At 48.6% G+C, this 143,525-nt stretch overlaps 2 protein-coding genes across 4 annotated transcripts; one reads left to right on the forward strand and one right to left on the reverse strand.

Annotated features, from left to right (window-relative positions):
- The first annotated feature begins 10,794 nt into the window (after nt 1-10,794).
- Nucleotides 10,795-22,585, forward strand: METTL21C (methyltransferase 21C, AARS1 lysine). The gene is made up of 5 exons (XM_056109216.1): nt 10,795-10,855; nt 12,038-12,080; nt 15,527-15,680; nt 19,949-20,066; nt 22,191-22,585. Exons 1-5 carry the CDS (start codon nt 10,795-10,797, stop codon nt 22,583-22,585), a joined length of 771 nt encoding a protein of 256 aa, XP_055965191.1.
- An 8,368-nt stretch (nt 22,586-30,953) lies between these two features.
- On the reverse strand, nt 30,954-86,308 carry TPP2 (tripeptidyl peptidase 2). Of its 3 annotated transcripts, XM_056109188.1 has the most exons (30): nt 86,051-86,308; nt 80,122-80,250; nt 76,857-76,952; nt 73,697-73,801; nt 71,894-72,018; nt 66,443-66,606; nt 65,611-65,765; nt 65,021-65,097; nt 64,045-64,172; nt 61,201-61,300; nt 57,913-58,061; nt 55,572-55,687; nt 55,197-55,365; nt 54,309-54,466; nt 54,047-54,123; nt 52,429-52,535; nt 51,000-51,154; nt 50,056-50,172; nt 49,615-49,715; nt 49,077-49,173; nt 48,149-48,286; nt 47,172-47,416; nt 46,135-46,213; nt 44,407-44,445; nt 40,499-40,650; nt 38,771-38,867; nt 37,427-37,557; nt 35,831-36,035; nt 33,859-33,978; nt 30,954-31,907 (listed from the first exon to the last, which is right to left on the reverse strand). In XM_056109188.1, the coding sequence occupies exons 1-30, from the start codon at nt 86,213-86,215 to the stop codon at nt 31,818-31,820; spliced, it is 3,786 nt and encodes a 1,261-aa protein (XP_055965163.1). In that variant the 5' UTR covers nt 86,216-86,308; the 3' UTR covers nt 30,954-31,817. The 3 variants fall into 3 exon arrangements, with proteins under 3 accessions (XP_055965163.1, XP_055965151.1, XP_055965158.1); XM_056109176.1 differs by lacking the exon at nt 44,407-44,445; XM_056109183.1 differs by lacking the exons at nt 30,954-31,907; nt 33,859-33,978; nt 44,407-44,445 and having other exon boundaries at nt 35,864-36,035; nt 37,416-37,557.
- Between the last annotated feature and the right edge of the window lie 57,217 nt (nt 86,309-143,525).

Here is a 143,525-nt window from a genome sequence, read left to right on the forward strand (position 1 = left end):
TGAAGTGGGTCAGATAGAGAGGAACAAACAGAATGACTGCACTCATTTGTGGGATATAAAGTAACATAATATGAGACTAACACCCAAGGTTTTATAGACTATAAAAACCAGTTCCTAGAACCACGCGGCCGCATTCGCGGCCGCGCAACATCTTATTATGACATCTTATTACCTCATTCCTACTTTGGACAAACTGGCAGGCTACCAAATGTAGCCTGCCCACATGGCAGAGTCTGGCAAACTCCCCGTGGCATACCCAATATGCCAAATACGAGTAACAATGATGGGTCTCATTCTCCTAAACAGCCTTGAATATAATCTCAGGGCTCGGATGAAAGAGACATTACTGGGGCCTGCTCGAGGCAATCGAAGAATAACAGGATGATCTGTGATCTGTGAACACCCAAGGACAGTAGACACAAGGGCCAGGAATATTGCTCCATGGTTGGAAGCTCGTGTCATGAGCTGGGGGAGAAGGCAGCTGGAATAGAGAAGGAATCACTAAGTCAATGATGGTTGGAGGAATCGTTCAGGATAGAGATGTGTGTTGAAAGTAGATAAAAGACCAAACATGATGGCCTCTCAGTATCTATATTGCAAACCATAATGCCCAAAAGTAGTGAGAGAGTATGGGAGAAACTGTCTGCCATGGAGGCAGGGAGAGGGTGGAAAGGGGCGGGGTATATACTGGGGACAGTGGTGGAGAATGTGCACTGGTGGAGGGATGGGTGTTAAACCGTTGTATGACTGAAACTCAAACATGAAAGCCTTGTAACTGTATTTCACGGTGATAAAAAAAACTATTAAAAAAAAAAAACTTGTGGTACAGAGGCTTGAGCAACAGTACAGCTGGGAGGGTGTTTGCCTGTCACACGACTGACCCAGGTTTGATCCCTGGTACCACATATGGTACCCAGAGCCAACCAGGAGTGATCCCTGAGTATCCCTGAGTATGGCCCCAAAACCCCCAATTTTTTTTAAGTTGTGTAATATTCATAGCATGAAATACTGTGATGCTCGAAGAAAGGACAAAATCATGTAATTTTCTAGGCTATGGAGGGATGCAGAGGCTGTCATGCCGAGTGAAATCAGAAGGAAAGGGACAAACATGGGTGATCTCTCTCAGGTGGGACCAAGGGAGCAACAAGGCCAAAGGTCAGCATGGCGGGACAGCTGACCCATGCAAACTGAGCTGTGAGGGATCGGGAGGGGGCACTAGGGGCCTGGTGATGAGGAAAATAGGGCCCTGCTTCCCCCCCATCACACACACACTCGGAGGATGAGGGAACTGGACCCTTATTTCTGCTGCCCCATCAGAACAGCCAACAGCCAGAGAGATGAAAGGCCGGGCCAAGACAGGGATGCTACCACGGCTGTGTGTGACCTGGTGACCGCAGGAAGCGCTCTGACCCTGCTGCACCCTGCATGCTGAGGCCTTTCTGCTACCATTCTCCCGCTCCTTGCTGCTTACAGTGCCCCACTCCCAACAGATATTCTATCAAATGGGGCTCTGGCCTTTGTTGGGGGCCGAGAGCTGAAAGAATACGGGCTTGGTGTGGGTCCTCCCTGGTGTGGCTGAATCTTGCTTCTAAGGCTTTGTGAGCAAACTTTGGCTTTTCCCAGTAGGGCCTTGACCAAATCCCACCACACCATGGACAGGAGTGAGGGAGGGGTCCACTGGTGATGGGTGTGTTGTTGCAATTATGCCAAGGGACACTGTCCTCAACAGCACTGGAAACCACGGCAGCTCCAGCAATGAAGCGTGTTTCAAACAAACAGACCCTGAAGGTTCGGATTTCTTCCCAATTTTTGTTTAGGCATCATGGTTTACAATACCGTTAATAATAACGCTTCGGAGGTCCAGAGTAATAGCACAGTGGGGAAGGCGTTTGCCTCACACATGGCCAACCTGGGTTTGATCCCTGGCACTGCCAGGAATAATCTCCGAGTGAAGACCCAGGAGTAACCCCTGAGCATCACTGGGTGTGACCCCCAAAGTATAAAAATAAAATTTTAATTATAATAATAATGATGACAATAATAATAATCCTATACTACTAGTAATAATAACGCTTTGGGGACATAAGGTTCCAACTCCACACTCACCACTGGTGTTGTGCTCCTCCTTCAATCACATAGTGTACCCTCTCATCCCCTCCACCCCCCTCCTGGGGCCCCAGCACTGCCTGGTCTGGTAGCACCACTCAGCATTAAACAGAAGCAAAGTCAAAACCCAAGTAAACCAAAACCCTAAGGTCTGTGACTCCTGATTCTGCACAAACGGAAGTCAGTACACCCCACAACCCACCCAATTTCTTCCTTCCGTTTAAGCTTTAAAACTCTGAACAAAATGTCAAATATCAAGACTTTAAAGGTGAAAACTAAGGCAAATTACTTTAGGACTTTAGGACCATAAAATAGGCTGTGGAGATGAATTCCCTTTTCTTTTCCTACCTGCTTTCCCTGGTGTGGATGAATCCAGAAGCCAGAAAAAAAAAAAAACACAACACACCCACCCTTAATCCCCTGCCCTCCAAAATAAAAAAAAAAAAACTATAATTGAAGGAGCAGGAAAGCAGGAGGTGAGTGAGACATAGCCCATCCCACAAAACTTGCTCGACTCCTACAGAAGGCAGAGGGTTTGACTGATGCCCACTCCTAGTCCAGCTGATGTCACCAGAAGAGAATGGAACCAGGGTTAAAGGCAGGGCAAGTGAGAAGCAGAGAAACGTGCTCACTCCCTTAGAATGCTTAATCCCAAAGGCAATGTTGGAAAGTGGGTAAGTTAGAGAGCAGAGCTGAGTGTCTCAGGAAACCTTGCCAACTGACAGCACATGATTAGACGATGCAAAACTCAATATGCTATTAAAGAAGCACTCTGACCTTTAAAATATTCTGAAAACTCTGTGTCTGATGCCAGCCCTGGAAGATAACAATAGGCCTCTGTGAGAGGGAGGCTGAGTTAGAAATGCCATCAGGAATCTCAACCGGTGCAAGTTTGGGGCTGGAGCGGTAGTACAGTGGGTAGGGCTTTTGCCTTGCATGTGGCCGACCAGGTTCAGTCCCCGGCATCCCATATGTTCCCCCAAGCACCACCAGAAGTAACCCCTGAGCATCGCTGGGTGTAACCCCCCCAAATAAAGAAGCGCAAGTTCCTACTTTTATGCTTGGATTTTGAGTTGTATCTAAAAGGCAGACAAGGGTTGAAGGTCTTGGTCAGTTTGGTAAGCATCAATTTTTTGTTTGTCTCCCCAAAGAGTCAAGCTGGACAGGTGTTCTCTTGAGCCAGATATCACACATTTTTAAAAACATTTTTTATTTTAGAAAGCAGTTCACAATATTTGATTACACTTAATATTTAAACACCAATCCCACCACCATACATCTTCCCCCCACCGTATTTTGGGTGTTTCTATTCTGTGCCCCAACCCCTGCACCAAAGCAGAACTGAAATAATATAATATTTCCCTCTACGATTGGTTGCCTCTTACTTTGAATCCCATCAAAAGTGGTTCAGTACTCTTGGAGTATGGATAGGGTGTGTCCTATGAAGTGTTTTGTAGCTGCATTTGAGGCTCGGGAAAAGGTTCACTCGTGGGTGAGGCCTGGCCCAAGTGTGTGGAGAGTGGCCTCAGTTGAGTTCTGGAGGTCTACAGCTGCCGGGATTGGGTCCCTTGGGGCCAGGAGGGGGTCTCATCCATCCCCCAGATATCATACAATTTTTAAAAGTACTTTTAATTTCACAAAAAGATTCGAAGACATGTATTGAGGTTTACCCTCTCCACCCTGCCATCTTTCTGCATAACTTAGAAACAAGTTCTGTGGCATTTCCAGCCATTCGGCCATCCCCCCAAATACCCAGAAGAAGCAGAAGGTCTAAGTCAACTCCTGAGGAGAATTAGAACATGCCCATCGTAACAGGATTACAGCAATCCCCAAGAAGTCAGATGGCCTCTCCTGGGGACAAAAATAGGCAGGCAGTCTGGCAGGGGTGCCTGAGTGTCCTCCAGGACAGGGAGCTGGACTCGTGGCTTTCTCAGACACCCCCAGGGCCACCTCTTCCAGGCATCAGGATTGTAACTCACCTCCCATCTGCATTTCCAAGGGGTTAGCCATTTGCCTCCAGGCATCCTACACAGTCACTCAACCCTGATAGGCAGAGCCAATCCCCAGGGTCACACCTGGGGGTGTCTGCTCTGCGTGTTGGGGGAGGGTAGTGCGCAGCCCTCATCCTGCTCTGCTCTGACCAGGCTGGGTCGGGAGGAGCTGTAGAGAGCAGCTCTGGTGTCTTCTTGGCCCCTCTGGGAAAGCTCCTGCCCCAAATCTTGTTCTAGCCCTCAACAAAAATTTTCAAAAACTGCTCCATCAGTCAGCTGCAGCACTTGGAGAAGAGGGACAGCAAGGGACAAGTATATGCTACCTGGTCTGGGAAATGGCCAAAATCATGTCCAAGGCCCCAAGGTCCCTCCCAGTTTTGGAGTGGCCTCCACACCTCCTGGAATAAAGTAGTTGGTGACCATTGGTGGTGGGTGCTGCTGTGATTTCTGGGTTTTAGTGATGGGATGATGGAGTGAGGCTCTGGATGTAGCAGTCTGCCCACTGCTCTCACTCCGGTCGCCAGGGCTGAGTCATGGAGTTGGAGTGGCCCCGAGCCTGTGTGTGTGTGGGAGGGGGGGCAGGAGGTGGGGGCATCTGATAAGTGTCTGCTCACTTCAGTAGGGCCATTGTCCCCCTTCCCTCAACCTATGGCACTTGTACTGCATATAACTGTCCCAGGGACGGCAGATGGCACAGGGCTCAGGCACTTGCCTTGCACACAGTCCCCAGCCCCGTGTATGGTCCCTTGAGCCCCAGCAGGAGTGACCCCTGAGAAGGCAGGTGTGGGCCCAAAACAGAAAGAAGGGGAGAGAGAGATGGAGAGGGAGACGGAGGGAGAGAGATGAAGAAAGAGGGAGAGAAAGAGGGTAGGAGAGAAGGGGAAGACTGACAGGGAGAGGGAGAGAAAGAGGAAGAGGAGGAAGAGAGACGAGGAGAGAGGGAGGGGGAGACAGACAGAGAGGGAGAGAGGGAGAAAGGGAAGGAGGGAGAGAGGAGGAGATAGGGAAGGAGAGGGAGAGAGAGAAGAGAGAGGGAGAGGAAGAGGAAGAGAGGATCAAGGAGAGGGAGGAAGGGAAGGAGAGAGGCAGCGAGAGGGAGAGAGAGAGGGAGGGAAGAAGGGAAGGAGGAAGAGAGAGGGAAGGAGAGGGAGAGAGCTTGTACATACATAGAGGTAAGAGTAGACCCTGAACTCTGCCAGATGTTACCTGTTACTACCCTCCCCTAAAAGAAAAGAAAAGAAAAGAAGAAGTGATGGATAGATCTGTTTTGCTTTTTGGGGAGGTCATGCCCAGTGGTGGTCAGGGGCTATGGCCAGCTGGGTGTATGGGGTGAGATGTGCCTCTCTCCCAGACAAGAGGCACTTTCAGATGCCTCTCCGTTCTAGATTTTTATACAAAAATCTTAATTCACACAAACAATTTAATACACAAAATAAGAACAATATAGAAAGGAAACATAAATGCCAACTAGTCCATTTCTTCTTTTTTTTTTTTATTTATTGAATCACTGTGGGAAGAGTTACAAAGCTTTCAAGATTAAGTCTCAGTCATACAATGATCAAACAACTTTCCCTTCACCAGTACTCATTTTTCACCACCAAGAACCCCAATATATCCCCCCTCCCACCCCTCCCAATGCCTGTGAGGCAGATGATTTCTACTTAACTCTCTCTCTCTACTTTGATTCCATTAATTATTTCGACAAAAGATACACCATTATTGTTTAGAATTTCCCCCCAACAATCAGAATTGATGAAAAGGCATTGTGAAATAATTTTTTTTCTATAGCTGGTTATGAGAACCATATGATGTTCGCGACTGCATGATTTTGGATTTTCTGATATTTTACTAGGTAAGTCTGGAGGGACTTCCAGATAATTACGAGATTGATTTCTGTGAGTCTGGTGTTATGGCCATGCTGGAAAGCCGCTCGTGGGGGGCAACTCGTGACCTCGGTAGGGTGTGAAGGACGAGCCAGTACCGTCCCCCTCCCATGAGACTGCAGTTGCCCCGTCACCGCTGGCTCATACCTGGCTTTCCAATAAGCTCTGAGGCGGCAGCCACCTTGCTGCGGGGGGGGGGGGGGGGGGGGGGGGAGAAGGGCGGGGAAGGCAGAAGGGATCGACACGCCTTCCCTCCCAGGGAGGCATGGCACCATAGTTTAACGCATAGTCCATTCACTTTTCTGCCGCAAGCTGCTGGGCTCTGGATTAAGTCCTTTTGCCTCTGAAGCCGCTCGTGGGGGGCAGCCATGAGACTGCATCAGTTAGTCCATTTCGAAGGTCTTTGACATGACCATCTTCAAACACAAGAATTCTGGGAGCTGATTTAGCATCATAAAAATTAAAAGCCTTGGGGCCAGAGTAATAGCATGTGGCAGGTTGGACTCTGGCCCGGCACCTCGTACGGCATCTCATATGGTCCTCATATGGTCCTCTGAGCCTGCCAAGAGTGACACCTGAGTGCAAAGCCAGGATGTGCCCCCGCCCTTTGCCACAAAAGCCAGCAACGCAACATAAAAATCCTCAATAATATGATAATAGTAGTAGCAAAATAAAAGACAGCATGCAAAAATATTTGAAAATACGCCCCAAGGGACCCAGCTCCAGCAGCCGAAAACCTCCACAGCCCAACCACCACCGCCACATTCAAGGCCAATCCCCAATGCTCAGGCCCAGCCTAATGCATGAGTGAAGTCCCACAGTACTCAGGTAATGGGGAACTCTGTGACTTTGGACTCTGGGCTCATTGGGACCAGGAGCAGAGATCCTCTGCCCACTTTCCCCAGTCTCTGGTGACCTAGGGGTCACACCCACAAGCCACCTCCTGCTGGCTCCAGATAAGCTTGTCAGTGGCCACCATCCAGATCACACAGTTGCTTCTCTCTGAAGGGAGCATAAAATGAGGCCCCCATAGCCATGCCACTGGACTCTGTATCAGGCTGTTTTCACTCGGGGCATCCCAGAGTGAGGCAGGCGAGAGCCCTCCCTGCCCCAAGGCACCCAGCTCGGGCAGCTGAAAACCTCCACAAACCAACCACTGCCATGCTCAAGGCCACTCCCCACAAGCTCAGGCCGCGCCTCACATATGAGAGAACATATTTCTGGACACATTATAAGACACTTCCTACCCATTCTCCATAATTACCACACCACATTTGATGGGGTCCAGATAGTAGGCAACAAATCATAGAGGGAAATATATATATATATATATGCACATGTATACATATTTTCATATATATACATACCAAAGCTCATATCACCCAAACTTTAACAACAGGTTAGTGATATCCTATAGAATATCTTAATGGCTTCTACCAAAATAGAACAATATTCACACTGTTTTCTATATGAATACTTTTTTGTAAGTATGTTCAGCAATTCTTCATAACAGACAACACAAAATACATTAGTTTGGTTGTGTTTTGAGACAGGGATTGGGGCTTGGGATGGAAATATTCTAAATTTGGTGGTGGGAAAGTGTAATGGTGGTGGGATTGGTGTTTGAATATTAAATGTAATCAAAACTGTAAACTAACTTAAAAATAAAATAAAAATTTAAAAAATTTGAAATTATTTATACAAGGTGAAATGCTTTTTATTTGTTTATTTATTTTTGTGTAACACCCAGCATTGCTCAGGGGTTACTCCTGGCTCTGCATTCAGGAATTACTCCTGGTGGTGCTTGGGGGACCATATGGGATTACAGTGATTGAACCCGGGTCAGCAGTGTGCAAGGCAAACACCCTACGCACTGTACTATTGCTCCGGCCCCAAGGTGAAATGCAAAGTGGTACTTTTACTTTGAGGACAGTCTGGGGGTGTTCTTACAAAACTATCACACTCTCACAGTGACAGAAAGCAGTCCAACTCCTCAATACTTATCCCTATTCCCAACCACATTCATTATTGCCAGAAGTCAGCAGTAAGCAGGATACCCTTCAATACTTCAGAAAGTGGAATACCAGTCACCATTAAAAAGCAGCTGAGTTATAGACCCTTACACAACATGAACAAATCATAAATGCAAATTACAAAGTGGAAGAAGCCAGTGCTCACCAAGTGACTTTCTGGAAAAGGCAAAACTATGGCTACAGTAAAAAGATCAGTGATTGTCAGGGTGCAGAAGAAAGGGAGGGATTGATGGGTACAACAGGGATATTTGGGGGGAAACAAAAATTCTGAATGATACTATAGCAGTAGCTATATGGCCTTATGTGTTGGTCAACACCCACAGAATATATCTCGCCAAGAAGGAACCTCTTGTAAACTATGGACTTTGGGGGACAATGAAGTATCAGGGGAGACTCATGGACTCCTTGAATGGAGAATGCTGGTGGCCAAGGACATAGCATTTCAGTGTAGACACTTTAATTTTGACAGTTGGGTGCCTTCTATTTTAATTTTCTAGAAGAAAAGGTAACAAGTCTAGCCTTCACTAATCTCTCCCCACAATGTTAACCGAAACCCTTGAGTGGAAATCAAAATTCAGTCATCAAGTCCGTGCAAGAGGACACCTGGATTGGCAAAGGGGCTTAAGTGCTTTACACATGTGTCAAGGATCAGCTGATTTGGTTACAGGCTTGGTTCTCTGCCCAGCTCAGCAACAATGGTGACATTATCAAGGGCACCGACATGGGACCATCTCTTCATACTAGACAGATGAATCACTCTGGGGTTCGAAATAACAAAACAGTGGCCTCGCCCCAAGAAAGGTTGCATCATGCCTCAATATGCAGACAATACAGTCGGAAATACTCGATTACACTGGAGTGGAGAACAGAAGTTGTTCATCTTGCAGTGTCTTTGAGGAGTTGGAGAGAAACAGGAGAAAGTGTCATATTCGTTTCACTCAGAAGATAGATGAACATGATGAAATGCACATTTCATGAGAGATAACACTCATAAGGTGTTGATTCCATGTAAAGCCTTTAGCACCACCAAAAGGAAAAATAATGATCCAAATATAGCTGCTCTCTTACTCTCCTCCCCACCCCCCTTCAGTTTAAACAAAAAGTAAAGGATCACAGATCATTTATAAGTGTTTCAACTCTATCAAACCAAATCATCATCTTAATTAGGATATAGCTCATTCTCTCTTAGCACGCACTTTATTTCCTTCTATCAGTTTAGCTATTTTATAGATTAAATTTTGTGCTAGTCTTTCTTCTTTAAAAAAAAAAAGAGACAATTATGGTTCTTTCAGGAACATTCTTCTGTTGTCAAAATTCTCACCAAAAGCCAGTGGAAAAACAAGCAGCAGCCATTGAGAGGTGGGAAAATCAGTTTATTCCATGGGCAGACCTAACCAAGTTCATGCTCCAGAAGAACTGGGCTCAGAACAAAGGTGAGAGTTCTTGCATCTGGCAGTGCTCGGGTGCGTGTGGGCAGCTGGCAGGAAAGTACAGAGCAGAAACTCCGAAGCACTGTCACTTTGCAGAGCAAGGTCTGGGCTTCGAACGCCATGAACACATTTGGGATAAGAACCCAGTCACCAAGGTCCCAGAGCAAGACTCTGACAGTCTGGAAGACATCCCGGAAGCACTCCGTGGTTACATCACATCGCCCAGACTCCATTGGCCCTTGGCATGTCCTGCTCAAAATATAGTCTGGGGGCTCTTCCCCATCACTTCCTTCCTCCTTTTTTTTAATTGAATCACTATGAGATACATTTATAAAGCTTTCCTGTTTGAACACCCATCCCTCCACCAGTGCATTCTCCACTACCAATGTCCTCAGTATCCCTCCTATCCCATCCCTCCCCCTGCCTCAATAGCAGACAATTTGCCCCATATTCTCTCTCTAATTTGGGGCATTATGGTTTGCAATACAGATACTGAGAGGCCATCATGTTTGGTCCTTTATCTACTTTCAGCACACATCTCCCATCCCGAACAATCCCTCCAACCATCATTGACTTAGTGATCCATTCTCTATCCCAGCTGCCTTCTCCCCCCACTCATGAGGCAGGCTGCCAACCATGGGGCAATATTCCAAGTCCTTGTCTCTATTGTCCTTGGATACCAGTCTCATATTATATTATTTTATATTCCACAAACGAGTCCTGTTTCTTTTTATTCCCTGGCAGGAGACCCAAGCCCAAGGGTCCCACAGCCGCTGTTCTACGAGGTGGGCGGGCAGCGCTGACCACTGGGTCTCCTGTGGACTCCCTGGGCTATCACTGTCACCTCCGCGGCCCTGGGAGTTGAGCCCATCTGACTGGCATTTTGCTGATGAAGAAATGGCAGGAGGAGATGAACAGAGCTGCCAAGTGCAGTGTAGCGGGAGCCAAAGGCAGCGCCTGGCCCTTGGCCCCAAGCACTTTCTGTGGTCTGGCACTAAAGCTCAGATGAGAAGGGGAGAAGCCCGAGGCGGCTCCGGGTCCAGGCTTCACACGGGGGATGTCACGGAGCCTCTGCAGGGGCTCCCTTAGGAGGCCCATTTCCAGCGCTCCGAGCACGTCCACAGCCCAAAGCTGCACCAGCTTTGCTCGGGGCAGAGAACGGACTCTGCTGCCTGAGTCTGGTTGCTCCTTGACTTTTCTCCTTTGCTCCGCGCCCCCGAGACGGCCTCTGGCCACCGGCACGAAGCTGACACGCAGGTGTCCTTTGCAGCTCAGCCGATGGGAAGGTGCTAAGTCCCCCTTCAGAGCTCGCTGAGGCTCCTGGTTCTCTTCTCCCCAGCAGGCTCCGGGAATGGACGCGTGTCTGAGCTTGGATGGGGAGCGCCCAGGGGGTGGCCCGAGCCCCCCAGGCAGCTGGGGAGAAGTGACCGAGGAGAGTCCACTGCCAGAGGACAGCGCCCGGGGACTCCCAGGTAACTCCTTCCTGCAACACCGTCTGCAGCGTTTCCTGGGAAATAGACGCTTCTCCAATCCCAGTGACAAAACTTTTCATTTACTTTAAGCCCTAAATTAGAAAAAGTGTGTGCTGTGATTGACATGCAGCCTTCGTTTTAGATGTGCACCATCGTGATTTTTCTATTTATGTAAGACTGAAAATTGATCACCCCAGTGTTTCTACCTAACATTCAGCTAGATCTTTCTCCTAGTGAAGCTTTAAGAAAAAATAAAGGTATTTTATTTTTAAAAAATGGTATTTATGCAAACATAAGTAGCAATGTAAAAGTAATTCCTATTTGTTCACTGTGGGCTTATCAAACTTTATGGGGTTTTTTGTCTAGTATATAAATCTGAGATTATCACAGTTTTGTAATTAAAATTTTTCGTTGGTTTTTGGGTCATCCCTGGAGTACTGAGGGCTTCCTCCTGACTGTGTTCAGGGGTCACTCCTGGTGGGCTTGAGGGACCCACATTGGCCACAGGCAAAGCAAATGCCCTTCTTGCTGTTTCTCCAATCTCTGAAATAAGACATTTTAAAAGGAGACAAAATTCAGAACTTTTAAGAAGAAAGAAAATCTAAAGTGTTTTCTTCCTTTCCCCAAGAACATGTCTTATTCAGGGCAGAATCTCATAAAGCACAGAGTACTCGTCCTTTGGGACCTCTCTGGGGAGGAACTCGGGCGAGAAAATTAATAGAAAAACTTCTGTCCTAAAAGAAGAATTTAAAATTCTTCACAATCACTTCAAATGGTAAAATTATGTTCCAGCTCTACTGAGTCAGGATGTTGTTGTTATCATTATCACTCTTAGTATATTTTATCAAACTCTTAACTTAAAAATGCAACTCTACGCATCTGTAAAATTTCTGAGCTATCAAGATCGTAAAGATAATGAAAATGAAAATGTTTAATGTGCAAAGGGATACATGTCTCTGTGGAGCACTTCAAAGGGCCTTGTGGAGGAGCTTTATTTATTCTTCTCTTGACAGTGTTTGCTGGAGAAATCTCTGAGGGCTTTTAATTTGTCAGTTTATTTACTCATGAAACCATGATCCCTTCAAAATGAGTCTGTTGGCATGACCTGGTCTGGCGAGAAAGATGAGTCTTCCCACGGTAGCATGGGAGGGGACAGGAGGAAGGGATGGCGTGAGTGACAGTGACAGGAGGGGAGCTCAGAGGCTGGCATCCGTGCCTGCTGGCAGCTCCCACTCATCAGCTCCGGTGATAGAACTCTAAAGATGATGAGAGCAGAAACCCTTTACCCACAGCTTGTGCCCACTGAATTATGTCTCAGTTTCAGGAAATTCGCAAGCTAGTCTAAGCATGGCCATTATATATTTGCTTTTTGGGTCACATCAGTGTTGCTCCTGGCTCTGCACTCAGGAATTACTCCTGGCGGTGCTCGGGGGACCCTATGGGATGCTGGGATTGAACCTGGGTCGGCTACCTGCAAGGCAAACACCCTTCCCACTGTGCTATCGCTCCAGCACTAATATTTAAGTTCTATACATTTACAGTAAAATACATTTCTAGAAAATGCACCAGGGCATGGGTGTGGGGAGGAGGAAGGAAATAAGCTATCCTCAGAACTCCTCAGGAATTCTGTTATTCTGCGTTCCTTATCTGTGTTCTCCAAGGCATCGCTGTTGTCTTACTGGTGAAGCAGAGGTAGTGCGCAGTTCCCGCTGGGGGAGGGTCTACACAGCAGGCATGGGTGAACCCTGTCATCCAGCTCACCCACCATGCACCATGGCCTGTTTCTTTGCCCACCTACTCTTCAGGAAAGAATCCAAAGGCAGCACTCCTACCTGGAGAGCGATCATATGTCTCTGGTTACTCTCAGACATTGCTTCCTGAGACCAGAGGTCAGAGGCTTCCCACAAAAGGCAGAGTTGAGCCCCACATGGCCAATTCTGGCCTTCCTGCTGTCCTACAACCATGCCATGTGCTGTGGAGAGCCCGGTCTTAGACAGTTTAGACAGACCCTGCCACTGTGGATCAACTTCTTTGATTGATTGATTGATTGATTACCCTGTAAGCTCTCTCTTCTTGTTAGGTTCCTGGAAGATCAGTCAGCTCTTGGGTCTCTAGAGAAATGAACTTTTATGGTCAGAACAGAGAATCCTCCTTCTGGGGACAGAACACCCTAAGTCAGGACCCATGGCAGCCCAACACACCCGTTGTGCTCATTACCAGAATGTTGCTTTGCCCACATGGTGGCTAACCACCTTTGGGCTTTTGGTAAAAATGGAACAAACATGAATTTCTTGCAAGCATGCACAAAATACAAACCTGTCATTTATTTGGATTGCCATGATAGGATCAAGTCGCCATGAAGGTGGCCCAGGAGTGGATTCTACTTCCCATGACCCCATTATAAATGAGGTGCAGCCTAGATGCACAGAAGTAGCCCTGTGGATGTGGAATTGAGTGACTCCTGATGCCCTCAGTCTAGGTGTCTCCAAGCTCCCCATCCTTCACCATGTGTCTGTGCCCTCCTCTCCCCACCTCTGCCTCTTGCATAGATGTCTCTGACTGGGGGGCTACAGATGTGACATAAACACTCCTTTTAGCTGATTTCCAAAGCCTGCATTCCTTTCCTGAGAAGAAGTGTCCCAGGAAGGACCTCTCCGCCAGATGCACCTTCAGGGAGACTCACTGAGTGAAATAAAGTGGGAGGAGAAAGACAAATGTGTCTGATTTCACTTAGATGTGAAATCTAAAACAAACAAGGCAGAACCAGCACCACCACCTCCCACCTCTGATGTACAGACAATGGATCAGTGGCTGCTAAAGGGATGGGGTGGAGGGAGCAAGACCTGAACTGGGGGGGGGGGGGGCTGGGTATTGTATGATCATGCTTGTAGCATGTAGAGACTCAAAGTATAAAGCCGTGTTCTGGGACATAGATGCTCTAAACCAATGCCACTTCGTCAATATAAGATTTATTTATTTATTTATTTTTTTATTAGTGAAACACCATGAGGTACAGTTATAGACTTACAAATTTTTGTGCTTGGGTTTCAGTTAAAGGCCCTCCCGTTGATCATCGATTTGCTCGAGCGGGCCCAGTAACGTCTCCATTGGAGACTTTGTTGTTACTGTGTCTGGCATATCGAATACTCTTGGTAGCTTGCCGGGCTCTCCGAGAGGGGCGGAGGAATCGAACTCGGGTCGGCCATGTTGGCTGCGTGCAAGGCAGATGCCCTACCCGCTGTGTTATACAATGATCAAGTACCCATCCCTCCAACAGTGCCCATCCTCCACCACCACAGGTCCCAGCATCCCTCCTACTCCCCGTCCCCCCATCCCACCCTGCCTCTGTGGCAGGGCATTCCCTTTTGTTCTCTCTCTTTCCTTTTGGGTCCTGTGGTTTGCAAGAGAGGCATTGAGTGGCAATCATGTTTGGTCTATAATCTACTTTCAGCATGCTTCTCCCATCCTGGGAGGATCCTCCCAACACCCTTTATTTGGTGTTCCCTTCTCTATCTGAGCTTCCTTTTCCCCGAGCACATGTGGCTGGCCTCCAAGTCATGGAGCAAAATTCCTGGTCCTAATCTCGGCCACTCCTGGGTGTTAGTCTCCGATTTTGTTACTTTATGTTCCACAGATGAATGCAATCTTTCTGTGTCTATCCCGTTCTTTCTGACTCATTTCACTTAACATGAAACTTTCCATGTAGTACCACTTGTATTTTTAAATCTCTTACGTCTCTCAAGTAACAAAGCAGTGACTTTGGGCTCCTGGTTCCTTCTCACCACTGGTGCCTACAGCTTGTCCTCTGCCGCTGTGGGATCCCTAGTGCAAGCCTAGCCAGACCCTGAATTCTTCTTGCTGGAATCACTCTTCTTTCATTCTTTTTGGGGGGAATGGGGTTTTGGGTCACACCCAGGAGTGCTCAGGGTTTACTCCTGGCTCTGTGCTTAGGGATCCCTTCTGGTATGCTTTGGGTACCCAAAGCAGTGCTGGGCATGTAACGGGGTCGCTGTGCTCTTTGGTCCCGCGACCATCTGACCCCCACGAAGGCCACCCGATCAGATGCTCTTTGCTCTCATATGATATCTGAGAGCTGCAAGAGGGTCAGCGTGTAAAGTTGTATTTAAAGCCAGAGTAACTTAATAGCCCCGGCTCAGCTCACCACCTCCCCCATGCCTTTGGGGCCGGGCCATCTTTGGGTGACCTCACCTTTTGAGGGGAAGTTATAGGAAGGATCAGAGTCCACAGGCCAGCCAGCATGTGAGACTGTGCCTTGGCTCCATAACCTAAAAATAGGCTGTGTTTGCTGTGCTCGGCCTATCCTGGTAGCTCCCCTGTGCTCTCCTGCTGGGCGCTGGCTCCTCGTCCACTCAGGAGCTGGGCCCAGCCCCGTGCTTCCCTGGTGCTTGCTAGGGCAGTCTCGAGTGTTACTTCAGAGCCTGAAAGAGTCACATCTGTATCGATGTCAGGTCGTGGTTTTCCTAACACTTGGTTATCATCACTGAATCCAGTGTAGTCTCTGTGTGAGGATTATTCTCCTCTCGCCAGTCATCTCTGCCGTAGAATTAATTATAGTCACTCAACAATTTCTGAGATTCACTTTCTGCCCACAGATTCGAGCGTCACAGAACCATCTCTTCAAAGCCTCCAGAAATTTGTTCCCACAAATTATGCCAGCTACACTGAGGAGAGCTATGTGTTCGCTGGCAGAAAGCTCATCCTTCAGGAATCTATCGAGAGCTATGGAGCGCTGGTGTGGCCGGCGGTGAGAGAAGGAGCTCGGGGTGGCAGGGCAGTGGGGTGGGGTGGGCAGCTCCATCCCTGCATGGCCCTGTGCCTTAGTATTCAGTCAGGGGGGTCAATGCTGTCCCCATGGGGCACGGGTGGTCTTTTGGGGTTCTGAAAAAGGATAGCCTCTTACCCAGAAACAGTCATTTTCCTCTGGGCGATGCTTTTGAAAACACTGTTAACATTAAAAAAAAAGACTTGAATATATCAGAAATGGGATGAAAAATTCTTATGAATTGCTGCAAAAGAAACACCAGGTATTTTGTTTTTCAAGCATTTGTGGTCAGGGGTTCTGTGAATAAACCCTAAGTAATTGGTAGGGGTTCTGCGCATGCACACTGAGGATTGATTGGGGTGTCATGGATGCATGCTGAGTAGCTGATTAGGGTTGATTAGCATTGGGCCAGGGGTTCTGCAGATGCCTGCTGAGTACTGGTCAAGTTTCCATGGAAACACCTTGAGTAACTGTGTCCTGGATTCCGTAGAAACACCTCGAGTAGCTATGGCTGGATTCTGTATGAGCGCCTCATGTAGTTGTGACCCAGGTTCTGTGGAAACACCTTGAGTAGCTGTGGCTGGGTTCCATGGAAGCATCTCAAGTAGCTATGACCAGGTTCCATGGAAGAACCTTGAGTAGTTGTGGTCCAGGTTCTGTGGAAAGGGCTCAAGTAACTGTGGCTGGGGTTCTGTGGAAGCACCTTGAGTAGCTGTGACCAGGTTCCGTGGAAGCACCTTGAATAGCTGTGACCAGGTTCCGTGGAAGCACCTTGAATAGCTGTGATTAGATTCTGTGGAAACACCTTCAGTGGCCGTGCCCAAGTTCTGTGGAAGCCTGCTGAGTGGTGGTGATCAGGGTTCCATTGAAAGCATGTTGAGTAGTTGGTTAGGGGTCCCGTGGAGCTTTCTTGGGCAACCTGGGGTATGGTGGCAAATAAGGGCAAAGAGGGTAGAGTATAGGGGCACCTGTGGGGTCTCTGCCCTTTGCGTTCAAGGGCAGAGACTTCTCACCTGAGCTCTGCTTCCATACCTGCATGTCACTTCAAGCAAGTTTTTCTCTGGAGATGCCCCCTCTGGCCCCTCTGTGGCACACAGCAGCCCCAACGGGAATAAGAGACCGTGAAGAAATAGAATACTTGTTCTCCAGGATGGGTCTTCTCAATCAGACCACAGCCTTCCATGCACCAAACTCAGTGCTCATGGTACCTGGTGGCCTGGAACGTGCAGAGGAGACGTTTGTGCCAGCAGGAGCCCCGTCTTCTTGGGGGCCGTGGAAGGGCCTCTTCTCTGGCTTTGCTGGGACGCTCGGCAGAGGGGCGGTGTCTACCACGTCAGAAGCACGCCCATTACTGGTTGCCCCCAGGGGCAGCCACTGCTCATCGTAACATCATCTCTGATGGCGCTGCAGCCTCTCACTACTGCTGCCTGGCACCCCCCACCCCACCCCGTTCTGGGGGAAGTCAAATAGCTTACTTAGGAAAGAGCGGAGAGAAGGGAGAGACAGGAGAAGGCTGCCCCATGGAAAACAAAAGGGATGATACATTTAAAGTTGGAATGCAGGGGGCTGAGAATGAGAATGCGGGATCCAGCTGTCACAATGCTGTATGGTGGGCTCACATATTTTTTTTCTTTTTGGGTCACACTCAGAAATGCTCAGGGGTTACTCCTGGTTCTGAGTTCAGGAATTACTCCTGGCTGTGCTCGGGGGACCATACGGGATGCTGAGAATCAAACCCACGTTGGCTGTGTGCAAGGCAAATGCTCTACCTGCTGTGCTATCGCTCCAGGCCCTCTCACACAACTTTTATTCCTCTCCCCCAAGGAAAGCTTAGGATGTCCGGGTGTTCCAGCAAGGATTCTTGGTTAGTAGGACCATGGTTGACAGCAAGGGTCCCGAGGATGGGGTGTTTCTTGGGTTCTGCAGTGTGGAGATATATGGGTCACCCCAGTGGTGCTAGGGGACTCCAGGGCTGTGTCCAGTGATGCCCAGGGGCCATTCCTGTGGTGCTGGGGATTGAACCTGGGTCAGGCACATGCCAGGCCTGCATCCTAGCCCTCTACTATCTTCCAGACCCAGGGTCACATAACTTTAAGAAGCTTGTTTTGGGAATAAACATATTGATGGTTCATATCAGTAAAAAATATTTTTTACCAATGTTCTATGCCCGTATGCCTAGGGTAGTGTGGAAATTTCTCATCTGAAGAGAAAGAGGCTTTAAAGAGAAGCATTCTCCAAGCCCTGCTGTGGGACTCTCCCTTTTCTCTCTCTTTCTCTCTCTCTCTCTTTCTTTTTCTTTCTTCCTTCCTTTTTTTCCCTCCCTCCCTTCCTTCCTTCCTTCCTTCCTTCCTTCCTTCCTTCCTTCCTTTCTTTCACTTTTTTGGGGTCACAGCCAGCCATACTCAGGGGTAACTCCTGGCTCTGCACTAAAGACTTACTCCTTGTAACTTGGGTGCTTGGGGGACAATATGGGATGCTGGGAATTGAACCTGGGTCAGCCACATGCAAGGCAAACGACTTTCCCACTGTGCTATCACTCTGGCAAGGGCTGCCTTTTCTCAATGCACAACCCCCGTCCCCTACACACACACACATACCCCAAATAGGAACCACTGTCCTTAGTCCTCTAAAACCAAAGAATTTCTCCCATCTGGAACTCCCCTTCGACAGGATGGAGAGATAGGACAGCAGGTTGGGCACTTGCCTTGCACACAGCTAACCTGAGTTAAATTCCCCAGTACCCCAGGGGGTCATCCCTGAGCACCGCCAGGAATGATCCCTTAGCACAAAGCCAGGAGTAAGCCCTGAGCACAGTCATGTGTGTCCCAAAAGCCAAAATAAATCTACAAACCCCCCTTTTCCCAGGAAGACTCCTCCTGGGGCACTGGAAGGGTTGCTGGGCCCCCCGTGAATCTGACCTACACCCGCTTGTTGGAGAGTCACCCCTATTTTCACGGCTGCTCATCCCACAGTGCCCAGCAGCCTCACCTGACCATCCCCTCTGCCTATTCCCCCCACCCGTCCTTCCCAGTCCCACGAGCAGAAATGACAGAGAAAGGACCCACTCGCCTGTGCACGCGCTTCTCTGGTCAGCAGGAGCAGAGAAGAGCTAAGGGGCCGGCTTCATCCGCTGCTCTGGGGGCCGATGTGCGTTTTAGACCAGAGGTTGGGTCACAGCCGGCGATGCTCAGGGGTTCCTCTTGGCTCTGCGCTCAGGAATCACTCCTGGTGGTGCTCGGGGACCATATGGGATGGCAGAGTTGAACCCGGGTTGCCTATGTGCAGGACAAATGCCCTCACAGAAGCCTTAGCACTCTGGCCCGTGGGTTCAACCTTTTTCTACCTGGGCACTGACCATAGAACTTAAAAAAGGCGCGGGCTGGCCATGCGCTACCGGTTCCCTCCATAAGGTTTGCAGACGGTAACCGCCGGCGCCCCCATTCCCCCCACACCCATACTGGGAACCCAGAAGGCAGCACCTCCCAGCATCCCTTGGGACCTACAGTGCTGCAAGGGGCGAGGCCTCCGCGGCAGTGGGCGTGGCCTCCGGGAGGGTTGCTTCAGTTGTTTAGGTCACACCTCCTTACTACCACAACAACACGTGATTGTAACCCAAAGTGAAAGCTTGTAACTATCTCACTGTTGATTCAATAAAATTTTTTAAAAAAGAAAAAAAATAGCAAAAATCCCCACCACGAAGAAGAATCCAGAAGCCTCAACCGTTGTTTCCTCACAAATATGATCTTTCCGATAAGGAATTCAGAGATGAAATGTTGAAGATGTTCGATGAACTCAAAGAACTTAGGCCACCCCAACCCACCTCCACCACACGGCCCAGTCGGTGGCTCTAGCAGTGTCCTACCCCATGTCCACCCTGATCAAAGCAAGCAGGGAGCTGGGGCTGACCTCCGACCTCAACGTTGGGAAAGCGTGGAGGGGTGGGGGGGTGAGGGGAAGCCAGCAAGGCTGCCTCAGAGCAAGAGGCCAGGCCACCTGCCGGGGGTGTCAGCACTCAACTGCATTTTATCTCCTGGACACCAGGCAGCCCCAGCTGCTGTGGGTTCATCTGTGCAAGCACGCATGCGCGTCTCCCTCTCCAGTCACCCCAACCTGGCGCCTGTGTGCACATTTCCATCCCAGGTCCCACTTGGAAGCTCCTCGTCCCGAGTCTCACTGTGAAATCCTTGGGATGGAGTGTGGGTGCCCCCACCGGGCACTGACCGTCAAAGATTTATTTCTTTTTTTTCCAGGCTACAGCTTTATGTCAGTATTTGGAGGAACACACAGAGGAGCTGAATCTCCAGCAGGCGAAGGTCATTGAACTTGGTGCTGGACCAGGCCTGGTGTCCATTGTGGCCAGCATTTTAGGTTGGTATCTCTCTGATCACGTGTACAAGGCTGCTAGGGCAGTGCCAGGAGGCACGGTGGCTTCGGGGCTGGAGCATGATGCCATGCTCCAGATCCCTGCGAAATTGCAGGGGCCAGCTATCACCACGTTATCCCAGAGCGAAGACTGGAGCCCTGAGTTAAAGAGGTCCCTGGAGATAAGGGCCAGGAGGATTGTTCCATGGCTTGGAAACTGGTATCACCTGCTAGGAGAGAAGGCAGCTGGGATGGAGAAGGAACCACTAAGTCAATGATGCTTGGAGGACACCCTCGGGATGAGAGGTGTGTGCTGAAAGTAGACTATGGATTGAACATGATGGCTACTTAGTACCTGTATTAAAAACCGTAACACCCAAAGGGAGAGAGAGAGTAAGAGGGAATGCGCCTGCCACAGAGGCGGTGGGTGGCGGGGAGAGGAAGATGAGGGATGGTGGGAGGGATATATACAAGTCTGGGGGAACTTGTGACTGTTGTGGTGTTAAGCTTCCACAAGCCTGAGCTCAGCCATCAACCGAGGCACACAGAGACAGGACAGAGTTTTCATGATTTTAGTCACACACCTATACACACTCATCCAAGGGACTCAGCGCTGAGGGTTCACAACCATGAGAGACTTGGAACCTCGGGTATCTGTGTTGCAGCCATTACCATACTGGGAACATTGGTGGTGGAGAATGGGTAAGGGTGGAGGGATGGGTGCTCGAACATTGTGTGACGGAAACATAATCATGCAGATTTGGAAGTCTGTAACTGTATCTCATGGTGATTCATTAAAATTTTTAAAAAATTATATATAAAAAAGAGGCACCTGGGGGGATGTGGCGGCTCTGTGAGGTGTGACCCGAGAATCCCCCTGTGAACAGCATCCCAGGCTGTCCCTGCTGGCTGTTGCCTACCATGTAAGCAGTACTGTGAAGAGAGTGAGTGAGTGAGTCCCAGCGGGAGAAGATTCATACTCCAGATACAGGAAATGAGTTCCGGGGTTCCAAGCAGGAGTGATGTGCATTCTGGGCAGCTCCATGGCAGTTCTCTGTATGCAGTCTGGAAAAAAGGGCTGGTCTCGGGTCTGAGATTCTGTTCTTATGTTAAGAAGCATTTCAAGGTGATGGATTAGGTAGGAGAAGAAGTCACACAGCATGGACCCATCATCTGTAGAAAGGAAATGAGGGAAGAGCCCAAATCCTCAGAGCAATCTAATTTGAGAAGGAAACTACGACGAATCATTAGGCTAAGCAATGAGGATGACTTCAGCGTATTCCGCTAACGGTCTTGAGGTTTGAAATGAGAAAGGAATTTGCACTCTTCTTATTTTCTGTTTTAAACAAAACAGAAAAACTAAGCCCTGTTATGCATTAACGATTTCAAAGAACATCAATTATACAAGAAAAAGACTAGGAACAAGAGTGTTTACAGATACCAGACGTAGTGGTGAGTGGTCAGTAGACCCTCTCAGTGCTCAGGGGTTGCTCACTGTGGTTCCTGGGGTCTGTGCAGTGCTGGGGACAGAAGCAAGCATCCTATGTGTCTAGCCTGCTCTCAGCCCACTGAGTCTCAGCACCACTCCTGAATTGAAGTTTTGACAGGCAGAAATGTCATCTTTGTCCAGTATGTCTCAGTCCGAGGTTGCCACTGTTTGGAGGACATTTAGACATACAAGTCTGGGGGAACTTGTGACTGTTGTGGTGTTAAGCTTCCACAAGCCTGAGCTCAGCCGTCAACTGAGGCACACAGAGACAGGACAGAGTTTTCATGATTTTAGTCACACACCCATACACACTCATCCAAGGGACTCAGCGCTGAGGGTTCACAACCCTGAGAGACTTGGAACCTTGGGTATCTGTGTTGCAGGCATTACCAACTCTCTTTTAGGTTGCAAAGTAGAATACATCTTGTCCACTTACATGGCAGTTACGTTCCCATCTTACTGAGGGCAAAGCAGAGATGCAGCTAAGAAAAATCAAGCGGTGATCAAGAGTGTGATCCATCTGGAATTATGTTCACCCCGATGCCCTATAAACCAGGCTAATCCAGCTGTCCCCTGTTTCTCCCCAGAGGAGGACTTTCTGTGGCTGCCCATGGCTCGCAGTGTCTCTCTTCCTCTCCTAGGAGCTGAGGTCACAGCAACAGACATGCCCGATGTCCTAGGAAACCTCCAGTACAACCTTCTGAAGAACACACTGGGACATGCAGCCCATCTGCCCGACGTGAAGGAACTGGTGTGGGGAGAAGGCCTGGAGAGAAACTTCCCCAAGTCCACCTTCTATTATGATTACGTGGTGGCCACCGATGTGGTGTACCATCACTACTGCTTGGACCAGCTGCTCAGCACCATGGCACACCTCTGCCAGCCGGGCACTGTGCTGCTCTGGGCAAACAAGTTCAGACTCAGTACTGATTATGAGTTTTTGGGTAAATTCAAGCAACTTTTTGAAACCACCCTTTTGGCTGAATTTCCAGAGTCGTCAGTCAAACTCTTTAAAGGAATACTGAAATGGGACTGAAGTAAGAAAACAGAAAAAGCCTTTCAATGCATTGGTGTGTTTTTGGAGCAGTTAAGAATTTAATGGTTAAGAAGAAGACGACTTCTTTTTGTAGGATGGAGAAGGAAGTGCATTAAAATAACATGCAGACCCAGAATAAACATCATTTTATGTTGCTGTCACTTTCTAGAATAACCTGAGATAATCCATAAATGAGAAAAAAAAACCTGTCAAATCGGACCATTTCTGAAATAAAAACCTTTGCTCTTCAAAAATCACCATTCAAGAAACACACTGGCAGGAACTGTTTGCAAAACACTCTAAAACGAAGAGGTGCAGAAAGGGTCCATGTCAATGCAAAGACAAAACAAAACACCCCTTTCAAAAACGGGCAAAGTCTTTGGGTAGAAATGACTAAGGATGATACATAAATGTCTAAAAGTTAAATTTTGATTCAGCCGAAGAGAAGGACAACATGGAGGGTGGGATCCACAGATCCCGAAGGAAAAAAAAAAACAGGTTCCAAAAAGAGCCGAGATCATCGGGAAGCCCCAGATGGGGTAGGTACCTCATCCCGCCTCCCCCAGATGGAACCCCGGTGACCAGAAGCCTTTACAACCACAGCTCGAGTATGCGGGAACTAGGACTTTTCCTCAAAACCGCACAGCCGCGTAAGCCATCATATAGACATCTCTCTATATACAAAGTGAACCATGGGAAGTAAACCACCCAACGTTTCTCTCTGAAAATCATAGTTAAGTTTGGAGCACAGCCACAGCCCCAGAAACACAAGGACCTAATGCAGAACCCAGCAGCTTGGAGCAGAAAAGTGAACGGGCTATGCGTTAATCCAGGCCATCATGACTGTCCGGAGGGGAAAGGGTGTTGCCCCATTCGCCCTCTCCTCTCTGGAAAGAAAGATGGCGGCCACATGGGAGCCTTGTGGACAGCAGGCATGAGCCGGGGGAGTGGGGGCGACTAAAACCTCATGGGAAGGGGGGCGTTCCGGTCCGTCCTTCACACCCTACCGAGGTCACCAGTTGCCCCCCACGAGCGGCTCTCCAGCACGGCCACAGCCCCAGAAGCACAAGGACTTAATGCAGAACCCAGCAGCTTGGAGCAGAAAAGTGAAAGGACTATGCGTTAATCCAGGCCATCAAGTCTGCCAGAGGGGAAAGGGTGTTGCCCCATTCGCCCTCTCTTCTCTGGAAAGAAGGATGGCGGCCGCATGGGAGCCTTGTGGACAGCAGGTATGAGCCAGGGGTGTGGGGGCGACTAAAACCTCATGGGAATGGGGGCGTTCCAGTCCGTCCTTCACGCCCTACTGAGGTCACCAGTTGCCCCCCGCGAGCGGCTCTCCAGCACGGCCACAGCCCCAGAAACACAAGGACTTAATGCAGAACCCAGCAGCTTGGAGCAGAAAAGTGAAAGGACTATGCGTTAATCCAGGCCATCATGTCTGCCCGGAGGGGAAAGGGTGTTGGTCCCTTCCACCCTCCTCCCTCTGGAAAGAAAGATGGCGGCCACATGGGAGCCTTGTGGACAGCAGGTATGAGCCGGGGGTGTGGGGGCGACTAAAACCCCATGGGAAGGGGGGCGTTCCGGTCCGTCCTTCACACCCTACCGAGGTCACCAGTTGCCCCCCACGAGCGGCTCTCCAGCACGGCCACAGCCCCAGAAGCACAAGGACTTAATGCAGAACCCAGCAGCTTGGAGCAGAAAAGTGAAAGGACTATGCGTTAATCCAGGCCATCAAGTCTGCCAGAGGGGAAAGGGTGTTGCCCCATTCGCCCTCTCTTCTCTGGAAAGAAGGATGGCGGCCGCATGGGAGCCTTGTGGACAGCAGGTATGAGCCAGGGGTGTGGGGGCGACTAAAACCTCATGGGAATGGGGGCGTTCCAGTCCGTCCTTCACGCCCTACCGAGGTCACCAGTTGCCCCCCACGAGCGGCTCTCCAGCACGGCCACAGCCCCAGAAACACAAGGACTTAATGCAGAACCCAGCAGCTTGGAGCAGAAAAGTGAAAGGACTATGCGTTAATCCAGGCCATCATGTCTGCCCGGAGGGGAAAGGGTGTTGGTCCCTTCCACCCTCCTCCCTCTGGAAAGAAAGATGGCGGCCACATGGGAGTCTTGTGGACAGCAGGTATGAGCCGGGGGTGTGGGGGCGACTAAAACCTCATGGGAAGGGGGGCGTTCCAGTCCGTCCTTCACGCCCTACCGAGGTCACCAGTTGCCCCCCACGAGCGGCTCTCCAGCATAGCCACAGCCCCAGAAGCACAAGGACTTAATGCAGAACCCAACAGCTTGGAGCAGAAAAGTGAAAGGACTATGCGTTAATCCAGGCCATCATGTCTGCCCGGAGGGGAAAGGGTGTTGGTCCCTTCCGCCCTCCTCCCTCTGGAAAGAAAGATGGCGGCCACATGGGAGCCTTGTGGACAGCAGGTATGAGCCGGGAGTGTGGGGGCGACTAAAACCTCATGGGAAGGGGGGCGTTCTGGTCCGTCCTTCACGCCCTACCGAGGTCACCAGTTGCCCCCCGCGAGCGGCTCTCCAGCACGGCCACGGCCCCAGAAGCACAAGGACTTAATGCAGAACCCGGCAGCTTGGAGCAGAAAAGTGAAAGGACTATGTGTTAATCCAGGCCATCAAGTATGCCCGGAGGGGAAAGGGTGTTGGTCCCTTCCGCCCTCCTCCCTCTGGAAAGAAAGATGGCGGCCGCATGGGAGTCTTGTGGACAGCAGGTATGAGCCGGAGGACTGGGGGCGACTAAAACCTCATGGGAAGGGGGGGGCGTTTCGGTCCGCCCTTCACGCCCTACCGAGGCCACCAGTTGCCCCCCACTAGCGGCTCTCCAGCACGGCCACGACTCCAGAGCACAGAAACCAATTTCTTAACTATCTGACTTTCAGTAGAAATACTTCCAAGGTCAATAAGTAAAATAGCAGAAATCCAAAACCAACATATAATTCTTGAACCCAGCTGTAGAAAGCAAATCACTTCACAATGCTTTTTCAGCATGTCTGATTTGGGGGGGGGGTAAACTCTAAATAATAGTGGTGAATCTTTTATTGAAACAATGAATCTAATCAAAGCAGATAGATTGTTAACTAGAATTCATCTGCCCCACAGGGACTGGGAGGGGTAGGGGGTGGGGTTTTATTGGGGTTCTTCATGGTAAAAAATAAGTTTTGGTAAAGGGAAATGTGTTTGATATTTGCATGACTGAGACCTAAACCTGAAAGCTTTGTAACCTTTCCCACGGTGATTCAATAAATAAATAAAATAAATAAAAGTTAAATTTTTTATTAGAACTTTTGTGCAAATTAAAACCACCAGCACAACAAAATATCTGCACCATTAACATGGCCAAGAGTTAATAACAAGAACAAAAGTGGATGAGGATGTGCAAAATCAACACCTGCTACAAAGAATGTAAAACAACAGTCACCCCGGGAGCCAGATATGAGTTTCTTAAAATGTTAGAAAGAGGGGCTGGAGCAATATAACAGTGGGTAGGGTGTTTGCCTTGCATGAGGCCAACCTGGGTTCGATTCCCAGCATCCCACATGGTCCCCCGAGCACCGCCATGAGTAATTCCTGAGTGCAGAGCACCCCTGTGCATCACGGGGTGTGACGCCAAAAGTAAAGAAAGTTAGAAACTCAGAAAATTCACTCCTAGGGGTTTTCCCAGGAGCAAATAAAACTGCTCACACAGACTAACGGGTGAATATTTCTAACAGATGAGAGGTGAACTGCGTGAAAAATATGTGTGAAACTTAAGAATGTTATGCTGAGGGAAAGAAAACATAAAAGATGACTTCTTGTCTGGTTCTGTTTATACTAAACCTTCAGAAAAGCCAAACTTGAAGCACATATTGTGGGTTAATTGTGACTAAGACAGAGAGTGGTAGTGTAGTATCCTAGAAGTAGATGGTGGAATGGGTGTACCACAGGTACTGAAGTGTAGGCTTAGAATGGCTATTGCTAAAATGTTTTGCCTCAATAAAAACAAAAATAAAGCAGTTTTGAAAAACCCCATGTTTTTCCAGAAATGTTATGTGAATGCTTCAATTCCCCGCTTAGAAGTACGTGGTGCAGAGAACCCTTGGAAGGCAGTTGCAACCACGGGGTCTCCTCCTGAGGGTCTTCCGGGACTGCAAATGATGTCCTACATAGTCCTTGGGAAAGGAAAGTGATGCATCTATGATCATGTTCTTGTTTTCTAAAAAGATATATCTTTCAGAAAAGATAGGTTGATCACAGTGATAATCTTTGTCTTCCAACTTTTATTATATAAAAAACGTATACAAGGGGACGGGAGTACAGCAGGTGGGGCGCTTGCCTTGTACGTGGCCGACCTGGGTTTGATTCCCGGCATTCCATATGGTCTCCCCTGTACTGCCGGGAGAAATTCCTGAGTGAGTGCAGAGCCAGGAGTAACCATAGAGCACTGCATGGTGTGGCCCTCAAATCCTCCACCTCCCTCCACCCCCAATTTATACAAGAGGACAAGCAGGACACTTGAAACGTGCCCTCCTTTTGTGTAGCAACTATAGCTCAACAGTATGGCCTAAATAAGAAGATAGCGAAGCAATTCCTCCAGCACCAAAGTCATTCTCAGCTCAAGGCAAATCTTGTTCCTTCAGACCTTCCTCCACTTCTTTGCTCCCAGGTTAATTTGAAGCAATTAGAATACACTTTGTTCTGTATACTCTGATCCTCTTCATTCTGTATGTCACTATCACATTTAAAAGTAATCATTTTATAAAATAATAAAACTGTGAATTAATTCAAGTATTTAAATGTTTATAAATCCAGCAAATGTTCCAATTTCCAAGTCTCATAAATGCCAAGACATTTCTTTTTAGGATCTTCTTGAATCAAAATCTAAGTAAAGATCATGTGTTTGCACATTTAATTAATTGATTTCCCTCCCTTCGGCATCAAAACGTAATCTCAGGGCTTCATCATGCAACACTTTATCTTGGTCACAATGCTTAATCATTGGCATGCCTTTCTAAATTTTTTTAATTGAGATACTGTGGTTAATAATATTGTTTATAATTTCTTGGGCATATAATTCCAACACCATATCCACCAACACTGTAACCCTAACCCTTTCCCCAACACAAAGCATGTCATGAAAAAAATTATTAAGGCACCATGATTTAAAAAGTTGTTCATAATAGTTTCATGTTTATAATGTTCCAATCCCAACCAACGCCACAGTCAACTTCCTTCCACCAATGTTTCTAGGATCCCTCCGGCTTCGATATGCCAGACACAGTAACAACAAAGTCTCCAATGGAGACGTTACTGGGCCCGCTCGAGCAAATCGACGATCAACGGGAGGGAGGGCCCTTGGCTCTGTGCTTTGGATATATATACATATACCACCCCTCAACACCACAGATGTGCCGGAGTCCCCTGCCCCCTGCCCATTACCTCCCGCCCACTCACTTCTCCACTCAATTTTTTTTCTTCCCTTTTTTTCAAATCCCATCACCTGGGATCAAGGATAATCTAGCTATCTCCTCTTTTATACCTTGGGTTCCTTCATTCTGTTATTCTACATGCCACAGATAAGTGAGATCATCCAGTATTTGTCCTTCTGACTCTACTTAACCTGACGGCCTCCAGTTCTGACCGACATGCAGTTCACTGCATAACTGCATCATTTGTGGCAGCTGCACATTCCACTGTGTCTGGGTAGTGCACCTTCCTCATCAGCTTATTGTGTCATCAGACACCTAGCTTCATTCCATTCCCTAGCTACTGAGGAAGTGTTCTGACAGCCCCGGTTATCTGGAGACTGAACTTTCTGGTCTGGTCACTGAGCCTGACTGGGAGTGCGCACTGGACCCTTCTCCCGCCCTCCCTCCCCGTATTGCCTGGGAGCACACTAGCCCCCAAAACAGAAGGTGAAATGAAGACATTGCCAGATTCAGATGGAGACAATCTGCTGTGGGCAAATCTGCCCTAGAGGAAGTTCTCCAGGCTGCGAGGAAAGGACCATAGTTGGAACATGAAGAAATGAAAAGCGACAGGAAAGATGAACTAGTTACGAAAATCTTATAGCAAAAATATCTTTTCCCAGCTTTTGTGTTGGTGGGGCCTCCGGCTCAGTGCTCTGGAGACTGAAGCCAGGCTCCTGCCGTCATCCATCTTCCCTAGCCCGCTGCCATTGTTTCTTGTGCCACACTCAACCGTGCTCAGGCCCAGTCCCAGCTCTGTGCGTCACTGAGTCACTCCGAGGTGGGCTCCGAGCCCTGCTGGCAAAGCCTGTGGCCTGGATGCCCTTTCCTTGGTGCACGCTGCAGCTTCTCTGGAACATCCCCTCCCTCCCTTTTCCAGCTCGTGTTTGGTTTTGTGAACACATCTCGCTCGCTCGTCTCGATGCTCCTTTGCTCACCTCTTTCCACTCTAGAGAAGCCCGTGTTCTCTCTAGGACGTGTACTTCTCACTCGCTCCCCTCACATCTCTCTGTTTCAATAAAAAGTACCTAGGTTCAACACCCCACCCCCACGCCCCCCAAAGGATTTCCTTTTCTGATTTAAAAGACAATTGCCCGGGACAGTAACTATAAATATAAGTGTGTCAGTGGCACAGAGGGTGTGACTGTATGGCAGTTATGGGGCTGGGGGAGGGGGGAGTAGGGAGAAAGGAAAGTTGGAACAAAACTTGCCTAGAACATTGAAACTGAACTGATATTAAACAAAGCTAGAATGCTACAGGCTATAAATTATAGAGGCTTACAGAAAAACGAATGAACCCACAAGAGAATGAAAAACAATCTGAAGGAAATGACAAGAAAATGGAAATGGTACTGGAGCGATAGCACAACGGTAGGGCATTTGCCTTACAAGTGGCCAACATGGCTGACCTGAGTTCGATTCCTCCGCCCCTCTCGGAGAGCCCGGCAAGCTGCCGAGAGTATCTCGCCCGCACAGCAGAGCCTGGCAAACTACCCATGACTATTCGATACGCCAAAACACAGTAACAACAAGTCTCATGAAGGAGACGTTACTGGGTCCGCTCGAGCAAATCGATGAACAACGGGAGGACCGTGACCGTGACCGAATACAAAATATGGCAGTAATCAATGGCTAGAACAAAGGGCATAGACACCTGAGAAAAGCAAATCAGATAGAAAGTCTCCTTTGCCAGCACTGACAGAAAGCACAAGAGAACCAAAGACTTCAGTGAAAAGGCAGAGGGCTAAAGGGATTTCACAGTGAGGAGGGCACCTGTCTTGCGCGCAGCCTGGGCTCCATTCCTGGCCTTGCATCTGGTCTCTTGAATCCCAGCAGAAGTGATCCCTGAGCACAGAGCCAGGAGTAAGCCCAGAGTTCTGTGAGGGTGGCACCAAAACAAAACAAGGCAGAGAGCGGCAGAATGGATTGGAAAAACCTATTCCAACTATAAGCTCTCTGTAAGGGGCACACTCTAGGTTCAAAGATGCATAGGAGCTGAGAGGAAAAGGAAAGGCAGATAAATACCGGGATAAAAGTCAGTGAAAAAAGGTTGGAGTGGTAATTTCTCAGTTTCTTTAGCGGACTGAATCTGTATCTCAGGGACATTTCTCTTTTCCAATTAAAAGACTCCAGTTAAAAAAGAGTTAAAAGAGGTGTATTTATCAAAGAAATTGCTCTAAACAGCTAGACAGGGAAATTGCTAGGACTTACACAGCAGTAAATTCTGTGGAGCAAGATTCAACCCCCCCCCCCCCCCCAGGCATACTTGTCATGAGCAGAGGTTAATTTTTTTAAATTATTTTTTTGCTTTTTGGGTCACACCCGGCGATGCTCAGGGGACCATGTGGGACGCTGGGAATCTAACCCGGGTCAGCCGTATGCAAGGTAAACACCCCACCCGCTGTGCTATTGCTTCAGCCCTGAGCAGAGATTTTTTTAATATTGTGTGTGTGTCCGTTTATTTTATGGAGAAATGATAAGAGAAGCAAGTATAGCAGCCGGAAAGATATGGTAAATGTGTACGAAGTCTCGTCACGCAATAAGGACTAGAAATATCAGTAACTAGAAAATCAGTAACTGTAGGCCTACAAGAATGTTATAAATCCATGTGTCCAATTTGCCTCTGGATTTAATTATCATTATTCTACCCCAACTGAGCTATTTCCCCATGACAGCACTGCGAGTAGGGCGTTTGCCTTGCACATGACTGACCCAGTCGACCAGAGTGCGATTCCTCTGCCCCTCTCGGAGAGCCCGGCAAGCTACCAAGAGTATCTCACCCACACGGCAATGCCTGGCAAGCTACCCGTGACGTATTTGATATGCCAAACACAGTAACAAGTCTCACAATGTTACGGGGCCCGCTTGAGCAAATTCTACCCCAAACTTTGTTCACAAAAAACTAAGACCAACTTTAAGAAGCTTCAATATTCACTTTTATTTATAAAAAAATTTAAGGTATCAGAGTGCATATGGTATACTGTGATCTTTGTTTTGCACATTTATTCACGTGTTTACATTATTTCATCTTTAATAAACATACCATATGTGTATCTTTACAATACCTGATAAAGGCTTAGCAATCTGGCACTTATACATGTATTATTAGTTCATTCCAATGCTTTGCACATCACGAGAATGCTAAGAATTATTGGCTTGAAATAACTCTGAGCTGGGAAGGTAGAGAATACAGTTATATTTCAGCAACTGCCACATGGTTATCTGTGCTGGTTGTATTTATTTTTCCCCTTAATTGAATGTAAACGTTTTATTAACAAAAAAACGTTTTTTGCCAAAATAAAAAGAAAACAAGGAAAAAAAAGGGAAGAAAAATATATGGAAAGGAAAAGCTCTGTTGCTTTTGAGTCCAATAAATAATTTTAGCTACACTTAATGTAGCTTTTTAAGGCCTTCATACAATTGAAAAAATTAAAAGTCCAGCATGGTAAAACCCTGTTCATTTTATAAAATAAAAAATAGAGTTTTACAGGTTTGCAGTTCAAAGTTCCTGTTTCAAAACCTCTCATGCACGTACTCGGTGCAACCCAGCTGTGAGTCCCGGCGGCTGCGGGGCCGAGGAGCCGCCGGTGTAGCTCTAGGTTTACATGTACGAAGCCACACGCCAGTGAGTTCTCTGATAAATACACATCATTTTAATAATCAGGATTGGATAGTGGATGAAAACATGCATTAGACTAAAAATTCCACAAATCTGTTTTTTTTATCCGTTCACTATAAAACTTCCTTTTCTTAAAATCCAAAGTCTTGGTTCCAATTTCAGAAAACGCAATAATCAGGTGGGTACATGATGGGGAGCCAGTTTTCAGTGAAGGACGCACAGTGGGTCCATCCCAGTAACTTCATCAGCTGTAAGGAAACACAGCAACAGTTACAGAAGGACAGGCCCTGAGGTCACCACCAAGCAACAGTTACAGAAGAAGAGGCCCTGGGGGTCACCACACAGCAGCAGTTACAGAAGGACAAGCCCTGAGGTTACAATACAGCAACAGTTACAGAAGGACAGGCCCCCAGGTCACCACACAGCAACAGTTACAGAAGGAGAGGCCCTGGGGGTTACCACCAAGAAACAGTTACAGAAGGACAGGTCCTGAGGTCACCACCAAGCAATAGTTACAGAAGATGAGGCCCTGGGGTCACCACACAGCAACAGTTACAGAAGGACAAGCCCTGAGGTTACAACACAGCAACAGTTACAGAAGGACAGGCCCCCAGGTCACCACTCAGCAACAGTTACAGAAGGACAGGTCCTAGGGTCACTACACAGCAACAGTTACAGAAGGACAGGCCCCCAGGTCACCACTCAGCAACAGTTACAGAAGGACAGGTCCTAGGGTCACTACACAGCAACAGTTACAGAAGGACAGCCCCCCCAGGTCACCACACAGCAACAGTTACAGATGGACAGGCCCTGGGGGTTACCACCAAGAAACAGTTACAGAAGGACAGGTCCTGAGGTCACCACCAAGCAACAGTTACAGAAGAAGAGGCCCTGGGGGTCAGCACACAGCAACAGTTACAGATGGACAGGCCCTGGGGGTCCCCACCAGGACAGGTGTCTATGCAAGGACTCTGTGTTCGGGAAGAAGTTGGCAGTGGCTGTGGGCCTGTCTTGGAGCAGACTCACCTTGCAGCCCGGGAGCACCCTTCCCGCCCACCTACCTTTCTCACTACACTCAGGCGCTCTCCCAGTGAAAGCCTCCCCTGCCCCCTCCCTCCTTCCTTCCAGAGGCCGCTCCCTCCCTCCATCAGCCTGGCTGTCTGGTCCACTGTCCATTCTTGCCCTGTGTGAGCACATTCTCAAGTCAAACACTGTCTCACCTATCAAGGAAACAGGATTGAACAGTGGTAGGGGCATGGTCTTGCATGCAGCTGACTGGCCCCCCCCCCCCCCCCCCCGCCAGGAGTGATTTCTGAGTGCACAGCCAGGTGTGACCCCTGTGAACCGGTATGAGCCCCAAACCCAGAACACACAACAACAGGCCTGATCAAACTCCCTCTCCAGGCCACTGTGATTGTAACTGTTGCTGTGTGCTGACCCTGAGGGACTTGCCCTATTGAGTAAAACCATTAAAAAAAGCAAACTGAAGAAAAGATGAAAAATAAGCCAACAATTAATGAATATATTGATAAAAATGTTCCAGGGCGGTGCTCAGGGGCCCACACAGGGTGCTGGGGATGGACCCTGGGTGAGGGCGTGCAAGGGTCAGTTTCCTTCCAGAGAAGAGCAGACACAGAGTCCCTCCATGGCAGAGCCCAGTCAGCCTCCCACAGCCTCAGGGCCACCTGCAGGGAGGCTGTGGGACACCACCCCCCCTTCCCCCAAGCTTCCATACTATGACAAGGAATCTGTGCAGAAAGCTCAGCCCCAGCATTCCCCTGCATGAACGACACGGCTGAACAGCTGCCATTCTGAAAAGAGTAAAACCAAGCAACACTAGGCCAGCCAGCTTGGAGAGAGCCAATATGGACTCATAACAAAGAAATCATCTGCTTCCCGGGACAGGCGCGGGCCCTGCAGGCAAGCAGCGCACCCGCCGTGCTCCCTGCCAGCACGTCTTCACACCACACAGAATTCAGGACTGCATTTCACTTGCACTGAAAATACTTAAAGTGAAACACAGTTTTTCCGGGTAGGAGTAGAAAACTTCTCAAAACTGCGACAGCGCCCTGAGCATCTGCCGTGCAGTCCCTTTGCCAGCACACACTGCATTAATCACAGTGACACTTCATCACGCTCCAGCCAGTGCCGCAGGCCTGGGGACAGTGAGCATTCACAGAGTAGGGTGGACACACTTACTTGAATACAATTTTTCCAGTTTTCTTTTGTTGGTTTTTCTTCCACAAGTTTCGTTGCAAACTTAAGGCCTCTTCCGTACATCTTATTCACTAGTGCGTGCTTGTAGGCGAACGTTAAGACCTGCGATTCAGAAGCAGAGAGCGCGCGTCACATCATGGGGAGATGTGACCCCGGGGAGCGCGGGGAGCTGAGCAGAGCCAGGCCCAGGCCTCTGCAGAAGCAGAGCACCTACAGCCAGGCCCACTGAGTCCTAGACACGTGCGAACCCCCTGCTTCTCTGCCTGGGGCTCACGAGGCGGGTGTTCACAGGAGCGGCGGGCGGGAGAGTGAGACTACAAACACTTCGCAGATGAAGAAGAAACTCCTAAAAGTCCTGGGCAGGAATGGACCAGTTTCTTTTTTTTTTCTTAATGGGGAAGGAAATTATGAGAAACCAGTTGCTTGCTATCGGAATCCTTATCAAAAGCTCTTTGATGCCAAGAAAAGCAAAATCAGCAGAACTGATGACAAACATTCGGGTCAGCAGCAGCTAACTCTTAACAGGCTTCATACATCCCCACCACTGCTCCAGATGAAAGCTGTGGGTTCTGCACCCGGCGACACCCTCCAATGCCCTCCCGTCCCTCTGCGTCATCTGCGTGGACTGTCCAGGGAGGGGCCAATACAGTCTCCTTCTGGGGCCAGCGAAGGTTCCATGGAGGCTGCAGTGGGCAGGACAGGCCGGTGGGCGCACCCTACCCTGAGGAGGCTGGTGGCCAGGCCTCGCCCCACGGAGCTGCTGCAGGCGTCTTGCTGGGAGGGGGCCCCAGGTCCGGGATATGGGGAGCCTGATTCCTGCCCCAGGATCTCGGCTGGGGACATAGATCCCGCCTGTTTCCTGCATGCTCGTGCCGGGTAGCCTGGCTCCCCAGGAGTTCTGTGTCCCACCCCGTGAGTGAGCGGCCATCTGCCCCAACATGACAGCTCACGCATGTGCTCCCCTGTCTGTAGCTGCCTGGGGGCCCCTAGGGCTCTCCGAGATTCTGTGCTCAGGCATTGCTCCCGGCAGTGTTTGGGGGATCATGTGCAGTGCTGGGGATGGAACCCGGTCAGCTACACTCCAGGCAAGAGCCTCAACCCTCCAACTCTCCCTCAGGGCCCCCAACTCTATTTATCTCCAGAAGAGAAGTTTGGGGGAAAAAAACTGTAGTCACATCATCTCCAAGGTATATTTCTCACAGAGTTGAGAAATTTTAAATAGTTTCGTAATTTCATTCCCCCAAAGTTCATCAACTCTTTTTCCCCTAAACTGGGTTTTAAAACTTAGCAGCTAACCTCTCAGTATCTGTATGGCAAACCATAATGCCCAAAAGTAGAGAGAGAGTATGGGGGAAATTGTCTGCCATGGAGGCAGGGGGAGGGTGGGAAAGTGGGGGTATACTGGGGACACTGGTGGTGGGGAATGTGCACTGGTCGAGGGATGGGTGTTTGATCGTTGTGTGACTGTAACTCAAACATGAAAGCTTGTAACTATATCTCACGGTGACTCAATAAAAAAACAAACAAAACAAAACAAAAACAACAAAACCTAACAGCTAGAAATCATGATGATAATGACTTACTTACAAGTTGGAAACTTTTGAGAAAAAGAACATGCCAACTAACCAGGAGTCCCCACATCCTGCCCTCCACCTCTCACCTGACACCTGCTTACAGACAGGCAAGGGAGGGTATGAAGAAAAGTTCCAGAAGTTGTTCTGAGATTTAACTGTGTAAGTGACTGCTTAACCAAATGACCAGCACACCCATTCTCAAAACTGGTTTGGAAATGGGTGTCGCTAAGGAGCCAACTTATGGTCACGTAGAGTAAGAGCAAAACGGTTACCGGCAGGCCAAACGCACTCTCACCAACCCACCGCCCTGTTCCGAGCCCAGCACAGCCTCCTTTGCGCTGGCGGGTCACGGGGGGCAGGATCCAGCGGGCCCCGCATACCTTGCTGTCGGACAGATCCGTCCACTTGGTGGTCTCCCAGTACGTGTCGGTCAGGGAGTCCAGCAGGTTCTCTCCGTCATCCTCTCTGGCCCCCAGGTCGCAGATGGCGCCGTCCTGCTCCTGTGCCTGCAGAAGGTGGTCGGCCAGAGCGCAGCCCTTCCGGCACAGGGCGTCTATCAGGGTTGACTTCTGCTTGTCCATGTCACTGCAGAGCAACCAGAATGTGTCACAGGCCTGGTACACTCCCCTGGAGCACAGAGCCTGACGGAAATGACTTCCATGCGTCCTTCGTTCGGCTCGACCCCTGGGGTTTTAGAGAGACTGCATGCACATGCACATGCACGCGCGCGCGCGCACACACACACACACACACAAACACACACACACGCTCACAAGTGTTGCAGGTAAGGTTCCTTGTTCTGGAGAACAGTCCATGTCCAGATGAACACAGGTGAGTAAGTCTAACAGCTGAACTGAGAGACAGACGCTCTCAGGTCTTTGGGCAGCCCAGACATACAGGGGACAAGTGCCCGGTTCCGTTCTCGGGCAATGCCATGAATGATCCCTGAGCAAACCGAGAGCATGGCCAGGTGTGGCTCCCAAACAGTATCTTGTGGCAATACAGTTTTCAATCATAACGGTCTTTTAAATGGTCACGTTTCTTATATTTGCTTAGGTTATTACGGAGGCATGCAGCGGTTCTTCCAGCCATGAACTTGCCGGTACAAAAGGAGCAAGCAAACAGGTTTTACTCTCAACATGCGAAGAAACATTCGTGCCTTTAGCCTAACCCCTCATTTCTATTCTGTGCCTGAGAATTCCGTGTGCGAGGCATTCTTTATCACCCCCCTTTTTCAAAGTAGGAAACTGAGGGCCAGAGACTAATGAACTGCCCAAGGCTGTATGCTTCCGAGTGCAGGTTCAATTGTCTTGGGTTTTGAGACAGAAGTGACCGCGTCAGCACCCTGGCAACATCCCCAAGGATGTGGAGGTGGAGGGCAGGTGTGTGGAGACTGGTGCCGTCCTAGCCACCCCACCGTGCAGTGCCCCACGTGCTCTGGCTCAGGATGCCAAGCGCCACCTACAGGAATGCATCCTCTCCTGCTCAGACTGAGGGCCACGAGCCTAACTGGCCCACCTCAGACAGCAGAGCTGGAAGCTCGTGTTTTTAAAGGCCAGCTCCCTGCAAGACGTGGGCCTCGTCCTGGGTGCACCTTCACACAGTGTGGCGCTCTCCATGCTGCTGTTAAGGGCCAGTTTCTAGGTCATGGAGGTCGAGAAGCAGCTGCTTCCTCCTGCGTCCAGTGACCTCGAATCCAAAGTGCCTCTGCGGACCTCAGCCACGCAGCTTTCTCCAGTGTGGCAGCATGGACAATGGAGAAAAACGGAAAAGCCTTTAAAAAACAAATTCCTCTCTTGCTCACTCTTTAGGGCTGGAGCGGGTTTCTGAAGCCCCTGGAGGAGGGACCCGCATGCCGGCGAGTTGGGCTAGGAGGTGGGGGCGGACGGCAGGAAGGAGGAGCCTCTCACCCCGATCCCTCCTGTGCTAGGAACTAAGAAATGAGATGCAGGAAAGAGTATTTACTGGCCAGGTACTTTTTTATGGCAGCGGCATCGGGCCGGGGGTCGGCCTTCATGGCGATGTACACCGCCAGCGCGGTCTGGTCGATGTGGGCGATGACGGCGTCCGCGGCCTCCACGATCTCTGTCAGCCGTTTCATTCGCTCCTGAGGGGAAAGAGGGACAGACACGGTCGGGGAATTGGAGGCAGCTCAGACCAGGGCAGGGCGGGGGTGGGGTGGGTCTGGAACATGCTTGGGTCAGCATCTCCGGAAACCTTAGCGCAAACGGCAAAAACCCAGTCATGGCCCCCGCCAGAGCTGAATGGCGGGGAGGAGGAGATGGAGAAGCTCAGACCAAGGTGCTCCCCGCCGCATGCCACAGGACCTGGGCAGCGGGATCAGCTGTGTTCTTCCAATTCTACCCAAGAGCAGCTGAGGAAATACCCCCCAAGACCCCAAAGGCTGAAGAAACAGATTCTTTCTAATTCCTCAATCAAAAGCCAAGAGAGGGGTGAGCAAGAATTCAAGGGTGCCCCATTGACCAGCAATAAGCTTCTCTCTCATGGCTTTGCGGTTCCTTTGCAAACCCTTCCTGTTCATCGAGCCTGGGATAATTCATCCTGGGGGGAGGGGGCAGGGGCAATGTGTCCCCTCATGGTGCTCAGAAGTCCTGGACACCCCTCGGGACTCTTGACCAACCAGGCGGGCGGGCCACTGCGAGGGAGGCGGTGCTCTGGCCTCTGGGGCCACATCTTGGGGGACCAGGCAGTATCCGGGGTGGAGCCGGCATGAGCCTATCCCCCTCTCCCCCTCCTCCACCTCCCACCCCTCGACCCAGGGAATCTGTGCCCCTGCACCTGCGCGATGCAGATGGGGCCTATCTCCAGGCCAGGTCTGGAGTCATCTCCACACCCAACCATGTGGACATGGACAAAGTCGCTGGCTCCTAGGGCAGAGGTCAGGGAGGAAGCCCTGGGGGTAGCCTGTCCACTCCACCCACTGACCACACACATGCAGGACCCCTAACTCCAGCTCACTGCATCGGCCAGGCCCTGCCAGTAGGCGGATGGAGACAGCTTACCGATAGCACATTCAGCTGGAGGAAGGAGAGACAGGAGAAGCACCTCTCTTTGTTTGCTTGTTTTCTCGGGGGACCCACACCTGGCGGTGCAAAGGGCTGACGCCTGGCTCAGGGATCACTCCCGGTGGGCTCGAGGGACCATAGGGGATGTTGGGCATCGGACCCGGGTTGGTTGTGTGCGAGGCAAGCACCCTACTGCTGTACTATCTCTCCGACTCCCGTGTATCTTTGTACTAAATACAAACAGTGTCCAATGGTACCAAAACCTAAGATTCTTATATTAAAAATAAGTCCAACCTTTTCAGCATCCAACTGATGAAGCCGTGCAACGTATAGAGGCAGGTAATTAGGGTACGTTTCTTTCAACTCATTGTAAATGTCGCTAGAATCCAGCCTGTGATAGAAGACAGAAGTGTGACTTCTTTAGTTTTAGAATGGAAATTGTCTTTCTTATGTCTGAGTTGGCTCTAAAGCAGGACAAGAACAGGTATCAACCTGAGTATCCAGCACAGCTACCAACCCGGATGATGGTATTAACAACAACTACCTGAAAAAAACCACAACCACCTACGTGGAGTTCTTCCAAGGGAAGTTCCCTGGAAGCCCACAGTCTGGAACACACCAGTACTCCGGCCCCCCTGGCGTGCGGCTGGGAAAGGGCTGCGCCCCTTCCAGCGCCGGGGGCACTGCCCACTGCCTCCCCTGGGCCTCCCCTGCAGCACAGGCCCTGTGGGGTGTGTGTACTGTTTACTGCTCTTATAGTACTCTGTTCTGATTCTTCCCGACATGGGGCTGCTGAGGACCTTAGGCCTGTGGGGAGCAAACTGGCAGCCCCCAATTTCTCCCAGCCCAATTTCTTTACTGCTGATTCTTACATAGCCAAAGACAGGCCCTTGTGGGAGGGTTACTCTGAGTGCTCCTGACAGTTTTTTGTTTGCTTTCTGCCTTTAGGAACATTTCCATAGAGCTCGTAAAAGGCAGTTGGAAAAAAATCCTTTTGGTGGGTTCTGGGGCGGTGTGAGGTTGGATGAGGTATCTCAAGACCATCCCCCCGGAAGCCCACCCCAAGGCTTCCCCTTGGAGGGGTCACCCTGTATTCTCGGAGCCCTGCCCTGATGGGACGGCAGGTCTGAGTCCACTAGGATACCAGCACAGTCCCTGGGAACACGATTTCCAACACGGTGACATCCATCTCCATCAGACCGGAACATAGGAACAGGCAGAACCAACCAAGGCCTACCTAGAACACTTGTCACCAAGAAAGCTTGCACCGAGATGAAAAAAAGCAAGGCACTGGCTCTTCAGAAACCCCAGAACCCCCGAAGGCAATGGAAAGAGCAAGAAGCTAAAAGCCAATCAAACAACAGCAATAATGAGTGGATGCAAGTCTGTGACAAGCAGAGCTAAGGGAGCCATGCTACTGTGTCAAACACTACCAGGAAACCTGATGTCCTCATGGGAAAATGTGGGCGAGAACATTCAGCCCACAGAGACAGAGCATCAGAGGGCAGGGCTAAGAAAGACAAAGCGAAGAGCGAGCCAGAGCCTGACCTGGCCAAGTGGCTGGTTTTATCGGTGTTCTCGGGCCACACCAGCTGTATGCAGGGACCAAGGCAGCCCCAGACACAGCAGTAGAAGGAACTGTAAACCCTCCTGCTGGTGCTGCAGAACAATGGAGTAAGACCTACCCGGGTGATTTTTAAAAACCAGTCATTTCTAAGACTTACCCTCCCATGATCTAGAATTAAATAATACAAAACAAACGTGTATAAAAACATCGGCGTGAGCTGTATGTAGTTCTCTCAATTAATTAGGTGGTATTTCCCACAAGGCCACATACCAACATCATCATTCAGAGTATTTCTGATCAGAAAAGGTGACAAAAAAAGAATGCTACAAACTTTAATCCTATCCTGTTCAAGTCCTAGGCGAATACTTGGTACTCGCCCTACCCAAAATCCTGTAACTGGGAAGAGAAACCGAGGCCCCAGGGAAGTCTGCGGGAAACTCATGCGGGAAACTCACTTTGTCATCCACTGAATTTTCAGATCGCGTAGCGCTTCAGTGAACTCCTCTTTTAAGTCTTTCTCTTTTTCGACGTCCTTGTCTTTATCTTTGGAGCCGTTCTTAGACTTCGTGGGTGCAGGGATCAGGTAGTAATGCACAGGGATCACATCCTGAAAAACACGGAGAGGAATTCTGAGATCAGAGCTCCAATTCAACGTCACTGTGAGCCACGGCGCTCATTAGCCCTGATGGCGTCCTGAGCCAGCGGTGCCATTCCCCAACCTTAGAGGACCGAGGCTTCCTTACCTGCCCCCTTAGAGTAAAGGAGACGAGCATTCAGCCTCTTTGATATGCTGATACATTTTCTTCCCTTTTTTTTTTTAAAAAAAAAAAAACAAGACAACTGAGCAAAGTACATTAAGTTTTTACATTTGTTTTCTGACCACAGCTGGCAATGCTCAGGGCTCACTCCTGGTGGGCTCGGGGGAATGTACACGGTGCTGGGGACGGGTCAGCAGCATGCCAGGCAAGTGCCCTGCCCACTGCACTATCTCTCTGGCCACGAATTCTCGCCATTCCTAGCTGGGATGGGGAGATGACAAAGACCTCTCTGTCCTGAGTAAACATACGCAGAAATTCCTTCCCCCATGTCTGGAGGCTGCACGACGGTGAGGGGTTCAGAGGGGGCAGGCCTTTCTTGCCCGCAGGAGACCTTCAGTGCAAGGCAAGCCGAGAGGCTCCCAGGGCCGACACAAAGTGGTTGTAGAAAGACACAGCAGGTCCAAAGGCGCCTGCAGTGCTGCTGGCAGCTCAGGACAGCCTGTGTCACTCTGCAAGCCCCAGTAAGCAGTGCGCTTCGGGCTGAACGCTCTGCACGCCAGGTATACAAGAACGTTCCCTTCGCCTTTTGTGACTTGCTGGGATTTGAAGAAAGAATGATAGAGGGGAAAAGTGAAAAACAACAGAGGGGGGAAAGTGAAAACCTAGTCGGGAAGTGAAGCTGGGAGCCCAGGGCAGCCGACAGGGGGCGCTGAGGGGCCAGGGATGGAAGGAGAGCAGGGTGTGGGCGGGGCAAAGCATCTCACTGTCCAGGTGCCCTGCGTGCAGGACAGGTGCCTGAGGCGCAGGGCCCAGCGGCTGAGGAGGTGGGAGGGGGATAGGAAGCAAGTCTCTGGTGTGGGCACAGCCCTGTACCCCGCACACTCACAAGGGCCATTCTTGGCATGGCAGGTGAATAAAAGGCTTCTCCAATTCCATTTTCAGGTTCCCATGAAAAAAATGTTGCCCAATCAAGACCATATTTGCTTCAGTTTGCCAAGTGTCTAAACAGGAAGAAATGACTTTTCCAAAGACTTACTGCTGCCTTAAGTCACAGTAGCAAAAACAAAGTGTAGTCTAGAGTCAAAAATTAGTTTGGTAAGCCCCTAACTTCCCCGAAGTGGTATTTCTATTTTTAAGCTGCACACACTTAAAAAAAAAGGACCCCAGGAACCAGGCCTATGATTGGGCTTTCTTTACTGGGGGATGTGGTTCCAACAGCTTGACATTCATGCCAGGGAAGGCCCCCTGGGGCACAGCCCACCCCCACCCCCACACTCGCAGGCCTTTTCTCTCGGTGCCCGTCTGGGGCTCCCGGCCCACCCACCACACGCCCATTGGAGCCCCCTCTGCCTGTCAGCTCTCTCCACGCACAGACCAAGTTATTCTCTTTAGAGCTTTGCATGCCAAGACCCTAGGAGGGAAAAAGTGTGATCTGATTTTGGCTCTTATGCAGGACAGAATAAATCCTAAAGACACTCTTAAACAGGGTGCTTGGATTTTTTTTTTAAACCATTATTAACATGCTGGATGTGAAATGTATTCCCTGCTGTTCCAGCTTCTGAGTTCTGAAGGGGTGGAGCCCAGAGAGCAATCTAAGAAACCCAGGGGCTGCTGAGCCCACCCCAAAGACGCAACCAGCAGCAGCCTTTCCCTGGGTGCCTGGGGACCCTCCCGGTGCTATGCTGGGTGTGCCGTGTGCCGGTGTCAGGTTCTAACTCGGACTTGGGGCAGCCGTGGCTCTGAACCACACGCAGGTTTTAAAGCCCTCACTGGTGACGTGCGCTGCTGCCCTGCCACCTGCCATACAACTCAGCTGCCGGTGAGCCGTTCCCAGGCAAGTGCCCGCTGTCAGTAGCCCGGCCCTTCGCCCCAGCTGTGACTGGAAGCTGGAGGGAATCCGGCTCACTGGGTGTGCGACTGGGGACCTCCACCTCACAATGTCACTCAAGTAACTGCTGAGACACTTGAGTCGTTCTAGAAGGGAAAAAAGCATTGCTGAGGCAAGACGTTCCATTGGGAAGCATCCCGGCAGGGGCCTCCTGGAAGTCTGCGGTGCTGCCCTGCGCCCGAGGCCGCTGCGGCCCCTAACGCAGCTTGGTCAGAGGAGGGTTTCGGGCGCCCGTGAAGGGGGAAGCTGCGAGGCAGTGACAGCCCAGCTTGCTGCTCTTCTGCGAGACACTCAGGGGGCTCTGGTGGGCCTTGTTTGGGTTGGGTGGGCGAGATGGGAGACAATCACATAAGGAGGCTATAAGGACTTGCTGGCCAGCAACTGAACAGAAAGACCCTGGAGACTCCGTCTCCCACCCCCGCCCCGACTCTGCTACAGTATAGGGGAACCTCAGGGAGGGCGGATCACCACTGATTGGGACAGGGTGAGTCACACACAACATGAGACCCCCCCCCCACAAGCCGTTTCAGTTGGCATGAAGGCATAGACAGTCCTCATGTGTGTGGGATCGCCTGTGAGCTTGGGGGAGTCTGAACCTGGGTTTCATGGCACTGTGTTACTGCTCAGAGAGCAGCCATGGGCTTGGCAGGTGGGCTTGACTCTCCATCAGAGTGCTCGGGGCACACACTGCCAAAATACTCCTGGACCGCTGGGCCAACTCCCACTCTCGCTGTCCAGCATCTGCTGAGAGAACGTCACGGAACACTCTGCTCCGGAGATTGGTTGTGGTTCCTAAATTATGATCTTACTTCTCAAGGTTTAAGGGTATAAAATAATTTCTCTGACACATCCTGTGTCCTTGAGGGGAGAGCTAAAAATGTACTTATTGACAAGAAGAATGAATGATCCTAGTAAGATAAATGGAAAACTCCAGTTTTTCTCCTGCTCGGTCATTTGAAACTTGGGCATGTTCGTGATTTTTAGTGATTACAAACTCTTGTCCTGGATGACCTGGACGCTGCTAATTACAAATCTGATATATTTAACATGTGATTAGAAACCCTTGCATTTAACCTAGTGCTTTGCCACAAAGATTTCTCTTTTGTGCTTTTAATGATATTTTATGGATGTTCTATGATTGCTTTCTTTGTCATCAATCAAAATGACACCGAGGAGCAAAGAACATTATGCTTTTAAAGTCGATGTTTATAAAGGGATGCATTGAACTCCAAAGGGGAGTTGTGGGCTTGACAGATCTGATTTCAAAATTAACTGTCCTAACCCCGTGGAAACGCCTTGGCGTGTAGACTCTGGGGCACAGCCATTAAGGTCAGTGGTTTTCTGGATGAGACCATCAGAGTGCATCCCGCAGTGACCGCATGCTTGAGGGGGTGGTAGGCTCCGAGGGGACAGAGGTCAGCACACTCGGGCACTCTGGACAAGAGAGAAGCCGGTTGCAAAGGGGGCAGGATGGCAAGACCCAGCGCACCAAGGGGGGACTCGAGCAGTCCGTTCCCCGAGAACCTGGGGGTCCGCTAGCGACAGGCAGCGCCCACCCGGGAGAGTGCCCTCACAAGCTGTGAGGCTGCGAGAAAACTGAAAGGAAAATTTTAAAAATAGAAAAAAGATTTATATATAGTGACATGGAAAAAAGCTAAATATGCAAACAAGGCTTTTAAAGACTTTTTTTGTTTTTTAAAGAACTGACAATCAGTACCTTTTTAAATTTTCCTTGTCGCTTTGCTGCAGACTGGCCCTGGGAGTTAGAACAACATTCGGTAAGAAAACATGCAAGATCTCCACCGCACGGAGACTCCGCCGTGGCCAGGGCTCCTGGTCCATGTGCGGCGGGGGACGCTCTCCCCACGGCACGCCCTGCCCTGCCCTGCCAGCTCGCTGGGCCAAGCTGACGGCCACAGTCTGATTCTTGAGGACCCGCAGGTATGGCGGTGACTGTGAAAGGCTGGAAGACCCCAACGCACAGTCCCCTTTCCGGCCACAGCCACTGAAACCAATGCCAGCACCAGCTCCTGGCAGCACACTGCGGCTGGCAACCCGCCGAGTGCGCCCCTCTCGGGTTGGGTTCGCTGTGGGCGCTCCCTCTAGGAAACCGACCCTGCCACGTCTCAGGCAGATCCACGGGTCTGTGACTGACCTTTGTGACCGTGTGCCCAGGAAAGAATGCAGCAGGGGAGGAGCGCCGGGTGCTCGGCTGTCCCACAGGACTCCCGGGTCACCCTCAGGAGGTCTGTGAGACCCCCTGGCCCAGCCCGGGGCTCTGGGAGAGTTGGCACCGGTGACCCGAGGATGCCAGGATGCCTGCTAGCAACCGGCTTCCCAGGACCCGCACTGACATGCGTGCTCCCCACATGTACTGATGGACACACATACACACACAGACATCTGTCTCAAGCGTGTCTCGTGTGTCTACCTAGGTATCTCCTACAGAAGGGAGAGCGGGGGGCAGAGAGGAGCTTCCAGGACAGCAGATACAAAAAGATAGTGGGACTTGACACAACCCAGCGGCCGCCTTCCTTAGCCTTCTAAGGATTGACGCTAAAGGAAGGTAAAAAAAAAAGACAACAAGATTTCTCACTGGCACTGAGTGGTAGGGATGTGTCCAGAATCATAGATTTCTATAAATATTATTCTCAAATACTGCAGTGAGATCAAGGCAGAAAAATTAAAACAGGCTCCTAACAAAAGTGTAACATTTGTCTCTAATGACCATAAACATTTTTTTTAAAAAAAGCATTTGGGGAGCTGGAGCGATAGCACAGCAGGTAGAGCGTTTTCCTCGAATGCAGCCGACACGGGTTCGATTCCCAGCATCCCATATGGCCCCCTGAGAACTGCCAGGAGTGGTTCCTGAGTGCATGAACCAGGAGTAACCCCTGTACATCGCCAGGTGTGATCCAAAGAAAAGCAAAAAAAAAAAAAAAAGAATTTGATAACTATGAGAGGTATGAGAGGTGTGTGTGTGTGCGTGTAAAAATACCAGCCTTTTGTATGCATGTTAGCCCAGAGATCTGACTTATTATTACATTTCTAAAATTATACTGGTTAAAATTCTGTAAAGTGCTCTAATTTTAAATAACCCCTAATTTTAAAATCCAAGTCCAATGAGGGCCAACATTTTCTGTAAGTATAAGTCTATTTAATCACTTAAGGCAGGGCAGGATGAAAGCTCCCTGAGGCTAGGGAAAAATAAAGCTGGAAATACTTAAGCTAGGAAAAAAGAAAGCTGAATATAAATTTTTTTGTCTATTTTGGGGTCCCTTGGTGCTAGGGGCTGCTTCAGTAAATATTCTAGAGTAGAAACTAGGACAAAGCTCTCAATGCCTCGGTCCCAAGGCCTGTGTCTTCCTCACTGTGAAATGTGGATTCCCATGTGGATTCCCACTGAGAAGGGGCAATGGATCCCAGGCCAGCGCGCGACACTCACCGCTTTCTTCCCAAGCTCCGTCTTGGACAAAGTCAAGGATCCTGCAAGGTAGCACCCGGGTCCTGCCCCTTTCGGTATTCTGAGAAGAAAATACAAAAGACAAGAGCGAGAGAGAGGAGAGGAGAGGAGAGGGGAGGGGAGGGGAGGGGAGGGGAGGGGAGGGGAGAGGAGAGGAGAGGAGAGGAGAGGAGAGGAGAGGAGAGGAGAGGAGAGGAGAGGAGGAGGAGAGGAGGAGGAGGAGAGAGAGAGAGAGATCAAGAGGGGGGCAGAGGAGAGAGGGGCAGAGAGAAGAGAGGAGAGGAGAGGAGAGGAGAGGAGAGGAGAGGAGAGGAGAGGAGAGGAGAGGAGAGGAGAGGAGAGGAGAGAGGAGAGGAGAGAGGAAAGGAGAGGAGGAGGAGAGGAGGAGGAGAGAGAGAGAGATCAAGAGGGGGGCAGAGGAGAGCGGGGCAGAGAGAGGAGAGGAGAAGAGAGGAGAGGAGAGGAGAGGAGAGGAGAGGAGAGGAGAGGAGAGGAGAGGAGAGGAGAGGAGAGGAGAGGAGGAGGGAAAGCATGAGAGGGAGGCAGAGGAGAGAGAGGAAGAGAGAATGGGACAGGGGAGAGGGAAAGAGGGAGAGGGAGAGAGGAGAGAGAGAAAGTACATGTGAGAGTAAGGGAGAGAGAGAGCAAAAGAGCGAGGGAGAGAGTAAGAGAAAGTACATGTGAGAGCGATTGAGCAAGAGAGAGAAAGAGGGAGGGGATAGAGGGGAGACAGATGGAGGAAGAGAGAGAGGGAGCAGGAGAGGGAGAGAGAGAGAGAAAAGAGTGAGGGAGGGAGAGAGAGAGAGAAAAGAGTGAGGGAGGGAGAGAGAGAGAGAGAAAAGAGTGAGGGAGGGAAAGAGGGAAAGAGAGAGAGAGAGAGAGAGAGAGAGAGAGAGAGAGAGAGAGACCCACAGAGACTGTTAGGGGAGAACACTGACACAAGCTCCTAAGCGAAGCCCCGGATATGTCCCCGCCTACGGGAGCCCAGGGGCCACCGTGCACGCACTCTCGGCACTTACTTGTCGTCAGGCAGGGAAGTGACGAAGAACGGTTGGTTGTATCTGGGCGGTAAGGTCAAACTGCTTGATTTCTTTTTTCCTAGAAGTGCCAGACTATGATTTTCATGAATATCTAAGCTCAAGGTATTAGATAATCTATGGGAAACAATAAATGGAAGATCTTTAAGACGTTCCAAATCACTGATTTGCTCATGACGAATCTGTAGTCGAATTGTATAATCTCCTTTCTCCAATTTCAAAGAATACTAAAAAACAAAAAACAAAAAAACACAAGAAAACATACACATTTGGGAAAAGTGAAACTGCAGCCAAGCGTGCTGGAGTCACAGCGAGAAGATGCACATCTGGTTTAGGCAGACACAACCAAGGCATGGACTGGGGCCGGGGGTGCGACCCCCCCCAGCCCCTCCTCAGGGAAGGATGGAGGCAGGGGTGCCCCCACGCCTCATTCCCACCCTCACCTGCTCCTCCCACACGCCAAATGACTCTCAGCGACCCCCAGCTCTGCAGAGACTGATAAAAGCAATGGCTTTCTGGCCTGCGGGTACCAGAGCCATGTCTGACACGTGAGAAACGCAACTGAGCAGCCTGCTCCGTGCACTCAAACACACACGCGCCAATATGAATGACCAGAAGCTTTGCTAGAACCCAAATGCCACATCCCTCTGCTGCAGACAGGAAGGCAAGACGGGGGCATTCACGGTGCTCGGATTCCCGGGGTGACTCGCTGGTACCCGGGGCGAAAGCCCAAAAGTCAGAGGCTCTGGAGGCCAGCCAGGGTCTGCAGGTGGCCCTGGTCCTCGCCCCCAGAGCTGGCCCAGCGGAAGCACAGGTGAGCAGCATTGCTCTGCGTGACAGGGACAAGGAACGCCTAGCGGCAGGACCAAGCACTCGGTGGAAATCTGGCATTTAAGTGCAAGTCACTAAGAAATCAGGGCTGTCCTGGCTAACTCTGAAAGCCTCTGCGCGCTGCTTACCTGATGTGGGTACGCATCGCCCGAACCCATCTGCCGTTTGTTCTGGTCGAAGATGATCCACAGCTGGCTGTCAAATTCCGACTCATACAGTAACTCACACAGGAGCGGGCAGCTTGGAGTCACTTCCCCACTCTTGGGCTGGACAAACATAATAATAAAGATCAACTTGGCGGTTCACGTGATTTCTTACAGTAAAACTGTAGACTGCTGTTACTGATGAGACTTTTTACACTATTTCCTTGTGGAAAATTTATAAATGCAGAGAATGCAACACTTCGTATTAACCAAAAGGTGCTTCTTTTCTGGATGGAAAAGTCTCGCTAACTGTATTCGTTAATAAAGCAATATACAGTCTTTCAGGGCTCTATTTCATGAAACTGCAATCACTTCCCGTATCACAGCCAAGTTCGCATGATGCTACGATAAGGGGCCTGGCTGAGAGCTTCTAGGAACTCTCTGATCCATCATCACTCCTCCGGCCTGGGGGTTCTCCTGGTGTCTCCCTGCCCCAAGGCCTGCTTCCCAGAAAACAACCACAGACATGGGGGCTCAAAGGCCAGGTCCCCTCGAAACCAGAGTCCAGGGGTGCAGACCCACCGGAACTGATGTCATCACAGACCACGATTCCCCAAAGCGTGATCCCAAACCCCCCAAGAGAACCCCCTGACGGTGTCTGCACATATAGATGTACCCACACATCTACGAGCACGTGCAAACGACTTGATTTCACAAATACCTGAACCACAAGTTTCCCATTTTCAATTTTATGGTTCTTATTCAGGACCCAAGCTCATTTAAAGGGCATCCTTCTAATGAGCTCTTGGTCCATTTCGCTTTGATGTTTGCGCACACAACCCAACCATTAATAGTGTGTACGTAACGGAGCTTACATGGGGGGAAGAGGCCGCATCACTGCTGACACGCTCACCTGATGGAAGTTATATGTCAGGATCATCTCGTAGAGCTGACGGTTATTTGGCAAAACATCTCTGGATCCTAACGGTTTGGTTTTCGCACTCAGGGGGCTGAAATGAGATCGTTACAAAACTGAACTGACTTCCAAGTTCATAGACAGAGGCAAGAATCACAGAGGAGCCCTGTGACCTCTCCAATGGGAGGGATGCTGCGAAGTGCCCACAAGGTACTCCCGCCCACCCCAGTCCCCACTGTGCAGGGTTCCAGAGGGGACTTGGTCATGACCACGACATTTTAGAGCTCAACGAGTGGCCTCCAGCACAGCCCGCCCGAGACTAGGGTGAGCACCACTTCCAGTGCTGAAGGCCACACGCCAGCTCGGACCCTCCAGCCCGTGCCGTGTGGTAGGACCCGCACATGGCACTTAAGGCTGAGGCTCTGCTGGTAGTGCGGATGGGAGAGTCGGGCTGGACTTTCTCCCCAGCACCCAAGCCACGGGGGACAGCCACTCCCCCACACTCAGCATCTCAGCCCCAACCATGCAGTGGTACCGGAGAGTTTGGACCCAGCTCTTCAGTGTTATGCAGGGTGCCAGATCTTCATACTTCAGAGACGACTGAACGTCAAAACGGTTGATGCCTTCCGACGCATGCTACAGAGAGGGCGAGTGAACCCATGAGCCTCCCACACTTCATTTAAAACAAATCATGTTAAAAAAAAAATCACTGGCACCAAAGATAAAGGTGCTGAAGAGTTTAGAAGCACCCACTAACAGATTATCTTCAGAACCACAGGGAGTTTTCCCCATCAAGGTTAAAATCCACCAGCAAGATGGTTTTTTTTTTTTTTTCCCAGCACAACAAATGACTGACATTAAAAATGAGGGCTGGGGAATGGCTTGAAAGCCGAGCACGGGCTTCACGTACACGAGTTTACAGATTCAGTCTTGAACCCAAGAAAGTCGAGCAAGGCGAAGAAGGCGTAAAACTCACAATGTTCAGCTGAGGAGCCGTGCACACGATCCCGTGGAAAGAAATGGTGTAATCGATGTTGACATCGCTGAGACTGGCCCACCAGCGAGCAATGCAGAACTCAATCGCTCTCCCACCCTGCACGGGAGAGAGTGATGTTAGGAACATGCACATCTCCTTGGCGAAGAGAATACCAACAGTGGGCATTTCAAAGTGAGACTATGTTTTCGACAGTAAGAAAACTCACAAAAGAATTTGTCAGCTATGTTTAGAATCATATAAGTAACAATTTCACAGAGACCAGGCATTATTGAATAGTTATGTACTTCTAACTCTACACTGCTTATCCCAGAAGATCGGAGGCATTATCTGACAATAATGCTGAAAAGAAACTAATGGGGGGAGGGAGGGCAGAGGACAGAGGGCAGAGGGTGGGGCTTGTCTTGCACGCAGCACTGTGGGGTGTCCCCTGAGGCCACTGGGGTGATCTCTAAGTACAGAGTCAGCTGAGGCCCCCCAAGCACAACCCAACCCAACCCAAAACCAAAACCTGCAGTAAGACTTCAGGCTCAGAGAGAAATAAGGAAGAGACGTTACTGGTGCCCATTCGAACAAATCGATGAACAACGGGAGGACAGTGCTACAGTGCTACTGATGACTGTAACAAGAAAAGCGGTAGCAGAATTCTGGGAAACATATTCCTGCCCACAGTTAACAAGTGCTTGGGAACCAAATCTAGGGTCCCTTCTATCATTCTCCCTATTTTAAAAATGAAAATATGTTCTTGTCACTGAGCTTTAAATCTTCCAGTACTCAGTACACTGCAAAGTTCAGATTAACAAAATGTGCCATTGCAAAGCGCCGTGAATACAAACAATAAAATCCAAACACTTAAGACCAAAATTGAGAAATCCCAAATCCAAATAAAAATAGCTTTAGGATTGCGATCGCTTATCAGAACTCACCAGGACAGGGAAAGCTTCCGTGAGCGTGCCTTTCTCAGGGAGGGAACAGAACTTGTAGAACTCATGACTCCGGTAGGCTCTCTGCTTCACCAGCTGCACGGCATGGAGAACAAATTTGGCCGACACCTCCGAAGAGCAGGAGCACACGGTCACTTCTGCAGACACAGGAGGTGAGATGGACACACGCGCGTGGTCGTAACGCTTACCAGGTGAAGACGGGCAGGCAGACAGAACTACACACACACACACACACACACAGACACACACAGTCCCTTAGAAACAATCAGCAGAGTCCTGCTAATGCTAGGACAACAGAAGGCCTTGCTAGGAAAATCCGAACCCAATCACGGAGCTGCAAACCCTGGCAAGGGCTCAGTGGAGCCCCAAACCATGTCACCAGGCCCATCTTAAGTTCTTCTCTCCTCTGCACCCCACAGAACCCTTCCTCTCTAAAAGCTAAAAAACTGGATCAATTTTCTGATGAAAAGAATCTCAACTGTAGAAACCTCGACTTGTCACCTTGCCTGAAGGCCCAGAGCATCCACTTACTCAACTTCGCTGATAACTTTGCCCTAGTGTCTTCCTGCTTAGGTCCTGGAGAGAATGTTCTAGAAAGTCTGGCCATCGAGACTTAGCTGTCCCCCAGCTGTGCAGAGCAACTGTCAGCTGCCCTCACTGTGAAGCACAGGCGGGAGCTCGGTCAGACCTGCCGAGTCCGAGGAGGAGGAGAGCCAGGCATAGGTTCCCCTTGGGTCACGGGTGCTGAGAGCCCCCCAATCGCCCCTGGCTGAAGCCAAAGTCAGGCTGTATTTGCTCCCCCGCCCCGACCTGAGAGGTTAACCCTGCACCCAGCCTAGGAATGGGGGATGGGCACGCCAGAAAAGCACCGCCAAGACCTCCAAGGGTCTTGCCGCTCTCTGCTGGGGGGAACTTTCCCCACCTCTCAGCAAGTCCCAAGTACACAGAAGGACAACCTCCCCAGAGCTTCCTTTTCTTAGAGCAAAGCTGGGGCCCTGGAACCAATAATTCCCCCCCTCCCGGTATTTCTCTAAGCTAAGACTGTTAAGCTGTTAAGCGATCCTCCCGTCCATTCATATTAAAATACAGAGTGGTCAGGTCCAAAATGAAGTAGTACACCTTCCTGTCCCTTACTGATGCGCATGGTATCAAAACAGTTCAGGGCTGTTCAACAGTGCAGGTTTGCCGCCTACCATTAGCATAACATTAACTAAATCAAGATACATTTTGAATATCCAAGCATCTCAAGACAGCAACAATGCCAAAACCTTCCAGATCTTAAAAAGGCTGTCAAAGTACCAGGCCCTCTATAGCGCAGGGAGCGTGTTGAGGCCAGACACCCACGGTCAGGAAAGAGACAGAACGTTCAGGAGGCCATGCGGCGGCTCAGGACAGACTCAGCGTTACTCACCGGCCCACGTGGCACCTTCAGGAACCTCAATAAAGTGCCTTCGAATCTGACCAGGTTTAAAATGTACATCTGTAAAGGCTAGATCATAATGTGATGATTCATTTACTCTGAAAATTAATACAAATAATTACATTACACTCTCATTTCAAAAAGCTTGAAGCTCAACATTTTTATAGGCTACCTGAGATAAAATCTGCTGATCAAAGAGTGTGCACAGGGTCTTTTCATTTTAGTAGGCTAGTAGCAGAGAGAAACCATGCATAGTCCCCTACAGGGGATTTTAGACTTTTCCCTTCTCTGTGATTTGTCTACCGAGACAAATCCCCCAGCCCCACTATGTCCTCCCTGGGGAACACTCTGCACTGCTCAACCATCAGATTCTGGACCATAATGAGGTCGTAAAGCAAAGAAATCAGAGGTGATGCTCTGGGTCATGATACTATCTCCCGGCTCGGAGCCGGGCAGTCTGTGACCAACCCACCCATCTGTGACTGCACCATGCCCCCCACCCCCACCCCACGAGCCCAGGGAGAGCTCACAGGGACTACACACAGTGCACGACCCCAGGACTGAGCCCTGCATGCACCCAGAGGCTCCGGAGTACTGCAGAGATTGCACAGGCTGCCGTGCTCCCATACCCAGTGGCAGAGCAAGGAAGAAACCCTGTTAGGGAATTCTGGTCAGAAACCAACTGAGCGGAAGTCAAATGTCTACGGACCCACCCGGGAGACCTCAAGTCCAGGCCAAGAGATTCTAGTCCATGCCAAAGGCTCAGAGAGAGTGTCAGGTGGGCAGGGCTAGGTGCCGGCACAGCCGTGCATGGTGCCTTCCCCTCGGCCCACTAGGCAGGAAGGAAAAGCCCGCAGAGTCGCTGAGCACGTCAGGAAGGGGACTAGGCCCCAAGGGGAGCAGGAACTGCACCCGGCTTAGCCATGCCCTGGGCCGTGTGGGAACATGAGGCCCGAATCCTCACTGTCCCCTGATTGTTGCAGGCTCCCGCCTCCAGGGCCGCTTGGGGCGAGTCCTGGCTCTGCATGGCGGCAGGAAAGGCCTTGACCCCTGGACTCTCTCTGGCCACAGGAGACACTTGAAGCTTCTCCATCCCATTCTGTTTCTCAGGGGCTGAGCCACTTCTCTTCTACATATTCAGTCTTGACACGTGTAATGGTGCCCCCTGCAAAATGCTGGCTTCCGTGTTTGCACTGCGGGCTGCGTGCTTTATTGGCTGAGCGGTTCTGTCCCACTGGCTCCCCTGAGTGTGTAAACTCCAGCCCGTGTCCCAGCCGCAGGAAGGGCTCCCCAGGGTCAGCACACAGCAGTGAGGACGGCAGGGCCAGGGGACACGCCGGCTGTGATGAGCACTTGCCGGGTGTCCTCCTGAGAGCCTGAGCCAGCCCACTTGGCCACACTGTGTCAAGGGCAGCTATGGCTCGGGCACACCCGGCAGGAGCTGCCCAGTGACACTGCCACCCAGTGGAGCGGTAAGGGCAGGGGCAGGGGGAGACCCAGGGCCTCGGGTCACATATTTTCCCAAGAGCGTGCAGCACCACTGCTGGCGGTCAGCTGGGGCTCCCCCCCATTCCCCCACAAGCCGTTCTGCCAGGGCACAGTTACTTACTTGGCTGTGATCACGGCCGTGATGGGGACCCTGAACAGAGGGCCGGCGTTGGGAGATGCGATGTCATAGCCACACACCTGGGGGAGAGAGAGGCTCCGTGTCGAGGGACCGAACATCCGCAGAGGGGCCGCACGCCAGAGCCGGGGGAAGTTTGGCCAAGCTTTATCTGCTGCAGATGCCCGGGACATGAGTGACCGTGGAACAGGGTGCCCGGAGCTTCGAGATGCTGCGTAGAGTTGGGGAGCCTGGGAGGGGCGGGTACCTCTGTGTAGTGCAGGCCTTCCCGCAGCCCACGGGGGTCCACGCGAATGTTGATGTGCCGGCACTGGTTCATGAGCTCCAGGTGGCCGGGACACTGCACCCATGAGGAATTCGAGGTCAGCGCCAAGTGAAGCTGCAGGGATATCTTATCAGCATTTTCTGGCAAAGAAAAGAGCCAAGAGGAAAGATCAGTCGCTCTTGCCTTTTCTTCCAGTTAAAGTCAGCGACAGCGCCAGGCTCCATCCCCCTGAGCAAGGAGTCCCCGTACCCTGGGGCCACTGGTGCTGCTCATGTCTCGTGAGGACAACTCAGGGTGGCCACTACTTCTTGGTGTCCAGGGGAACATGTGTAACGGCCCGAGAAGGGGCAAGCCCAACGTGCCTGAGCCAGGTCTGCCTGCCAGCACAGGGGCCCAAGAACTGTGGGTGGGCTCCTCTCCTGAGCGCCCAGGGGGATCCACTCCACCTCCGCCCAGAGGGGCTGGACTCTAAAGGCTCAGGTCCCTCCCCCCCCCCCCTTTTTTCATTTTGGGTCACACCCGGTGATGTACAGGGGTTACTTCTGGCTCTGAACTCAGGAATTACTCCTGGCGGTATTCATGGGATACTGGGAATCGAACCCGAGTTGGCCGCGTGCAAGGCAAACACCCTACCCGATGTGCTAGCGCTTCAGCGCCACCCACCCCCCTTTCTCAGTGACCCCAAATGACCCTGTGCTGGGAATCCCTGATCACCCATCAACCGCCTACACCCACAAGCCCAGCAGTGACATTGCCATTCATGGTTTCTCTTCTGCACGGGAGACCGAACGGCTTCTCTGCGCTGTCTCTCTCCCAACTGTTTGCCCAGGCCGCCCAGGGGGACAGTCCCAGCCCCCGCCAGGCTCTCACCGGTGTTTTCTGGAAACACAGGCTCGATGCCAACGCCGTGGTCTGAAGGTGCGGTCACCTGCACGGGCTCCCGGAGGTAGATGCCACGGTTCGTGCCCACGGTGACCGTGAACCCCAGCTTATTTGCGAAGGAGGTGTTCTGGACGAGGTAGTCATAGGCTTTGTCGACCTAAGGAGAAGCACACGGGGGGACAGGGCCACTGGGCAAAGCAGCCTTGGCTGAGGGTTCCCGAGCCATCTCTGCGACGAGGTGCCCATGTCTACCTCCTGAGTGGGTGGCGCCACTCTCTCGGACCAAGTCCTGGTCCATCACTGGCCTGCTATGTCCCTCTCTGCCCTCCGGGCCGCCTGCTGGCCCCAGGGGACCATCTGTACCTGAATGATGCCGTGTCCCTGGGCGAAGACTTCGATGTTGTCGGCCTTCACGGCAGTGTTCTCCAGAGCGCGCCTGACTGAATGCACCGTGTAGCTCACCTTGTTCGCCTTTAGGCCTGAGAGCACACAAGGCCGGGGGAGCAGCATGAGAGGAGGCCGACTGCACGGAGCAGACCCAACACAGGAATACGGAGAGTCTGGCTCAAGCTGCGGGCACCCGCGCCCACCCCCTCCAGGGAAACCCACAGCGTCCCCAGGACACAGAGCCCCAGAGGGTGGGAAACATGCGAGGCCAATGCCAAAGGCCACAGAGAGTGAGTTGGGTGGGGATCGGCACCGGGAGGGGCACTGACCACTGGAAACCCAAGACAAGCGCAGCAGAAAGAAAACCAGAGTGCACTGATGAAAAGTTCGCTGCAGGCATGTATGTGTGGGGGTGGGGGGGTGAGGTGTGGAAAGAATGTGGAGGCCCCCACCCATAGCTGACACTGAGGGCCGAGCACTCATGAGAAGGCAGCATCAGCACACAGCTGCAGGGAAAGAACAAGGCAGGTGGCGCGCCTGTCGGGGTGACCCCAAAGGGTGGAGACAGATACCCCAGGCCTCCTGCAGATCCCAGAAGCAGGGAGGGTTTCTGGGCTCCCAGCCGCGAATCAGGGTGGTCGGGCGGTGGGCGGAGCTCGCGGGGGTTGGGGGGGTGGGGGAGGGAGAGGATCTTCCCAGCAGCCAGCCCCTGGCTCTCTGAAGCCCCCATGTCCTGGCCAGAGTCCTGCCTCCCGGTCCCGTTTGCTGCGGCCCCCCTGCTCCCCTTCCCCCTGCCCCCATCTCCTCTCCACCCGTCTCCACTGCTGCGATATGGACTCCACTGGGCTTGGAGTTGGCCTCAGAGCTGACGTAGCATGCATGCTGATGAACAGCAGGTGGCCAGCAAATGCACTCGCTGGGGGAATAAACAAACTCGAATCACTACTGCCACATAAGGCATTCACCACCTCCACGTGGACTCAAGCTGGACCACATTTTCTCACCGAGAGCATAATAAAAATCAGTTGCAGCCCAGGGAGAGAAACATTACTATTCATTCAGAAAAAAACGATTTAGAAATAACATTAGGCTATTATGCACAGGGGCTGTAGCCACAGGGCAGTGGGTAGGGCGTTTGCCTTGCATGCGGCCGACCCGGGTTCGATTCCTCCACAAGTCTCACAATTTGTTGTGAGACGTTACTGGTGCCCACTCAAGCAAATCGATGCACAATGGGAGGACAGTGCTAGGGTACTACATTATTCACAGCATTTGAGGTTTTTTTTGGCACTGGGGTGCAGGGAGCTACTATATGACTTTATACCGTGTTCTTCAACCACTGTGAAAATGACAGGCTGATAGCCTTGGTAGTAACTAAACTACAGGTCGATGGCCTTGGTCCTAACTAGACTAAAGTCAATGTCCTTGGTCTTAACTAAACTATAGGTTGACCGCCTTGGTCCTAACTAGACTAAAGTCAATGTCCTTGGTCCTAACTAATCTATAGGTCAATGGCTTCAATCCTAACTAAACTCTGGGTAGACAGGTCAATGGCCTTGGTTTTCTAGACTACAGGTCAATGGCCTGGTCCTAACTAAACTACAGGTCGACAGGTTGATGACTTTGTTCCTAGCTACAGGTTGTCAGGTTGATGGCTTGGTTCTAACTAATCTATAGGTCGATGGTCTTGGTCCTAACTAATCTATAGGTTGATGGCTTCAATCCTAACTAAACTCTGGGTAGACAAGTCAATGGCCTTGGTTTTAACTAGACTTCAGGTCGACGGCCTTGGTACTAACTAATCTACAGGTCAACGGCCTTGGTCCTAACTAGACTACAGGTCAACAGACTTGGTCCTAACTAGAGTACAGGTTGATGGCCTTGGTCCTAACTAGACTACAGGTCGACGGCTTTGGTCCTAACTAGGCTACAGGTTGACAGCATTGGTCCTAACTAGACTACAGGTTGACAGCCTTGGTCCTAACTAGACTACAGGTTGACGGCCTTGGTCCTAACTAAATTACGGGTCAATGGCCTTGGTCCTAACTAAACTCCGGTAGACAGGTCAGTGGCCTTGGTTCTAACTGCAAGTTCAGACCAGAGCTTTCTATCAGGACCCTCTAGACAGGTGACACTTTCTTAAATGACTTTATACACAATGGATTTTGGAACTAAGACTAAGGGGAACTAAAAGACAACAGACAAATGACCCACTTTATGGCGCCATCTCTAGGTCTCTAGGTCCTCAGTGCACGACTGAACTAGCACCGTGCCCCATTGCAGTGGCCCTGAGAGGAGAGCAGGGCAGGGCCATCACCTGACAGGACCAGGGCGATGCCTCCACACGCGTTGGGAGAAGACATGGACGTTCCGTTCATGAGCTGCGTCCCTCTCAGAGTCCAGTTGGGGACGGAGGCGATGGCTCCTCCTGGGGCGCTGATGCTCACTCCGAGGGCCCCGTCCGCACTGCAGGCCAAGCCACGAGAGGTCACTCAGGAGAGAAGCAGGAGTGCAGGACACCACTGGGACCCATGCAGGGCCACCACCTTCCTGGGGCCAATGCTCAGCACAGGCACCGCCACCCCCACGTCCCTCTGACCATGCGTGTGCATGTCTGTGTGCACACATGTGAGTATCCAGGCCCATGTGTGACTGGCCGGGTTTGTTTATAGAAGGAAAATGAGTGTCACTGCTCTGACTCCTTAATGAACGTAATTTCGTGGACCCAGGAGAGCACTGCTCAGTGGGAACAGTGGGGCCCACATCTTCCCCTTCCAACTTCCTAAGCGCTGCACTTTACAATGTGCTCACAGGAACTAGTGAAACTTGTTATAATAACGGAGTTTATTCAACCCACCAGACCCCAGACATGACTTCAACATGTCTGCAACAGTACAGAAAGGTTGGGCAGGAATGTAATTCCCCCAATATGCCTTGCAAACCCTGCTGCAGTCCAGCCCTAGGCAGCCCCAAGCTGAACCGCGGGGCCCGTGACATACACCATCTCCTCCACCAAGCACTGGTAGGGGAAGGGTCGCAGCCTGGCACACGGGCGCTCGGGCCCCAGCCAGACCCTCCCTTTTCCCATTCTTCCTCCAAGCAGACCCAGTTTTCTTCCTGGCAAGGGACCCTAGTGCAGTTTGGAACCACATTTTTAGTGAGCAGAAAATGAGGGAAAACAATGTCTCCTTCCTCCTGAAATGGGCTCCTGGCACTCCCCTGCGTACCTTAAAACAGACGCTGAGGAGCGAGCACCAGTCAGGGGGCAAGGAGACTGCCTGTGTACTACAAAATGCCATGTTGGTTCCTGAAGCATGACTGGCTCTCTCCACGGACACAGGAGCGAGTGGTCTAGAGTATCACCAATGTGGCTCTGGGTCACTCCACAAAGATCCCAAGATTTAGGGCAATTCTCACCTCCCTCTCTGCAAGCTCCACATTCTCCACCAATGAGCATCTGCTTCCCTGCATGGAGACTCTGACTGGGAAAACGGTGCGTGCGGATAACCTCTCACCCTGGTAACTGCCCCTGTCTGTTAACACGGCTAACCAGAAAGGATTTCTAGGTGTTCAGATCCTGACGTGAAATAAAGCATTTCTTAGATAAAATTTATATATTTTTGGGGGGCCAGAGAGATAGTATAGTAGGTAGGGGGGTCTTGCTTTGCACAGGGCACACCTGGGTTTGATCCCCAGCATCCCATAGGGTCCTCCAAGCTCTGCCAGGAGTGATCCCTGAGCCCAGAGCCAGGAGTAATCCCTGAGCATCACTGGTGTGGCCCCCAAATGAAAAAACAACAACTAAAAATCTTCATGTACTTCTTATAAAAGGTCTTATATGCAGAAATTCTTAAAGTTAGTGATATTTTCTCTCTAAAACACAGGATGCAAAAAAAAAAAAAAGGTCTAAGTGTGTCTGTGGGAGTGTGATTTGGTACCCAGAAATGACTCCTATTTGAGGCAGCTCAGCACAGAGAGTGAGGCTCATGGATCCGAGAGCCTGGCATGGGGCACCTCAGAGCCAAGAGAAAGCCACTGCGCTTAAAACACCAGGAGACTAAGCAAGCCCTCTGTATTTCAATCAATCCTGGGAAAACGGATTTTTCAAACGGCACTAAGGAAACTACTACATTCACTGTTATTCAACTTGGTCGGTCCATCTTATACCATAATAACTAAATCTAACAAATTACCTTGAGGAGACTAGAAAGACACTTGGACTCAGGAGATTCAATTCAGCATTCTCACATTTCGGCTGATTCCACTAGTTTTTCTACTTTTAGCTCCCAAGACTCCCTTTGAAGTACTTGAAAGCTGAGACAAACCCAGTGCCTGGGCACTTCTCAGAAACTATAAACCAAAACGTGACCTAGAGCTCACTTTGTGTGTCCATGCTGCTCAGCCACGAGGTGGCCACAGCGGGGATCCCTTGAGGGACAGGCCTGCTGCGAGCATTCCGTCACCTGCTGCCTGCCACGTCTGCCCTCCCGCGGTGCCAAGACCCTTCGGACCACGACTCCAAGTCTCCTTCTCCTTACTAGGAACCCAAAGAGGTAAGCAATGGAATGGTATGTTTGACTGTCCCCACAGGTGTCCCCGGGCATTATATGAACTAGGACTTAATATGCCTCTCAAGAGTGGAAGGTCCCGGGAACCTGCAAGGCCATTTACCCCCAGAACGGGGTAAACAGGGGATTGGTTTCAAAGAACCAGAGCAGGCAAACTCCCGCCATCAAAGGTACCTCCTGGGGACTGAAGTCAATGAGGACTTCAGAAACATGAATGCAGAAGGCCGCACTTTCACTTCTAGAGCACAATCCTAGAGAAGTTCCCCTGACTGTGTGAGCACATGAGCCACGGGGAGAAGCAGAGCGCCCCCTCCCGAGTGGGGAGCCGGTCACAGGTGCTACTTCTACAACTGCATTTTGCCCTAATGTCGGTTCTTCCCGTCCCTTGGAAGAGGGAGAGGAGGGGAGCAGGCCGAGGGCTTTTGTAAAAGGAAAAGGGAAAAAAACCCTTGAACACAGTAAGCCGGCCTGTAACTACAATACTTTACTGAAACTGTGATCTCGCCTCATCTAAACAGAAACACCCAAACTATTTCAAAGTCACTTCTTTTCCCACTGAAATCACAAATTGAAGGATTGTGTGTGGACAAAAACATCATTTGTAGAGGGGCATTTCACTTATGTTTCCTGAGATGAAGTTCTTACGATGAAAATAGTGGGCAAGTAAAGGAAGGCGTAGGACCCTTCAAGCTCTGGAAAATGTTGGATAACATCGGGGTGTCCTTGCTCCCCCCACAGGGAGCTGAGGTTTGTTGAGTTACTCCCACAACAGTGCCCCCCGAGGCACACCCAATTCCATCAGGCACGAATAATTCTATATTTTTCTTCTCTTTCCTTTATGTCATCTGCATGGCTTATTTAGCAATGTCCTTTTTGTATAGATTCAGGAAGAGAGTTCACGCTATGCTTTGTAACATGGGCGTCAGGTTAAGTGGTGAGAAAGTGAAGGAAGGAGAAAGACGCTTCAAGCTCTGGAAACAGCTGCACTGCCACTTCCTGGCCCCCTGGGGCAGCACAACGCGTTCTCACAGACCTACCTGGGTCCTCGGGATGACCACGTATACTGGTTTGCAGGCAGCTTTTCCCTCAGAGAATACTCAGCAACCATCATATCAGGGGAGACATAGGCACCGACACCTGTGGGCAGAGTCCATCATCAACAGACACCTGGGTCCCACACACCAGTCGGAACTGAAACTTGGCCAACAAGTGCTTATATGGGACGGGGGCAATGTTTTCGAATATTTACTTAGATATAGAAATATCTAGCAGGATTTTCATGGGAAGTAAATAGAACGTTTTTAGAAGCATATATATATATTTATATATGTATGTATATATATACATACACACATACATATACACATACATATATATACATATATATATGCAACAGCAAAAGAGAAGGATAAATGTATTTTCAACCACAGTATTTAAATATTGTGCAAACCATAATGCCCAAAAGTAGAGAGAGATTATGGGGGAAATTGCCTGCCATGGAGGCAGGGGGAGGGTTGGGTGTGTATGTGGGGAGTGTATACTGAGGACCTTGGTGGTGGAGAATGTGCACTGGTGGAGGGATGGGTTTTCCATCATTGTATGACTGAAACTTAAATATGAAAGCTTGCAACTATCTCACGGTGAATCAATAAAAAAAAAATAATCACTATAAAAAAATTTAGAAAAATCAAAGGAATTAGTTGGAGACCTGTCTTCTTTTTTGTTTTTGGAAGGCATGTGGGGGGGGGGGCATGTCTGAACCACAGCTGACTGTGTTCAGGGCTTCCTCCTGGCTCTACACTCAGCAGTCACTCCTGGTGGGGTTCCTGGTTCCTGGCTTGAACGTAGACTGGTCAGATCCCAGGCAAATGCCTGACCCACCGTGCCATCTCTCCGGCCCCAGGGCCTCTGTTCTGAAATAACCTCATGTCCCAGGTCTACCCTCCAAGCCGGAAATGCCCCTTGCCTCAAACATGGCTGCAGGAATAAGCAAATAATAAAGACGTCTATGCAAAAGATCTACTAGTTCCTGGATAAACAGGCAAATGCACGCAGGTCGGAGGAACTGAAACAGGATACAGAGACCCACATGGTCCCCCCAGCTCAGACACTCAGGAACAGGGCATAGAGGTTTGGAAACCTCACCACACCCCCGACGGCAGGGACATGTCGAGACCACAGGGCTACCAGCTTCTTGTTCAGAGTAGAAGAGCGATAAAAGAGATCAGTTGAAAAATTTCACTTCTGTCCCGAGAGAGGTAGTAAAGGGTTTAAGGCGCTTGCCTGGGATGTGGCTGACCCGGCTCAAACCCGGCTCCCCACTATGGCACCCTGAGCCCCACCAGGAGGGATCCCTGAGCAGTCGGGAGGAAGCCCTGAGCATTGCTGGGTGTGACCCTAACCCAGCACCCCTGCCGAACTGTAAGTAACTCTGGGAATAGGAAAATGAGATCAAGTATATTCCAATAGACCTTTCAACCCCTTTGTGAGGCCAGAGCGATAATATGGCAGGTAGGGTGCTTGCCTTGCACACAGCCAACACGTTTTTGATCTGTGGCACTCCACAGGGTCCACCGAGCTCATAGGAATGATCCCTGAGCACAGAGCCAGCTGTAAGTCCCAAGCACTGCTAGGTATGGCCCGGAAACCAAAGGGAGAAAAAAAAAGCAGAAACAAAAAATGGCCCAGTGGCCAGAGAGCTGAGCACGCAGTGGGCACGTCACCGGCAGGCATTACTGTCTTAACACAGTCTAACAGAATAACTCAGAGCAAGAGGGTCTGAACTACATGAGCCGGAAAGCAAAGCAGGAATCTATTATCACACTACTCTGAAGAAGAGCATTTTAAAAAGGACCAGTTTCTAAACTTGGACACCCACATGTTGCTGTATATGGGTAATAGTATGCCTGTCTGCAATGTGTATGTTGTGTTGTTATGTGTGTTATTAGTATGAGTAATAGGATGCGTGTCTATGGTATGTATGTCTATGGTGTTATGCCGTGTATGTTATTGTGGATGAGCTTGTGTCTATGATATGTATATTATATTATGCCATGTACCTTATTATGTATGAGTAATAGTTTACCTGTGTCTACAATATATATATTGCTACGCAGTTACAGAAAAACTGTGGGGCCAATCATCAGTCATAGCTCCAATCATAAATATTAACAGGCATGAGCCTTATTCTTATCCCCACTTAAAAAGAAAATCTTAGCTCCCACTTACTACATACATTGTCCTTATTGATATCTCATTAAAAAATGCTTTGTGGGCTACAAGTTGGCCGGTACCATAATGGAAACTAATTTCATTATTTCCTCTCATAATCGCGACTCCCTTGGGTGTCCCTTAGGTCTGGTTGATAAGCATCTGTTTCCATTATAGTCTAACAACAGTGCTGTATCATGTCCCAAAGCGCAGGAGGGAAAAGCAGCCATAGTTATAAACAAACGGGTTCCAGCGGTTTTCTGCACTAACAACGTTCCGTTCCTCTACATCGCGTTCTTTCTGTGGGTCCCAGGAGAAATTAGTGGAGGAAAGTCACTGTAAATAAACACTCCAACATGCACGGCTCTGTAAAGGGTGGAGCAGGTTTCTCTATGCTCTTGGCGAACCAGGGGGCGTCCCATCCTTGCTACCAACCGTCACTGCGACCCTTCTTCCCCCACACCTTCCCCAAGCCCCACCTCCACCCACTTGCCCATGGCGCTGCCCCGTCCTTCCCTAGACACCTGCAGGGGCGGAGGGAGGGCGGGCAGGTCCCCGCCAGGCTGCAGTCTCTTCCCCGAGGGGGACAGAGGCTCAGGGGCCGTGCAAAAAGCCGCGCTCCAGCTAACTGGCATGTACTGAGCCCTGCCTGCGAGGACACAGAGACCAACCTATGACGCTGGACGTGGTGCCCCCAGGACAGCCGACCGTGGAGAGGCAAGGGCCGTTGTTGCCCGCGCTCGACACGTAGATGATGTTGTGCTTCCACACGGCCTCGCTGATCACCTCGCAGATTCTCCTGAGAGAGAGCACAGCCAGCATGGTGAGTGCTACAGCAGAGACAGACTTTTCACTGAAGACAAGGGCCACTCTGGCTCCCAGCCCGGGGCTCGGACAGAGACACCAACTGGGCCCTGCCCCTGAGTCTACACCGCCCAAACCTAAGGACTGTTTTAACACCAGAGAAGTGGGATCTGGCCCCATCCACCCCACGCAACAAGGTCAAGTCAGCAAGTCAGTCCCAGCACGGCAGAGAGAGTGGACAGTGCAGGGGGACAGACACGAAAGGCCCAAGGGACCGGGGAGCCAGACAGCGGGTAGAGCGCTGGCCCCAAACGCGGCCGCTGACCCTGGCTCAGTTGTCTAAGGGAAGGATGTGTCAGCTCAGCGCCAACTCCAGGTGAGCAGGGCCAGTGTCCTCCCGGCAGGCCCCACAGCGGGTGGCCGTGCACCGACACCACAGCTGGAAACCGCAGCTCCCGGTGTGAAGGCGCCGTGGATACACCCCGAGAAGTGCGGCTGGGAAGGGGACGACGGGGTGGGGGAGCAAGGGAGCAGAGGCACTGCGAGGCTGCAAGGAGGGGACAGGAAGTGGACCCAGGGGATGGGGTGTCCTTCTCCAAGGGGGCAGGGCAGGGGAAGGGCAGGTGGGAAGCAGAACCAAGAGGTCGGCAGCGGCTGCAGCCAGGCTGAGAGAACGTCTGGCAGCCCCGGGTTGGAATTACCGACGGAGATGGAGCAACGCCGCCATCCCGAGCCAGAGCCCGGGCCTGGGCCAGCAAGCATGCTCTCGCCAGGTGTGAGAGACAGCAGCAAAGGCCCTTCACCAGCTACAGCCGTAGTGCCAGAGTGGCCAAGGATGCTCACCCAGAATTCGGCCAGTGAGTCGCTTCTCCGTAGCTGTAGTTGACCAGGTCACACTTGTGATTGATGACTTCGATCATCTGTCCAAAAGATTGAGAGTGTTCAGGCAATCGCTGATGACACCAGACTATCACCAGTGTAAGAGAGTCGCACGAGCCCGAATTTCTTCACCAGAGTCGTCCCTTTTTTGGTGCTTTTCCAGCACTGCTGAGGCCGACAGGGTTCGAAGGCCCAACGCTCATGCCCAGCAGTGCTGGAGAGGATCAGAGGAGGCCTGGGCACTGGTGGGACTGGGGCACTCGCAGGACGAGGGCCAGGACCAGAGGCAGGACAGGTACTCCAGGTCGCTGACCTCTGTCCCAGGCCCTGCTGGTTTGTAAAAACATACCAGAGGACAGACTAGAAATGAGAAAAACACCTTCAATGTAGGTGACTCTAAAGAACTTCATCCTCGCAATTCTCAGTCCCAGAATCATTAATAAGGGTCACAGATGAAGACACAGGCATGAGGTCCATGTGGGCACCTCCCTGGACACTGACAGCACCCCCTACCCCCGGCCCCTAGCCCCAGGCCCTGCTGCATCCCCACTCACCGCGCGGATCAGGCCAGTGCCCGTCTCCATGGTGCTGAGTCTCGTGTCACCGATCTTGATGGAGAGAATCTGAGCGCCAGGGGCTACCCCGTTCCGCTCGGGTTCTTCGGGGAAATGCCCAGCAGCTATGCTGGCCACGTGCGTCCCATGGGCACCTGGGGAGGCAGGGACGACAGGAAGTCACACACTCAGTCCGCGGGCGCCGGCCCTAACACCAGCAGGTGGAAAGGGACCCGCACAGGGACAGCCTTCGTTCCCGTCTAGACAGGCAGAACCAAGATAATCAACAGCGGCAAGAAACCGTCTGCTGGGGCCAGAGTGATAGTACAGCGGGTAGGGCGTTTGTCTTGCACCTGGCCAACCCAGGTTCGATTCCCAGCATCCCATATGGTCCCCAAGCACTGCCAGGAGTAATTCCTGAGTGCAGAGCCAGGAATAACCCCTGAGCATCGCTGGGCATGACTCCAAAATGGAAAAAATAAAAATAAAAGAAGCCCTCCTCAGGATCTGTCGCCATTGGCGCATCCATTGCTGCTACCTCCTTTCTGCCCTAGACCCCACCCCCCCACCCCGAGGCCCGTTGGGGCTCAGCCCCCAGAGCAGTACCACATGGTTCCGACACAGATTTACTCCTCCATCTGGGCAGTGGCAGAAGCACCGACCGTGCCAATTTGGTGAGCTAACTAGGGCCGGCAGAGTTGCCCACGGAGAGGTGCCCAAACTTAATTGGCCCACCACCCTATTTTCTGGAAAAGTTTCTCAGAGCCCCTTGGGGAACCTGCCCTCTATGCCAGCAAGACCCCTCAGGATCCCCCTCTCTGTGGGCGGGCACCTCCACTGGTGACAATGGAGAGCACGTTCCCATCGTCGTAGATGTTGACGGAGTAGTTGAGCATCTCAGCGGTGCCAAAAGAGCCGTACTCCTGAGCCTCCTTGTAGTTCCTCAGCACCGTTGATTTGCTCAAGTCCCCGTCTTCGTTGGAGTCGATGCAGGCTCTGCAAAGGGAGAAGCGGGGGCCCATCAATGTCCGTCCTTCTCCAGAACAGTCCGGTCGCCTGCCGAGGCCAGGCCAGCCTCCTGGCCACACCTCACAAGCAAGGACCGCTCGGAGCGTGCTGGGGAGATGGTGCGGAGGACCAGAGCACGTGACCGCCGCCATGTGGGAGGCTCTGAGTTCTATCCCTGGCCCGGCCTGCCCCCCCCCCCCCCCCCCGCACGACCACTGCAGGGAAGCAGACCTGAGCCTGACAGCGGGGGGACCCCTGGTCCCCAGAGGGGGGCCGAGGGAGAGTCCAGGAGTCAATGTGAAGGGAAGCCATGCAGAAGAGCTTCATAAGTAACACTGCCCCGGATCCCAGGCAGGGGGCTTCTCATAGCCCCTGGAAATGAGCCACAGCAAGTCTCAGCCCCAGGGCCGCAGGGCCTGAAGCGAATGCTTCAGGTAGATGGACTCTGCACGGTGTCTGGCCACCGTCCTGCCTGTCCTTTCCGTACTGTCACATCAGAAGGTCCAGCCTCAGTGGGCACTGGGCCCTGCCCTCCCAGGAGCCTAAGCGATTTTTAGCACACTCAAGCCTGTGGAGGAAACACTCCAGAGACTTCTAGAAGGGAGTCTGCTTAAAACTAAGTGAAAATAACAGAAATGAACAGAACCACCTCAGAAAGTTACTAATTTCTGGATATTTTTCATCAAACTCTATTTTCTTTCCTTCCTTCCTTCCTTCCTTCCTTCCTTCCTTCCTTCCTTCCTTCCTTCTTTCTTTCTTTCTTTCTGTTCTGGGGCCACAACTGCTGATGCTCAGGGGTTAGGCCTGGATGGGCCCTCGGAGGGCTCGAGCGCCTGCCTGCTGCCCTCTGTGCCTCTGTGCCTAGTTTTCTACAGGAATACCCACAGAGTCCATCAGGACCACAAAGGAAGCCTAAGACAAAGCACCAAAAGACACCAAGAACCTTCCCAGGCGCAGTCCCCGTAAACACTCCATGCTGAGCATTTGACACATCTGTCCTACCGAGAAAACCTGTCAAGGGCAGAGATGTGACCGTCGTGGAATCACGGCCCTAGAAACTGGAGGGTGCAGACCTGACATTCTCCATAAGGTCAAGACAAAAAAAAGTGGAGGCTCTTTGGGTCACCTCCCTGCCTCAGAATGGCTGGCAGTCCTGCCATCACTGGCCCTCAGCCAGTGCCTCGGCTCTCCTTCAGAAATCTCAACTCAATAGGATTCTCTCCCAGAAACAAACAAACAAACAAACAAACCCTTCCCCTGGCCCCACAAACTCCAGAGTTAAGTCTGAGATGGAGTGAGGGAACCAAGCCCATAAATGCAATTATTTAGAATCATGCGATAATCTGTAGTAAGTACTCCAGGAAACACCAAAAACATCAACTCTGCTGTTTTCTGATTTTTGATATTTTTTAAAATGTTGATGAAATGTTGCTTCTAGTACAAAAGGATCTGCAAAAGAACTTAGGATAACTATCAGCAGAAACAGTATTATCACTTACTTTGGTTCCAATCCCTTAAAAACACACCCAGGCTCTGGAAAGCCATGCTCCGACCTGGGCGCCCCTGGCCTCGGGCCCTGCAGAGCGAGAAACCCCCAGAACAACACCCGGGACTGGCCAAGAGCTCACCACTCAAGTCCCTGGTGGCGAATGGTGTATTTCCTACACGGTCTCAGTTCTCTAGTATTTCCTTCACATTCAATCTCATCTTTGTTCTCACACTCAAACTCACCAAAGGCTAATCACCCACAATGACGATCAAGTTACCCCACAGTGAATGGACCAACATTTACCAAGCATAGTTTTAAAAATGTTAATCATATAAATGGTTGTTTTAAGCTTTTTCTCAAAAGCTGTTTGCAATTTCTGCAGCCTGCCTATGCATACCAAGTCACCTTTGACCACAGAGGCAAAACCTGTCCTGACTAATGCATGCGGGTCAGGATGGGTCTAGGCCGACACGTTATTAACCCTCTCGGCGCCAGCAGTAGCAGGGATCCCCTATAAATCTTTCTTAGAGGCGAGTCAGTACTGGATCCATGGGAGAACGCCGCCCCCCACCCCCGCCCCCTGCCTTTAGGAGCCCTGCCCAGTGGCGAAACTGTATGAACAGGTCATGAACACAGGCACACAAGTAACCCAACAGAATCAGGATCTGGACATGAGCCCTAACACACTGACATGTGAGTCCCCCACAAAGGAACCAAGGCCAGAGCGGGGTATGTAGCTGTTAGAAAAGATGAAGTCATGAAATTTACATATAAGTGGTACTACATGGAAAGTATCATGGTAAGCGAAATGACTCAGAAAGAACGGGATAGACATAGAAAAACTGCATTCATCTGGGGAACATAAAGTAACAAACTAGGAGACTAACACCCAAGAATGGCCGAGATTAGTACCAGGAGGTTTGCTCCATGGCTTGGAGGTCAGCCACACATGCTAGGGGAAAAGGGAGCTCAGACAGAGAAGGGAACACCAAATACAGGGTGTTGGGAGGATTCTCCCAGGATGGGAGAAGCATGCTGAAAGTAGACTATAGACCAAACATGATTGCCACTCAATGCCTCTGTTGCAAACCACATCACCCAAAAGGAGAGAGAGAACAAAAGGGAATGCCCTGCCACAGAGGCAGGGTGGGATGGGGGGATGGGGGGTGGGAGGGATACTGGGACCCGTGGTGGTGGAAAATGGGCACTGGTGTAGGGATGGGTATTTGATCATTGTATAATTGAAATCCAAGCACAAACATTTGTAAGTCTACAACTGTACCTCACAGTGTTTCACTAATAAAAATTTAAAAAAAAAGAAAAAAAAAGAAAACCCCCATTCACAAGAGCTGCTGGGCACAGCCACGTGCAAAACACTGACCCTGGGCCAGGAAGGTGCACTGCCAGGAAGACAAGGTCCCCAGGCCTCTCCCAAGATCCGCCACAAAGGAACAAGAGCAAATGCTAACTAGAGTGGAAACTGCAGAGATACTTTAATTCTAGAACTCGAAACTTGATTTTCAGACCTGAAACCACGATAGAGAAAACCACAAGCCAGTGTCGGAGATGTCTGAACACCTGAACCCCAGGGCCGGGGAAGGAAAGCACAGGAATGACGGCGACCAGCTGACTGAAATCCCCAGAGAAGGTGTCGAGATTTAAGGGAGGTAAGGGATTTACGCAATCAAGAGCAAAAAGGAAAAAGGAACCAAAACCACACACACACACACACACAAAATTTTAAAATGGGCAGAAGAGAGGCAGAGAGAAAGCAGAAGGAGACAGCACTTGCTTTGCATACGGCTCTACCCATCAGGAGGCCCAAGAGAAGAGGGGCACGCACAGGAATTCTGAGTGAAATGTAAAGGCGTTATCACACATCTGTGAGAATAGTTTATGGCAAAAAGACATCGAGAAACAAGTGGTGAGCAGCTGAAGAGAAAAAGGGACCCTTAGGCACCATTAGTGGGAATGTAAATGGGTACAACCCATTTGAATAACACTATGACACATGGTTGAACAACTAAACACCAGAACCATCCTGATCCAGCCAGCCCACTCCCAGAGCATCTGAAGAACATGAGTCATTCACGGCAGAGTCACGTGCGCCATCAGTGTTTAGTAAAGCAAAGTTTAAAGTAGCTAATATATGAAGATACCCGAAAGGCCCGTTTGTAAATGATGGAAGTTGATCGAAAGATGAAATTATGCCTTTTGCAGCAAAATCGCAGGGACTCGGGACATTTTGCCAATAGGTTGAGAGAGAAATGCCAGAGAGCTGCTCTACGATGGGGCACAGTGGCCAGAGCAGGTGCATGGGGACAGGCGCAAGGGTTGGAGTTGGGCCATGATGTGAAGGACCTGGGCTCCATCATTGGACCCCAAAAGACCAAGTGAGACAACCAAGTGAAACAACTCCATCATGGAAGTTGGGAGTTTTGGGCACAGGAGGTGGTCAAGTTAGTCAACCCTGAACTACCCTTTCCACAAAAGCAATACCCAGTGTTAACTGTTATGTAAGCCAACTCCAAAACCACAGCATCACAAAGAAAATAAACTGACAACAGAAATCAAAGAGGCCTCTCTCGTTCAGTACAAGGAGAAGCTCATGCTACTAAACGATTCTTGTCTTTGTTTATTTTTTGCCCTGGGGGCTATACCCGGCCCCATTCAGGCCTTACTCCTGGCTCTGTGTGATGCCAGGGATGGAACCTGGGTCACTGTGCCAGGCAAGTGCCCTTCCAACTGTGCTGCTGTCAGGCCCCAACAAAACAATTCTATTTTCTTTTCTTTCTGGGTCACACACAGCGATGCACAGGGATGACTCCTGGCTCTGAACTCAGGAGTCACTCCTGGTGGTGCTTGGGGGACCATATGGGATTCCGGGGATCGAGACTGAATGTTGCACATGCAACGCAAATGCCCTACCTGCTGTACTTGGTTTCACATTTGGTTTCAAGAGGTTCCTTGCCAGCGGTAGGTAAGGCACACTTCGTGTATAAGACTGGTCCGTGTGAAGAGCACATGCTCATTTCCAAACAGATCAAATTTCAAGATGACAACAAGGCACAGCCTAGGAGCACATCTGGAATGGGTGACAGGGGCCAGAGGACTGCGTGGCAAGGCAGGCCTGGCCTGAAGTTCCCGTGTCTCGATAGGGCAGCGCCTGCTCTAACTCAGTACACAGAGATGGAAACACGTCGGGATGAATCCCGCCAACTTTGCAACTCTGCAAGCAGACCAGGATGCAGACCCGAGGTGGAGCGGGGCCGCCACACCAACAGCCCCGACTGGGCCTCCACTGAGCTCCTCCCTGGCGTCAGTTCGTTCTCAACTTTACTCCTAAATCATGACTCCCCACCTTGCCTCCTCTCCCCTTCCAGGACTCAGGGCAGAAGCTCTGCCACAGTTTACTGCAGTATTTTCCGGAATACCCAATTTCAGCTGGGAAAACGACAGGTGCCAGAGATGCACTGAGTAACGCCGCTCCAAGACAGAAGATCTGGTCAATACAGCGAGCTGCCCATCTCCAAAGAGAAGTTCCAACAGGGCGGTCAAAACTGCCTAAAGCGTCGCTATGGCTCTCAAAGCGTCTTGCTTAGTGACACTAACGTCCATTTTAGCCAAGTCCCGGATGCTCTGGGGCCTTAATGTTCCTCAAAGAGAAACCCTGATCTTGCTTCCTGCCTTCTTTTTGCCCCTCCCACATGCTCGGCCTGGCTCTTTCACCAAGCCAGAGGCAGGACAGAAGCAGCGTCCGACGCTGAGCGGGCGGCGCGTGGTTACCTCCAGCTTTCACCGTCATGCCACACCAAGCAGTCGTACACGGGCCCGGGGTCACTGTATTTCTTCTCAAAAGAATTCAGCAGTTCCACTTGGCTCTGGAGCTCCTCCTTAATTAGTTTATTTGCCTAAAAAAATTAAAAAAAAAAACACACAGGTACAATGTGATCCAATACAATATCTACCCTGGGAAAATGAAAGAATTGGTTCTTTCCACATACACGCGAGCTGTAGTTCAACATAACGGGGCAGAATCAATTCTGAATGAAATACTAAAAGATGATGTGTGCTCTATTTGGTGTCGGTAACTCACATTATCTACTAACTCAGATGTTTGCAGAGTGTGGCAATTCCCACTTCATATTTGGTTCTTCAGACCCCAAACAAAAAAAACCCGCAACTAATCATCCTTAAGGATTTATGAAGCTACTACACACACGCATACACTCTGGATGTTCAAGCTATTTGGACCACTCCAATTGATGAAACCAAGAATTTCCTATGCTTCAACCTAATTACTGTTTTTATTTTATTTTTGCTTTTTGGGTCACACTTGGTGATGCACAGGGGTTACTCCTGGCTCATGCACTCAGGAATGACTCCTGGCAGTGCTCGGGGGACCATATGGGATGGTGAGAATCACACTCGGGTCGGCCGCATGCAAGGCAAATGCCCTACTTGCTGTGTTATTGCTCCAGCCCCATAATTAACCTGTTTTAAACTACATACTATAATAGAGTGGGTCTACCTGAAAAAATACAGATGTTCCAAAATTCTCAGTTAGCCTTCCTTTTAGTCAATGTTTACCTCCTCAAAGGAAAAGGCAACTTACCCCTTTTTTTGGATACACGAAATGAAAAGGCTAATGAAGCCCATATTTATCTTTTATAAAGCTAACTGTAAAGAGCAGCCCCTGGAATACTGTAGCTGAATGAAACATGGAAGAACACAGACTGATGCAATACAAAGGCTCTAGCTGCCCACAGTGGGTGACGGGAAGCTAGACACGACCACAACCTTCTGTCCCTGCTGCTCCGGGTGGCTGGGAAACACCTGCTTTCCTACGAGGCTCGAACTCCTCTCTGGGGTCCGGAGGTCTGGCCGTCTTAGAAGCCATCATTTCATTTTGGATTATGAAAAGAAAAAAGAAAACTGGGGTTCTTGCAAACACTGCCAGGGGGTTCATGGCGCCTTTAGACACCCGTGGGCCTCACATCTGTTAGTGCAAAGGGTTCTGGTGATGCATCCAGATATCACTTCTGTTTATTAAAGTGATTAGAACGGTGTTTAAGGGGCAAGGGCATGGAGCACAGCAGGACAGTGACACACTTCCTGCTCGTCAGCACCACCAGGAGACGTCTGTGACAACATTCAGGCGGCATTTCTCTCTGCAGTGCTGTGTACAATGCCACACACATGGCTGGAGCCCCCAGGAGTCCAGGCCACAAACCTAACGTGGAGTCAAAGCAGCTGAGGCAACGGTTCCCTCCATAACAGCCATACTCTACGGCACGACGCATAGAGCCAGGCTCAGGTTGCTGGGGGCTGGGGAGATGGCGCCAGCCGGGATCCAGAGGCAGAGGAGATAGACTGGTGATGCTCACAGTGCTCACCCAGAGGCGAAACTCACAGTGCTCGGACAGTGCTTGCCCAGGGGTGAGCATGGGACCCACATGTGGTTTCATGCTTACACGTACAACATCATTAAGAAGTTGTTGGAAGCTGGTAAACACAGGTCATAGTGACTTGACAAGAATGACAAGTCCCCGAGAAGTTGGTAGCAGGTGTGAATAAGGGGAGGCCAACCTGGGAAGAGCAGCCGTTGGCAACCTCGAATTCTTCTTGCTTCCTGCAGGCTTCGGCCAGGGCCACTCTGTGAACCGGGTCCCAGATCTTCTCTTTACGTTCTTTCTGCAAAGACAGGAAACTTCCTTACTACAGGGTGGAAAAATATTTGGGCTCCTGTCCAGTCACTCATCTGGGTCCTTAGGCCAGGTGAGAACGCACAATTCCCACACAGATGCAAATAGAAAAAAACCCTCTCTAATCAAGCCGACAAAACAGCAGATTAAAACGCAGCAGTCAACTCATTACACCTAAGTGTCTTTTGCTTTTGTTTTTTTCCTGCTTTTTGGGTCACACCCGGCGATGCACAGGGGATACTCCTGACTCATTCACTCAGGAATCACTCCTGGTGGTGCTTGGGGAACCATATGGGATGCTGGGAATTGAACCCGGGTTGGCAGCATGCAAAGCAAATGCCCTACCTGCTGTGCTATCACTCCAGCCCCATGCACCTAGATTTTTTTAAAAATTTTTTAATTTTTTTTTGTTTCTTTCTTTCTTTTTTTTTTTACAGTTGTAGATTTGCCATTTTTTGTGCTTGGGTTTTCGATTATACAATGATCAGATACCCATCCCTCCACCAGTGCCCATTTTCCACCACCATGGATAATATCCCCTCACCCCCATCCCCCTATCCCCCCCTGCCTCTGTGGCAGGGCAATCCCCTGTGTTCTCTCTCTCCTTTTGGGTGTTGTGGTCTGCAAAAGAGGCACTGAGTGGCAAACATGTTCAGTCCATAGTCTACTTTCGACATGCATCTCCCCTCCTGGTAGGATCCTCCAAACACCCTTTATTTGGTGCTCCCTTCTCTATCTGAACTGCCCTTTCCTCTAGGATACCTGGCTGGCCTCTAAGTTATGGAGTAATCCTCCTGGTGCTGATCTCAGCTATTCTTGGGTATTAATCTCATACTTTGTTACTTTATATCCCCCAGATGAATGCAATCTTTCTATGTCTATCCCTCTCTTTCTGACTCATTTCGCTTAGCATGATACTTTCCATATTGTACCACTTGTATGTAAATTTCATGACTTCATCTTTTCTAACAGCTACATAGTACTCCATTGTGTAGATGTACCAAAGTTTCTTTAACCAGTCATCTGTTCTTGGGCATTCAGGTTTCTTCCAGTTTCTGGCTATTGTAAAGAGTCATGCACCTAGATTTTAAGAGAACAAGTTTTCTAGGGCAGCTCCGGATACCTCTGGATGCATCTCAGGCACCAACTCAAATCCTCTCACTGGGAGCAGGAGGCCAGAGATCTGGCCACTCCACAGGCATTTAACAGGAAAGCACTCCCTGCACTCGGGGCAACATGCTGGCCGCAGGCTGCCCCACGCCTTCCACTTTCCAACTCGGGAAGGTGCCGTTACTGAAACTGGCGTCTCCCCCCGGTGCTGCTCACAAAAGTCTCCCAGTCCCAGAAATCCTTTCCCATCATGACCTGCCTGGCCTGCTCATGGGGCTGCTGTCCCCGGCCTGTGTATCTGCGAGTCCAGCATGTCCCTTCTGTGGACACTCATCCCAGCACTATGGCACCTCAGCATTTTCACCCTCAAGTTTACTTCACTGTGCTCTTCTATTGGGGGCCACACCCGTGAGACTAGGGCAAGGGTCCCCTGAGTCACATCCCAGCCCCTCACCCATCAACCTCTGACAGCATTCAGCTCAAAGTGGAATGACTGCCGTGCATCCTCAAAGGACTACTGCAATGTGCCACAGCCTGCGGTTCACAGCCCCCGCAAGCAGGCGGCCATGCTCAGCTCACGCGAGAAGGCACCCAGGCCTGGCTCCTGGCTCACACCCGCCCCTGTACCAGCACTGCCCGACACTGACTTCCTGCTTCCTCGCTCACACTGACCACATTCTGGGTGCCAGCAGCTGCCAACGCCAGCAGCACCCCAAGCACCATGGACTCCGGCAGCCTGGGTAAAAGCAGCCCCTGAGGCAGGCTCCTCCTCTCCCTAGATGGTTCCTCACAATCCAGGGACCCAAGGCGCACGTGAGCCTCTCCTTGACACACTGCGCTCGAAAAGACTAACAGGACAAGTCACCAAGACTACGGGAACATAAGTGAAGAAACGTGGAAGTCCTAACTTTAGATCAGCTCTTTCATCTGTGAGGATCCCAGAGATGCAAAAATATATAGCAGAAGTGACATCTGCACTCATATGTTCATTTGAGCACTGTTTACAATAGCCAGAATCTGGAAACAACCCGAGTGCCCGAGAACAGACAACTGGTTAAAGAAACTTTGGTAGATCTACACAATGGGATACGATGCAGCTGTTACAAAAGATGAAGTCATGAAATTTGCATATAAGTGGATCAACATGGAGAGTATCATGCTAAGTGAAATGAGTCAGAAAGAGAGGGACAGACATAGAAGGACTGCTCTCAGTTGTGGAATAAGCAACAGAATGGGAGACTAACACCCAAGAATAGTAGAGATAGGCAACAGGAGAATTACCCCACAGCTTAGAAGCCGTCCTCACAAGCTGGGGGAAAAGGTAGCTCAGATAGAGAAGGGACCACTAAGTAAATGATGCCTGGACGGATGCTCGGGATGGGAGATGGGTGCTGAAAGTAGACTACAGACCGAACATGATGGCCACTTAATACCTGTATTGCAAACTACAACACCCAAAGGGAGAGAGAGAGTAAAAGGAAATGTGTCTGCCACAGAGGTGGGGAGGAGGATACTGGGACATTGGTGGTGGAGAATGGGCACTAGTGGAGGGATGGGTACTCAATCACTGTGTGACTGAAACATAATCACAAAAGTTTAGAACTCTGTAACTACCTCATGGTGATTCATATATATATATATATATATATATATATATATATATATATATCCTTCAAAAATCCAACAAAAGCTCTTGTAAGGAAATTACAAATACACAAAAATGTTATGTCCTGACTTATCCAGATTTCTTAAGCTTATATCTGTGTCCAAGATTCAGATATACATAATTTCAAATGGGTAATAGCCGACTGAACACTCTCTCTGGAAAGTTACTGTGTGAAAGCTGCGAAGCTCCCCCAATAGCAGAGTTCATAAAGGAAGTATTTTCTTTATAAAGAATGATGACGAGCTGCCAACGGCACATTGTCTCTTACCTGCATCCTTTCCTTGAGCGCCTTTGGGTAGAAGTCATAGCCATTCTTTATGCCAATGTGGTATTTGCCTGAAGGATTTGTCCAACTTGCAGGAATCTATAGGAAACAAGTACACTGTTCACTCACTACATGTTTTCCAATATTGCAGTGGAAAAGGTGCTTCCTTGGGAAGGTTCGAGCTGGCCCAGCTAGCTCCTGGTCACGGCCAGGCTTGAGTACGCTGAGGGGCTACTTAACGTCTCTCAGTATCCTTTCTTCTCATCCATAAATAAAACAATCCAGCCAGGACACCTTTCATCTATGCAACGCTTCAGAGCCTATTAAATGCTTCCAACATGCAACCTCACTGACCTGTGCAGTTTCCAGTCGTGACACCCTCCTCTCCCTCTCCCACCCCATTGCCCAGTCACAGGGAGAAGAAAAGGCTGTTAGGTTGGTTGGTTTGGGGACCACCCCAAGCATTGCCCAGGGGGGCCATATGACGGGGTACCAGAGATGGAACCCGGGTTGGCCACGTACAAGGCAAATGCCCTCTCCACTCTCTACTATGGCTCTGGTCCACAGTCACAAGTTCTTTAAAGTCAGAGGCCAGAGTGACAGCACAACAGGGAGGGCACGTGCCTTTACATGCAGCCGACCTGGGTACAATCCCCAACATCCCATGTGGTCCCCCAAGCACCACTATGAGCAATTCCTGAGTCAGGAGTAAGCCATGAGCACTGTTGGGTGTGCCTCCCCGCCCACAAAAAAAAATTAAATAAAAATTAATGTCTATCCATTGTTCTGCATGCATGACTCTTTTACTCTCTTCAGATTATAATCATATAAAGCCGAGACACCAACTCTCATGTGACTTGTTTCACTGCAAGTTAGTAAGCTTGCAATCTCTTGATAGGTAAAGGTAAAGGCCCTCCCGTTGATCGTCGATTTGCTCCAGCGGGCCCAGTAACGTCTCCATTGGAGACTTTGTTGTTACTGTGTCTGGCATATTGAATACTCTCGGTAGCTTGCTGGGCTCTCCGAGAAATCTGGAGCGATAGCACAGCGGGTAGGGCGTTCGCCTTACCAACATGGCCGACCCGAGTTCGATTCCTCCACCCCTCTCGGAGAGCCCGGCAAGCTACCGAGAGTATTCGATAAGCCAAACACAGTAACAACAAAGTCTCCAATGGAGACATTACTGGGCCCGCTCAAGCAAATCTCTTGATAAATGTAATAAAATACAATTTAAAAATGACAACAGATTGGAGCCGGTGCGATGGCACAGTGGGGAGGGTGCTTGCCTTACACACAGCCAACCTGGGTTTGATCCCCCTCAACCCAGCATCCCATATGGTCCCCCGAGCACCGCCAGGAATAATTCCTGAGTGCAGAGCTATGAGTAAGCCCTGAGCATCACGGGCTGTGACCACCAACCCCCCAAAAGACAATAAATTACTTTTAATTATGAGACCAAAATTTCCTGTCCCCTATAACCCAAGGCCTCCAAAGTCACGAATTTTGGTTTTCTCCACAGTATAGGCAGATTTGTTGCCTGAAAACAAGCAGCAAAGACAAGTCACAATCATGGCTCTACGGCCTGACAGGAACCGAGTCCAGGTGGAGCTAACCTCAGGCGGGGGCCTGAGGAGTCCGGTCTCCTCACAGGGGCAGCAGTCACTCGGATATGGACTCAGAGCCTTGGGGATCCATCCTCAGGGTGTCTTTGAACTATTTGAAACATTTGCCACATGGCCCATCCCCTCTCACATATGCTGTTTCCGCGTGAAACAGAAGCCCTTGACTAAGTGACGCCCCTTTCCTGGAGAGTGCTGAATACACTGAGCATTTTCCTAGCGAGCCAAGTGCTAGGGGTGTGTCAGTGTTCCACGCGGCAAAGTCCTCAGGTGTCATGTCCACTCATGTCTCAGACTCACCGTCCTTCTGGAGCACAACCCCACTGTCTTCTGGAAAGCTCCACACCACAGGACGGGGTGAGAGCTGGTCAAATCATTCAAATCATTCCTCAGATCTGGAGTGTTTTCTGATTTTTTGTTGTTTTTGTTTTTGTAAAAAAAGAGGGAAGACTAAATACTGACGATCTGAAAAAGTGACGTCAAACTGAAATGCTATTAAAATTAGAACAGGAAAAAGGAACAAGGAGATGAGGCTTTTGAAAGTCAGCGGTCTGAAAGGTTGCAAGCAAAAGCAACCTGAAAATGCGTGGGGATGTCATGGCATTAAAGACAGGGTGCAGGAACAGGGTCTCCCTGGAGGAGCAGAGGAGGAGCAAGCAGAGGGGAGGGCCCTCCTGGCCACGGCAGCACACGAGTCTTTGGTGCTGACAGGCACTCAGCTCCCGTCCCCCTCAAACCCAGGCCCCTCAAAAGCCCAGAGCATCCCACGGAGGAGCAGGGCGTCTCCTGCTCTCTCGGGCCCCCCAGGCCCCACAGCAGATGATCCTGCCCATCCCCTCTCTGGGCCTCGCCAGTCCTGAGCTGCCAAGGGCCCAGTGACCCCAAAGGCAGGTCATGGGGAAGCTCCGGGCAGGAGAGGACGGGGGAGAGAGGGAGGAAACGGAGGAAGCAAAACAGAAACACCAGGGCAAAGTGTTTTTTTAAAATCCAAATAAAATGGGATAATAGTCCCCCCTTCAAAAAAAAAAAATAGCCCATCATTTAAGTTCATAATGATGAATTAACATTTTGTGTTCAAGTTTCCTGGGAAAATTATGAAGGAATTAAAAAAAAAAAAAGAAAGAAAGAAAGCAAAGTTATCATTGGGACATCTTTCTATCCCCAAATTAAAATACCCAGGATTTGGCAACCACGGAAGGTGGGGAACCCCAAGTATACGGCCACTGCCTGACCATGAAGAATGCCCTGAAACCCTCACTGCCCTGCCTGGGTGCAGACTCAGCCCCCATGCACAGACGCTGGCGGAAGGGTCCAGAGGACCCACAGACGCAGCCAGGGGCCAAGAGGGAAGCGCTAGTTCCAGAGGGCACCCGCCTCAGATGGTCCCTCCTGTTCTCCAAGCATGGACGTCCCCAGGCCCGCTGCTGGCCCCCCACTCGAGGCACTCTGCTTCTGCAGTCACACGTGCCCCCCCCCCCCCCCCCCAGGAACCTGAGACCCCACAGCCGTCCCCACCTGCGGCCCTGGCTCGCAGTTGTCACTGCACACTCAGCCCCTCCCCGAAACGTCACGCTACGTACCCGGAAACAGGAAGCCCCAGAGGCCGACCCCAGCCCAGCCCGACCCCCACCCGGGTGCAGCTGCAATACCTTCAGCGTTCTCCCCGAGAGCCCGGTGACCACACCGTCCTTGGCCTCCACCACGGTGGCTGTGCTCACGTCGCCGCTGCCTGTGGTGTCGATGATGTCGATGATCTTGGGCTTGCCGTCCGTTGTGACCTGGAATTCAGACAAGCAGGCACGGTCACAGGTGTTCTTAGTGTTCATCTCTCATGTTTGGGTTGGTTTGAGCATCGCGACCCTCAGCAGCACTCGGGGCTTCCTCCCAGCTCTGGGCTCGTGGACCATTCCTGGAGGGGGGGGGGTGGCTCGGGGGACCCCACGGCACTCGGGGTGCAGGGGATTCCAGATGGGTCAGCCGCAGGCAAGGAGAGGGAGGGCAACCGCTCTGGCCCCGAGCATCTTATCCTTAAGGCAATGCCAACTTCCTGGGCACTTCCGGACACTCGTAGCCAATAGCCTACTGCGGCATTCAGCTGAAATACAGGACTGAGCTGCTTTAAGCCCAAACCCATCAGATTCTAAACAGGAAACTCAGTTGTGGAAACGCTCGAGACTGTTGCATGGTCTATCTTAAGAGCTCTTTGCAGGGCTGGAGCAATAGCACAGCGGGTAGGGCATTTGCCTTGCACGCAGCCAACCTGGGTTCAATCCCCAGCATCCTATAGGGTCCCCCAAGTACTGCCAGGAGCAACTCCTGAGTGCAGAGCCAGGGGTAACCCCTGTGCATCGCCGGGTGTGACCCAAAAAGAAAAAAAAAGAGTTCTTCGTCAGGCACAGGCACTGACGTTGGGGCCCATGGTTCTGGGTGCTGGCACTACACAGGAGCACCAGCCACCACGTGTCCAGCTGGTAAGCGAGCTGAGCTGAGACGCATCGGAGGGGGACCACACCATGTGCGGAGGGCAGGCCCTGGCTCTCCACTCCTGCTCGGCGGCCCAGCACTGGACAGTGCAGTACTTTGGGGAGAAAACAGTTCCGGGCACTTGGTTATCAGGTGACGCCTTTCACCACCCCAGCTCTCTGGGCTGTCCTCTCCCCACCCCACCCCCCGGGTGATCTGCGCAGCCCGTGCGCCCAAGTCCGCTCTGCTCCACTTCAGAAACACCCTGCACATGGCATTGATGCTCTGCTCCCTGGCCAGTGGTCCTGGGTGGGGCCCCATCGAGCACCAGCACAGAAAGGCTCCCCACATCTGACTGCAGAGACCTGCATCCCCACACCTGGACAGCAAGCGCCTGGGAGGCTAGTTAGCGACTCAGGCCAGGGCCGGCCGCCGAGGGCACACATGTCCCTTGGGTATCTGAACTACTTGGCACCAGGGCTTCTCTCCAAGGTTGTGATTTCTTGGACATGTCACTTATTTTTTCTTGGGTCCTTAAAATTTTTTTTTTCCGGGGTGGAACAACTGTCAGTGCTCAGCGCTGCTCTGGGCTCTGTGCTCGGGAGACGGTGCAGTGCCCAGGGCTGAGCTCACTCCATCCGTCTGGCCCCCAGTTCACAAGTCTCACTTGAGCCATTGTCCAGTGTGCCATTTTTATGACAGTCGCTGACCCATGCTGCAAGAGTCACAGTGTCTTTTCATAATGTTATTTTGGGGGAAAAAATTAACTTCTGGGTCAGCTTTGCCAAGGCAATCAGCCGAGTACACGAGAGGCAGACTGCGTCTTCAGCAGAAACCATGACTCAGGCAGGACAAGTCCCATCCTTCCCCCTGAGAGAGCTGGGGCCACTGCCCCGGGCACAGAGCCTCTGCATCCCCCGGAGTCCACACACGGTTGAGCATGGCTCCTTCCTGCGTGTCTGCCTGGGCGCATACTGTCCCCAGCAGAGCTCCATGCTCCTATGCACCCAGAGGGGGAGGGGGAACATACCCCCCACTTTCTTCCTTTACAAGGTAGAGAAAGAGGCTCTCTGTGAAACCCCAAATCTTACTCACAGGTACCATTGGTCAGCTAGGGACTGAGTTTGATCGGGACAATAGAGTGCTCTCAGGGAGCACTGAGATTTTTACGGTGATTCCGGAACTGGATGTTTATCTCCTGGAGAGTCTATATACTGCAAAAGGTATTCAGAGGTTAAAAGCTATGGGAAAAAAAAAATCCCCATGGAAGGGGCGAGAGAGATAATGCAGCAGGTAAGGCAGCTACCAGGGCTCGATCCCCAGGACTCCGAGCAAGCACTGGCCAGGAGTGAGCCCAGAGCACAGAGGCAGGAGTCAACCCTGAGCACTGCGGGGTGTGGCTCAAATCCATCCCCCTGACTCTAGTCCCCACCAGCAGCATCCCCACCAGCAGCTTACACTCACATATGGCTCAATCAACACCAACTGTCAACAGAGTAAGAAGAAAATCTACAGAAATAAAACTGGAAGCAAGGAAGAAGAAAAGTATCGTTCTCTTTCAAGATTCAAAGTAACAGAAAGAAGGAAACAATGAAGCTCCAGGAGAACAATTTGCATGTATCTGCAGCTCCTGCCCTGCATTGGCCTCCCACTTCTCCAGTTCCAAGAACCAGCAGCATGCTTACCGGGAGATCACAGGAGATCACTAAAGCATCAGACCCAGGCCGCTCATTAGCAAGCTCATTATCGGGCCTGAGCAGAGGGACAGGGCCTGCTGGGATTTCCCAGGTTATTTACCACCGGCCACTGCCACTGGCCTGACTGACTTATTAGGAGCCATCTTTCTCATTAACAACCTGACACATGCAACTTCCCATCCTCGGAGCACTCGCTGCATTGTGGGGCGAAGGCAGCTGGCCCCTGGGGCCGACTCGGAAGGAAATGCAGGACTAGGAAGCCGAGGTCTTGAGGTCTTCGAGGTCTTCAAAAGACAGAGGGAAACTGAGCTACAGGCCCTGGCTCATAATTCCCCTGTGAGGCGGGGGATGGTGGAGAGCTGTGATGGGGGTGGGGGGAGTGGTTGGGAGAGGAATGCGTCCCGTGCTCTGCATGCTGATCCCAAGTCCCAAGCGGGCGAGACCTGGGCGCCGGGCATCAAACACCGCTGGTGACCCCACACAGAACCCAGTGAACACCTGTTGCTCCAGGTAAAGACGCCGAAAACATTCTCTGATGCAAGGGTAGCTCTGTCATAAATACTATGAAGTGACTCTTAGCCCCAGAACATGACAAAGAATGACTAAGACTGGCTCGAGTTTCGGAAAGCTTCGGCTTCAGTGGGGCGGCGGGTAGGAAGGCAGCCCTCGAACAAGCACCCGGTCGGCTGTCTGCCGCTTCTGTCATGCTACGTGCAGGTCAGTGGGAAAATGGATTTTTTTAAAAATCCTTTTTCACAGGCTTAAACTTCTTCCTCACCCCCAACCATTCTTTCTCCTGAGGAAATTCTGCTCATCGTGTACAGACACAATTACCCCCCACCCTCGCCCCCACCTTATCCAAAAAATGTTAAAGTTCCAAGAACATTACATTCCAACAAATTTCGCTATGTACTTTCAAACAATCTCAGTTTCTGAAGCAGGTCTGGTGAACAGATAAGGAAAATGATTCTAAAAGGCAACATGTGGGGTGCCCCGAGTGGACGGTCACGGAACACACCAACAGCAGAGCGGGAGCAACGCCAGAGTGGCTGCGGGTGACACGGGTCCCAGTGCCCGGCTAGAAGTGTGGGCTTCACCTGGACAGCAGCTTGGTGAAGGCCTGCCATGCCAAGTCCTCAAGTGGATGGGGAGACCTGCCCTTCTTCAGAGTCCCCACCGCAAAGCCAGGTCCAGGCCCCTCCTGTGTGCGGCGGGATGTGGAGCGCAGGATGGGGGCTGGCCTGGGGGCTGGTACGCACCTAGTCATGGATTTAGGGTTTCTGGGCTGAGGCAACAAAGGTGCCCCGATCAGTGGGCGTTACCTCCACACACAGGCACAGTTGAGCGACTGGGATGGGCAGCCACCCGCACAGAAGCACAGAACTCGCTGCTCACCCAACACTCCGGCCCCACAGTGGCCTGGAACGGTTCCTGAGGGGCTGAATGCTCCCTCCCGCCTACAATCCGCCCCCTGAACTCACAGCAAGCCCAGGGCAGATGCCGTGTCCTGCACCTCCCAAACAGCCAGCCTGATGCCTTCTTTCACTGTTCCTCTGCGGGCTGGGGATGGGAGCCGTGCCTGGCTGTGCCCTGCGGACCCTCGCCCCGGACTACGGTCCCATCTAATGACAGATTCACGGAGCTACAAAATGAACCTGTTCCAAGTAAGAGGGAAAAACACTAAGAATTCCCTCACGCTACAGGTCACCTTACGTATTTAGGTCAGGCTCACAGAATTCAACTGTTAGGGGAGAGTTACGTTTGCCTTTCAAAATCTTACTGCTCAAACACGCCTATGCTCCCAACAGTTGGTGATTTAAAACCCAGCATGTTTACCTGACTGTTTATTTTAGCTATTCAACAAACACTATATATAAGTGTTTCTAGAAGTGTATGTTCAGGCAACTACGTGTAACTTCAGACTGAGCGAAGGCACCCACCACCCTGAAAATAAACAAAGGAGCTGAAAGCCAGCAGAGTGTGCCACTGAACAGCCCTGCCTGAGACGCTGCTGTCAGAGCTGGCCAGGGAGCAGGGGTGAGGACTCGCCCTGACCCAACCCGGGGCTTCAGTCTCCCGAAACCACCTCCTCCAGCTCGCTCCAGCACTGAACCACCAGTGCCCCACCCCACAGGAGCCTGCCCCAACCTCCCCACCAGCCTTTAACACTTCCCTCCAACACTTCAAAACTCACAAGCCATCGGCCACCTCGATCCACTTTCCTCGTGAAGCTGTGGCATCCCAGCGGGATACGCAGCCCAAGGAGACTGTCACAGCAGCGTTTGTACTGACATGAGCTCCAGACTCCGTGATGCCCCTGTTCCCCTGACAGGGAAGATGGGGAACCACCTGCAGCTCCCCTCCCACCTACCCCTACAAAGGGGGAATCACAGGCCACACCGGGCACCCCTCCCACCCCAGTCAAGCTTCATTAACTGTGTGGGTAGTAGCTCCAGGCAGCCTGCATCCCTGCTCCCCTTCGCAGTGCTCCCTGCCAGGGCCCCGCACAGGGGCCAGCCGGCCAGGCTCCCAGGGAAGATTCCAGACTGCCCATTGGCTGCTCTGGGCCCAAGACTTGCCCTAAACTCCGGAGCCGGAGTACCAGAAGGTCTAAGAACTGGTCCTGGGGAAGGAGAGCGCAAAGGCGGGGTGCGGGATATGGTGCATGGAAGGTGGGAGTGCGCCCAGACCAGACAGCCCAGACCGGACAGCAGAGAGAGGCTGAACCTGAGCAGTGCTGGGAGGAATGAACACATGCGCGGGCACACGCACGCGCACACACGTGGACACACACACGAGCCAGGCATCAGCGTTCACAAGGCTGCGCGCCCGCCCAGCAGCTCTTCAACAAGTTGACATTTGTCAGAGACTCCGAGGACCAGCCAAGCTACTTGGTGATCCCCAGGGATGCGCTAGGGCGCAAATCACCGTCGGGGCGGTACCTAATCTGCTTCTCCAAGGGGTTCAGGCCCCTCCTCCCCCAAAAGCAAACAATTTCAAAGCCAAACAGACACAAAAAGAACCCCAGCTGTCTTGTGTTTTGCAGCATCTCCCCCCCCACCCCAACAAACCACACAGAAAACCTAATCCACGAGGCCCCCGAAGAAGTTCCCCCAAGCCTCGGAAACGGGGCACCCCGAAGTCTCCCGAACCCCCGGCCCCCCCGCATCCCCACCCCGCCCCAAACCAGCCCCGTGCAGAAAGGATGGTTTAAAAATAGCAGGGCCAGAAGTGGCGGAGGAAGCGATTCCGGAAGCCGGCGGGCGTTCGCCCCTCAAGGCGGCCTGGGCGTCCTGGGGACCCGACCCCGACCCCCGTGTCCCCCGCGAGCCCCGGCCACCCACCGCCGGGCCCGGCCCCGCAGCGCGGCCCTCCCGGGCGTCCCCCCGCGTCCCGCCCGGGCCCGGGCCCTGCGCACCTGCATGCCCGGCGCGCCCGGGTCCACCCCCGTGTCCAGCACGGCGATGAGCACGCCCCGGCCGTCATAGTCCGGGTAGCGGCACAGGAAGGACGTGGCCCCGGTCTCCTTCTTGGGCAGCAGGCCGTGGAAGGGGAAGGGCTCCTCGGTGGCGGCGGTGGCCATGGGCGCGGGCTGCAGGGCGAGCGGGAGGCAAACTGCCAGGCGGCGCGCGGACGGCGGCGCGAGGACACCCGGGCGGCCGCGGGCCCGGGCGGGGCGGGGGCGGGGCCGGCGCCGGCCAATCCCCGCGCGCCCGGCGCCCAGGCCCAATTGGACGCCGCCACGTCAGCCGGCGGCGCCGCGAGCGGGCCGCAGAGAAGGGGGCGGAGCCTGCGCGCGCCAGCGGCGCCCGGGAGCCCCGGGGGCCCGCCCCGAGGGTTTTGGGTAGTTTTTGCTTTAAGAGCCCGGCAGGCCTCGGAGCCGAAGACGTCCTGGACCCCGGGCGGGACCGTCTCCGGGGCACGGGGGAGGAAATGAGCCTCCTGGAGGCGTGGGCACCTCCGTCTCCCAGTAGGGCAAAATAAAAAAACAACCCTCCAAAACGTTCTTTCCCTCCCTGCTCCAAGCCCAAGTTCTTGCTCATTCCTTCCAGTGGGAAATGCACTTTGACGTCTTCAGGTTGCAGGGACGGCTGTATATGGCTCCGCTGGCACCGCATGATCCTCTGATATCTTTTCTGTCTTCAAGCCAGGGTTATCGTTTGATTGTTATTTAATTTTTTTCCCTTTTTTTTCTTTAGGCCAATGACCCCTTTAGCAATCTGGTGAGGCAGAGGGACCTTTGCTCTGAGCCATGTTTTTAAACGCCGGAAGGAAAGATAGGGGGAAATTTACAAATTATGTTGAAATGTAGTTGTCAATAGTGCTACAGCAGCACTTCTGTGTTTGTTTGTATAGCTGTATGTATGCAAGGTCCATTATTTCAAAAGTGTGAACAGCAAAAATTATGCTTTGAGGTATGTAGCAATTGCAGTGTAAGAAACTGACTTTTATTGGTTACACTAATTGTTCACATTAATCTTGGTTATTGTGTGCCTCTACTGAAAGAAGCCTTTATTTAAGAGGTCAAGTGTAAATAAAAGGGCATTATGATTTTCCTCCTATGCAAGATTTGAGCCACTGGAAATCTTATCATGGCTAAGAATACCTGATATGAACAAGAAAGACAGTACAGCAAGTAAAGTAAACACATAAAATCCCCCAGCACGGCCAGGAGAGATCCCTGGGCACAGCTGAGTGTGTCGCCCAAACCCAAAGACAACGATTACTGTGGCCACTCAAACAATGCCTGATGGAAGGGAAGGCCTAGTTTCCCGGTGCACAGGATTTAGGAGAGCCTACTTTAAGTCTTACACATGTCTGTGGTGAGAAGCAGGAAGGAGTGCCAGGATTAACGCTCTCACCCCTTTTGATACCCAGTGCCAATATGCGGTGTCCCCTACCCCTAGCCCTACCAGGAGCAGGCCCTGAGCTCCTGGGTGTAAGAGCAAACAAAGCAGAACAACCAGTGGCAGAGCTGCAACTCTAACTGATCACGTGATGAAGTTTTTGCTTCCCTCAGCTCTAGAGAAGCAAGTTCTTTTCCGTGGAGAGGAAACAGGGCTTTCCCTGGTGTTCCCGACTCCGTGGTACCTCTGGAAAACAACTTCAAACCAGCAGGAACTAAGAAGAGACACTAAGAGACGCAGAGTGGAGAGCTGATGGGGTGATGGCTCCAGTTAGGATGAGTCACTGCACATCACACGGGAAGAAACAAAGCCAGACTGGGTCACCCGCTGGACTGCCGCCGCCCCAGACAGGGAGTAGGAGGGCTGGGGTGCTGTTCTTGCCTCTGGGGTTCAAATCTCACTGCAGGGACCCCGTATTTTCTACCACCACAGCCAGTGGTGACAAATTGCCCACCAGGAAATCAAAGAGCAGTATTTTGATTCTTGCAAGAGTGTACATCAATATTTTGTTGTTGTTGTTGTTCATAGAAGAGTCCATAAAATGTTTTTTGAAAAGTCATTTGCAGTTTTTATACTCCATGTAAGTTTTAAGAAGTGAAGTTTCTTGTGTTTAAGACCTGATCAAGGGTTTAATTTCCCACGTAAGTATTGGCATGCTTTGATATGCTCAAATGATCGATGGTTAGATATCTCTAATTGAATGTTATCTGACACCTAGAATCATCTGTAAACACCAAATTTGTTCATTTAGAATCAAACATTTTATGAGCACTGGAGCGATAGTACGGCAGGTAGGGCATTTGCCTTGCGCACTGCTGACCCGGATTCAATCCTCGGAGCCACGTACAGTCCCCTGAGCCAACCAGGAGTGATCCTTGTACACAGAGCCAGGAGCAAGCCCTGAGCATTGTTTGGGTATGACCCCAGAACCAAAAATAAAATAAAACATTTTATTCCACCATCACTTCTTGAAAATGTGTCTCCATTCAATAAAGAATTTTATTCTTGTGTGATATGCCTTTATAATGGAGACTTGGGTTGATTATGTATCCACTTTATGCTACAAAAAATAAACATTTCATTTTTTTTAAGCTCCTGGAACAACGTTTATTTTTTTTGAAATTTGGATTAAGTTCTCTTTTAATTAGCTGACATTTCACCAAAAACAACAGGAATAAATCAGGCTTAATTTTTTTGTAATAAGACGACAAAAATTTTTTTTTAGTAGAAAAGAGAAAAATTTTTTCAGAAGGCACTATCAACCTAATCATGTAAGCACTCAGATGAAGGATTCCACAAAGTTTTGTTTTATGGTTACTTCTCTTAGATTCTTAATTCATGCGGTGAAGTTGGGGGAGGATGGAGGGGGGTCTCTCTTTAAATGTATTAGTTTTTTTTTTAAGATAGTGTAACTTGCTTAAATTTCTTATGTGACATTAACAAATAAAAGGCTGTTTTAATATTGAAAAAATTTCCAGTTTTTATTGAGCACACACTCAGCTGGTTCGATTCCACAATACCCTCTGGGCACCAGTGGGTGTTTCTCAGGCTTCAGCCACCTGGGCTCAAGCAGCATCGCTCCCTTGGACCTTGGATCGAACCTCAGGCCATCCAGCTGGGTAAGCCCAAAATTGTGGGTGCCCCCCACCTCTATCTCCTGAGTACCCCTTTGTCCAGGCCCTACAGCAGCCTTCGCATACAGAGACCCATGTTACTGGTCTTTGATTAAAGAATTTTTTTTGCAGGTATGGAGACTTTATTTTTTTAATTTATTTTTTATCCCAACATCAATCCCGCCACCATTACACTTTCTCACCACCATATTTCAAATGTTTCCATCTCTACTCCCAAAGCCTATCCCCAAAGCAGGACCTAAATAATTTATTTTGTATTGCTTATTATGAATAATCTGCTAAAAATTATCTAAAGATTTCCTTAGGGGAAAGAGTGTGAAGATTATAATGTTTCACCCTGGAGCCATTAAGCCCTTATCCAAGAGATTACTAACATGTTGGGAAAGGTTGAACCTTGTGTGCTTATGTGTGTGTGTGTCTGTGTGTGTGTGTGTGTCCCGAGATGGGTTGCCTTCTACTTTACAGCCCATCACATGCGGTGTGCTACTCTTGGTACATCAGTGGAATAGAGCATGACATGACGAAAGGCTGCTTTATGAACAGTATTTCAAGTCATCCCTTGGTTTGGCCCAAAGGGCTCTTATCTGGCGGCTGTGCACAGTGACAAAGCGAAGTCCTTCCCCTGCTGTAGAGTGGGCATGGTCGCTCTGTCCTTCCACACAGCGAGAAGAGAGGAGGCACCCTGTCACTGAGCATGGAAATGGTGCAGCCATGATGGGGGTGGGGTGGGGCTGGACTCAGGTTTGAGGACCACTGTGTTATGCTACGTTTCTCCCTGAAATCACTTAAGTTCTGACGCCATGGACTGTGTGTGTCTCGGAGGCATCCCCCCTCCCCCTTTGGTCCCCCTTGGTCCTTCCATGGCCCTTCTCAGCCCAAGAGAATCTGGCCCTGACGGGCTCTCTAGCAATGAGCAACCCGCAAAAGCAAGCAGGGGGTGGATACTGCAGAACTCTGGCTTGGGAAGGGGGTGGGGGGTTGGTGAGGGGAAGGCAGAACGCGGCAGGGACCTGCGACCAAGGTGTCATGAGTCCCTCTGGGCTCGGGGGATACTCTGGGGACCGGCCAGCCTCCCATAAGGCCTTGCTCAGAATTGCACGGCCACCCCGGATGCTCAGGGGGACCCTCCCAGCACCGCCGGTGGAGGTCAGTGCTTGGGTCCCTTTCCTGCAGCTTCCATTAGAGCATATCGTCAATTCCCGGGGCCCCAGTGATAGCACAGCAGGTAGGGCGTTTGCCTTGCAAACCCACCGGGTTTGACCCACCGGGTTTCGATTCCCAGCATCATCCCATAAGGTCCCCCAAGCACCGCCAGGAGTCATTCCTGAGTGCAGAGTCAGGAGGAACCCTTGAACTTCGCTGGGTGTGACCCGACGCCCCTCACCCCCCCAAAATTCAGATTCCCAGATGGTAGCATGGTCGTGATGAAAGCGTCCGGCGTGACCCGTCTGCTCCTCCCCAAGCGACTCCGGGAGAAGACTTGAGAGAAACCCGGAACCTGCGTCCCATCAGATCCAGCAAAACGGGGACCTCTCGGCCCGCGCGGACCCGCTCCGTCTTGCAAGCCTGCAGAGCAATCTAGGCTCCGCCCCACCCAACCTGGGCCGCCCTTTTCCGCTCGGGGTCCGAGTTGCATCGCGGGCGACGGCGCTCCAGCCTCGGATGCCCTGCACGGACCTTTTCCTGCCCGCCCCAGACCTCTGCCCTTGCCTCCGCCTCGTCCGAAAATCCGTTCCGGGGACCAGGTTCACTGCCGCCCCCTGGCGTCCACAGCCGTCATCGCTATTCTGCCCAGCCCAGCCGGGAGCCCGGTTTGGCCACTCCTCACACACCCCCGGCTTGTGTCTGGCTGTCCAGGAGGCTGGGGGACGAGGTTCTGATTTGCCTGCATGGGTGGAGCTGACATCACGACGAATCTATCAAACACAGGGCGGCGTTCTAAAGGCACCGATATCGCGGGGGTGCAGGGGGGGGGGGGTGGGAGGCGCTTGCCTTGGCACCCCATAGGGTCCTGAGTGCAGAGCCAGGAGTAAACGCTGGGCACCGCGGGTGCGGCCCCCAAACCCCATAAAGCTGCGGGTATCATGACAAATCTACACCGTGTCAACGTATATAAACGTGTTTATGAACAATTTATTAACACATATAGATGTTACATCTTAACACAGACATCTCTCTTTATATTTATACTAAATACTTCTATGACTCAAAATTCTGACTTACTCTTGATATCTTCCCATTTTTTTCTTTTTTTTTCCTTAAAAATTATTTATTAGAGTTTAGGTAACACGATAATGACAATGTTTGTCATATCATTTCTAGTTTCAAACTAAATGAAGACACTGAATTTTCAGTAAAAAAAAAAAAGATGATAAACTAGGAAATTTGAACGAAAACTCTTGGAGAGTTCCAAAACATCTGGAGATGATAAAAAAAATATATATTTGTAGAATACTTTCTTTAAACCTCAAAGAGCTAGTGGTATGGGGCATGCTAGAGCAATTGTGGATGTTAGTGGTGTGATACAGTAATATTGCATACTTTCTTATTACTGGGCTGGAGTGATAGCACAGTGGTAGGGCGTTTGCCTTGCATGCAGCCAGCCCAGCTGAGCCGGGTTCGATTCCTCCATTCCTCTCAGAGAGCCCGGCAAGCTACCGAGAGTATCTCGCCCGCACAACAAAGCCTGGCAAGGCTACCCATGACGTATTTGATATGCCAAACACAGTAACAACAAGTCTCAAAATGGAGACGTTACTGGTCCGCTTGAGCAAAATCGATGAATATTAGGAGAACAGTGACAGTGTGTTCTTATTACCAGGATCAGATTGATATGCCAAACACAGTAACAACAAGTCTCAAAATGAAGATGTTACTGGGCCCATTTGAGCAAAATTGATGAATATCGGGAGGACAGTGACAGTGTGTTCTTATTACCAGGATCAGATTAAAAGCTGCAGACGTGACCCTAAATGTTTGGGACAGTTTTGCCTTTTTTTTCCCTTCTAGAGATGTAGCAGAGAGCCTGACACTTGGGGCGAGAGGAGTTAAAGCATTTTATTGGTGTGAGCCTTCAGGGAAGAGTCGAAAGCTGCTGGCTCTGACTGGCTGAGAAGTCTGTAGCATTCCGGCTGAGCTAAAACTAGAGGCTGGTGCTTTTTTTTTTTTTTTTTTTTTTTGCCTTTTGGGTCACATCCTGCGATGCGCAGGGGTTACTCCTGGCTCTGCGCTCAGGAATTACCTCCTGGCGGTGCTCAGGGGACCATATGGGATGCTGGGAATCGAACCCGGGTCGGCTGCGTGCAAGGCAAACGCCCTACCCGCTGTGCTATTTCTCCAGCCCGAGGCTGGCGCTTTTTAAGAACACAGCTTCAGGGCTCGGGGCACAAGAGTTTCCACTGGAACATTTCTAGTAAACAGTTTCTGGCCAAGCTGTTAAAGCACTGGATCATTAGAGTGGGAGTGGAAAGAACGTGGGTGAAGGGCAGCTCTGACCGCACAGAATTACTGGACCCCTGAGAGCCCCAGAATCCCCGTAATTCTGATTTCATTGGTCTGGCATGGGTATTGGGACATTTCATATCTCCAGTGATTATTCTCATGGGCAGCAAAGGTGGAGTCCAGTTAGAATAGCGAAGCCTGAGAAGAAGCATTGATTAGCTGGAAATAAATCGCTTCTGAGCAAACTAGCCTGTTGATCTCTCTAGCACCCTGGTTTGTACTGGTTTCCACTGAAGTTTCTCCTCCCCATCCCTTAATTTCTGAACCAACCCACACACCTCAGAGCACCAGTCAACTAGCGTACACAAGTCAGTCCAGAGCATCACTGGCACGTGTTTTGCAGTCAGAGGGTTGGGTCAAATCCTGTGAATGAAGAACTGGACAGCTAGACAGGATTCTGGAGAAATGAGGTCACAGGCAGACAGGATTAGGCCTGGTGTGACGGCTCTGCCTGTGTGGGCTGGGAGACCAGTGACAGTTGGCTTTAGGAATCCGAGGGGCTGAGTGCCAGCTCTTGTGACTTGGGCAGGACAGAACACCTGTCTGGGTCTCGGTGTCCTACTGGCATGAGACAGGGGTAACAGTCCCCTTTGTGGATTTCAGGGAAGAAAATCAAAATCAAGAGTTGTTGTTCATAGCACACGAAGTCTCTGTGTGCCAGAGACACCGAGTGTGGGCCTGATGGTTTGGGGACCCAGAATAGGCAAACCCCATGGCAGGTTTTTTTTTTTTAAAAAAAAAGAGGTAAAAGTTTTATTGTGTGCAGAGTGCAAAGGGGTGGGGTTTATGTCCTGTCTCTGTTCATTTAGGAGGATAGAAAGAGGTAGTGAAAACTTGTTGCTTTTCGAGAAGGAGGATGTGGGTTTAACAGGATGGCCTTTAAGACCATCCCATGGTCTAACCACCTGCTTGATGTACTTACTGTGCGTTTCTTCCTATTTTCATCATTTTTTCATTTCATCATCCTGTTAATCGTCGATTGCCTCGAGCAGGCCCCAGTAACGTCTCTTTCATCCTAGCCCTGAGATTATATTCACGGCTCTTTAGGAGAATGAGACCCATCATTGTTACTGGTATTTGGCATATTTGGTACGCCACGGGGAGTTTGCCAGACTCTGCCCTGTGGACAGGCTACATTTGATAGCCTGCAAGTTTGTCCAAAGTAGGAATGAGATACTAAGATGTCATAAAAAAAAGTTCTGATAAGATGTCGCGCGGCGCGAATGCGGCCGTGCGGTTCCGGGATCTGGATTTTATAGTCTCCGAGTCTTGGCCGCTGATGGGATTACACGAGCACGTTTCTTCCTATAACAGAGCATAAAGGTGTGTGTGTGTGTGTCTGTGAGAGAGAGAGAGAGAGAGAGAGAGACAGAGACAGAGACAGAGACAGAGAGACAGACAGACAGAGACAAAGACAGACAGAGACAGAGAGAAAGGAGGGAGAGAGGAGGGAGAGAGAGAGGGAGAGAGAGAGAGAGAGGGAGGGAGAAGGAAAGGGAGAGGAAGAGAGAGGGAGTTAGAGAGGGAGTTTCTGCTTGCTGTTCTTTTGTGTGAAACAGCTGCAACAAATGTCCTGCCTCTGTACAAACAGTTCCTGACAATAAGTATCAGAGAGTTAATGTTTTGGAGAGCTCTATCTACCAATGTCAGGATGCCTCTGTCCCTTTAGGCTCATGTTCTCAACAAGAGGAGAAATAATAACTTTTTACTTAGGAAAGTCAGGTGTTCTGGGGAAAGAAATTTGGAATTGGAGGCATGAGATGTGGCCGCAGTCACATCTTTGGGGGCCGGAAGCCAGGAACCACAGGGGGAGTCTCTCCCAGTTTCTCACCCTGACCCCCCTGATCAGTCGCCCTTGGGCCAGGCACTGACTGTTCTCTCTATAGAACTCAGAGAAACCAGCAGAGCAGTAATGGCCAGTGGCTTCCAGCTGCAGCGTGGGAGGGTGCAGACACAGGGAAGTAGGAGATAGATCGGGCTCCTTTACTGATGCAGTGCAGGGTAGGGCTTCTGGGGAAGAGCCCGGGGGAGTGCTCAGGCTTGGAGGGCTCCTCCAGGATCGGACAGTTCGTTCTGCCTCCCTTCTAGCCCCACTCACCAGACTCCTCGGTGGAAGATGGCCAAGAAACTGCTTCAGGGGAGTTCAGCACGCGGCTGCCTTGGCCCACTTCGGCCCACACTTCCGCTGTACAGTCTGCACTGCCGGCGGGCTGGGAACTCTGCCCTCATTCCTCTTGCAGGTGCAGGGTATGCTGCGGGCCTGGTCCCAGGGAGACCTGGCTCTGTGGACCTCTGTCACAGTGCTGAGACACCCCTGCCTAGAGCAAGTCCCCCAACTACCCCCACGTGCTGGGAAACGGAGACTTAGTTCTGTCATATGCCAAGGGAACAGTGTCCATTACTAGTGCACCCCATGGATTCTTGGGGGGAACACTGAGCCCCTCCAGCCCAGGATTTCTTTCTTTTTTTTTTTAGGTATTTTTTTATTTATTGAATCACTGTGGGAAAAGTTACAAAGCTTTCAGGTTTAAGTCTCGGTCATGCAATGATCAAACACATTTTCCTTCACCAGTACTTATTTTTCGCCACCAAGAACCTCAATATACCCCCCTCCCAATCCTCCCAATGCCTGTGAGGCAGATGAATTCTAGTTAACACTCTATCTACTTTGATTAGATTCATTGTTTCAACAAAAGATGCACCATTATTGTTTAGAGTTTACACCCCCAAAATCAGACCTGCTGAAAAGGCGTTGTGAAATAATTTGTTTTCTACAGCTGGTTACAAGAACCAAATGATGTCGTGCGACCAAGATAGTGGCCATGCGATATTGGATTTCTGATATTTTACTTATTAAGCCTGGAAGTATTTCTGCCGAGAGCCAGATAATTACGAGATTGGTTTCTGTGGCTCTGGAGCCATGACCGTGCCGGAGAGCTGTTTGTGGGGGGCAACTCATGACCTCGGTAGGGCGTGGAGGACGAGCCGGGAACACCCCCCTTCCCATGAGGTTTCAGTTGCCCCGTCACCACTGGCTCATACCTGGCTTTCCAAAAAGCTCTGAGATGGCCGCCATCTTGCTGTCCAGGGGGGAAAAGGCGGAAGGGGGCAACACCCTTTCCCTCCTGGGCAGGCATGGTGGCGTGGCTTAACACATAGTCTATTCACTTTTCTGCCACAAGCTTCCGGGCTCTGCATTAAGTCCTTGTGCTTTGGAGCCATGGCCGTGCCGAGAGCCACTCGTGGGGGGCAACTCAGCCCAGGATTTCTCCTCGCCCTCCTGCCCCACCCACCGGACTCAACAGTCAGATGGTGAAGCGCATAACTCAGGAAGGACCCCGTAAGTGGAGGCACAGGATAGAAAACTCCAGAAATAGACCTTTGTTGTTGTTTTTTTCTTTTTTCTTTTTGGGTCACACCCAGTGATGCACAGGGGTTACTCCTGCTCTGTGCTCAGTAATACTCCTGGTGGTGCTTGGGGGACCATATAGGATGTTGGGAATCGAACCTGGGTCAGCTGTGTGCAAGGCAAATGCCCTCCCTGCTGTACTATCAATCTAGCCTCGACCTGTGGCTTAAGAAGGGGGGAGGGGGGCATTCGGATGGCAAAACTCAAACAGGTATAAGTCCTGGACTACACACCACCAAGCACAGACACCCACCACAATTGAACAGTGTCCCTAGGCTCTCAGTGTCAAAGGTCTGTGACCCCAGAAGGGGGGAAAAGTTCTCCCGAAGGTTGCTTCTAACAGGCGCTGAGTGCTTGGGTGTTTGTGTGTTATTCTCATCCATTTTCATCTTCATGGTTTGATATTTTTGGCTTAGGAATGTTCAGAATTTAGTATTCTTACAAATGTGAAAGGAAATGTAATAGAAAAATAGATAACTTGATGTTTTTCCCCCTCCTTTTTCTTCCCCTGCTGTGTGAGGTTGTTTGGGCAACACCCAGCTACGTTCAGGGACCACCCCTGGTGGTTCTTAGGGGGGACCATATGAGATTCTAGATATTTCAGCTCGGGCCAGCAGCATGCAAAGCAAATGCCTCACTCTTGTTCTGTCTCTCCCACCCTGCGTTGCGCTCTCTGTATCACACGAGGGAGATAGGAGTGCCTGAATATTTCACTGGGGCCAGGGTGCTAGTACAGCAGGTAGGGCACTTGCCTTGCACGCAGGGGAAACACAATGGACCTTCAGAATCCCATATGGTCCCCCGAGCCTTCCAGGGGTAATTCCTGAGTGCAGAGCCAGGAATAAGCCCTGAGCACTGCCAGGTGTGGCCAAAATGAAACCAAACAAAACAACAACAAACAAATCAAATAAAAAGAAATGTTTTCCACCTCAGCTGAGAGGGTGAAATTCTTTAGGTTGTATATTCTCCTAGCAGTGACGTATGCATAAAAGGCTCTTCACGTGTCTACACACCTCCTCCCTCCTTTTAAAAACATAAATGTAACACCGCACCTTCCTTTCTTTCATGGAAGCAATATTTCCGGATGCCCACGTGACTTTTTCTTTGTCGGGGTAAAGGGGATATGATGGCCCAGGAGGATTTTGAGGGCTGCAGACCATTCCAGCAGTCGGCGGTTTCATGCAAGGGCAGCTCAGCCTTCAGGGTCCACAACATCTGGACCACCCAGAGGTCAGCAGGGGCCCATGGAGTATCAGGAACCATGGGTGCAAGCAAGGAAAATATGTTTTAAAACTATTATTTCCAATGAATTCATTTTATAGATTGAAGTTCTGTGATTTGCAGTGCTGGTAATGGTGGCTCCTGGGGACATATTCCAACACCACCCCCATCCCTGTGTCTGCACCTCCCTCCCCCAGAACCCTGCTGCCCCGTCCTTCACCCTACCTCCATCCCTCCCAATCCCCCCGCCCCCCCCCATGCCACACACACAATTCAAGTTGTGCTGGTCAGTTCTCTCGCTGAGCTGCTTTTGGCCTTTGTTGCTCCCTTGCTGTGTATCTTTAAGTCTCACCTGTGAAAGATCATTCTGTGTCTGTCCCTTTCCTTCCCTGACTCCTGACTTTACTCAGCAAGCATTAGAGCCTCTAGGTCTATCTGTGTCATCACAAATGGCATGATTTTATTCTTTCTTGGAGCTGCATCGTATTCCCTTGTGTATATATACCACAACTTTGAGGATGTGTGTGTGTGTGTGTGTGTGTGTGTGTGTGTGTGTGTGTGTGTGTGTGTTGGGCCATATCTGGCTTTGCTCAGGAATTAATTACCCCTGGGTCTGCATTTAGGGACCACTCCTGGTGAGATTTAGGGGACCACACAAGGTTCTAGCGATTGCACCCCGGTCAAGGCAAGCGCCTTACCCCTGCACTACCTATCTCCCCAGACCATCCTACTACTTCCGAATTGTTTCCTTATCTTGACTAATGTGCTCAGTGCCGCGATGAACATATATGTGTAGGTGTGTATGTACCTTCGAATGAATGCTTTTATGTTCGGGGTATAGATGCCAAGAAGTATTGCTGGGTCATGGGAAGTTCTAGTTTTTTTTTTTTCCTTTGAGAAAACTGAAAGTTTTCCCTAGAAACTGAACCAGACGGCATTCCCACCAACAGTGCTTCGGAGACAGTTCCTTTGTCACTATTTCCAGACTTTTTGCTACGCATCAGGGAAGCATCTTAATTCTTCTACTATCTCTGGCCTCTGATTATTCCCTTATTTTAATGACTGCATAGTATTTATTTGTTAGGACGTACAAACTGTGATTTTTTAAAAATTTCTTCCCTGTGGAGTATAAAAAGGGGCGATCTCCAAACAGAAGCCTCCCAAAGCATAGCAAAAGTCTTCATGGTCTTTTTCTGACAAATTCCATTTCTGTCTAGTTTGTATTTGCCCCGCTCCTGACCTGGATGGGCACTCAAACACCACCCTCAGCTAAGTGGGCAGGGGACCTGTACCCCGCCTGGCTTCCTGGCCCTAGAGGATGAGACCAGCAGGGCCATCTGGCAAGAGCAGACTGGGAGGGCAGCAAGGCCTGGCAGAACCAAGTGTTTATGGGCTCTGGAGAATCACAGGTGTGCTTCTCCAGAGCCCTCAGTGGCCTGGGAGCGAAAGCCTGACAGAGCCTGTAAACCTGGTGAAATTCTAGAAGAATCCAGGCCCACGGGATTCCGCTGGAGGACCGACACCGGCTCACCCTATTTCCTGGGATTGATTGAACACTCTTCTTTGATGTTCCTAGGAATTTTCCCTCACCGCATTCGAGAACTTTCGTGTCACAGAGCACGGGATGTGGGTTCGGCTTTTCCCAGAGTTGCTAATCCCTAATTGTCAGCAAACCCACATGCCCGTTGCCTTCTGGGCTGCCCATCCCTGATGCTGACACACGTGCCAGTGATGCAACACTGGCATCTCCAAGCTGTGGCCCTGCCCGCGATTGCCTCACTGCCAGGAATGTCTCAGATCATGGGTCATGGGCCGGGCTCGGGCACGCATCTGCTCAAGGGTGCCCCTGTGACCTGATACACCTGCAGGGATTGCACAAGGCCTGCCAGCCTGCCCAAGTCTGGAATGCCAAGGAAGCTGGTGGGGCTCTTTGGGGGATGATGTCCGGGTTCACAGCAGCAGACCCATTGCATGCCTCGGATGGTTCTTTAAGCTGCGTAGCCTCTGGGGCACCCCAGGCCTTTCTAAGGATTAAGGAGAAGCCTCTAGTATAGAGATTGTATGTAACTGCCACAAACATAATGAACCGAAAATCAGTGCTCTGAGGCTCTGAGGCTGGCGTCTCCTTTAGCATTCCACCACCTAAAGACTGAGATAGAGGGTTTGGAGTGATAGTACAGTGGGTAGGGCCTTTGCCTTGCACGTGGCGACCCCGGTTCGATACTCAGCATCCCGTATGATCCCCTGAGCACCACCAGGAGTAATTCCCGAGTGCAAAGCCAGGCCAGGAGTAACCCCTGTGCATCACTGGGTGTGACCACCACCACCCCCCCAAAAAAAAACTGAGATAGAAACTTTCGGAGACTCTGCAGCAGAAGCTTTTGTCCAAGCTGTTGGGCCATTTCCCCAGCTCCAAACTGACTTTGAAAAACAGGGGCCTCCCACCACTGGAAGCCTGTCTAATGAGCTGGGGTAGAAGACAGCATCTGGAATAGAGAAGGGATCACTAAGTCAATGATGGTTGGAGGGATTGTTTGGGATGGGAGATGTGTGCTGAAAGTAGATAAAGGATCAAACGTGATAGCCTCTCAGTATCTGTACTGCAAACCATAATGCCCAAAAGTAGAGAGAGAGTATGGGGGAAATTGTCTGCCATAGAGGCAGGGGGTGGGTTCGGGTGGGGATACTGGGGACATTGGTGGTGGAGAATGTGCACTGATGGAGAGACAGATGTTGGATCATTGTATGATTGAAACTCAAACATGAAAGCTTTGTAACTGTGTCTCACGGTGATTCGATTAAAAAAAGAAAAAAAAAAAGGAAAAACAGGGGCCCTGACCATCAGGGGGACACAGAACCCAGCGCCTGGCAGGTGTGTCAGGGCTGAGCCTTACTACCTGAGCTAGCTCACGGGCTTCCCCAATGATTTTCTTAAAAAAGGGACCGCATAGGTTACAATTAATAATTTCTAAAACTCAAGTCAAGCCTACAATACATTTATGAGTCTTTTTTTGCATGAATATAAATAAACAATTCCATGATTTGTGAATATGTGTTTGCTAACCCTGGTGATGGGTTTGGAGTTGGAATACTGGATCCCTGAAACACTGTTATTCAAAGTTTTCAGGGGTCTGGGAGATGCTGTGGGAATATAGGTGCGTGCCTTTTACATGCTGACCCAAGTAAACCCTGAGTGCAGAGCCAGGAGTAATCTGAACACAGCTGTGTGTGTCCCCCCGCCAAGTCCCTCGCCCCCCCCCCATTAGTACATAGAAAGGCACACTCTCAGCTGTTCACATCACAGTCTGAAATGTGTATTTTCAGTCTTTACCCTTTTCTAAATGAAACTATTTTACTTCAAGAGACAACCTTTGTAAATCAGTGACTTAATAAAATAAATAACAATAAAATAGTGTCCCCAAACAAAAGCAAATGAGCAAAAAGATCATTTTGCTTAAAATAAATTATTTCTAAAAATCAGTTCGGCATATTGTAAAGAGAACTTATGAGTCTGTTTTCTTGATGTAGCCAAAATAAGTAATTTGTTCTATTATTTGTCAAACAGATGATGGACAAATTTTTACTTTGGCACTTCACTTTTTTCCTCACAAAATATATTCCAGTCTTGCAGAACCACATTTTTTACTATTAATAAAATAATGACAAGTGTGAGACAATTTATAAAAATAATTCTGTGTGTATTATGTACGTAAAACCTAGGAAATATAGATTGAAAGCAGTTTATTTCAGGTCTTGAAAACAGCAAAGACAAAAATTCATTATTGGTTTTGCCATACTGCCACCTGCTGGTTAAACTTTGTCTTTACAAACGGGAATCTTAAAACCAGATTCATCATGGGAAATGTTTTTTGAAGGGGGAGACGCTCCATTGTTTACTCCTGGTTCTATATTCCTGTGGGCCCAGGGGACCGAATGGGATGCTGGGGATTGAACCCCGGTCAGCTGCGTGCTGAGACACTCAATATTAGTCTCTCAGAAGAGAGCACAGAATAATATGCCGTAGACACACCTCCAGACCAGGAACCAGGCTGCTTCATTTGGGGCAACCCGGAGGAAGTTGGGTGAGCCTTTCCCCGCCCCAACGGAGCCAGCCCTGGCAGCCGAAAACCTCCAGAACTCAACCTCTGCCAGGCTCAAGACCGCTCTCCACATGATGGGTCCTCACCCAATTGAGAATCGATTCCTGACATCTCGTACTTTACACCATTAATATACCAAGAGTAGCTCACCACATTTGACGGGGGTTAAAGTAGAAGGCAATCAAGTTAGGGATATACTTATATATATATATGTGTGTGTGTGTGCACATACGTATATATATATATTTATGTATATTACATATAAGCACACAAGGCTCAACATTTAACCACATGCTAGTAATCTCTTATAGAGGGTCTTAATGGTTCCTGGGTGAAATACAACAACCTTCACACACTTTTCCTCTAATGAAACCTTTTTTGTCTCATTTTTAGTGGATTATTCATAACAAGGGCTGGAGCGATAGCACAGCGGATAGGGAGTTTGCCTTGCATGCCAACCTTGTTGGCCCAGGTTTGATTCCTCTGCCCCTCTCAGAGAGCCCGGCAAGCTACCGAGAGTATATCACCCGCACGGCAAAGCCTGGCAAGTTACCCATGACATACCAAATATGCCAACAACAGTAGCTAAAATGGATCTCATTTTCCTAACCCTGAAGGAGCCTCCAGTTGAGTTGGGAAGAACAAGAGGGAAGGAGATGACAGCTCCCAGGGCACTGCAGAGAAGAGACAGGAAGGAGCACACGGCTGCATACCACACACATGCATGCACACATGTGTGCACACACACATTCTTGGACTCATGCACATGCATATATGCACATACACACATTCACTCGCACTCACACTGCTCACATCAGGCCATTGCAAAGAAACTAGAGCTAGTGACCTGCAAGAACCAGAAACTATTCCACCCACCCACCACGTTCCTGATCTACAGCTTCCCAGCTGGCCCCGTTGCAGCAAGTTCTGTACTCCTGGGAGTATGGAAGCACCAGGGAACAACTAGCAAGAGCCAGCGTCCAGACAGAGCCCGCCTCCCGCAGGCCCGGGACACAGACACTCAGAACAGGAATGAGATGGGAGCGGGAGGGCTCCTTGCATGAGTCTCTCTGTACTTTGGGAATTTTCCATACAGTTTATTTATTTATTTATTTTGCTTTTTGAGTCACACCCGGCGATGCACAGGGGTTATTCCTGGCTCTCAGGAATTACCCCTGGTGGTGCTCAGGGGACCACATGGGATGCTGGGAATCGAACCCGGGTCAGCCGCGTGCAAGGCAAACGCCCTACCCGTTGTGCTATTGCTCCAGCCCCTCCATACAGTTTTGAAGCATAAAATTAAAAACAATTAGAGTTGAGCCTATTTTTGGGAACTCACTGCCTTCCGGAGATGGTATCTCCCACCAGCAAGTGGAAGGCACCTGACACTTGACTTAAAACAACTGGCTTAACCCTTTGATGCTCTGTCTCATGCCCATTTGCCCCAGCGTCTATCCTGCAGGTTTTTCCTTTCCCTGGGTGTAACGTAGAGAAAGGATGGAGGCAAGGTCAGAGGAGATCAGGAGGAAGGAGAGAGGAACGAGGGAAGACTCACCTCATCTCGGCCTGGCCTCTGTGTGATGGGCAGTGCTGTGGGGGGCCCAGCCTGTGCTTTTATGCCCTCCTGGCTTCCCCGAGCCCCCTCCCCGGACACTCCACATACACACACTCCAATTTTGTATTCCCTGTGTCTACACAGTTTGTTCTTGCTCAAACCATGGCATTTTCCAACAACAAAACCACAAACAACATCCCTGATAAGAGACTGGCTTTTGCTTCACACCTGAGTTTCCCTGGATGTGCTTTCAGGAGGCCCCTGGGGATCCTGGCACTGACTTCATGGCCGAGGGGAGCTGCCTGCGAGTTCCCGTAATCAGCGGCCATCAGGAGGGCTAGTCTCTTAGTTTGGAGCATTTTCAGTACACCCCCCCCCCCCGCCAAAAAAAGGGAGGGTTGGGTTATTTCAGGGCCCTCCCAGACTTTCCTGTGCTCTGGCTGAAATGTGGTGCTGAAGAAAATGTTTCCCCTTCACCGTTATTCCCCTGCTCCCGTGTTGACATCTCCCTGTTGCTTAAGATAGTTGGGCCTGAAATCGAGAAGATTTATTTATTTTGCCTCTCTGGATACTCTTGGCAGAAAGTCACCCCAGCGAGTACTTGAGCCACAAGCACACTAACAGTGGGACAATACAGAGAGATTTTTGCCTGATCCCAGAACAGAGTTGGCAAGCATCCCACAGTCTCGCGGACTAGAAGGGATCCGGAGTCAGAGATGGAGGGTCTTTGGCATTTCAGTGTGATGCAGAGACATAAGTGTCAACACTATTGTGAACTGGAACTGTGTTACCTCAATACTAACACATTTTATTTTATTTTGATGACAGTTATTTAGAAGAGTGGAATGTTTTAGGGATATAATGTGACACCCATCTTCATAATGTGACATGCCAGTATCTCTCCCCATTATCCATAAACCCTGGGTCTTGGTCACCTCAATCAGTTGTCAGAGTCTGAGACATAATCGTAGAGTCTGTCACAGAACCGTAATTATGTGACATGGTGCAGGTGTTTGCTGGGCTTTCCTGGGACATTGCCTCCTCCCTCACTTCCTTACTCTGTGTAGAAATATACCATGAGTGAGTGAAATCATTTGGTATTTATCTTCTAACTTTGCTTAATTTGACACTCTCTGATTTCCACCCCTTGTAGCAAAATTTAAGCTTTTGTCATTTTTATTGCTGAGTATTATTCCATTGCGTATAGATACCCCAGCTTCTTAAATCCACTTATCTATTGTTGGGGCACACGAGTTGTTTCCAGATCTTGACTATAAAAATAGTGTCACAATAAGCATATATGTTCATATATTTTTTGAATTAACTATTTGTGTTCTCAGGAGGTAGATATCAAGAACTGGAATCATTGGGTCATATGGTAGTTCTACTTTTAATTTGTTTTTGTTTGGGGACCACTCCTGGAAGAGCTTGGAGGACCATATGGGTGCTATTGATTGAACCCAGGCTTCCTACATGCAAAAAGCATAGTCTCAGCCCGTTGATCTGTCTCTCTGTTCCATAGTTTTCAGTTTTTGAGAAGTCTTTGTATTGTTTTGCTTAGAGGCCCATCCAATCTGAGTCCAGCAGGCTCCATGAGGCGATTCACAGTAGCTGCAAGAGACAATCAGTCCAAGTCCTTTCAACAGAATGGTACACAGTGTGGCACAGAGATGCGGCCAACTGTGATCTACATGTCTAGAAAGTTCCATGCCTCATGCTGCAACATGAATAATATTGAAAACATTATTCTAAGTAAAAGAAAATAGATTAGACTGAAAATAGATTTCACACCAGCTCTGGGGGCCCCTACAAAGGTGGAATCACCTCAGAGCACTTGAACCTGAGCAGGATCCAAACCAGGAAGCCCCGTAATGCCTCCCCATCCAGTTCTCCTTCTGTATTTGGATTTGTGAGATCTTCCATTGGCAGCATTATTTAGCTCCTACACAGAAGTATTTCCAGGACTGTGGGAGTTTTCTCCTGTTTAGGTGGATCAATCTTTACTACTCTCTTCAGTGTCACAGATGCTCAACTTAGAATCTTCCTTTCTTTATTTAAGAAAAGAGTTCCCTGATTAGAGTTAATAATAATATATTTTGTACTTAAAAGTAGCTCAGAAGGGAAGCAAATGTTTCCAACACCAGAAGGAAACCGTAATTATGTGACATGGTGCAGGTGTTTGTTGGGGTGAGAATCATTTTGCAATAAAGCAGTGTAGCAACTCTGCAAGTTGTCCACCTTAAAATCACACCACCGTTCCATGCCAGTTAAAGAGAAAAAGAAATTCTTTCTTTGCCCTAATCCTTCAGCTATTGTCAGTCATCCAAATTGACATGGTTATTGAAAATGAATAGTAGTAGTACTTAAAGATATTTCCTTGGGAAGCCTGTGAGATGGCCAAATAATAATTTATTGTGAGAAAACAAAAAGGAGAGTTGCTGGCCTTGGTGTTTTGAGCTCTCCGAACCTTTTGGAAACTCACCAGGTCTGCATTTTCTGAGAACAATTTAATTCGTTCAGCGAATAAGTCATTCATACAGGAGGAGAAATATGGTGCTGATCATGAATATACTGTAAAACAAAGAGCTGAACTTATATTAATTTACTTTTAAATTTTTTAAATTTTATTTTCATGAAATTGTTCACAGTAATTATTTACATTCAATATTTCAACACCAATCCCACCACCTTACACCTTCCCACCACCATTATCTCGAAGTTTCCCACCACTACTCAAGCCTGCCCCACAGGCAGATGCTAGATATTTTATTCTGTATTGCTTATCTTGAGTAGTAGAAGATGTCTGTAAGGGTCCATAAAGAGCTGCATTTAATATAATTGTGCTTCAGTTTAAAACAAAATCTCCCCCTCTCCCCCCACTCTCCCCCCCCCCCTCCACACACACATTTCTTTTTGCAGATGAAGGGTGGAAGGGTGAGCTCTTTCCTGACTGGCTGTGGGACTCCTAAGTCAATCACCAAATCAGACCCTTTTCCTGCCCCTGCAAATCTGCTTTCCCCACCTTGCACTGTGACCTTCAAATTCTATGTCTGCTAACGTCTCTTCACTCTGTCCCAGCAGTAAGTACGGCACAGTAATAGAACCCCAAATTTTTCCTGCCTTCCACATCCGGCCCTTACCCTTCCCTTTGTTGCTCCCCAGTTCACAATTTCTTTCTTTTTTTTCTTTTTGAGTCACACCCAGCGATGCTCAGGGGTTACTCCTGGCACTGCACTCAGGAATTACTCTTGGCAGTGCTTGGAGGGGGGGACCCTATGGGATGCTGGGAATCGAAACCGGGTTGACCGCGTGCAAGGCAAACGCCCTACTTGCTGTGCTATCCTCCAGCCCAAATTCACAATTTCTTAACCATTTAAGTGAACCGCCCCACTTGTGGTTCTATGCTGAGTGCAGACAGAACCCCCAGGGACTGTGGCTTCGAGTGGCTTCTCTTTATCTTCACCTTGGGCAACTGTGTGCTGATGTCTGGCTCTCTGCAGTAGCAATGCCATTTGATCTTTTGCTATGTTCTTTCCAATTCTGTCTCCATAAGGTCCTCGGTGGAATGTTTTTTAAAGAACCTGTTAACCAAAGGTTATAGCACAGGAATATCATTATGATATAGACACCTAAATGCTAATTCCACATTTAGGCCTTTTCACAGGGGTCATCTTCACTTCATTTCTATAGCAACTGGTTCAAAATTCTCTCAACGTCTCAGACTTGCATTTCCACTTATTCTAACCACCAACAGACGCTCCCCAGATTTGGAATTTAAAGGGATTCTATAAACAACTTCAATAAAAGTTTCTATTTGGCGAGGGTTTTCAAGAAACCCTCCCAAGAATCCTGATGGAGAATCTCATGGGATAGTTGTTTAGTTTGTCCATATCCCTAGTTTGCAAAACATATGGTTAAAGTGGCCCTTTTCTACCATTATCAAGGAGAAAAACAAAGAATGATACTTCTGGAGATAGTAGCTCTCCAGCTAATTGGTAAAGGTAAAGGCCCTCCCGTTGATCGTCGATTTGCTCGAGCGGGCCCAGTAACGTCTCCATTGGAGACTTTGTTGTTACTGTGTCTGGCATATCGAATACTCTCGGTAGCTTGCCGGGCTCTCCGAGAGGGGCGGAGGAATCGAACTCGGGTCGGCCATGTTGGCCGCTTGTAAGGCGAACGCCCTACCCGCTGTGCTATCGCTCCAGCTGGAGCGATAGTACAGCGGTAGGGCGTTTGCCTTGCATGCAGCCAACATGGCCGACCCTAGTTCGATTCCTCCGTCCCTCTCGGAGAACCCAGCGAGCTACTGAGGGTATCTCGCCTGCATGGCAGAGCCGTGACATATTCGATACACCAAACACAGTAACAACAAAGTCTCCAGTGGAGACGTTACTGGGCCCGCTTGAGCAAAGAATCACAACCAGCTAATTGAGAGTAGAGATTATAGCAGATTCTTTTGATTCACTAAGTAGATGGGAAAAGTTTATTACCTGGACAGATCTGTTTTTCCATTCAGGAATAGTGCACCCAGATGCTTGGACGGTAGGGAGTTAGCACCTGGAATAAGACATCAATGCGGGCTGTGGAGGGGATTGAATGGGATTTGAGACCCTGAGACCCCCCCAGAGTATCAGAGTGTCCCCAATATGGAAGGGGAGGAGGCTCTGAGGACCACAGCATCCCTGAGCCCACGGTAGGCAGCTGGGGTGGTTATGTGCACAGCACACATGAAGCTTTCATCTTTACTTGCTGGCAGACTTGTCTTTGCTCCTTGCTGAGGGATTGTCCTCTTTTTCACTCCCATATGGAACGACCGCACTGGAGGAACCCAGATTCTCAGCCTCTCCTGACTGAGGAAGCAGCCAGACTGGAGGTGTGCTGCCCACGGCAACCTCATCACCAGCAAAGGCCAAAGCTTCGGTGAGTTGCAAGTCTTTGGTTCAATGATCTTGAAAGTTTCTGGGCTAAGTGGAACACAGTAGGTGCCCATCCATATTTATTATGAATGGTTTCGAGGACTTGAGTTATTATTGAGACTGTCTTTGCAGCCCACTGTTTGCCTGGAGAAATGGAAATTCTGGGGAAACAAGCCAGCCCTGTGTTTCTAAGCATGAGCATACCTAAGAAAACTATCTACATCATCGCTGTCCCAGCAGACAGCGATTTCCCAACTGTTGATGTTGAATTCTGTTGCACATCAACATGTGACGACAGCCGGGACACCCCCTCGCTGGAGAGGCATCTGCTCGGTCTGGGTTCTGGGGAACCAGCTAAACACATCTGCCCTGCGCTTCCATCAGCTCCTTGGAACAGCGAGCACCCCAAAGTAGACACTTCTATTTTCCTTCCCCGAGGTGGTTTGCATTTTCAGGCTATTTCCAGAGGCTCCGGAGACTGCACACATGGCATCTAACCTGAACGGGAGGGTGAGGACACGGCTTTGCTGGCTAAACATAGACATTGTTTCCCTTATAATGTGAAGAGATGATAGGCGGCTTTTCTCAACCCGGCACTGAAACAAATTTAATCCTGAGGTAAAAAGTGACTGAGGACAAGCGACTATATTAGTCTAGCAGAAATATTACCTCCTACCCCAAGCCCAAAATATGCCAGCTAGCAACGCGTACCCCCTGGCGGGGATTTTTATAGTTGGTTTTTGACAATTCACTGAAAACTTCTATACAAGTTCTTCATGCCTTCAGAAGGGTAGTTAATTCACTAATTTTGTTCAAATGTATAATATCATGATAAGGGAACATTAGCAGATAACTGTTTCTGTTTGTTTTCGGGGCCGTACCTCGTCATGTTCAGGGACTGCTCCTGGCGTTGTGTTCAGGAGTGACTCCTGACAGAACTCAGGGGATCATCTGAGGTGAGGGAGAGAGGAAGGAAAATCTGACAAAGGCAGCCAGGGCCAGTGCCCTAACCCCTGACCTCTCTCTGACACAGGCAGCTGAACTTAGTGCCTTAACCCCTGACCTTTCTCTGACCCAGACAGCCTGGCCAATGCCCTAACCCTTGACCTCTCTCTGGCCCAGCAACCAGGGCCAGTGCCTTAACTCCTGATCTTTCTCTGGCCTAGAAACCACCCTCAGAGCCTTAACCCCTGACCTCTCTCCCAGTCAGCCACAGCCAGTATGTTAACCCCTGACCTCTCTCTGGTCCAGCAGCTGCCCTCAGATCCTTAACCTCTGACCTTTCTCCCAGTTAGCCATGGCCAGTGTGTTAACCCCTGACCTCTCTCTGGCCCAGCAGATCACTTTCTTTTAATGCTGGAAACTGACCTGCCAGTGTTTAGTGGCAGCTGAATTATTCTGTGTGCCAAGAAGAGCATACGTGAGGTTGCCAGAAGCAACGCTAAGTCGTGGGGGCAACGGGAGCTTGAGAGGGAAGGTGTTTCCCCAAGACTGCTGGACCAAGGGTCTGTGGAAACGAGACCTTGGCCAGGTGTTGCCGTGTCTGCCATGGCCCATCTGACTCTACATGTGTTGGGCTTTTAACATGCTTTGAAAAGTTTTTCAAATTACAGTTTCCCTGCTTCTGATTTTAACTTTAGAAAAAATTTAAATAATCTCTTCTACTATAAAACAGAAGTGCACATTTATTTAATGCTTCTGAGTTGTCTGTGAGTCCAAAGTGGTTAGACATTTTCATCAGTTGTCTTTGGCTTTTTCCACCATGACTCTGTAAGATATATTCTGAACTCTCACCATGAAGTGACAAAGGCTGAGCTCCAAACATCCTGTCTTGTCACATGGATCCTGACAACCTGCTCTCTCTGCCCATCTTTCATGCAAGAGAGCAAGATTATTTCACAAATTAAAGTAAAAGCAAGGAAATAACCTACCCTGCCTTCTGGTCAGGATAATGCACTAGCTGAAGCAGAATTGGAACACATTAGTAGTAAGCCACTTCTTTACCGTGCTAAACTTGCCCTTGAACTCATTTTATTTAAAAAAATTATTTAAGGAGGCGAATGCATTTTATTTTTTATTTTTTGCTCTTTGGATCCACCCAGCAATGCTCATGGGCTACTCCTGGCACTGCACTCAGGAATTACTCCTGGCAGTGCTCAGGGTACCATATGAGATGCCGGGAATTGAACTTGGGTCAGCTCATGCAAGGCAAACGCCCTCCCCACTGTGCTGATGCTCTGGCCCTTAAAATCATTTTAGACCTATTTTTAGAGACTTCCTGACAGTTGCTTCTGATTCTCTTGGCACCTAATCATCTCTCTTCAAGTCTGAGGCTTCTGCCCCTCTTAGATTTTAACTCTCACTATCACAAGCACCCACTGTTTGCTCAGCCTCTCTTCACACTCCGAGTTCAACGCTTTTGACATTTTAATTTTCCAGCTTCACATCATAGTCTTCGTGACTAGCTTCTCCCCAGCATTTTGGGTGAAAGAGGCACTGTTACATTGCAGCCTCCAGGCAGACACACTGGGTTGGCCGTGCGTCTTTGTAAGACCACAGATAAGAATCTGTTAATGAGCTTGTCGGGCACAGAGTCGTGGCTGGTGGCTCGAGCCACATGCCCGGCTCACAACCCATTGGAGTTGGTTAATCCTTGTGATGAGCCATAGGAGATGCATCTCTCTTGGCAGGCAGACCCAGTTTCTCTGCTGCTGTACTCACCCCCCACTGGTGGGTGTGCTGTGGGGAAGGTATCCCAGTGTCCCTTGGACCCAAGAGTTCTGATAGTTTTGGCTATCAGAGAACTAATCAACTCGACATTCATAACAATGTTAAAGGAACAATTTAAAATCAGATCATTGCTGATCAATGTTGCAATTAAAAAGATTTCTATGCATACTGGAATTAGTTCCATATGAAGGCGGTGCATATGGAACAATTTGAAGGAGCAATTCAAAACTGCTACTGAGCGAAAATGAGCAATTCAAACCTGCTACTGAGCCATTAACCATTAATAATAATGATGATAACAGTTCAATAATTAAGTGGTCACTTAAATAACACTTAAGTGCTGAAAAAACAAAGAGCAAGCTTTTATTCCATACTCTAAACTTTTTTTTCTCCACATCTGGCAGTGCTCAGGCACTACTCTTGGCTCTGTGCAAGAGTTGGAGATGGGGCGGGGTGGGAGGGGGGCTGGGGTCTCTCCTGGTGGTGCTCGGGGGATTCAGTGGTACCAGGATTGAACCTAGTCCTCCTGCTTCCATTCAACATTTTGTGCTATCTCTCCAACATTAAACTTCTGGTGTTTGTTTGTCTGTTTGTTTGTTTTGGAGAACATTAGAAAACTTTAATGATGTTATGTCCTCTTTGAAATTAAATATTCACTGTCACTGTCACTGTCATTCTGTTGTTCATCGACTTCCTCGAGCAGGCACCAGTAATGTCTCCATTCACCCCATCTCTGCTAGAGAACTATTATCTAGTTCTTACTCTGGAGAACCTGGCAGGCTACCGAGAGTATCCTGCCCGCACGGCAGAGTCTGGCAAACTCCCTGTGGCATATTCAAGATACCAAAAACCAGTAAAAATGATGGGTCTCATTCTCCTGATCCTGAAAGAGCCTCGAATGTGGCCCTTTCTAAAATCTCAGGGCTAGGATGAAAGGGACGTTACTGGTGCCTGCTCGAGGAAACTGATGAACAACTGGATAAAGTGATACAGTGATACAGTGGTTTCAGGCCCATACCTGGTAGTACTCTGGGGCCCACATGTGGTGCCTACGTATTGAACCAGGCCTGGCTGTGTACAAGGCAAATGCTTTCATCTCGGCACTCTCTCTCTCTCGCCCCAAAGATGAATTTTTAAAAAACCAATTTATTTTTTTAGTATTTTCTTTTTCTTTTTAGGGCATCGAACTGACCTCAGTTCCCATCCTTGGCGCTACTTCTGGCCTGAGGCACTGCCAGGGGTATTTAGAGCATAGAGCCAGGAATAGCCCTTGAGCACTGCTGAACATGGGTCAGAAAAAAGAAATACGCTTTCCACTTTGAAAGGAAAGATAATTAAATCACAAAGGTAGTTCTTTCAGGAGAGATGATAGATTAACCAATTGTCAACATGGGCCTTTACTAACCATTAACCAATTGTCAATAATGACAGATGGATGGTGACTCATAACACACAGCAACTGTAGAATCCTATAAATGTTCTTCTGTGAGAGTGTTGCAATTCCAGAGAGAAGGTATAGAATTCACTTATCCAAATGAGACAGAACTTGGTTTGGGCTTCAGGTATAGACTGTTAGCTTAATCACACACAGAATATTAGGAATGTCATATTCTAAGTGCCAATATGCCAGGAATCTGCTCACCTGAATTATCCTGAAAGGAACAGTTTGATTCAGGGACCCGATTTCATAATTTCAGTATTTTTAAAATTTACGCTAAGACTTAAAATGTGTATTTCTGTTTCCCTTAGTTGAAGGATTAAATTGTAGTCTTGAGAAGTTTTCAGATAACAGTAGAGAGAATGGGATCAGAGAGACAGTACAGCAGTTAGAATGCTTATCTTGGGTGAAGCCAATCCAAATTTGATCTTTGGCACCACATATGTTCCCCACAGCCCTGCCAAGAGTGAGCTTTGAGCACAGAGCCAGGAATGAGCCTTATTAACCTCTTGGTGGGGCCCCAGTCCCTCACCCCCAAAGAATATAAATACTAAGGAAATGAATGGATCCTTCTGTGTTTGTTGCATTCATACAGCATATACAACTCTTAAACTACTGCTTTGCCTATTTTCTCCTCTCTTTCGATTTAAAATGTTCAGAGATACTTTTATTTCTTTTGGAGAATAATTTTCAGAGCATGACCTTGAACTCCTTTCAGTAGAAGTGTGAGGTCAAAGCCATTTTCATAAGAATATCAGATACATTACAGTTTTTATTCATAAACTATATCAGATACTTTATGGCTTTTATTCACAAGGTTTTTTTTTTTTTGCCTGCTCTGTCTGAGCCTGGACCTTTTCAGGAAAACAGCTGACAGGTCATTACCAATGATAAATTTTCAGTTTTCAAGAGAAAATTAGAGTCTTGGAAATCTTGTGTTTGTCACTGTGAGTCTGACAGCTTGAAATTGGTGCTGATACTAACAAATGGGATTTTGGGGGACATTGTAAAATATAATTCGCCCTCATTTGGAGAATTTACATAACCCACAGAACAATAGGCTCCACATCAAATATATGATGTTACAAAATCTCTTTTTTGCGTGTTTTGTTTTGGGGGCACAAGCAGTGGTGTTTATATAGTCAAAAAGTTTTCTTTTAAATTTAGTTTTATATGAAGCAACTTTGATTTATTGGAATGTTTAAATGGATTAGCAGGACAATATTTCAATACCAAAGCCATCACCAACATATTGATCCCTCCTATTGCCCATAGAAACTTGGTAATCTCACATTTATTTTCTGAGTCTAACAGCTAGCATTTATTGGACAAGGCTTATTCCTTTGCTCTGTCTCTTCATATTTTAGGAGTCTGAGAATTTTTCCCCCTTATGACTTATTTTAATAATTAGAAACTTTCTAGTTTATGCATATTGTAGCAAAAGACAAGATTTTATCTTTCCCCAAAGTTAAGTAGTGTTGCATTGTGTGTATATATATATGTATATAACACTGTAGCACTGTCCTCCCATTGTTCATTGATTTGCTCTAGTGGGCACCAGTAACATCTCACAACAAATTGTGAGACTTGTTGTTACTGTTTTTGTTATATTGAATACTTCACAGGTAGGTTGCCAGGCTCTGCCGTGGGGGCAAGATGCTCTCGGTAGCTTGCCAGGCTCTCCGAGAGGGGAGGAGGAATCGAACCCGGGTCGGCTGGCCAGGCTGAGCTGTGTACAAGGCAAACTCCCTACTGCTGTGCTATACAATTTTAAAAATTGTTTTGCAATTGCTACTAGAACCAAGGAGATACATCAGCAGCAAAACAATAGAAAACTTAAGCATCTCATTGCTGGTATTGGAGATAAACCTGATAGAAGAACAATGAAACAAGAATCCTAAATGAGAAACTGGAAGAAAAGGGACTAATAGACATGCACGGAACCTTCTATTTCCAAACACAAGTGCACATTCTTCTTCAGTGCAAGGCTTTCCAGGAGTGACCCCATGCTGGGCCACAGTTTAGTGGCCATTAAGTAATGAAAGGCTGGAGCAATAGCACAGTGGGTAGGGCATTTGCCTTGCATGCAGCCCACCTGGGTTTGATTCCTAGTCCCTCTTGGAGAGCCCTGCAAGTACCGAGAGTAAGACCTGGAAAGCTCCCCATGAAGTATGTGATATGCCAAAAACAGTAACAAGTTCTACAATGGAGACGTTACTGGTGTCTGCTAGAGCAAATCGATGAACAACAGGGGGACAGTGCTACAGTGCTAAGTCATGAAAAGAGAAATCATAAAAGTATCATTTTAAATCACAATTTCATGAAGGTGAAATTTAACTACAAAAAGTCAGGAAAAGTGGCAACCATTGGAAACTGAAAACATGTAGTTAAGTAACTATTGGTCAAAAAAGAAATCAAAGAAGAAATAAAAAGACTGTCCCTTGGCTGGTGACTTGGTAAGAGAAAGGAGGGTGCATCGGGCAGAGAAATGGGGGAACATGTGAAGACAAAGGTTAGTCGTGTGACTATGAGCCAAGGACACCAGGGCAAGTATGTAGGTAGACCTGCAGTACCTGAGTCTTTGCCTGTTCCCCAGCTTTAGACATCTGGTGCAAAGGAATATGTGTCTGATCCCTTAAGCCCCCAAGTTTGTGCCACTTTGTCACAGCAAACGGGTGCCCGGCCTTCCATAGGTAGTGCACAGGATCAAACCAGGGTCGGCTGTGCTTGTGCACAGTAAGTGCCTCAGTCCCTGGACTATTTCCTGAGTGCCGAGTAATCAATTGTTCTCTACATGGCTATTGAGTATCAGCCATGTGGTTAGTGCGAATCAAGATACTTTATAAGTAGAAAACACAAATTGGATTGCGGATCTCTTGATCACTTGACATCCCGTTACTCATCGATTCTCTCGAGTGGGTGCCAGTAATGTCTCCGTTCATCCCTGTTGCGTGCTAATGTAGCCCAATGGCATCTGCTCATTCTAGGAATATGAAGAGCCTCAAACCGATCGTTCAGGTCTTGATGAAGAAGTCTGACCATCTCATAGGTGGGCGGCCATGTGATCTTTTGACACGTGATCTTTGGAATCCAGTCAGTAATGGCTCTAGTCCAGCAGTCGTCTCTAAATCTCATTATGTGTCCAGCCCATCTAATTTTTGATGCCTTGGCAAATGAGACAGTGTCCCTGATTCTTGACCGTCGATGAAGGTCAGAACTCCGGATTCTTTCTCTCATTTGAGTGAAGCGTGATACTCCAAGCATAGCTCTTTCGATTCCTCTTTGGGAGACCTGAATAGCGTTCTCATCCTGTTTTTGTAGAGGTCTCTGAGGTGTATGTTAATGCAGGAAGAACAGTGGAATCAAAGAGATGTGCTCGGAACTGGAGGTTCTTCATTCTCTTAGTTATTTCTTCGACGCTCTTGAAGGCATTCCAAGCCGCTCTCTTCCTCCTGCACAACTCAGGTGTTAGGTCATTCTTCATGTTGACTTCTCGACCTAGGTACCACATAACTGTTGCATTTGGAGATGGTCATTCTGTTGAGAGTGAATGGAACGTCAGGAACAAGACTGTTTCTTATAAACTTTGTCTTTGTGAGATTCAGCTGTAATCCGACCTTTCCATACTCATGGTCGGTTGAAGTTGATCAGCATTTGTGCCACTTGGCTGATGTTTGGTGTTATAAAAATGATGTCATCAGCGAAGCGGAGGTGATGTAGTTGCCGAGCGTCTATCTTCACTCCCATTCCTTCCCATTCCAGTTGTCGCATGACGTTCTTGAGAGTGGCACTGAAGAGTTTCGGTGAAATGGTATCACCCTGCTGAACCCCTCTCTTGACGTCAATGATCACCTCCCTGTAGAATGATGAGATCCTGGTAGTGAATCCATGATACAGCTCACAGAGGATCTTGATGTATTGACTTTGAATGCCCTGTTTGGCTGGGGCCTCGATGACTGCTTCAGTCTCAACAGAATCAAAGGCCTTCTTTAAAACAATGAATGTTAGACAGAGCGGTATCTTGAACCCTCCCCAAAAACCTCAATGAGCTTGGTTATTGTGTGGATATGGTCGATGGTGCTGAATCCTTTGTGGAACCCGGCTTGCTCGCATGGTAGTCCTTCATCTACTGTTCTGCCAATCCTGTTCAGGATGACTCGAGTGAACAGCTTGTAGATGACAGACAATAGGCAGATCCGGCGATAGTTGCCAATGTCATAGGTGTTGTACAGTAGTACAGTCCTGCTGATTTTTCATTGGGATGGAAACTTGCAATCAGACAGGTAGCATGTGAAGAGCTGAGCCAGTGTATTGATGAGTACTGACGGCAAGTTCTTCAGGTGTTCGGGTCTGACCTTGTCTGGGCCAGGTGCTGTTTGCTACTTTACCAAAGAAATGGTGTCGGATTCCGGAAGGGAGAATGTTGGGAACGACATATCTATCCTGCGAAATTTGGTATGTGGGCAGGTGGATGTGGTTATCAAATAGATCCGAGTAGAAGTCATGGATAATCTTCTCCATTGCACTTCTGGAAGATGTGATAGATCCATCAGGACGTTGGAGGGCAGTCATCTTGGTCTAGTAGTTGGCGAAGGACAGGTGGGCATTGCAAATGCTTTTTCCAGCTTCTGTCACATCTACCAGCACTGCTGCTCTTCTCTCTTTGAGGTCTTTCTTTATCGCTTCTCTGCACTGTTTTGTGAGCTCGGATGTTCACTTGCGGTTGCCTGAGGCTTGTGTCAAGCCACGTTGGCAAATGAGCTCGAGAGTTTTCGAAGACAATCATCTTTTTGTGGCTATCTCTCTCTCAGCATTCCTCGCACAATCATGGAGGTGCTGAACGAGTCGATCGTATTCCTCATCAATGTTGTCAACAACAGCATCTTCCCATGTTGTTGCAATAGTGCCAAACAGCTCCCAGTTGGTGGTCGTTCTGGGAGTTCTCATCTTAAACTTTGCAGCCCTTTTTCCCCGCTCTGTGAAGTAGAATTTTGTATGAAGGAGATGTGGTCAGATCCTGTTTGGAATTTTTTTTTTATTTATTTATTGAATCACTGTGGGAAAGGTTACAAAGCTTTCAGGTTTAGGTCTCAGTCATGCAAATATCAAACACATTTCCCTTTACCAATACTTATTTTTTACCATGAAGAACCCCAATAAAACCCCACCCCACCCCTCCCAGTCCCTGTGAGGCAGATGAATTCTAGTTAACACTCTATCTGCTTTGATTAGATTCACTGTTTCAATAAAAGATTCAACACTGTTATTTAGAGTTTACCCCCCCTGCCCAAATCAGACATGCTGAAAAAGCATTGTGAAGTGATTTGCTTTCTACAGCTGGGTTCAAGAATTAAATGTTGGTTTTGGATTTCTGCTATTTTACCTATTGACCCTGGAAGTATCTCTACTGAAAGTCAGATAGTTAAGAAATTGGTTTCTGTGTTCTGGAGTCGTGGCCGTGCTGGAGAGCCGCTTGTGGGGGGCCCTTGCTCCCTCTCATCCGTTTGGAATTTTGGGACAACAGTGACATCGGTCAGGCAAAACCATCGATTGAATATGATGTGGTCTATTTTGTTGTGGAACCGTCCACTGGGAGACTCCCATGTCCAACGTTTAGCTTCGACCTTCTGGAATTGTGAGTTACCATGGATGGTCTTGGTCGACATGATGAACTCAGACAGTCTGTCACCCTGTTCATTCCATTCTAGGCCATGGGTCCTGATGTGGAGTTCTTCGGCTGATCTTCTAGGTCCTATCTTGGCATTAAAATCACCGACAATGATCTTGTAGAAGGTGTGGTCTTCTTTATAGAACTTCTCCAGCTCCATGTAGAACTTCTCAATTTCTCCTTCATCATAATTGGATGTTGGTGCATAGACAACAAAGATAGAAACTGCCGGCAGTGAGCCACATTTATTCAAGTGTAATCGTCTGATTCGGGTTGTCAGGCATTCAAATGAATCAATGTTTATGGCCAAGTTTGTGTTGACAAAGACACCAACAGCACCGACACCTCTTTTGTTGCATGTTTCGAGGAACAATTCTTCTCCAATGTCGAAAACGACGTGATGTGATTGACGTCTTCTTGTCTCAGTCAGACCAATGATGTCATATTTGATCTTTTGCACTTGCACCATCAGGTCCTCAATGGATGCATCTAATGCAATTGTATGTGCTTTGCAAGTACAGTCATTTTTGTCCTTCTTCTTTTTGGCAGCCTAGGTTGGCCCTGAGATTTTATCAGCCTCTCCTTCCTCATCCTTCTTAAAGCTGCCATATTGGTGGCTCTTTTGGGGTCAGGAGAATGGGACCCATTGCATTTACTGGTTTTCGCATATCAAATATGTGTAAACACAACACAGGAGACGGCAAAGGGATGGCAGCGGCCTATCTCTCCCACCGCCCATGTTCGGTAGTCTCAGGCTGTTTTCCCACTCCAGGGACGTTGATGGCGATGGGCAGGCGAAGGAAGGAAACGAGGGCCAGGCTGGTTGGTCTTTACAAGGAAGAAATTTATGTCATGGAGGGCCCAGGATCTCTCGAGCACATGCTCTCCTGTTCTCTCAACTTCTGTCCCCATTCTCTCAGATCTGTCTCTTTGATTCTCTCAGCACATCACCCCCAGAAAGCCCTGAATTATCTCCTTATATAGATCATGGTACCTCTAAAGGGTGCAATAAAGTGATGTCATCAAAAGGACTTATGGAAATAACATTGAGGCGGCAAAATATAAATTGTTTCTTCACATCTGCAGGCCAAAAGAAGATACAAAACCAAGACTGAAACCTTTTATAAGCACTTTCACAAGATACAAGCACTTGGATTTGCATCCCAAAGACCAGTCTGCTAGAGCTTGGAATCTACTTCCCGAAGATAAGTATCTGAGCTTTGTATCCCAAAGACTAGCCTGGCTAGAGCCAGGAATCTACATCCCAAAGATCAACTTGGCTAGCACCTGAGATATGCATATCTAAGACCAGCTAGGTTTCTGTGAGAAAAGGGAAACTGCCTCTTACAATATACTGAAATTATTTACTGAAGGCAGTTTGAAGGGGAGAAATGTTCAGCCTCATCCAAACTAGTAAGGATGCAAAGCAGCTTCTAGGGCAGATTCTCATTTAGCAGATAGACTCACCCTAGAACAGAATCCCATGGGTGTGTTTCACCTGTCCTTGTCCAACAAACATATAAGCATACACAATATAAATCATTTTGTATGGACACAGTAAGAAATACCTTAAGCTTATAGAATTGCTCTCCTAGGGTCATCTCGACTCAGACTACAGCGCTCAGGCCAAATAGTCTTTCCTATCCCTAGCAGTGTCTGTGAGGGACAGGCCCAAAATGGACCACCACCGGAATTAATTTAGCTTAGCTTAATAGGAACCTGCATTGCAAAATAAATGGTTTTTCAAGGAACAGGTCTAGATAAGCTTTTTCAGATCTGCTTTACAGGAGCGTACACTGCAAAATAGCTGGTTTTTCTGCCCCTGAGCAAGGAATTCAGATACAGGTACTCAAAGGGTGGGGGTCAGACCAGATAACCGGATGTCTCTCACAAGACCCATGCTGCAAGACCCAGGACTGCCCTAAAAACCTGTCAGTTCCTAAGCACTGACGCAAAATGCTGATCTTTAAACTATAGGCTAAGAAGTGATGTGCCCTTAATTGGATTGGTCAGGAAAGTACGGGTTATTACAAATCTATTGGCTATGAAATGCGCGGGCTCTGCTGTAAAGGTCGGTGAAGGCCTATATAAGATCTCCTTTGGAGAAGCTCGGGGTCTTTACCCAACCTGACAGACCTGCATGTCTGTGTAGGTGGTGGGACCCTGGCTAGCCAGTTTTACAATAAACCCTGCTTGCTGTTTGCAGTCTCTGGAGTCTCTTTGTCGTTAAAGGGAGATTTCGATCCACGCCCCAACAGTGTCATAGTCTCATCATTACTTTTGGATCATGACAGCATTTGCCTATATCAAACTCTTAACCTATAATTAAGAATTGTGGCACTTGGCCTGGCCCATCTTGATGCAAGGGTAGCACGCAACTTACCGGCTTGCTCTGGTTCCATCCAGTCCCTCGTCAGGACACTGCCCTTGGGGTGATAGGAAGTGAGGGCAACTGAGGCTTAAGTTGAGAAAGCAGATGCCCAGGAGTGAATAATATTCAAAGCCAATCAAATCATAAGTTACAAAGCATAATATTAATTGTCTTTCTGTATCTATACAAAAAGGATGTTGCTTTAAAGCAAACTATTCAAAAGACATAAAGAGAGGAGAAAGGCAATATTAACTTACAATACAATTTCAGTGTCCTAGAAGGATCAGACCTTACAAATTAACAGATTCTGATTAGGGGAAAAGCTGATTAACTGGTTGGGGAAGAGAGCATAGAGAAATGGTTACAGACAAACAAAGAAATGGAAGTGACTTGGGAGCACTGTGATGGGTGTAACCTGATAAAGCTAAGCTTTTTGTATTCCATCAGAATACACCATGGATAGCTTGCCAGGCTCTGCCGTGTGGGCGGAACACCCTCGGTAGCTTGCCAGGCTCTCCGAGAGGGATAGAGGCTATTAGGGTGGCCTCTAATTTCCCTTACAAGTGATCCCATGCTTCAAACCATATTTCATATTTGTGTTGAAATATGGATTGCAGTTAGAAATATGGATATTTCAGTAAAAATAGATATCATTACTGATATTTTATGTTTAAAATAGCAATATTTGAGAAATATTAATAAAATAAAGTATATTGTTTTTTTTTTAATAATTTATTTATTTATTGAATCACTGTGGGAAAAGTTACAGAGCTTTCGGGTTTAGTTCTCAGTCATGTAGATACCAAACACATTTCCCTTTACCAATACTCATTTTTAGCCCCGAATCCCAATAGACCCCCACCTCCCACCCCTCCCAATTCTTGTGAGGCAGATGAGTTCTAGTTAATACTCTATATACTTTGACTAGATAGATTATTTCAATAGAAGATGCACAATTATTGTTTAGAGTTTACGACCCACCCCCCACAATCAGACATGCTGAAACAGCGTTGTGAAATGATTTGCTTTCTACAACTTGGTTTAAGAATAAAATGAGGTCGCGCGGCCGCTATTGCGGCCGCGCAGTTTTCAATTTCTGCTATTTTACTTATTGACCCTGGAAGAATTTCTATTAATAGTTAGCTAGTGAAGAGATTGGTTTCTGTGCCCTGGAGTCGTGGCCGTGCCGGAGAGCCGCTCGTGGGGGGCAGCTGGCGACCTCGGTGGTGCGTGGGGGACGGCTCACAAAGCCCCCCTTCCCATGAGGTCCCCCGCCGCTCCCCCAAGCCCGGCTCAAACCTGCTTTCCACAAGGCTCCCGTGCGGCCGCCATCTTTCTTTCCAGAGCAAAATAAAGTATATTGTTTTTAAAAAGCTCAAATGCCTGGTTTTTAATTGACAAGGAATAGAATCCATAACGTATGTCTCAGTAAATTGGAACTTTAGTTTCAGGATTCTACTGTCTTGTCCTCATAGCTCTATTTAGAAAGTACACTCATGTTTAGTCTCTCTTTCTCTCTCTCTCTAATATTTCTGCAAGTCTGAATGTGCATTAAACATTTTATGTGTTTGGTCTTTGTACTTCAAAGATAAGGTATTTTTTGGGGGGGATTTGGGGGGTGCTCTGGAGTGATGCTCAGGAGGGTCTTTCCTGGTGATTTTGACCTAGTCTGGTCAGCAGATCAACAAGAGTCTCTGAGAATGTGGTGCTGGCTGGGCCCTGCATTTCCGGGGAACACCTGGGCCCCCTGGCAGTGCTCTGGGACCTCCAGGGCTGTATCTGGTGCTGCTCTGGGCCAGAGGGTGAGAGTAGGGGTCATATCGTACTGGGGGTTGAGCTGGGGCTGGCTGCATGCAAGGCGTGTGCCTTAACCCCCTACTTCCTCTCTTGCACCTAACAATAACTTATAAAACATAAGTAATCATTTTTAAAAAATCTGTTTTTAGCTCACAATGGAGACATTACTGGGCCCGCTCAAGCAAATCGATGAACAATGGGAGGACAGTGACAGTGACAGTGACAGTGACAACTCATTTATTCATAAAACCCAACTCAAAGTTCTGCCGTCTTAACCCTTCCATGTTTGTACCATATAGGAAGGCATTCTACTGGATTCTGAGTTAAATAGTTAACTCTGATGGTAGAATCCTTGTTACCACTTACTGACCTTACAGTGTTGATGTTTGTATCAACCTTTCAGCAGACTTGGTATCTTTATAGAGAGGAACCGGAGATGCTGGCATCTGCTCCCTGGCAGCATAGAGATGTGGCATTAGATACACTCTGGAGATAGTGCAGTTCCTGTTGCTTTACTTCCACTAAACTCTGCCTAGACCCTTCCAGTCAGAAGCTGCTTCTGGGAGCTTCCACTTAGGATAACCAGAGTTCCCAGTTTGGTAGGGTTTCTGATGAGGCTTGCTAGGGTTTTTGATGAGATTGAAACTGAAGGTCATGAAAGAGATCCCCGAAGAGATCCCACACCATTTGGTGTGGGTGGGCCAAATGGTTTGGGGACATACTTCATGGCTCACAAAGGTAGTCTGGGAATGGGGCCAGGGGCTCTCTTCCTTTTGCCGGTCACTTTGAGAAGATTCCTGTGGGGCTGAGGGTCAGTGTTTAGGCTTTTCATTCTGGGAGATGAAGATCTCCAGCTTCTGATGTTCCTTGGACGCAAGAATGACTTTCACTCTCTAAACTTCCCTTTTTAATTTTTTTTTCTTTTTGGGCCACACCCAGCGATGCACAGGGGTTACTCTGGCTCTGCACTCAGGAATTACTCCTGGCAGTGCTTGGGGGACCTTATGGGATGCTGGGAATCAAACCCGGGTTAGCCACGTGCAAGGCAAACACTCTACCTGCTGTGCTATTGCTCCAGGCCCTCATTTAAAATTTTTTTAATGTTTATTTACTTTTGGGGTCACACCCGGTGATGCACAGTGGTTAGTCCTGGCTTTGCACTCAGGAATCACTCCTGGCGGTGCTCAGGGAACTCTATGGGATGCTGGGAATCAAACTCGGGTTGGCCACATGCAAGGCAAACACCCTACTGCTGTGCTATTGCTCCAGGCTCTCATTTGAAAAAAATTTTATTTATTTATTTATTTTTTTTGCTTTTTGGGTCACACCTGGTGATGCGCAGTGGTTACTCCTGACTCTGCACTCAGGAATCACTCCTGGCGGTGCTCGGGGGACTCTATGGGATGCTGGGAATCAAACCCAGGTTGGCCACATGCAAGGCAAACGCCTCCCCGCTGTGCTATGGCTCCAGCACCTGAACTTCCCTTTTCATAACTCTCTCTCATTCTGGCAGCCCCTAAACTTTCCTTCTCTTTCCTTTTCTTTTCAGTGAGGGGACTTGGGTCATACTCCCCTCGAAAACAAGTCTCATTCAGTTCCTTTCCTTTCTAGTTCTGCTTTGGAAATTCTGACCTTATCTTTGTTTGGTTTTGGAGTTCTTGAATTTCGTCTCTCGGGGGCAGCAGCCACTCAGTCCTGACGGAGATGGTGCTGGCATTCAAGAGAACCAGTGTCAGCTCCTTCTGTCATCCCTGTTGGAGTTTGTTATGATGTCACTATTTGAGTCCTTTGTTTCTTTCCATCAACTGAAATCACAAACCTATGAATCAAAGTCAAATGTTTTGGTAAATAAACAGAGGACAAATTTACCTGTTCAATGAAAGAAGTAATTGATAAATTGGCTCACAGTTTAATGTAGCTCGCTGTTCTTTCTCTAAATATCTATAGGGAAAATTCATTTCCCCCTCCAATACATTCTCCAAAGAATCCAATTGTTCTTTGTCTGTTTTATATGTTGTTTCTTTATCTAACTGTCACCTCTACAAGGTCAAAGACTACCAGATACACTTTTCATCTATTTTTAAAATTAGTCCAGTGCTCATGAATGTATTTATGTAGGCACTTAAAAGTGTGAAAGTCGTTGGCCTGAATTGAACTAACTTCTTTTAATGAATATTTAATTGTTCATTTTAGGGAAGGCATAATGCTAGTTAATTAGGGGACAAAGATAAATAAGATATTATCAAGGATCTTACAGGTCTTATTTTAACCTTGTGTTATAAACCTTTATGTATAATTTTGAGTAGGTACTAGAGACATAATTCCAAATTAAAATAATATGAGATTTACATGGAAAGTATTGTTCATCATTATGGCTCATCCATCCCTGAACCATGTTTAATTAAACTCGAGTCTGATAATCATCTTCATTTATTCCATGTGACCTTTGGTATTTCTTCACAGAGAAATGAACAATTTACACACATATGTGTTCTCTTATTTCAGTTTTTCCTCATAAAAAGTTAGCATATGCACATAAATTATTTGAATATTGCTTTTTCCACTGCATGTACTTTAAGGATCTGTGAGAAGAGTGGACCTTTATTCTATATTTTAATTGACTACACCGTACTTTTCCTTTGAGTGAGGTATAATCCTTCTGCTGTTTAAGTAGGATTATACACCCTTGGACTACTCAAGGTTTGGGTAAGATAATTTTTTGTTATGAAAATTATTTTTTTCTTTTTTGCAACAGAATGGAAAGTTTAGGAGTAATCCTGGTCTTTATCTTTTGTGTGCCTGGAACATCCCTTTAATAGTGTGACAGCAAAAAGCTAATTGCTGCTGGAGAAAACTGGGTTTAAATTATCTTCTAGTGAGGAAAGTTGGGTTGCTTGAATTTTTTTTAAATCACAAATACTGCAGTAATGAGCAATCCTATATGTTTGTATTTTTGCATATTTGCATAATACAAGAAAGTGACCAGGCACAGATTTTTAGTTAACATGAGAGGACCTCACTCATTTGGGAAACATTGCAAATTTTTCTCCTATAAGAAGTGAAACTTTTTAAAAAAATTTTTTATTTTTATTTTTATTAGTGAAACACCATGAGGTACAGTTGTAGACTTACAAATTTTTGTGCTTGGGTTTCAGTTATACAATGATCAAGTACCCATCTCTCCACCAGTGCCCATTTTCCACCACCACTAATCCCAGTATCCCTCCCCTCCACCCCGCCTCACTTCTGTGGCAGAGCATTCCCTTTTGTTCTCTCTCTCCTTTTTGGTGCTGTGGTTTGCAAAAGAGGCATTGAGTGGCAATCATGTTCAGTCTATAGTCTACTTTCAGCATGCTTCTTCCATCCTGGGAGGATCCTACCAACACCCTTTATTTGGTGCTCCCTTCTCTATCTGAGCTGCCTTTTCCCCTAGCATGTGCAACTGGCCTTCAAGTCATGGCGTGAACCTCCTGGTACTTCTCTCAGCTATTCTTGGGTGTTAGTCTCCTATTTTGTTACTTTATGTTCCCCAGAAGAATGCAATCTTTCTATGTCTATCCCTCTCTTTCTGACTCATTACGCTTAGCGTGATACTTTCCATGTAGTACCACTTGTATGTGAATTTCATGACTTCATCTTTTCTTAACACCTACATAGTACTCCATTGTGTAGATGTACCAAAGTTTCTTTAACCAGTCATCTGTTCTTGGGCACTAAGGTTTTTTCCAGATTCTGGCTATTGTAAACAGTGCTGCAATGAACAAACAAGTGCAGATGTCACTTCGGCTATACTTTTTTGACTTTCTGGGATATATTCCCAGGAGTGGTATTGCTGGGTCAAATGAGAGCTCAATTTATAATTTTTTGAGAATCATCCATACTGTTTTTCAAAAGGGCTGAACCAGTTGGCATTCCCACTAATAGTAAAGGAGGGTCCCTTTTTTGCCACATCCACACCAACACCAGTTGCTTTTGTTCTTTTGGATATGGGCCAAAAGAACAAAAGTCTCTGTGGTGTGAAATGATATCTCATTGTTGTTTTGATCTGCATCTCCCTGATGATTAGTGATGTAGAGCATTTTCTCATGTGCCTTTTAGCCATTCGGATTTCTTCTTTGAGAAAGTTTCTGTCCATTTTGTCGCCTCATTTTTTGATGGGTTGGATGTTTTTTTTCTTGTGGAGTTCAACCAGTACTTTGTATATCCTTGATATCATCCCCTTGTTGGATGGTATTGGGTGGAATATCCTTTCCCATTCTGTAAACTGTCTTTGTATTTTTGTCAATGTTTCTTTTGAGGTGCAGAAGCTTCTTAGTTTAAGATAGTCAAGGGGTGAAGCTTTTTTGGACTCCCATAAAAATTCATAGGATTATAATCATTGTTCTGTGTAACAAATGAAACATAAAACACACACACATAAACGATGTCATTGTATCTCTTTCTGTAAAGAAATCTGTGTATGGGCTGGAGAAATTGTATAACAAATAAGGTGCTAGCTTGGGGCTGACCCGGGTTCGATCCCCATCACCCCACATGGTCCCCTGAGCCCTATCAGGAGTAATTTTCAAGTGTAGAGCCAGGAGTAAGCATCAATGAGTGTGACCACCCTAAAACAAAACAAACAAACAAAAGTGTGTTTTGTTATGGAGATTCCACTGTTTTGTCTAGAACCCCTCTTGCCTCTTCACTCAAGGTCTAATCAGAGTGTCAAGCATAGATATTACCTTCCAAGAGTGCCTGGCACTAAGTTACAAGGAGACTTCAGTTAACTCATCAGAAAACTGGAATCTCTAGATTTATGAAACCTGATGACAAGAAGCTTAGCTTCCCAATCCTCCTTCCTTCACCTCCCCTTAAGGTTCTAGGTGAAACATTCCAAAACTTTCTTGCAGAGGCTCACCTCTGAGAGGCAGGATGCCCCTCTGCCTTCCCCCAAAGGGTGCCTTCAGCATGTTCCATCTTCCAGCAGAGCATTGAGAACAAAACTCAGAATGGAACTGGGAAGACCTGAATCTGCAGAAACCGTAAGCTTGTTTTCTTCTCGTGGGGTCTTGACTTGAGCACTCCACTGAAATGAAAAGCCTGAAAGGCAGAACTCTGCAGTGCAGGTGTCACGGTCATGGCCACAGTCCTCCCATTGTTCATCGATTTGCTCGAACGGGCCCAGTAACGTCTTCATCATGAGACTTGTTACTGTGTTTGGCATATCGAATACGTCACAGGTAGTTTGCCAGAATCTGCTGTGCGGGTGAGATACTCTCGGTAGCTTGCCGGGCTCTCCGAGAGGGGCGGAGGAATCGAACTTGGGTTGGCCATGTTGGCCGCTTGTAAGGCAAACGCCAGGTGTAAGAGGTGCAGATTCCGGAGAAGGCCGGACAGGGCCTGGGAGACGGTGCAGAGGCCTGAGCTGAGGAGGACATGAAGGGGCTTGGAAGGAGGAGGGGAGAGAAGGCGTTGCGGAGAGAAGGAGAAGACCCCTTGCTGGGCCACAGGTTAGCACTGTAGCACTGTCCACCCATTGTTCATCGATTTGCTCAAGCAGTAATTGTGAGACTTGTTGTTACTGTGTTTGGCGTATTGAATATATCGAGAGTAGCTTGCCTGGCTTTGTTGTGCAGATGAGATACTCTTGGTAACTTGCTGGGCTCTCCGAGAGGGGTGGAGGAATCGAACCGGGGTCAGCTGGCCGGCCGCATGCAAGGCAAATGTCCTACCGCTGTGCTATCATTCCAGCACAAAGTCCAGAAAAGAGAAGTCATAAAAGTATCTTTTTTAGATCACAATGTCACGAAGGTAAAGCTTAAGCACAAAAAGTCAGATATATCCCTTTATTCCTTTCCGCACTCAGTTCTTGTCCAGAATGATCATTTCTAAATATTATTATCAGACCGGTCCCTTCTCTCACCCAACTGCCCTTTGCTCCCTCACACACTTGTAGCGAGCTTCCAACCACTGACCTGTAGAGCATGGATGGGCTTGCCTCAGTGCTGCATGGTCCTGACCCCCAACCTGACACAGGGCTAGGGTCAGCCCACCCAGGCCTCTTTCTCTCCCAAATCCTGTCATCTCCCCACACCTGCCTACCTTTCTGTGAACTCCAATGGCTCCAGAGAGCGGTAATTTTGTTTATGTTTGGTACAATTGATAGTGGCTTTGAAAAGTGATAAAGCAAGGACAGCTGGTTTCACCACTGGAGAGGCTCTTGGTTAAAATGTAAGCCGGGGTAATAGGGACCAGGAGCACTAGTCAATGGATGGAAGCTTGCCTCAAGAGTGTGTGTGTGTGTGTGTGTGTGTGTGTGTGTGTGGTGTGTGGCGGGGGTGAGGGGACAGGAAGGCAGTGAGGGTAGAAAAAGGACCAGCATGTTAAACTCCACAAGAAGAAAACATCCAACCCCATCCAAAAATGGGGCAATGAAATGAACAGAAACTTTCTCAAAGAAGAAATCCGAATGGCAAAAAAGCACATGAGAAAATGCTCTACATCATTAATCATCAGGGAGATGCAGATCAAAACCACAATGAGATACCATCTCACACCTCAGAGACTGGCCCACATTCAAAAGAACAAAAGCAACCGATGCTGGCACGGATGTGGCAAGAAAGGGACACTCCTTCACTGTTGGTGGGAATGTCGACTGGTTCAGCCCTTCTGGAAAACAGTATGGACGATTCTCAAAAAATTAGAAATTGAGCTCTCATTTGACCCAGCAATACCACTCCTGGGAATATATCCCAGAGAGGCAAAAATGTATAGTCGAAGTGACATCTGCACTTGTTTGTTCATTGCAGCACTCTTTACAATAGCCAGAAACTGGAAGAAACCTGAATGCCCAAGAACAGATGACTGGTTAAAGAAACTTTGGTACATCTACACAATGGAGTACTATGTAGCTGTTAGAAAAGATGAAGTCATGAAATTCACATACAAGTGGTACTTCATGGAAAGTATCACGCTAAGCGTAATGAGTCAGAAAGAGAGGGATAGACATAGAAAGATTGCATTCTTCTGGGGAACATAAAGTAACAAAATAGGAGATATAAAGTAACAAAATATGAGATTAATACCCAAGAATAGCTGAGATCAGCACCAGGAGGATTACTCCATAGCTTAGTGGCCAGTCGGGCATTCAAGAGGAAAGGGCATCTCAGATAGAGAAGGGAACACCAAATAAAGGGTGTTTGGAGGATCCTCCCAGGAGGGGAGATGCATGTCGAAAGTAGACTATGGACTGAACATGTTTGCCACTCAATGCCTCTTTTGCAGACCACAACACCCAAAAGGAGAGAGAGAACACAGGGGATTGCCCTGACACAGAGGCAGGGGGGGGATGGGGGGATGGGGGTGGGGGGATACTATCCATGGTGGTGGAAAATGGGCACTGGTGGAGGGATGAGTATCTGATCATTGTATGATCGAAACCCAAGCACAAAAAATTGTAAATCTACAACTGTACCTCATGGTGTTTCACTAATAAAAAAAGAAAAAAAAAAGGACCAGCATGACAATAATAGTTGGATAAGATCATTTTGGACAGGAACCGGGAGTTGAAAGTAGGTAAAGGGGTATACCTGATAACCTTTATTATCTGTATTGCAAACCATAATGCCTGAGAAGAGAGAGGAGAGAGAGAGAGAGAGAGAGAGAGAGAGAGAGGAGAGAGAGAGAGAACAGAGACAGAGGCGGAGAGAGTCACAGAGAGACACAGAGACAGAGACAGAGAGAGACATAGACACATAGAAACAGAAAGAGAGAGAGAGAGAGAGAGAGAGAGAGAGAGAGAGAGAGAGAAGAAAAGTGCCTGCCATAGAGGCAAGCTGGGGCAGAGGAGAGGGAAATTGGGACCATTAGTGGTGGAAAATGTGCACTGGTGGAGGGACGGGTGTCAGAACATTGTATGACTGAAACCCAATCATGAACAACTGTAACTATGCATATCACTGTGATTCAATATTTTTTAAAAAATACTAGTCCTTATGCTGATGAGAAGTAGCCCTGCAGATACTGACTCCCTCCTTCTCTGGCTTCATTCCTCATTTGCTCAGAACTTACCACGTGCATCTGAAACACTCCAGACTCATTTTCCTAAAGGCTCTTTTTGCTTGCTTAATTTTTCTGCACAAGATTTCCCATCCAAACTCTTTACCTACGTGCTCAGGCCTGTTTTAAGTAGCAAGTGGATGCTGGTGGTAAGCCCGGGACTCTGGGTTCCCAAGCGGCAAGATGAACAGAGACACAAACATGATAATGCAAAATCAGTAGGAGTTTTATTCCAGTATACTGGGGTCAACTAACTCACCCACAGAATGGTCTCACAGAATAGCGACCCCGACTTCAGGCAGCAAGCAGTTTATATATTGATTACATAAACAGTACATGCCTTACTGTTTCAGAAAAAACCTTACCTACATACCAAACAAAGGTATTTTGGCAAGTGTCTAGGCAAACAGTGGTCAGGCAATAGTTAAACAATAGTTTCCAGTAACTGTTCATGGTTACATAAGCTATTCATTCTTCTAGGATTAATAATAGACAATTTCTGGGGCATTTTTACTTAGGGCATAGTGATTGATTGAGCCAACTTGCTGGAACTTTCCCAGGTGGATTCAGATTGGCTAGTTATGCATTGGTTTTTGCTGGGAAACTGAATCTGTTCTAGTTCCCGTAACTGAACCTGAGGCCTACCTGATTTTGCTGATTTCTGCCTCTTGTCATGGTGTCAGTTTCATCCTTATACTGGCATATGCTACTGGTGACTCCCACTTAAATGCGGCTTGATGATTGCAAATTGCAACGCTGGTGTCAAAGTGTTAAATGACTCTTTTATTTGTCCCCCTAAGAGTGACTCTGTATAAAGATTAATAATAAAAATGAATCTCTCCTGAAATAATAAAAAACGATGGATCTCTTAAAAATCAAACCAAACGACAACAAATATACATTGAATCATTTATTTCAAACATTTTAGAAATGTTTGAAATTTAAAATTGGTATTCTAAATTGAAATAACAGAGTAGGAACTTGAAAGTCAGGTTATTTCCTCTTTGTGTTTATCCTGGTTATTAAATCACAGCGAGCTTGGTTTTCCTCATCTACAAGGTGGTCCTCTCTGTTCCTACCCCACAGGCTTTCTGTGAAGATTTTTAAACACATGAAAGCTCGTAGCCCAGTGTCTGGTGTAGGCTTGGCCTTTGGTGAGGGACAGAACCAAATAGCCCTTCCCTGTCCTCCGAGCACTCAGAGTCGGGGTTAATTGATTAAACTTCCATTTGGCGCTATTCTCTCAGGGACTCACATCACCCGCAGCTGTGCTCTATTTTCAAACTGTCACTTGACAATTTTTTTCTTTTCTCCCTCCATAGGTTATGAATGTAGAATGTTTCAGATGCTGCCATCCATAAAAGAGTTACAGTGCCCTAGGAGAGAGCTGTATGCCTGGCCATAGCACTGCTAGAACAAAATACCTTTGACTGTGTGGGCTCACATACAACATGCACTGCCTCAGGCTTGCAGGCCAGGAAGGGGAGCACTGTCCAGGGGACAGCTGACCGGGTGTCCGGGAGCACTTGATTCTTGCTTTGCAGCTGGCCATCTTTTTGCTGTTCACTTGGCAGAAGGAAGTGAGATCGTTCTTTGACCTTTTTCTAATTCTATTGATCCATCCTCTGACTAATTATGTCTCAAAGGCCCCGCCTCTGAATGCTATCTCCATGGTGATGCAGCCTTCACAGGAATTTGGGGCAATGGAGACATCCAGCCTGTGGTCCCTCCAATCATCTATGGACCAGTGGCCCACAAGGGCAGCCTCACTCTCGAAATCCTTTATTAGAAAACAAAACAGTGGAAGTTTTAACGTAGCTTAAACAATGCCCTAATAATTTTGGTACCTTTGAGGAATTCTTGAAGGACAGGACTGGCAACTTGGTCAGTATGAAAGGGGTTGATCTGATCATTTCAGAATATCTCAGGGGCTCAAACAGCATCTTCACTCTTCCGTATGTTCAGGGCTCCAGACCCTTTCTGTGTCTTCTCTGAACCCCTGGCATCAACTTCCTCACCAGACTACTGAGGCATGGTGGTGCTGCAGGGCCTCCCAGACCCCCAGAGTTGGGGACCTTCAGATGAACCTGGAGACACACCAGAATCAGCGGCTTGGTGGAACCTGGCCTCCTGGAGACAGGACTACACAGGAATGACAGAAGGGGTTTTTCTGGAAAAGGAAATAAACACATCTGTTCATTTCTGGCTATGTAACAATTGTTATTATAGAATTATTTTTTCTCCCCTTAGCTGGATGTTTTTGGAATTCAAAATTTTCACGGAATTTTATTCACTTTCCAAGTATGAAATATTTCTAGTTAGACATTAACAACTTTATTTTATTTTATTTTATTAGTGAAACACCATGACAGTTGCAGACTTACAAAGTTTCATGCTGGGTTTCAGTTATACAATGATCAAGTACCCATCTCTCCACCAGTGCCCATTCTCCACCACCAATGAACCCAATAGCCCTCTCATCCCCCCAACCCTCCCCACCTCGCCCCACCTCTGTGGCAGGGAATTCCCTTTTGCTCTCTCTTTCCTTATCCCGAGTGAGTCCTCCAAACACCCTTTATTTGGTTTTCCCTTCTCTATCTGAATTGCCTTTTACCCCAGCATGTGCTGCTGGCTTCCAAGCCATGGAGTAGACCTCCTGAAACTTATCTCAACTATTCTTGGGTGTTTGTCTCTCCATTACTGTATATTCTCCAGATGAGTGAAGCCTTTCTATATCTGTCCCTCTCTTTCTGACTCATTTCACTTAGCATGATACTTTCCACGTAGAACCACTTGTTTGCAAATTTCATGACTTCATCATTTCTAACAGCTGCATAGTAGTTCACTGTGTAGATGTACCAAAGTTTCTTTAACCCGTCATCTGTTCTTGGGCACTCAGGTTTTTTCCAGATTTTGGCTATTGTGAACAGTGCAGCAATGAACATAGAAGTGCAGATGTCATTTTGACTATACTTTTTTGCCTCTCCAGGATATATTCCCAGGAGTGGTATTGCTGGGTCAAATGGGAGCTCAATTTCTAATTTTTTGAGAACCGTCCATACTGTTTTCCAAAAGGGCTGAACCAGTTGGCATTCCCACCAGCAGTGAAGGAGGGTCCCTTTCTCACCACATCCCTGTCAACACTGGTTGCTTTTGTTCTTTTGGATGAACATTGACAACTTCTGAAGTAAAACTTTTAATCTCAAGTTATTTCAAGTTAAAAAGAATATTTTTATCCCAAATGTTAAATAACCCCCTTGCTTTGATATACACTATGAAAAGTTTCATGTGAAAGGGTGATATAAAATGCAGTCCTTTCAATGCTGAGAGAATCGAAAATGTGAGGCAGCGTATTCCTTGACTTTAAACTATGCTGTAGGGGGCTGGAGCAATAGTACAGCAGGTAGAGTGTTTGCCTTGCATGCAAGAAACCTGGGTTTGATTCCAGCATCCTATATGGTCCCCTGAGCACCACCAGGAGTTATTCCTGAGTGCAAAGCCAGGAGCAAACTCTGCTGTAAAGTCAAAAGTGTCCAGTCCTGGAACAAAGGCGGATTTTCAGAGCATTGGAACAGAATTGAGAGCTCAGAGATAAATTCTTAAATAAAAGGACAGTCAGTGACACAGAAACTAGTTAAATCAAGTGGAGGAAGAAAAAAAATAAATGATGGTAGGAAAACTGGACAAATGCACAGAGGAAAATAAAACGGATCCCTGTATCACATCAGACCTAAAATTAGTCAAAATGAATAGCTCCATGTTAGAACTGAGTCCATAAAATATATTGAGGGCTGGAGAGATAGCACAGCGGGTAGGACGCTTGCCTTACATGTGGCCGACGCGGGTTCGATTCCCAGCATCCCATATGGTCCCCTGAGCATCGCCAGGAGTAACTCCTGAGTGCAGAGCCAGGAGTAACCCCTGTGTACCGCCAGGTGTGACCCAAAAAGCAAATATATATATATATATATAGAGGAAAACATTGGTAGAACTATCCATAATATTTAAGCTTAAAGGTCACATTAATTATTTGACTCCATTGACAAAGAAACAAAGGCATAAACAAACAAATGGGACTACATTCTTTTGCCCTGTGAAAGAAAATATAAGCGAAATAAGTAGATACTGTACTAAATAGGAGAAAACATTTGTAGAGAATAGTCCGACAATGAGCTAATATCCAAGATATATAAAAAATTCACAAATTTCAACAATAAAAAATAAATGACAGCAATAACGGGAAGAGGAGATGAGTGGACAGCTCCATGAAGAGGACATCAGACAGCCAGCAGACACTTAAAGAAGTATTCATCAGCAATTATCCTCAGGGAAATGCACATCAAAACAATGACAAGATATCAGTTCACAGAAATGATAATAACAAATAGAAAAATTGAAAAATACAGTGCTGAGGGATAAAGTGGAAAAGGGCCCCTCAATCACTATTGGTGAGAGTGTGGTCTAGCTTGTCTTCCATGGAAAACAGTATGGAAATGTGTTAAAAATACAAAAAAAAAAATAGTACAGAAAGTATGGTGCTTGCCTTAGATGCAACTGATCCCGGCTTGATCCCTGGCTCCCGATATGGTTCCCTGAGCATCATCAGGGGTGGTCTCTGGGCAAAGATCCAGGAGTAAGCTCTGAGAACTGCTGGGTATAGTTCAAAAGAAAACAGAAAGAAAGAAAGAAAGAGAAAGAAAGGAAGGAAGGAAATAAAAAGAAAGAGAAAGAGAGAGAAAGAGAGAGAGAAAGAAAATAATAAAGAAAGAAGAAGGAGGGGTTATGGTGCTGCCAGCAGGTCAATCTGTACCTGTGAGGCGAGCGCATGAGCAGCCTGATGGCGCATCAGACTTCCAGAAACCCCAAAATTGCTGCTGTGCCTTTGACCAGGCCCCAAAAACGTGGGGCAAAGTTTACCAAGAAAGTAAATGGCCAAAAGTTAGGTATGTGGGAGACCCACCCACAAACCACCTTGGGCTCAGCTATATAATTGGAGGCATGGCCTCTCTGGTTCCTGACCCAACTGCTTAAATGGCCATGATCCCAGAGACTCAGAAACAAATCTGGAAACCCAACGGCTTTTGGCAGAAATGCGTCTGGTCCCTGCAGTAGGTCACTGGTGCTGGGCCAACCCAGGTGGGAATAGGTTTTGTGCCTTGGCCTGTTCCCCCTGGCAGCCTGGTGGCTGCCATCCTCCAGAGGCCACTGGACAGTCAGGTTTGGACCCGCAGTGATGAGACACGTGGGGCCTCATGGGATGGAGGTGGAGCTGGCCCTTTCCTCCCCATCCCAATGAGACTCGGAGTTGTTGCCCACAAACGGCCTCACTGGCTCCTGATCAAGCTGCTTAACGGCCATGAACCCAGAGATTCAGGAACAAATCTCGGAACCCAGCAGGTTTTGGCAGAAATCCCTCCAGATTTAAGTGTTAAAACTTCAGAATTTCATCTCATGGGAAGAGGGGCGGTACTGGCTTGTCCTTCACACCCTACCGAGGTCATGAGTTGCCCCCCATGAGCGGCTCTCTGGCAGGGCCATGGCTCCAGAGGCAAAAGGACTTAATCCAGAGCTTGGCAGCTTGCGGCAGAAAAGTGAATGGACCATGCATTAACCTACGGTGCCATGCCTCCCCGGGAGGGAAAAGGTGCTGCTCCCTTCTGCCTCCCCTTCCCTTCCCCTCCGGCAGCAAGGTGGCTGCTGCCTCAGAGCTTATTGGAAAGCCAGGTATGAGCCGGTGGTGACAAGGCAACTGCAGTCTCATGGGAAAAGGGGCAGTACCGGTTCGTCCTTCACGCCCTACCAAGGTCACAAGCTGCCCCCCACAAACGGCTCTCCAGCATGGCCATGGCTCCAGAGGCAAGAGGACCTGGTCCAGAGCCCGGAAGCTTGCAGCAGAGAGGTGAATGGACCATGTGTTAACCTACGGTGCCATGCCTCCCCGGAAGGGAAGGGGTGTTGCTCCTTTCTGCCTCCCCCTACCCCCGGCAGCAGGGTGACTGTCGCCTCAGAGCTTATTGAAAAGCCAGGTATGAGCTGGTGGTGACAAGGCAACTGCAGTCTCATGGGAAGAGGGGCAGTACCAGCTCATCCCTCATGCCCTACCGAGGTCACAAGTTGCCCCCCATGAGAGGCTCTTTGGCATGGCCATGGCTCTAGAGGCAAGAGGACTTGATCCAGAGCCTAGCGGCTTGTGGCAGAAAAGTGAATGGACCATGTGTTAACCTATGGCGCCATGCCTCCCTGGGAGGGGGGTGTTGCTCCCTTCCATCATTACCCCTCTCCCCCCCCCCCCCCCACCCGGTAGCAGGGTGACTGCCACCTCGAAGCTTATTGGAAAGCCAGGTATGAGCCAGCAGTGATGGGGCAACTGCTGTCTCAAGGGAAGAGGGGTGGTACTGGCTTGTCCTTCACGCCCTACCGAGGTCATGAGTTGCCCCCCAAGAGCGGCTCTCCGGCACGGTTATAACACCAGATGCACAGAAACCAATCTCGTAATTATTCTGGCTCTTTGCAGAAATCCTTCCAGCCCTCCAGACTTACCTAGTAAAATATCAGAAATCCAAAATCACGCAGCCGCTAAGTGGCTGCGTGACATCCTATGGTTCTCATAACCAGCTATAGAAATCAAATTATTTCACAATGCCTTTTCAGCAATTCTGATTGTTGGGGGGAAATTGTAAACAATAATGGTGCATCTTTTGTTGAAATAATGAATGTAATCAAAGTAGAGAGAGAGAGAGAGAGAGAGTTAGGTAGAAATCATCTGCCTCACAGGCGATTGGGAGGGTTGGGAGGGGGATATATTGGGGTTCTTGGTGGTGAAAAATAAGTATGGTGAAGGGAAAGTTGTTTGATCATTGTATGACCAAGACTTAAACCTGAAAGCTTTGTAACTTTTCCCACAGTGATCCAAAAAATAAATATAAGAAAAAAAAGAAGGAAAAAAAAGGAAGAACGAAAGAATAAAGAAAGGGAAAAGAAAGAAATGAAGGAAAGATGAAAGAAAGGAAAAAGGGAGGGAGGGAAGGAAAGAAAGAAGGAAGGAAGAGAGGAAAAGAAGAAGGGAAGAAAGGAGGAAGGAAGGAAAGAAAAAAGTAGAACTGTAACTCAGCATTTCCATTCGTTGGCATCTATCCCCCAAACACTAAGTCACTAATGCAAAAACGAGATCCACGCATGCCGGTGTTCACTGCAGTGTTGTTTACAACAACCCAACTCTGGTAGCAACTCAATGTCCAATGCCAGATGACTCAACATAAAATTGCAGCATGCATGAACAATGGGATACAGCTCATCTATGAAATGCAGTCTTGTCTTTTGCTACAACACAAAAGGAGTGGAGGGGTTTATGTTCAGTGACACAAGTCAGGAGGAAAGATCAAATACCAGCTAATCTCTCCAGACATAGTATATAAAGAAACAAAGCTAGTGAATGGAAAGTTCTGGTAATAAACTGGTGGACTTGGACTTGGAGCGTTGAGGTGACTCCAGGGCTGGGGGAGGGTACCTGAGGGTGGGCCTGAGGGGCGAGACTAGAGGCCACATGAGTACAGTGGTGGAGAGTCCTTGGCAGTGTTAGCGATGAGGCAGTTATTTTGTATATCACAAACTTTAATATCAACACTTTAAAAATTGCATTAGAGCAAACACAGTTTAAAACACCCCAAACTGAGTCAATGTCTTATTACTCTACCTAGAGCTTTGATAACAATTAATAAAGAACTTCCCTGTTTAAAAGGAAATACAAATTTTTTTCTATGAGACTGGTAAGCAACATAAGATGTAGATATCATATGTATAAAGATATCATCACTTAATCACTTAATCCCCGTTATTCATCGATTTACTTGAGCGGGTGCCAGTAACGTCTCCATTCATCCCGGTTGCGTGCTAGCGTAGCCCAATGGTATCTGTTCGTTTTAGGAACATGTAGAGCCTCAAACCGATCATTTAGGGTCTTGACGAAGAAGTCTGACCATCTTATAGGTGGGCGTCCACGTGATCTTTTGATGTCTCGTGGAATCCAATCAGTAATGGCTCTAGTCCAGCGGTTGTCTGTAAACCTCATTACGTGTCCAGCCCATCTGATTTTTGATGTCTTGGCAAATGAGACAGCGTCCCTGATTCTTGAGCGTTGACGAAGATCAGAACTCCGGATTCTATCTCTCATTTGAGTGAATCGTGATATTCCAAGCATAGTTCTTTCGATTCCTCTTTGAGAGACCCGAATAGCGTTCTCATCCTGTTTTCGTAGGGTCCAGGTCTCTGAGGCATATATTAATGCAGGAAGAACAGTGGAATCAAAGAGATGTGCTCGTAGCTGGAGGTTCTTTGTCCTTTTAGTTATTTCTTCAACGCTCTTGAAGGCATTCCAAGCCTCTCTCTTCCTCTTGCACAACTCAGGTGCCATACATATTATATATCCACATAATATACATTGTATATTACCACATACATTAAATGTTTATCCATCTATGATCATTCTATAGTTATGTAGAAATAGGTATTTATGCACACACATAATCATATTTACATTCATAATATAGATATGAACGTACATTTATATTACTATACAAAGACATGTACTATATGTAATGTGATGTATATTATATATGTGATGTAGTTTTCTCTCTATGGATATATGTAAGAGTATATATACGTATATATACATATACAAATATATATGTACATATATTCTGAGGATGAGTTGAACTGTTTTCATAAGGATAAAATTGTATCTATTCTTTCACATTAAGACGTTCATATGGTTGGCAAGTTTTAATTTTGATTTTTTTTTCAGAATTAATCCTCCATTTTCTATTTGTCTCTTTCCCGAACTTTCCACTTGAATTCTATCTAAAGTTTGGTTGATTGAAACCAGGTTAATTTGGTCTTTGTCACTTCATTTACTATAGAAAGAGAAAAGGGTAATGATTGTAACTCAGAAAAAAAATGTTGTTAAAATGACAGGAAGTATTAATGGGTATTGAAGAAGCATAAAAGAAAACTACATTGGGATATAATTTGCTTAAATATGTAAGCAGGCCAACATTAGTCTCCACTTTTTCTGTCGTGGGATTATTTAATCACAATAATTGAGATTTTCATTTCTAGGGCAATTTAAAGTGTTTTATGGAGGTTTCATAGTGACTCATTATTATTAACCTCAGGGAGCAAAGAAATGTGGAGAAACAGTGTATGAAAGGAGGGAGCTCTTTAGAGGTGCAGAGACTTTAAGCAGGAGATTTGCAGCTATTTCAAAATAAGGCATTTAATATCAACAGCCCTGGGATTCATAAACACAGAAGGTAGACGCATAATAGGAATGACAGACTTTACACTTAAAGGGTAAAATGGAGTTGTTCAAACATGCCTTAGGTTGAGAGCTGCCTTTCAATAGTTGTGCATTTTTCCCTTCTTAAAACATGAATTAGTCACGCTACTGCCCTGAATGGCCCTCAGAGAGCTTCCCAGCCAATTCCACAGTCGGATCTTGCCATTGATCTAAGACCTTTGATCACTTTTCTGCTCAGACTTTCCACCTGCCTCTGCCCAGAACACTTAGTGACCTTCCACTCTACTTTAAAAGCTCTCTGATATGGTACATATGCTTGAGGTCCTGCGTTTGATTCCAAAATAAAAGGAGAAGAAGAAGGAGAGGGAGGAGAGAGAGAAGGAGTAGGAGAAGGAGACAGAAAGCAAGCAAACACAATTTGGGACTGCTCTAATAGGGCAGTAGCTTCAAGTATCTGTCTTGCAAGCATATGGTCATGAGTTCAAAACCCTGATTTCCCTCATGTGCTCCTGTCAGCTCTGTTATCTGCAGTTTCCTGAGCTGCAAGAGAGCCGTCTGGCCACACTTTGGCCACGTGTGGTTGCACATAAAAGGCTGCAACCCTCAGGAAGTGCCGCAACAAAGAAGTCTTGCAAATCTATGGCTAGAAAGTACGACCCCTGACAAGCACACAGTAATCCCACGAGTAACTCTATGATAACCCGTGTGAGCTCCAGAAAACGTATGTGCAAGCACCAAAGTTAAAGAAGCAAACAGTGTGGTGGAAAGTGTAAACGCTACAACTTGATGTGTGTCCCTGCCCCTCTGGTGGCACTGCCCATGTGTGTGTGTGCAACTCCCTGGTGGGAACAGCAAGGAAGGGAAGGGGAAGGGCAGAAAGAGATTAAATAAAAAAAGCTCTCTGGGCCTTTTCCTATGGTGCCCCAGCCAGGGTCCACAGAGATGGGGTTTTTCCATGTGTCTCTTTCCAACTAGAAAAGAGGATACTTGAAGCCAGGGCTCTCTCCACTTTCTACCCTTTTGTGTGCCTCTTCATAAGTACATTTTGTGGCTTGCTGTTCAACCCAGGTGGTGGGAAATAAGGGAAGGCATGGCGTATTCTTTCAAACTCAGGTTTCCTTTACAAACATTTTTATGGTAGTTTCTGAGGCATGGTGGCTAGTAGCATGGCTAACGTGGACTTTTCAGCAGCTACTGGGAGTATGGCGCACTCTTTGTCATGACATCCTCTGTGAGAGGAGAGGTGGGTGCTTCTCTCAGGGGAGGGGCAAGTGGGTAAGGGAACTGTGTAGAAAGCTTCCAACAGAAACGGTTTTCTCTCAGATATTCACACAATAGTGTCTAGGCATATTCCAGCTGTTTGGGAGAAGCAGATTAAGCATTATCTGCCTTGGTTTTGTTTGGGCGTCATGCCCTACTGTGCTCAGGGCTTCTTCCTTGCTCTGCAGTGGATCACTCTTGGGGGACTCCATAGGGTGGTGCTGAGATTGAATCAAGGTCTACTGTGTGCAAAGCAAGTGCCCTCCCCGCAGTACTATTGTTCTGGTTCTAGCATTATCTATTTAAATTAGGCAGGCTAGATACTAGAAATGGCTAGTACCTAAAATAAAATCCACATTAAATATTATGATAACCAAATTTCTCATTTTAACTTATTTTTTATTAGTCAACTAATCTCCAAGTTAGTTTCTTTTTCTTTTCTTAAAAAATTGTCTTTACTAAGGTACTGTAATGGACAATACTGTTAATGATGGTTTAATGTTTGTTTTATTCCAACCTTCTTGTCTCCACCAAAATTCCCAATGGCCCTCCCTTTCAACTGCCCTTCTTTTTCTCTCCTCCCTCCCTGCTGTACACTGAGTTTTGTGGATCGATTCTCTAGCTCTGTTGTCTTTGACTCTTTGTTGCTACCTTGCTGTGTATCTTTGAGGAGAGAGAGAGAGAGAGAGAGAGAGAGAGAGAGATCATTCTTTCCTCTTCATTCTTTCAGAAGATATCCCTTTCCTCCTGACTGACTTCACTTAGCCTGAGACCCTCTAGTTCCATCCATGTCACAGCAAATTGTATGATTTACCCCTTCTTCCAGGATGCATAGTCTTCCACTATATATATATATATATATATATATATATATCTCACAGCTTCTTGACTCATTCACCCATTGTTGGTTGTATCTTGGGCTCTTGCACTGTATGTAATGAATATAAGTGCATGCTTGTCTTTCAAATGAGTGTTTTTATGTTCTGGGAGTAGGTTACAAGGAGTTTCATTATACATTATACTGCATTATACATTATAGTGCTGCATTATACATTTCTAGTCTGACTTTTAAAAGACATCTCCAGGCTTGCTCTTCAAGCCCATGCTCTCCCTTAAACATGGATCTCACTTGCTTGTCTCTATGCTTCTTTGCTTATTTCCTCTCTGGAGAAGCCTGTGTTCTCTCTTGAACATGCAATTCCTCTCTTTCTCTGCTCTCACATCTTTCTGGCAAGTTTTGATCAATAAAAGCTATCTTGCTTCACACAGACACAGACACACATACAGACACACAAACACGAACACACACCGCAAGAGATCTCCATTTGCTTTTCCTAGAGGTTTAATGAATGAAAGTTCCTTTCTCACCACAAGCCCACCAACTCCGGCTGGTCACAGACCTTTGGGTATGTGCTATTTTGCCACAGAGGAAAAGACAACAAAAACAAAAGTAAGCGAATGAGACTACATCAAATAAAAAAGCTTCTGCCCATCAAAAGAAAGTCAGAAGACCATTAAAGACACCCATCCTTTTCCCTGGGTAAAAGTATTTGCACACAGTCCATGGGATAAAAGGCTAATATCCAAAACAAGCACTCACAAAGCTCAACAGCAAACCCAACAATCCCAGCCATCGGGAGAGGAGATGAACAGACACAGATCATCACAGGCTCGGAAAGAAGTGCTAATCCTCACTCACCATCAGGGAAACGCAAACCAAAACCGTTTCCTTTCATTCAGGTAGGGAAGCACTTGTTGGAGCCACACAGATAATTGCCTTGTCTCCCTTCTCTGAGGGGTAAGTTTCAGAGGATTCAATTCACTTTTGAAGAGGTACTGAGGGTCCTGACTCAATCAGTGGTTCAGTGATGAGTGTTTGAGGGTCGAGCCCTTCCAGAGGCACTTCGGGAGGGAGAGAGACCGTGTGTGGAAAGAAGGGGTGCGGGGTGCGGGGTGCGGGGGGCACGGATGCTGGTACCCAGCACAGCCTGGGATGCTTTTGGCTCCGATGCGGCTGAGACCTGGGTCTGAACCTGATATTGGATCCCTCAGAGGAAAACCAGGGGGATGGGAGCACAAATCACTTCCTTGTGTCCGGAGGACTGAGCTGAAAAGCGAAGTTCCTGCCTGCGGAGCCAAGCTCTGCCTCGACTCAGCGCTGGTGATTCAACCAACCCATAGGAGACTAAGGCTGACCTCCAGAAATTCTACACCATTGTTATCAACGATAAGTGGAAACAAATTCTCTTCTAAACAACAGTATCTTTTTCTCTTGGCAAGTATACTCATTAAAAAAAATTCTCTTTTGGTAAGTATACGAATTAAAAAATTAATTGTGTGAACCATTCTGTGCTAACACATTTAAAAATTAACACGAAATTTCAAATCCTAAAAATACACAGTTTAGGAAGAGTGAGGAAAATTACAAAAATGTTAAAAGAAAATCTAAATAGGCCTATGAAAGGTTAAAGTGTGATTTACGCAAGAAAGCGAATATAGACTTTATGTAAGAAACATCATATTATTTATGATGCATATCAGAATTGATAAACAAAAGATTATAATAAAATTTATAGGTGTATAAAACCACCTGATATGATATAGAAAATTCAATATTAATTAAATGTTTATTATTGAAGTGATATAAATTCCCTCAGCAAGAGAAGAGAAAAGGGCTTTTTAAAAATCTAGTAGAGGGCCACCATAATTGCCCCCGAGAGAGTGTCATACACAGGGCCAAATGCTTAGGAATTTGTCTTGTCTTCTAAAAAAGCCATTAAGGCTTCTTGGAAAACTGGTTTCAAGTCTATGAATTCCTTAAACTGTTGCAGTCCAGGAAGCTCTGTGTCTTTTCTTTAAGTCTGAGTGATTAACAGGATAGGGCATTCTTGAGGATATGTTCATTTCTTTGAGTTTTTGTTCCAAACCCCGCTCTTCTCTTCTGGAGTCTCATTTAACTGTTCTGTTTAGAGTCATATGGGCTTTTCATTGCATATAAGGTCCTTGTGGTTCTTTCTTTTTGTTTCTCTTTGGGAGTAACACCAAGTAATA

The sequence above is a fragment of the Sorex fumeus genome, unplaced genomic scaffold, assembly GCF_029834395.1.
Source record: "Sorex fumeus unplaced genomic scaffold, SorFum_2.1 ptg000008l, whole genome shotgun sequence".
Lineage (NCBI taxonomy): Eukaryota > Metazoa > Chordata > Mammalia > Eulipotyphla > Soricidae > Sorex > Sorex fumeus.

What these genes read in the sequence shown, in the direction of transcription:
- TPP2 (XM_056109188.1), bottom strand. Translation starts at nt 86,215, where the DNA reads ATGGCCACCGCCGCCACCGAGGAGCCCTTCCCCTTCCACGGCCTGCTG. An exon ending in CTCCATTGTCACCAGTGGAG is followed by an intron (nt 65,766 to 66,442) that starts GTGCCCGCCCAC and finishes CTGCCTCCCCAG; the next exon opens with GTGCCCATGGGACGCACGTG. An exon ending in CGGATCTGTCCGACAGCAAG is followed by an intron (nt 33,979 to 35,830) that starts GTATGCGGGGCC and finishes TCTGAATCGCAG; the next exon opens with GTCTTAACGTTCGCCTACAA.
- METTL21C (XM_056109216.1), top strand. Translation starts at nt 10,795, where the DNA reads ATGGACGCGTGTCTGAGCTTGGATGGGGAGCGCCCAGGGGGTGGCCCG. An exon ending in TGGCCCGAGCCCCCCAGGCA is followed by an intron (nt 10,856 to 12,037) that starts GCTGGGGAGAAG and finishes CTGGCGAGAAAG; the next exon opens with ATGAGTCTTCCCACGGTAGC. An exon ending in CATTGTGGCCAGCATTTTAG is followed by an intron (nt 20,067 to 22,190) that starts GTTGGTATCTCT and finishes TTCCTCTCCTAG; the next exon opens with GAGCTGAGGTCACAGCAACA.